The 117,982-nt window shown below is 51.1% G+C and overlaps 8 protein-coding genes, 2 long non-coding RNA genes and 1 pseudogene across 21 annotated transcripts; 7 read left to right on the forward strand and 4 right to left on the reverse strand.

The window, feature by feature from the left end:
* Positions 9,347-13,666, forward strand: LOC102184551 (phospholipase A2 inhibitor and Ly6/PLAUR domain-containing protein). 2 transcript variants are annotated; one of them, XM_018063281.1, is made up of 5 exons: positions 9,347-9,732; positions 11,027-11,143; positions 12,549-12,701; positions 13,082-13,225; positions 13,418-13,655. In XM_018063281.1, exons 1-5 carry the CDS (start codon positions 9,663-9,665, stop codon positions 13,531-13,533), a joined length of 600 nt encoding a protein of 199 aa, XP_017918770.1. In that variant the 5' UTR covers positions 9,347-9,662; the 3' UTR covers positions 13,534-13,655. The 2 variants fall into 2 exon arrangements, with proteins under 2 accessions (XP_017918770.1, XP_017918769.1); XM_018063280.1 differs by having other exon boundaries at positions 9,353-9,732; positions 13,415-13,666.
* Positions 31,497-35,818, forward strand: LOC108633282 (phospholipase A2 inhibitor and Ly6/PLAUR domain-containing protein-like). Its single transcript, XM_018063185.1, has 5 exons — positions 31,497-31,566; positions 33,320-33,436; positions 34,826-34,978; positions 35,365-35,508; positions 35,700-35,818. Exons 1-5 carry the CDS (start codon positions 31,497-31,499, stop codon positions 35,816-35,818), a joined length of 603 nt encoding a protein of 200 aa, XP_017918674.1.
* On the forward strand, positions 37,828-42,125 carry LOC102185494 (phospholipase A2 inhibitor and Ly6/PLAUR domain-containing protein). Of its 2 annotated transcripts, none has more exons than XM_018062529.1 (6): positions 37,828-38,007; positions 38,214-38,376; positions 39,663-39,779; positions 41,021-41,173; positions 41,557-41,700; positions 41,894-42,125. In XM_018062529.1, the coding sequence occupies exons 2-6, from the start codon at positions 38,307-38,309 to the stop codon at positions 42,037-42,039; spliced, it is 630 nt and encodes a 209-aa protein (XP_017918018.1). In that variant the 5' UTR covers positions 37,828-38,007; positions 38,214-38,306; the 3' UTR covers positions 42,040-42,125. The 2 variants fall into 2 exon arrangements, with proteins under 2 accessions (XP_017918018.1, XP_017918017.1); XM_018062528.1 differs by having other exon boundaries at positions 37,829-38,007; positions 41,891-42,125.
* On the reverse strand, positions 44,466-54,051 carry LOC106503134. Its single transcript, XR_001919510.1, has 4 exons — positions 53,206-54,051; positions 51,695-52,380; positions 51,262-51,378; positions 44,466-44,619 (listed from the first exon to the last, which is right to left on the reverse strand). It is a non-coding gene; the product is annotated as an uncharacterized LOC106503134 (long non-coding RNA).
* LOC108638073 lies at positions 57,027-62,202 on the forward strand (annotated as a pseudogene).
* IRGQ (immunity related GTPase Q) lies at positions 62,168-73,453 on the reverse strand. 4 transcript variants are annotated; one of them, XR_001919508.1, is made up of 5 exons: positions 73,324-73,453; positions 72,333-72,864; positions 65,887-70,972; positions 65,525-65,610; positions 62,168-62,255 (listed from the first exon to the last, which is right to left on the reverse strand). XR_001919508.1 is itself a non-coding variant. In XM_018062526.1 (3 exons), exons 1-3 carry the CDS (start codon positions 73,331-73,333, stop codon positions 69,634-69,636), a joined length of 1,881 nt encoding a protein of 626 aa, XP_017918015.1. In that variant the 5' UTR covers positions 73,334-73,453; the 3' UTR covers positions 65,632-69,633. The 4 variants fall into 4 exon arrangements, 2 of the variants coding, with proteins under 2 accessions (XP_017918015.1, XP_017918016.1); XR_001919509.1 differs by lacking the exon at positions 62,168-62,255 and adding an exon at positions 64,398-65,266; XM_018062526.1 differs by lacking the exons at positions 62,168-62,255; positions 65,525-65,610 and having other exon boundaries at positions 65,632-70,972.
* On the forward strand, positions 73,558-76,738 carry ZNF576 (zinc finger protein 576). 2 transcript variants are annotated; one of them, XM_005692610.3, is made up of 3 exons: positions 73,558-73,946; positions 74,316-74,416; positions 76,014-76,738. In XM_005692610.3, exons 1-3 carry the CDS (start codon positions 73,918-73,920, stop codon positions 76,439-76,441), a joined length of 558 nt encoding a protein of 185 aa, XP_005692667.2. In that variant the 5' UTR covers positions 73,558-73,917; the 3' UTR covers positions 76,442-76,738. The 2 variants fall into 2 exon arrangements, with proteins under 2 accessions (XP_005692667.2, XP_005692668.1); XM_005692611.3 differs by having other exon boundaries at positions 73,558-73,701.
* Positions 82,982-92,102, reverse strand: ZNF428 (zinc finger protein 428). Of its 5 annotated transcripts, none has more exons than XM_013971420.2 (3): positions 92,017-92,102; positions 88,641-88,865; positions 82,982-83,525 (listed from the first exon to the last, which is right to left on the reverse strand). In XM_013971420.2, the coding sequence occupies exons 2-3, from the start codon at positions 88,714-88,716 to the stop codon at positions 83,023-83,025; spliced, it is 579 nt and encodes a 192-aa protein (XP_013826874.2). In that variant the 5' UTR covers positions 88,717-88,865; positions 92,017-92,102; the 3' UTR covers positions 82,982-83,022. The 5 variants fall into 5 exon arrangements, with proteins under 5 accessions (XP_013826874.2, XP_017918022.1, XP_017918021.1 ...); XM_018062533.1 differs by lacking the exon at positions 92,017-92,102 and adding an exon at positions 91,654-91,960; XM_018062532.1 differs by lacking the exon at positions 92,017-92,102 and adding an exon at positions 91,574-91,960.
* Positions 84,604-88,681, forward strand: SRRM5 (serine/arginine repetitive matrix 5). The gene has a single exon (XM_018062530.1). It carries the CDS (start codon positions 86,456-86,458, stop codon positions 88,679-88,681), a length of 2,226 nt encoding a protein of 741 aa, XP_017918019.1. The 5' UTR covers positions 84,604-86,455.
* On the forward strand, positions 92,002-97,082 carry LOC108637995. 2 transcript variants are annotated; one of them, XR_001919511.1, is made up of 3 exons: positions 92,002-92,091; positions 94,394-94,553; positions 96,392-97,082. It is a non-coding gene; the product is annotated as an uncharacterized LOC108637995 (long non-coding RNA). The 2 variants fall into 2 exon arrangements; XR_001919512.1 differs by having other exon boundaries at positions 92,081-92,163.
* Positions 95,041-109,903, reverse strand: CADM4 (cell adhesion molecule 4). The gene is made up of 9 exons (XM_018062531.1): positions 109,797-109,903; positions 100,199-100,345; positions 99,747-99,899; positions 99,359-99,493; positions 98,556-98,720; positions 98,337-98,427; positions 97,781-97,953; positions 96,553-96,681; positions 95,041-96,082 (listed from the first exon to the last, which is right to left on the reverse strand). Exons 1-9 carry the CDS (start codon positions 109,858-109,860, stop codon positions 95,973-95,975), a joined length of 1,167 nt encoding a protein of 388 aa, XP_017918020.1. The 5' UTR covers positions 109,861-109,903; the 3' UTR covers positions 95,041-95,972.

Consider the following 117,982-nt stretch of genomic DNA (forward strand, 5'->3'; position numbering starts at 1 on the left):
ATCCGAAGAGTTGACTCACTGGAAAAGACTCTGATGCTGGGAGGGATTGGGGGCAGGAGGAAAAGGGGACGACAGAGGATGAGATGGCTGGATGGCACCAAACTCCATGGATGTGAGTTTGAGTGAACTCCTGGAGTTGGTGATGGACAGGGAGGCCTGGCTTCCTGCAATTCATGGGTCCCAAAGAGTCGGACACGACTGAGTGACTGAACTGAACTGAACTGAATAATAATTTTTAAAAACCTCAAGGGAATGAGGAACTACTGACATAAGCGTTTCCAGCCTCTGCATACATAAAGTCCTGAGCTGACCATTCCACATTTCTAGGTAGATAAGAGGTGAATAATAAAGATCCACATACCAGATTAGATACAGTTTTAGTCAAAAATGCATTGACTTTCTCATAATTAAAAGATGGAATTCTGATCTGAATCTCTTTGCCAAGAAGCTTTTCTTTTTAATTGCCCCAAGATGGTTGATTTTATGTAAAATTTTAATCAAGGAGGCCATTAGACTGGGTGATTCTAAAGCCTTAGGTAGCTTTAGTAAACCAATCAAAATTTAAGCCAGAGTTGATGAACTCCAGTCTAACAAAATGAAATCAACTAATCATGAACAGCCAAGTCCCTCGATTTTCTCAAGTAAGAAAATCCTTTCAGGTCCAGGGAGGTGGGATGGACTGGGAAACTGGGACTGACACCCGTATACTCCTGATACCCTCTCGGGCAGAGACGGCTGATGAGAACCTGCTGTACGGCACGGGGCGCTGCACTCAGGGCTCTGTGCCAACCTAAATGGGGAGGAAATCCGGGAGTGAGGGGATACGTGTGTACCCGCAGCTGATTCACCTTGCTGCCCAGTGAGAACCAACACAACACTGTAAAGGAACTATATCCCAATAAAATTGATTAATTTGAAAAGTTCACGCTCAAGCCCAGTAAATAATTGCTCTGCTTCCATGTTTTCTCTCTGAAATCTTCTGTCCTCCTACCCACAAAGCACCTCTAATCATTTTTCAGTTTTGGCTGTCTGACTTGAATTGTCTGCCTAAATGAACTCTTCAAACTATAATGTGCCGCAGTTTACCTTTTACAACTGATAGGACCTTTATTTAATTAGTACCAATCTTTTTGGTCACACTGCACAGCTTGTGGGATTTTAGTTCCCCAATCAGGGACTGACTGAACCTGGGCCCCTGGCAATGAGAGAGTGGCGTCCTAACCACTGCACCACCAGGGAATTCCCTAAGACCTTTAGAATAAGAATGTGCGTTCAAGGAAAACCTCATTGGTTAGAATGTACTTTGTAAGGTGGAAAAAGTGCTGGTTAAAATTCAACGCACATCAGTTAAAAGACTCGTAGGTCTTCCATGGGGGCCCAGTGGCTAGAGTCTGCACTTCCTTGCAGGGGCCTGGGCCCGATCCCTGGTCAGTGAACTAGACCCTGCTGCCACGTGCAGCTGCACCTAAGGCCTGGCCCAGCGAAATCAACACATGAGGCCTGGCGATGTCAAGGGTCAGTGAGGGCGTGTCGCTCACAGACTGCTGAAGGAAACGTGACGTGGAACAACCACTTTGGAAACCAGTCCATTTCTAATAGGAAAGCAAATCTGCCTGCATGCTAAATCAGTTCAGTTGTCTCCAACTCTCTGTGACCCTATGGACTGTAGCCCACCAGGCTCCTCTGTCCATGGGGCTCTTTAGGGAACAACACTGGAGTGGGTTGCCATGCCCTCCTCCAGGGCATCTTCCCAACCCAGGGATCGAACCCGCCTCTCCTGTGTCTCCTGCCTTGCAGGCAGATTCTTTACCACTGAGCCAACAGGCAAGTAAGTCCTAGACCTAAGGACTGAAGACCCTGCAATTTGACTCTTTTAGATGGTTACCCCAAGGATATCTCTGTACAGAGCCTTTACAAGAAGGCTCACAGCAGCTGTGTTCATAGTAGTCAAAAAGTGGTGGGCAGTTCCCTGGCGGTCTAGTGGTGAGGGCTTTTCACTTGCACTGCTGGGGTCTGAGTTCAGTCCCTGCCTGGAGAACTAAGATCCTGAAAGCTGCGAGGTGCGGACAGATACAGCCACCAAAACGTGGCAACAGTCCAGAGGCCTGACGTCGAGATCTCCGCTTCCAGTGAAGCTTCTCAGCGACAAGGTGGAACAGACCACTAACGCACACACAATATGTGAGACCCCGTGTTCCCAGCTCCACCAGACTCTGCTGGACCGGCTTCCAACCTGGCACCACAAGCTCTCCTTGATGGCGCTATGACAAACTGTATATCCGTCACCCCTGCCTGCAATCACATAGGACTCTGTGGACGTTCCCTAAGGGTCGGGGCCTGGTTTGGTTTTGTTCACTACTGGTTCCTGAGCTTGGGCCGAGCTCTGCTGTACACTAGCTATAGCACCTTGAAGGCTCAGCTTTTGGAGCCTCAGTTTCTTTGTCTGTAAATTGGGGATGATCACCCTATGTAGGATATGGCTTACAGATGGGGAACCGAGATGCAGACAGGAAAATCAACAGCTTGCATGTCACACACAGGTAATGACTGGCAGAGAAATTCAGACCAACTGCCGGACTACACGCCAACCGTGCTCTCCAACTCCACAACTTCAATCCTTGTCGTAAAACCTCCACATCTTGGCACTTCCCTGGTGGCCCAGGGTTAGGACTCCCAGCTTCCACCACAGGGGGCCTGGGTTCAATCCCTGGTCAGGGAACTAAGATCCCACTGCCACATGGCACATCCGAAAAAAAATCAAGACTCAACACCTCTGCCTGGCCCAAATTAAAAGCATGGGACCCTCCATCCAGTAGGACATATAGCTTTGTATTTTAATGACTAATTCAGATTTCACATATGAGTACTTCTACTTTTAACACACACAGATGCTCCCTTGTCTGTCTGTCTTATGACAGACAAAAATTTCGGATTAAAAAATATGGAAACAACCCAAATGTCCATATGAATGGACATATAGTGCATGATTCCCTACAATGGAACAGTGAAAAGGCAAGTGTTAGTCACTGAGTCAGGGCCCACGCTTTGTGACCCCCATGGACTGTAGCCCGCCAGGCTCCTCTGTTCATGGGATCTCCAGGCAAGAATACTGGAATGGGGTGCTATTCCCTTGCCCAGGGGATCTTCCCGACCCAGGGAACGAACCCTGGTCTCCTGCATTGCAGGCAGATTGTTCACCATCTGAGCTAATGGAACGGTATTCTGCTATAAACAGGAATGAAGCTCTGATGCAAGTTACAACATGGAGGAAACCCGAAAACTATGTGAAAGGAGCCAGACACAACAGGGAGCATATTGCAGGGTCTTATTTATAGGAAACGTTCAGGACAGACAAATTCGGAGAGACAGAAAGCACATCAGTGGTACATACACACACTAGTATCAAGTAAATAACCAAAAGGACCTGCTGTGTAGCACAGAGAATGACACGCAATATTCTGTAATAACCTATAAGGGAAGAGAATCGGAAAACAATATATAACACATACATGTATAAATACGAATCACTGCTATACACCTGACAGTACCACCACACTGTAAATCAACTCTACCTCAAGCTTTTTACAAAATCAGAGAGAGAAGTTCAGAAAAATAATCATATAGTTTTTAAAATATAGGATGTAAATATTAGGATTTAAATATTAAAAATGTTAATATCAAGTGTTGAGTTAAATATGCAATAGCAATGTTAAATTCAGATTACTTCAATAAATTCATTTGAGTGAAAAACAAAAAATTAGCAACTGAATTTCATGTTTGTTGCTTTTTTAAAAACGTACATCAGCAGTTGCTAAGGGCAACTGCAGGAAGAGGGTAAGGGAATGACCATTTAATGGTTCTGGGTTTTTTTCTGGCGGGAGGTGATGAAAATGTTCTGGATTAGACGCTGTAATGAATGCTGCATGCTGTGAATATACCAAATCCCCGGAATCACACACTTTCAATGGTTAAAGTAATGAACTTATGTTACATGAATTTTATCTCACGAAGAAAGAAGAGAGTGTTGGGTAACTATCAGCCATTAGGAGAAATGCTTAAGCACACGAGACTCATCTGGGCCCAGGTCTGTGTGCACCTGTCTCAGGAAGACAGGACTCACGACAATGGCATAAATTAGACATGCAAGGTCTGCAGACACTGAGACATCTTGTTAAAACAACTTTTCAAAGATAAATATCATATGATATTGTCTCTATACGAAATCTAAAAAAAAAAATTATACAAAAGAACTTATCTACAAAACAGAAAAAGACACAGAGACTCAAGAGAAGGAATTTATGGTTATCAGGGCGAATGCAGAGGCGGGGGAGGGACAGATAGGGAGCTCAGGATTCACATGTAGACAGAGTTATATTTAAAATAGATAACCAACAAGAACCTACTGTACAACACAGGGAACTCTACTCAGTATTCTGTGAGAACCTGGGTGGGATATAACTTTGACAAAGCATAGATACATGTATATGCATAGCCGAATGACTTTGCGTACACTTGAAATTAACACAACATCGTTAACAACTCTAACTCTACCACAACATAAAATAAACATGAAAGGGCCTTCCCCGGTGATCCAGTGGTTAAGACTCTGAGCGTCCACTGCCGGAGGCACAGGGTCGATCCCTGGTTGGGGAACTAAGATCCTGCATGCCGCCCACTGTGGCCAACTAATTTAAAAATTAAATTAAAATTTTAAAACAAGGTTCCACATCCATGAAAGGCAACGTTATGCACCATTCAGAAGAATAAGGTAGAACTTGACGCCATGACAGTGGACCTCTAAGATATGGTTTCTTGGAAAAAGCAAGGGTGATGACCATTACATATTACGTACTTTAAAAAAGGGGGTTCAGGTGAATCCATATGCTTGTATGTGGACAGAGGGACCTGGGGAACCACATGAGAAGCTGCTCACGATGACTGCCACAGGAAGGAAGACCTGGGCAGCAGGAAAGGGGGGATGGGGCAGGAGGGGATGGAAGCAGGTGGCCTGTGGTGAGGACTTCCTTTTCAGTGTACACCCTCCCTTTTGTGCTTTCTTCAGTTATGGACCACATGAGCCTCCGCTGGTTCCTCTGGCTCTCTCACTCCCCACTTCCTGTCTTTCTTGCCCCCACTCCAACAGCAGTGCAGAATTAAACAGGATGCTCCTCATCATAAAAGAGACCAGCAAGACCATCCAGTAACACACACGTGAGTCCCCCCTTTACACACACACCTGCGTGCTGACACAGCACTTCTGCAAACATGATGTCACTGGATTGTCACGGTGACCCTGGGCGCCCATCACATTATCCCCCAGGGACAGGTGAGAAAACAGCTTCTGAGAAAGGAAACCATTTGCCCGAGGTCACAGGGAGAGTAAGAGGGAGAGATGGGGACTTGAATTCCACCTGAGATTAACTTGTCAGCCACCTGTATCTCTCTCTCAGTTGAGAATACTGCCTCCAGGCAAATGTACACTCTCTCTGGGCCTAGTTTCTGCATCATACAGGGGATAATAATAGATTTGAGGTGATGGGATTTTTATGAGGATTCAATGAACTAACCCATAGGAGGCATTTAGAATGGTAACTGGCAGGGTTTTCTTTTCTGGGGTGGGGGGCATGTTCCCAAGTTGGGCATTGAACCTGGGCCTCACAGAATGGAGTGGAATCCTAACCAGGCCCCATCACGGTTTTCCCAAACAGCTGTAACTGTGAATAAACTGTTAGCTCTCATTATTCTGACTGTACTACCTTAGGGAACTATGAGATATGTAAAGTCCAAAAATCATTCACAAAATCTTGTGGCTTTGTGAATAATTCCCGGGAGGAGAATTCTCAGCTTCTCTTTAATTTGCAAAAAGGTCCACGAACCAAAACATTTTCAGAACCACTGGGTAAGACAGACAATAATAAATTTAACACAATCCGGCAGGCCTTGCCCCAGCATCCCTCCCCAAACACCCTTACATTGGAGGGATGAATGTGGCCAAAATCCGGAAGTGGAGGACTTCCCTGGTGGTCCAGTGGTTAAGAATCCGTGCCTCCAACGGGGCAGGGGGCTGGGGGCAGGTTCAATCCCCAGCTGAGGAACTAACGCCCCAAAGTGTCATGTGGTGTGGCCAAAAATTAAAAATAAAGAAAGACAGACTTCTCAGGAGATCCAGGAGCTACAACTCCATGCTCCCAATGCAGGGTGTCCAGGTTCCTAACCATGGCCAGGTAACTAGATCCCACATGCCGTAAATAAGACCCAAAGCAGCCAAATATGAATAAATATAAAAAACAAAGGAAGTCAACATACAGACACAAAGAAGGAAGAAAAAGGCGGCTAGAGCACCCACACTGGGTTCAGCTCGCAGCACCACCATGCATGAGGGGTGATAACAGCTCCACCACCATTCGACTCCCTGGAGAGCCGGATCATGCAGGGTAACACCCAGGCAGCCCTGGGAACTCACTAGCTCGCTTCTCCCACCAGCTCCTTGTGCCTGATGGGAACAGCCTGTTGGGAAGTCTGTCACCATCCTGGGTCAAACTGCCCTTTTCCCTTTGCTGCCTCCAACTTCACCAAGCATGTACCACAGCACTCTGCATTCCACAATGGTCACTAAGACTGGCCACTTCACTCTGGCCCTTCCTAGGCCTCAGTTTTCCCATCTTTAAAAAAAGGTTGATTGGCTTAGATGATATGAGACACCTTCTAGTCCTAAGACCAGGGCCTTCAGAAGGCAGAATGCGTGGCAATGGTTTACTCTCTTGCAAATGAGGATGATAAGGCTCTGATAAGAGCAGCAACCTACCTGGACCACACATGGATTCATTCCTGGCCTAGTCCCTGCATCACCTCTCTCCTCTGCTAAGGGACAGGGACCACACTGCTCATTGTCCAGGTGAGGTGGTGGGGACCAAAGAGAAAGTGCCTCAGCTCACTGCCAGTTAACTCCAGAGTAGACTGTGGACCCTGGACCTACAGATTTCCATTAAGGAGATGGAGGGTAGACTTCTTTGGGGGCCCAGTGGTTAAGACTCTGAGCTTCCAGGGCAGGGACTCCAGTTCCGTTCACGGTCAGAGAACTAAGATCCTTCAGGCCACCGAGAGAGGGGGAATAAAACAAGATGGCGGGGCTGGAGGTGGCTGGCAGAATCACCTGGAGCACCATAGAGATGGTCTTAGAAGATGCCCACCATTTACGGTGAGTGTCTGCCTTGAGAAGGTTTTCTGCACAGTAGGTCTGGAGAGAAGAATAGAAAAGGCAATGTTAGGATCCAGAGATGAGAGCTATGTCCCCAGCTCTCAGATTAGTCTGAGAGTTCTCTCAAGCCCTCTGACATCACCCAGGTTTAAGTTTCCTTATAATCCCCCCGCATGCCAGGGTGTGGGGAAGAATGGATACCTGTATATGTATGTCTGAGTCCCTTTGCTGTTCACCTGAAACTACCCCAACTTTGTTATCTGGCTATGTTGCTGCTGCTGCTAAGTCCCTTCAGTCGTGTCCGGCTCTGTTCGACCCCATAGACGGCAGCCCACCACTCTCCCCCATTCTTGGGATTCTCCAGGCAAGAACACTGGAGTGGGTTGCCATTGCCTTCTCTTTTCTGGCTATACCCCAATTCAAAAACCTTCTAGTGTTAAAATAATAACCCCACACACACTCTACCTGGAGTCCCCTCTAACATTTTCCCCTGGAAATTCACCTCTGCTCCTTCCCGGGAAGCAAGACACCCCCCTTTTCTCTCAGCAAATTCCTCTATCTCACATCTCTCCAGAATTCCCGATGGCCTCCCAGAAACTCTCCCATGACCCTCCTTGCTGCTGCTGCTAAGTCCCTTCAGTCATGTCCGACTCTGTGCGACCCCATAGATGGCAGCCCACCAGGCTCCCCCGTTCCTGGGATGACTCTCCTAGAATTGCACAAAGTCCCCTTTGTGAAAGGAAAACCAAAATGAAGTGCGTATTGCTAAAAGTGTCCTCTAAGTCGACCGGGGGGCCACGGAGGAATTCTGACCAAGCGGGTCGCAGCTACAGTGGAATCTGACCTTTTGACCACTTATTGTATTCACACAGGAATCCAGAATACATGCCAGAAACTCAAGGTACTTATCAGACTCTTACTCTCCAGTAACTCAGGAAAGCTTCTTCTTTAAAGCCAAATATTTCTTTCCGTGTATCACAGTCAATTAGAATTCTTCTCTCTCCACACGACTTTAGCCCCTGATTCCCGCTGCCAACACTCCGTTAACCGGAATCTGTGTCTCCCAAACTGCAATTCTTAAGAACCCCAATACAGCTCTTTCTTGGCACCCCGCATACGGATTATCCCTCAACACCTCTGAGGCTCCAGAAGTCCCAGAGCCCGAATTCCTTCACTCTCCCACCCTCCCCCACGCCAGTGCCTCACCGAGTCCTGCCTACTGCAGGACACCACATGGCGGAGGCGGATCTCCGGCATGTCAACGTCGTGAGGGGTTCCCCCGACTCAAAAGATGCACGAAGCTCTGAGTTTGCGGGGCTCACAGGCGGTGCGCCCTGGGCGGCCTTCACTGCGCAAGCGCACGAGACTGGGGCCTTTCACACCCCAGTGAGCCGGCGGTTACGTCACCACTGCGCATGCCTAGTGCGTCTCTCCTGAGAGATGCAAGAGGCGCTGTTTGATAGCAACGAGCTTTTCCCGCCTGGCTCTGGCCAAACGGCTCTCTCGTCCCTCCTCCCGGTCACTTTCACACCAGGCTTTCCTAGCAACCGGCTTGGCCTGCAGGATTGGTCCCCAGCAGAAATTCGCCATCCTCAGCACCCAGCTGAAGCCTGGAGAGCAAGAGGCCAGGAAACTTGAGTGCATTTTTTCAGGAAGCCGGGAGCCTACCGCAACAGGATCCCCTCTATGGCTGGCTGGCTGGCTACTCTCCCCACACCAACACACACAGACACACACACGGACACACACACACGAGAAAATCTCTGATCCCTGAAGATCAGGCCCAAGGCAGAAGGAATATGTAAAGGACCTCAATAAACCACAAAGTATGTGCCCAAACCAGACACACACCCAGCCTTCCTTTTCCAGTGGGAACTCTTGGGCATCTGTCCCCTAACATTCGCATGCCCTGAACAAGCAGCCCTCTGTTCAGTCTCCGAGAGACCCAAGTGAATCGTGGGGTGGGGTCGGAGATGGAGACAGACCAAACACAGAAAAGGGAGTATGAGCCAAGCACGCGCCGGCAAAACCAGCCTGGATTTGCTGGGCACTCACAGGTAGGGCCTCACCCACACTGGGCACCTCCTTGGGGAAGGAGAGAAGGGGGAGTGTACTGAGTCCTAGCAGCTGCTCTCCCCTACAGGAAACAAAATGACCAGATTCTGATCGTGGGCTTCACATTAGAAAAAAAGGGGGTAAAGGCCGGGGCGGTGGAACCTGATGGAAGAGAGGGTTGGAAGCACAGACGCCTGGGGCTGCATGGAGGAGGGGGCTGGGCACAAGACGCCACTGCTCCTTTTGGATTCTGGTTCCCTCTCCCCCACTCAGAGCTGGAGAGACCTACCCCAGGGTTTACCTCATCATTTCTTAGCCTAGGGGTAAGGTAGGTCCAGACCCGCCCCTTCCCAGCTTCCTATAAGAACAGCTGGGGACTCAGGCCTGCAGGGTCACTCATCCATCCATCATGAAGCCTTCCATGAAACCCGAGACCTTCCTGCTGGCCTCCTCTCTGCTCTGCACCCTCCTGGGTCTGGGTAAGTGACTAGGGCTCTGGACTCCTGGGACCCTCAAAACAAGGAGTATGAGAGAACATTCTGCCAGGTCCTAGAGGGAGAAGCGAAAGAGGAGGTGTCCTGGGAATTGCAATTCATGGAGAAGGCAGAGGGTAAAGGAGAGAAAGCCTGGGTCCCCAAGGGAGGAAGAGCTAAAAAACCTATGGGTTTAAATCTCTTAGACAGGAGAGGTTTGGATGGGTTCTGCTCCCTATATCCCAGGCAGTGTCTCAGAATAAGACACCTGAATTCTAGAAAATCAGATGAGAGTATGATTAGTATTTTTCATTAGTATGAAAGAAATGAGGCGAAGTCGAGAGATTTCCTTTCTCCCAGGACTCTAAGCAGTTCAGGTCCCTGGTGTCCTCCTCCCTTAGATATAGGAGTTCAGGCAGCTCCACTTTCCCCAGGACCCAGATGCCTTGTGTCTGGTCCCCCAGTTGCCTCCTCTGTCTGGACCAAGGAATCCAGGCCCTTATCCGCTTAGTCCTCGATCTTTCTTGTTGACCTGGAATGCAGATCTCTCAGGTACCCCTGCCTGAGTGCCAACTGCCTACCAGACTTAGACAGCCTGGTACTCACAAGGAAGGTGATCCCACTTCCGAGAACCAGCTGCACCTGAAGGTCCACAGAAGTCCGTGAAGGACTTCCCCGTGGTTCAGTGCACAATCTGCCTGCCAAAGCCGGGGACAGGGGTGCAGTCCCTGGTCCAGGAAGCTTCCACGTGCACGGGGGCAACTAAGACCCTTCACCACAACGACTGAGCTCATGCTCTAGAGCCTGTGCTCTGCAAGCGGAGAAACCAGCACAAATGAGAAACCCCACACCGCAGCTAGGGAGTAGCGTCTACTCACTACAGCTAGAGAAAACCAACAGGAAGCAGGAACCCAGCAGAGCCAACAATAGGAAAAAGAAAATTAAAACTATAAAAAAAACTTTTTAAAATCCATGGAAAGCTTCAGCAGGACCACTCAAGGTCCCCAAGATGGATCAGGGGGTCTAGCATCCAAAGTCCCCAACCTTGTGATTAGATAAACTTGCTCCCTGATTGGATTTGCTTTCTGCCCTGCCCCAGAGAGCAGCTTTGCTCCCAGCCCCAGGTATCGCTGCCGAGCTTCAGACAGATCCCTGTTTAACGGCCAGTGTCCCACCCGTGAATATGCAGGGAGACCCCAGTCCTTCCTTCAGTCCCCTCCACCCCATCCCCATCCGGATTCGGGAGTCTCGGCCCACAGACTACAGCACCTTTCACTAGAGCCCCGCTCTCTAACTGCAGGGTACCCGCTGAGCTGTGAGGTGTGTGTCGGTGACGGTCCCAGTTGCACTGGGAAACTGCAGACTTGCGCCCCAGATGAGGACTCCTGCATCGTTGTTGTGACTGAGACCAACAGAAGTAAGAGGGCACGGGCTGGAATCACATGCTGGGGAGGCGGGGGGTGCCTTCAGGATGGCAGAATCTGCCACGGGCTGGGTGAACCTTTGAGTGATAATTATCAGGAAGGAGGGAAAGGCAACCTCGAGGTGGGTGGTGGAGAGAGAATCCGGTGGAATGACAGAAACCACTGTTGCCAAGGATTTCTGAAGATGAGACTCCAAAGAGAGGATGGGGAAGTGCTGATACAGACTCTCTCACCAAAGAAGGAATTAGCAAGCAACAGACATGGGGGAAGAGTGGAATCCAGAGAGGGGGAAATCTAATATGTACGAGGTGAAGGGGTGGGTGTAAAACAGACTTGGGTGAGTTGAAAGGAATGTGATCAGGTTGATTCTCGGGGGCTGCGAGGGGTCTCCCAGAGATGCGGGCTGCAACAGACTGTTCCTGATAAGAGAAAGCAGGAGATACTGGTGCTGGTTGAGTTGGGTGAGAGCTCAGTTGTGTCTCAGTCTTTGCGACCCCATGGAATGTAACCCGCCAGGCTCCTCTGTCCTGGGATTTTCCAGGCAAGAATACTGGAGAGCCTTGCCATAGCCTCCTCCAGGGGATCGTCCCCACCCAGGGATGGAACCCGCGTCTCTTGCATCTCCTACATTGGCACGGGGGTTCTTTACCACTGCACCACCTGGGAAGTCCCAATACTGTCATAGAGAGAGAGACGTCTAAGGACAGATGATCCCCGGGCACACTCCATGAAGTCGCAAAGAATCAGGCACAACTGACCACCCACACACCCAAGCAGGGCGGGTAAAGAGCAGAAACCCTAGGCCTGGAGGAGCCCACCCCGGCTGTGGTGGGGAAGGGGAAGGCCAGGGAGACTGGAAGACACCACTTCAGGCAAGACCTGAGAGAAGCCAAGGAGGGCAGCAAGAGATCATAGCCAGGAAGTCTGGGGAGTGACCCTGGGAAATCTGGAAGCGTCTACCTTAGGTGGAGAAGGAAATGGGTGTTACAGCAGGTGGAGATGGCAGCGCCATCCCAGCATTTGGTGGGTGGAATTCCAGGGGTCAGGGGAAGGCTGAAGACTGGAAGAGACCATTCACACAAGCATAGGGGTAGTCACAGGTGGTCTGGAAAAGACCACTGCAGGTGGGAGCCCTGCAGGATGGCAGTGGGGTGGCCCTGGGGCTGAAAGGCCTACCCTGGAGAGTCCAGCACAGCCTGGGGGCTGCGGGAGGATGGGTTGCATACGTAATGAACCATTCAGAGGATGCCCCAGGCAGAATAGAGGTCTAAATTGGGGATGTGGAGGAGACCTGTCTAGACAGCAGTGGGCTGAGGCAACTCTAAGGTGGGGGAGACACCCCAGGGCAAGGGTCCAGACCAGGGGCCACTGAGCCCCCTGCCCACGGCCATCCTGCAGAGGCCTCCTTGGCAGTGACCAGCTACAAGGGGTGTGCAAAATCCAGCGAGTGTGATTCTGGACTCTTCGGCATCACCGTGAACCCTGAGAACTACATGGGCTCCAGGAGGCGCTGCTGCCAGAAGGATGGCTGCAACCAGGACCCCCTGCCCGGTAAGCCCCAGCTGAGCCCGATGGCTGGAGTCCCGCCCTGCCCACCCCTCCCCACCAGAGCCAGCTTTGAGCACCTGTCTCTGACCTGTGCTGTCACGGGGCAAGCGTCTTCCTGAGCCTTGGTTTCTTCTCCTATAAACTGCAGTGTCCAGGGATGTCCCTGGTGGTCCACTGACTAAGCCTCCATGCTCCCTCTGCAGGGGTTGGATCCCTGGTCAGGCAACTCGATTCCACAGGGCTCAACTAAGATCCAACACAGCCAAATAGACATTGTTTTCTGAAAATGCAGATCCCTTACGAACTGCTGTCCCCTGACGGATTGGGAGGTTGGGAAAAGGACTCGCGTCTCCCATTACCTTACCCTCCACCCTCCACTTCAGCGTTCGTGAGAAACCAAACAGAGAATGGCCTTCGCTGTCCTTCCTGCATCGCTGCCTTTACAGAAACATGCACTGCCAGTGAGGAAGCGCTCTGCGTTGGCGAGGAAACCCGCTGTGTCGCCGTGTCTGGCCTGGTGCAGCCTGGTAAGGGGAACCTGGATCGGGAGGAGGGACAGGGGTTCCAGACAGGCCCAGAACTGGAGCCTCATGCTTTCAGATTCTAAGGGAGAGAGTGGCTCCAAAGATCTGGGGGAGAAGGTGGCTGGAGCGGATGACCCTGGACTAGGAGGAAGGAGTCTGGCGATCCTGACTGTAGTCTAAAATCCCTTCTAGCAGGTGTCAAATTCGCTGTCCAGGGCTGTGGTATGGAGACCGCCTGCCACACCAAGCCTGGGACCCTGGTGCCCTCAGGCGCTCGTTTGTTCACCATCAAGAAGACCAGCTGTCTTTGAACCCCCAGGCTTCTGGCAAGGCTGAGTGAAGAACTGAGGCCCATGTGGTGTTTGGCCTCCATTCCTTCTCAGCTATGGTTCTAGAAATTGCTACGGTTCCCATGTGTCTATAAATTAAACAAGTTAACAGAACAATCCTGAGTCTGTGATGTGCTGTATTTTGGGGAGAAGGGATGCAAAAAACAGGGATCTGAACCCTTGGGAACCGTCTCTTTGGAAGAAAGAAAGGGAAGATGCTACCTTTTCTTAAGGGATTACTTCCTGTCTGGTCCCCATGCTAAGTGTTTTCCATGCGGTTAATCACAACTCTGTGACGCTGAAAGTATTGTCCCCATTTTACAGAGGAACACACTGAGGCACAGATTGTGGTGTCACTTGCCTTCGGTCAAACGGCTGGGAGGGTGACACTCCAGCGTCCATGATCAGCTCTCCTAGTTAACCTCCTTAGTTAACCAGAGTTCATGTTCATCAATGTGGATATAATAGCTATAACTTCAAAGGGCTGTCTTAAGAGTCAAATGAAAGAAAACGAAAAAAGGACTTAGTGCAGCGCCTTGCACCTTTCAGGAGCTCCCCTGGTGGCTCAGACAGGGAAGTATCTGCCTGCCAATGAGGGAGAAGCGGGTCGATGCCTGGGTGTGTGAGATCCCCTGGAGAAGGGCCTGGCAACCCACTCCATTATTTTTGCCTGGAGCATCCCCCGGACAGGAGTCTAACAGGCTGCAGTCCACGGGGTCACAAAGAGTCAGAGCCCACTCAGTGGCTGAGCACACTGCACTGGTGCCTTTAAGACAGTGGGGGTTCTGGAGACAATGTGTCTGCCCAGTTACCACCCTAAGCCTGCTACTTACTCAGTAGCCATGTGTGGCAGATCCTAGACCTTGGCATCTATCAGGATACTCCGGATTATGCTACAGTAACAAGCAAGTCCCTAAACTCAGTGGTTAAAACAACAAAATTGTATTAGTCTGTTGATGCTGTAGTAATGTTGTGTAACAAACCACACCCACATTGAGACTTGTGAAAAGAAACATTCTTCTTCCTAAGTGTTTGTAGGTATCTGGGGCGGCTCTGTTTCTGGCTGTGCACTGGTGGGTTTGGCTCCAGTTTGGGAGGGGACTCTAGTTCTCCGTCAGGTTCCAGAGCCTTCTGGGATTGTGACTCCCTGGTTAACGTCCTTCTCATGGCAGCTGACAGGGGCACAGAACCCAAGTGCACCAAAGGTCCCTGCGGAGGTTTGGGGGTGACCAGGAGACCATCCTGCACACGACCCCAGCATCCCTCCTCTCCAGGGACCCTGGAGTCCTCACCCTGGATCCCTCCTTCCTCAGACCCAGCAGTCTCGGCTTCCAGGTCACAGAATCCCAAGCATCTTCCACCCTCCTCAAACCCCAAAGACAGACCCACAACACAATTTCTTTTTTTTTCAGTCTTGCAAAAACACCACAGGCAAACCACCCCTTGATTCCCAGGCTTCATGGTTCCCTACCTCAATGGACACACATGTATCGTTATCCAGACAAGGAGGAAATACAGCTAAGCTGATGCGGCTTTTGGACCTCCTCTGCTTCTGCCAGTGGCAACACTGTATTTCTTTCGTTGAATTTCTGCCTTCAAGGGCCTGCCAGCCTGCAGGTGCCACATAGACTCTGAGGTCAGCCAGCGATCCCTCCACTAGGGAGTCTACAGTCTTTTCTGTTTGGATGCTCCCAGAGACAGATGCCTCCCTACCAACTTGCTGCCTCCAGAGCCTAAAACTCAATCCTTTTAAAAGTCATGATTTAAAATGTAACCATTCCAAAATATTGTCGTGACACCCAATGATGCCAATATACAGCTATGTGAACGAGGTCAGGACAATGGACAGTGACACAGGAAAACAAAACTGGGTCTTTCTTTCTCAGATTTGATCCAGGCAGGAGGCCCCTTGGCAGGAGGGTAGTCAGAATTTGGAACTGAAAAGTGCAGGGTGGAGATGTCAGATAGGGCCAAGTCAGAGCTGGAGTCAGAGAGGAGGGCACCCTGAGCCAAGGCAAAGGGTGAGACTAAAGTTTGAGCTCCCCGAGTTCCGGGCTTCCAGGAGGGCTTGCGAGTCTATTACTGTGCACGAGAGAGCATGCAGATACCAGTGAGCCCACATGGAATGCTCACGATAACTCTGCAGGTAGACGCCATTTTAGGCTACTTGTAAAAGGCCACCCCGAATGTCAAAGGGCTGTCTGGCCCTAGGGCAACGCAGATGGAATTCCTATTCCCCAAGGGGGACCTAAGGGTCTCCAGTTCTCTCACACAGACCCCAGTTCCCTCCTCTCCATGGAGACCTTCCACCAGCCAGGAACTAAGAAGCAAGGACCACAGCCCTCTGGGGAGCCAGGAGTTCTGAGACTACAGAGAACCGTCCTTCCCCCAGTGAAGATTCAAAGCCAACTTTGCATGCAGGTCTATCCCCCAACCCCGGAAACCTACATCTTATATCCTTTGTAGCTCAGAAGCCCAACAATTCCAGTTCTTGGAGAACCCAGAGGCCCCTCCTTCAGGTCAGAATCCCCAGTGTGAAGGAGACCGCCTTCATCAGCAATCAGGGCCTCCACCTCTTCCTCCGCAGGGGGACTAGACACCTGTTACATCTAGTTTCTACTCTTGAGAGTCCACGATAGCCCCGTTCCAGGAGCCCAAACCCTCAACTCCCTTGAGCAGTTCCATAATGTGATGGTCCCCAGAGAAATCAGGAATCCCGTCCCTAGAACTCTATTTCCCTTCAGGACCCAGGAATCCTAGAGACCAGACGTCACCCACTCCAGGCCCTAGTCAGAGCCCTCATTCCCTTCAAGCTCTCAGGATTCTGACTGGCGGACCCCTCGCTCTGCGATCTCTCAGGCCCAGACATCTCATGCTAGAGTCTGGACCCCGTGCCCTCTCCCTCTCACCGGGTCTTGAGTCTTTGGCCCCTGGCAGAGCCAGGCAGCTGGGACCGTAGGCACACGCGGCAGCCCCGGCCCTCAGCCCAGCTCTCACTGCACGGGTACCTGCGGCGGCAGCACTGCCTCGGCGTCCGCGCGCATCTCAACAAGCGCCCGCACCACGATGGCGTGCGCCGCGCGCCGTGGATGCTGTGGGATGCCAGCACAACTCTAATCTCCAGCTGCTCCTCGACAGGCTCCGCCAGCAGGGGGAGCGAGCGAGCAAGAGTGTGCTGGTGGCTGCAAGGCTGGTGGAGGGAGGCGGGACCCTGCATGTCACGTGAGCAGCACCTCAGGTGTGCTTTGAGGCCGCTTTGGTGGGTGGGGTCGCGCAGGCGGATCCACTTTGCAGTGTCCCAGGACCTGCAGAACTAGCCTCACCGCATGATCTCAGGCTAAGACCAGAATCAGCTGGGGATCACCCCCTCCTCAGGATCTGAATTTCGGCCCCAAGGGTTCACCTCCAAGCGTCAAAACACCCTCATTTCTGTAACTGCAAACTCTTCCTTTTCCTCCTCCAGCCCTAAGGGTGGCGGCTGCTCCCAGCGGTGGCTTCTGCGTTCTACCTGCGTCTTCTGTCCTCTTTAGTCAATGGTGGTGTTTTAGTCATCAAGTCGCGCCCGATTCTTTGCGACCCCATGGAATGTAGCCCACCAGGCTCCTCGGTCCATGGAATTCTCCACGCAAGAATACTGGACCCCACTCAGTGGCTGCCCTTTCCTCCTCCTGGAGATCCTCCCACACCAGGAATCCAACTGGTGTCCCCTGCATTGAAGGCAGATTCTTTACTGACTGAGCCACCTCCTTACTAGTTCTTTATATTAATTCTCTGGTAAACTAACTGCTGTGGTTTCAGCCTCCTGGTGGGACCCTGACTGATACAATGGATGGCACTGATGTTGGTGTCTGCCTTGTTAACTGAATCCAGGTGGCACAGAGCTTGATTATCAAAGGGCTCTAGGTGGCGGGAATACTTTGGCCATCGGATGTGAAGAGCTGACTCACTGGGAAAGCTCCTGATGCTGGGAAAGCCTCAGGTAGCTTCAGTAAACCAATCAAAATTTAAGTCAGATTTGATGAACTCCAATCTAAGAAAATGAAATCAACTAATTGTGAACAGCCTCAGTCGGTTCAGTTCCGTTACTCAGTCGTGTCCGACTCTTTGAGACCCCATGAATCGCAGCACACCAGGCCTCCCTGTCCATCACCAACTCCCAGAGTTCACCCACACTCATTTCCATCGAGTCAGTGATGCCATCCAGCCATCTCATCCTCGGTCGTCCCCTTCTCCTCCTGCCCCCAATCCCTCCCAGCATCAGTCTTTTCCAGTGAGTCAACTCTTCACATGAGGTGGCCAAAGTACTGGAATTTCAGCTTTAGCATCATTCCTTCCAAAGAAATCCCAGGGCTGATCTCCTTCAGGATAGACTGGTTGGATCTCCTTGCAGTCCAAGGGACTCTCAAGGGCCTTCTCCAACACCACAGTTCAAAAGCATCAATTCTTCGGCGCTCAGCTTTCTTCACAGTCCAACTCTCACATCCATACATGACTGCTGGAAAAACAATAGCCTTGACTAGACAGACCTTAGTCGGTAAAGTAATGTCTCTGCTTTTTAATATGCTATCTAGTTTGGTCATAACTTTCCTTCCAAGGAGTAAGTATCTTTTAATTTCATGGCTGCAGTCACCATCAGCAGTGATTTTGGAGCCCCCCAAAAATAAAGTTTGACACTATTTCCACTGTTTCCCCATCTATTTCCCATGAAGTCATGGGACCAGATGCCATGATCTTCGTTTTTTTAATGTTGAGCTTTAAGCCAACTTTTTCACTCCTCTTTCACTTTCATCAAGAGGCTTTTTAGTTCCTCTTCATTTTCTGCCATAAGGGTGGTGTCATCTGCATATCTGAGGTTATTGATATTTCTCCCAGCAATCTTGATTCCAGCTTGTGCTTCTTCCAGTCCAGCGTTTCTCATGAGGTACTCTGCACGTAAGGTAAATAAGCAGGGTGACAATATACAGCCTTGACGTACTCCTGTTCCTATTTGGAAGAAGTCTGTTTTTCCATGTCCAGTTCTAACTGTTGCTTCCTGACCTGCATGTATGTTTCTCAAGAGGCAGGTCAGATGGTCTGGTATTCCCATCTCTTTCAGAATTTTCCACAGTTTATTGTGATCCACACAGTCAAAGGTTTTGGCATAGTCAATAAAGCAGAAATAGATGTTTTTCTGGAACTCTCTTGCTTTTTCCATGATCCAGTGGATGTTGGCAATTTGATTTCATCTGGTTCCTCTGCCTTTTCTAAAACCAGCTTGAACATCTGGAAGTTCACAGTGCACATATTCCTGAAGCCTGGCTTGGAGAATTTTGAGCATTACTTTACTGGCATGTGAGATGAGTGCAACTGTGTGGTAGTTTGAGCATTCTTTGGCATTGCCTTTCTTTGGGATTGGGATGAAAACTGACCTTTTCCAGTCCTGTGGCCACTGCTGAGTTTTCCAAATTCGCTGGCATATTGAGTGCAGCACTTTCACAGCATCATCTTTCAGGATTTGAAAGAGCTCCACTGGAATTCCATCACCTCCACTAGCTTTGTTCATAGTGATGCTTTCTAAGGCCCACTTGACTTCACATTCCAGGATGTCTGGCTCTAGATGAGTGATCACACCATCATGATTATCTGGGTCGTGAAGATCTTTTTTGTACAGTTCTTCTGTGTATTCTTGCCACCTCTTCTTAATATCTTCCGCTTCTGTTAGGTCCATATCATTTCTGTCCTTTATCGAGCCCATCTTTGCATGAAATGTTCCCTTGGTATCTCTAATTTTCTTGAAGAGATCTCTAGTCTTTCCCATTCTGTGAACAGCCTAGTCCCTCGATTTTCCCAAGTTAGAAAATCCTTTAAGCTCCAGGGAGGTGGGGTAGACTGGGAGATTGGGACTGACACGGGTATACTCCTGATACCCTCTCGGGCAGGGACGGCTGATGAGAACCTGCTGTAGAGCAGGGGGCGCTGCACTCAGGGCTCTGTGCTGACCTCAATGGGGAGGAAATCCGGGATTGAGGGGATATGTGTATATGTACAGCTGATTCACCTTGCTGCACAGTGGAAACTAAGACCATATTGTAAAGGAACTATACCCCAATAAAATTGATTAAGTTAAACGCTCAACGTCAAGCCAATTAAATAATTGCTCCGCTTCCATGTTTTCTCTTTGAAATCTTCTGTCCTGGCCTACCGACAAAGCACATCTAATCACTTTTCCGTTTTGGCTGTCTGATTTGAATTGTCTCCTTAAATGGACTCTTCAAACTATAACGTGCCACAGTTTACCTTTTACAACTGATAGGACCTTTATCGTATTATCATTCTTTTTGGTCACCCTGCACAGTTTGTGGGATTTTAGCTCCCCAACCAGGGACTGATTGAATCCGGGCTCTAACCACTGCACCTCGAGTCCCTAGGACCTTTAGAAGAAGAATGTGCCTTCAAGGGAAACCTCATTGGTTAGAATGGACTTTGTAAGGTGGAAAAAGCACTGTTTAAAATTCAACGCACTGTTTAAAATTGAAAGATTCGTGGGACTTCCCTGGGGGTGCAGTGGCTGGGACTCCGTGCTTCCAACGCAGGGGCCGGGCCCAATCCCTGGTCAGTGAACTAGACCCTGCTGGCATGTGCAGCTGCACCTAAGGCCTGGCCCAGTGAACTCAACACATGAGGCCTGGCGATGCCAAGGGTCAGTGAGGGCGTGATGCTCACAGACTGCTGAAGGAAATGTAAAGTGGAACAACCACTTTGGAAACCAGTCCATTTCTAATAGGTTAAGCAAATCTGCCTGCATGCTAAGTCAGTTCACTCATCTTCGACTCTCTGTGACCCTATGAACCGTAGCCCACCAGGCTCCTCTGTCCATGGGGCTCTCTAGGCAAGAATACTGGAGTGGGTTGCCATGCCCTCCTCCAGGGCATCTTCCCAACCCAGGGATCGAACCTGCCTCTCCTGTGTCTCCTGCCTTGCAGGCAGATTCTTTACCATTAGCTAACAGGCAAGGCCTAGATCTAACTGAAGACCCTGCTATTTGACTCTTTAGATAGTTACCCCAAAGAGAGCTCTGTACAGAGGCTTCTACAAGAAGGTTCACAGCAGCTGTGTTCGTAATAGTCAAAAAGTGGTGGGGAGTTCCCTGGCGGTCTAGTGTTAAGGGCTTTTCACTTACACTGCTGGGGTCTGGGTTCAGTCCCTGTTTGGAGAACTAAGATCCTGAAAGCTGTGAGGTGTGGACAGAAACAGCCACCAAAATGTGGCAACAGTCCAGGGGCCCATCAACAAGAGAAAGGAGGAACACATCGAGATCTCTGCTTCCGGTGAAGCTTCTCAGCAACAAAGTGGAACAGACCGCTAACACACTTGCAATATGTTAGACCTCGTGTTCCCGGCTCCACCAGGCTCTGCTGGACGGGCTTCCAACCTGGCACCACAAGCTCTCCTTGATGGCACTATGACAAATTGCCTATCTGTCTCCCCTGCCTGCAATCACATAGGACTCTGTGGATGCTCCCTGAGGGTGGGCCTGGTTTGGTTTTGTTCACTACTGGTTCCTGAGCTTGAGCCCAGCTCTGCTCCATACTAGCTTTAGCACCTTGTCGGCTCAACTTTTGGAGCCTCAGTTTCCTCATCTGTAAATTGGGGATGTTCACCCTATGTAGGATTTATGCACATAAATACCACGGCCACAGGGCACAGCTCATGGAGGGCACCCAGTCACTGCCGGTCAGGAGGTCGCTGCTCAATTACTGTGTTGAAAGAAGAAAAGAGCTGGACTCTCCTTATCACGAGGTGGATAGAATCTTCCTGCCAGTGCAGGGGTTTGATACCTGGTCTGGGGAGATTCCACATGCTACAGAGCAACTCAGCCCATGAGCCAAAACTACTGTGCTTGTTCTCTGGAGCCCTTGAGCTGCAACGACTTGGTGCACATGCCATAGCTACTGAAGACCATGTCCCATGCTCTGCACCAAGAGAAGCCCACGCCCTGGGACTGGAGCGTAGCCCCCACTCCCTGCAACTAGAGAAAGCCGATGGAAAAGCAGTGAAGACCCAGCACAGGCAAAAGTAAGTAAAGGGATGACTGTAGGAAGGCTTCTGCCAAAGCGTCCACTTGTGTCTGACATAAAGGCACAGAAGGCCACGTTGGGGTGGAAGGCAGTTACAGGGGCCGAAGCACTCTGTGGCTCTTTCTCTAAGTTTATTTATTTGGCTGTCTTGGATCTCAGTTGCAACACTCGGGATCTTTGTTGCAGGATCTTTCATTTGGGTGACTGGGCTTAGTTGATCCCAGGCATGTGGGATATTATTTCCCTGACCAGGGATCAAGTCCATGTCCCCTGCATTGCAAGAAGGATTCTTAACCACTGGACCACCTGGAAAATTCCCTAGGACTCTTTTATTTGGCTCACAGAATAACAAGTGACTGTGACCCCCAAAGGTTCCTAGTCCGCCACCCCACACAGCCAGGAACATCCGATGACCCTATCTGCAATGTCACCTCCCAGCCGGGAGGTGGCCTGGAGACTCTGCTGGCACACTGCTACAGACAAGAAGGTCCCCACAGCCGAGGAAGGAGCCTGGGCTTGTGAGGAGACCAGCCCGAGTCCAAATCTAGCCCTGCCAGTGCCAAGCTGTGCAGCCCTGGGTGACATAAAACCTCTCTGAGCCGCGGTATCCTCATGAGTGAAGGGGGGGCTCCGCGCTCCTGAAAGGAGCTGGCGGGACGCAGAATGCTAACCACTGCAACGCTCCGCCACTGCGGCGGCGCCCAAGTGTAAGCAGTGCGGCAGACCTGTAACTCCTGCAAGACCGCCGACGCCTCTGGGGGCCGGGGACTATCTTTAGCTCCATTTCACGGGCGAGCCACTGAGACAGGAAGCAGCTGTGCAACTTCCCAGAGGTCACGAGGCTGGGCTAAAGCCAGTGACAGCTGGGCTGCGTTCCTTCCAGACGTTCTGGGGGAGAATCGTTCCCTCATCTTGTCTGAGCTTCTAGAGCCCCCTGCCCTCCTGGGCGGCGGCCCCTTCCTCCAGCTCCAGAGCCAGCAGTGGCACCGCTCCAGCCTCTGCTTCCATGCCCACAGCTCCTCTCTGGTTCTCCAGTTGCCCTCCGTCCCTGATAAGGAGCCTTGTGATGACACTGCTGCTGCTACTAAGTCGCTTCAGTCGTGTCCAACTCTGCGACCCCAGAGACGGCAGCCCACCAGGCTCCCCTGTCCCTGGGATTCTCCAGGCAAGAACACTGGAATGCGTGGCCATTTCCTTCTCCAGTGCATGAAACTGAAAAGTGAAAGTGAATTCGCTCAGTGTCGGACTCTTTGTGACCCCATGGACGGCAGCCTACCAAGCTCCTGGGATTTTCCAGGCAAGAGTACTGGAGTGGGGTGCTACCGCCTTCTCCGTGTGATGACACTGCTTCCCCCCACATCACCCAGGCCCATCTCCCCTCCTCGAGATCCTTACAGGGACTTCCCTGGTGGTGCAGTGGCTAAGACTCCGCTATCCCAATGGAAGCAGTCAGAGTTCGATCCCTGGTCGGGGAACTAGATCCCACAATCTGCAGCTAAGAGTCTGCACGCAACAACAAAAGATCCTGCATGCCACAACCAAGCCTCAGTGTGGCAAAATGAATGAATAAAAATTGATACGTATTTCTAAAAAAATCCTCAAAAGTCCTTTTCTCCATGTAAAGGACACATGTTCAGGTTCTGGAGATGCGGACAACTCTTTTGTGTGTATGCGGTGGTGGCTCAGTTGTGTCCAACTGTTTATGACCCCATGGACTGTAGTCCACCAGCCTCCTCTGTCCATGGGATTTCTGAGACAAGAGTACTGGATGGGTTGCCATTTCCTCCTCCAGGGGATCTTCCCGACCCAGAGATCGAATCCACTGTCTCCTGCACTGGTACGTGGATTCCTTACTGTTGAGCCACCAGGGAAGCCTGTGACACCTTCAGGGGTCCATTATTCTGTCTACCATGCTTTGCAAGTTCTTCCTCAGACAGGCATCAGTCAATCATCACGACCACATTGGGAGGAAGGCTCAGCAATTCTCCCGGCTTTACAGATGGGGAAACTAAGTCCGAGACAGGAAAATCAATGGTTCACATGTCACACACAGCTAATGACTGGCAGAGAAGTTCAGACCCAACTGCCTGAGTACAAGCCAAGACTGCTTTCTAAGCCCACAATTTCAATCCTTTGGTAAAATCTCAACATCTTGGAACTTTCCCGGTGGTACAGTGCTTAGGACTCCAAGCTTCTACTGCGGGGGCCCAGGTTGAATCCCTGGATAGATCCTACTGCTACATGGCATGACCTAAAAAGAAAACAAAACTCAACACCTCTGCCTCTCCCACATTATAAAGCATGGGGCCCTTCATCCGGTAGGACATATATATTCATATTTTAATGACTGTTTCTTATTTCACATATGGGCTCCCTTGTCTTCCTTTTTGATAAACAGAAAATTTCTGATTAAAAACATGGAAACAACCCAAATGTCCATATGAATGGATAAATATTTTATGATATTTATACTACAATGGAATGGTGAAAGTGTTAGTTGCTCAGGCCTGTCCAACTCTCAGACCGCATGGACTGTAGCCAACCAGGCTCCTCTGTCCATGGAATTCTTCCAACAACAATGCTGGAGTGGGTTGCCATTCCATTCTCCAGGGGATCTTCCAGACCTAGGGACAGAACCCAGGTCTCTCCCATTGCAGGCACATCCTTTCCCATCTGAGACAATGGAACAGTATTCAGCTGTAAAAAGGGATGAAAGACTGATTCAACTTTCAATGTGGAGGAACCCTGAAAACCCGACGCTAAGTGAAAGGAGCCAGACACCAAAGGCGGCATATTGTATGATCTTGAGTGAAGTCGCTCAGTCGTGTCCGACTCTTTGTGACTCCATGGACTGTAGCCTACCAGGCTTCTCCATCCATGGGATTTTCCAGGCAAGGGTACTGGAGTGGGTTGCCATTTCCTTCTCCAGGGGATCTTCCCGACCCAGGAATCGAACCCGGGTCTCCTGCATTGCAGGCAGACGCTCTACCCTCTGAACCAGCAGGGAAGCTCCTGTATGATCTTATTTACATGAAATGTCCAGGACAGACAAATTCGTAGAGACAAGAAAGTACATCAGTGGTACACACACACACACTAGTATACAAAGTAGACCATCAAAAGGAACTAGTGTATAGCACAGGGAACTTGTTAGGGTCCACAAGGGGCTCAGAACTTAAAAATGCCCCATTGTGGTGACCTGACACACAAGGAATGAAGTCACAGTGGCCACATTGCCCAGGTAGCATCCTGTTTTTTCCTTAAGGCAATACCCTGTTTTTCCCTGCTGGTGCCAGTTTCTCAAGACTACCTGACTACCTGACCATGAGACCCTCCGACTACAGGATCATAAGACTCCAGTTGCAGGTTACAGATAAACTAAGACACTCCCCCTTCAGGGCACAACTTCCCAACAATAGGGTGTAAGAAGTGTTGGCTATAAAGGGACAGCACTGGTTTCTCTCTAAAGCCAGTCATTTTCTCTCTTCCTATAATAAATCTTTCTCTTCCTGAATGCCCAGCTTGCTCTCTTTTTTTCTGTGTTCACCTTACAAAGTATACTCAATATTTTATAATAACCTGTTTGGGCAGAGAATCTGAAAAAGAATACATATAAACACATATAAGGTATACATAAACGAATTACTGCTGTGCACTTGAAATGAACACAACATTGCTGAATCAACTCTACTCCAACATAAAATAAAAATTAAAGGGACTTCCCTGGCAGTCCAGCAGTTAAAACTCTGAGCTTCCACTGGGGTGGGCACAGGTTCGATCCCTGGTCAGCAACTAAGATCCTACATGCCTTGCAGGGCAGCCAAAAAATTTAAATAATACAAAAAGGTTCCACATCCATGAAAGGCAATGATATGGATCATTTGAAAGAATAAGGTAGACCCTGATGCCATAACAATAGACCTCTAAGATAAGGTTACTTGCAAAAAAAGCAAGGGAGAGGAACATGTACATACAACGTACTTTCCAAAGTGGGGTAGGGGTGAATATATATGCTTCCCTGTGGACAGAGTGACTTGAGGAACCCCCTGAGAAGCTGCTCACAGTGATCGCCACTGTGAAGACCTGGGTAGCAGGAAAGGGAGGGGAAAGGCAGGCGGGGACTGAAGAAGGTGCTGGTGATGAGGACATCCTTTTCAGTGTATGCTCTCCCTTTTGTGCCTTTCTGAGTTAAGCACTATATTCACATAGCACTCATTTGAAAAGTAAAGCTAATAAAACCACAGTACTTATCTCCGACAATGGAATCCTATGCAGAAATGAGAATGAACCCTCTAGAGCCACACCCAGCGAGGAAGATGAAACAGAATGAACCTAACACACAACGTTGGCAGAGAACAAACCAGCCCGGGGTGAAAGTACTATATGCCCACTAGATACTGTGTGACTCTGTTTACATGCAGGCAAAGTTAATCAGAGCTGTTAAAAATCAGGGTTAGGGTTCCCCTTGTTGGGGGCAGCAACAGGAAGGAGCCCAAGGAGACGTGGGTGGGGGAGGCGTGTTCCGTTCCTTGATCTGGTGCAGAGGACGTGGGCTGCGCTTGCGTTGATTCACTGGACTGTGTGCCTGCTGTACACACGTGTCATGTCAGAAGCAGGCAAGAAATTTCAAACACCACGATGGGAAAAAGGGTGAGAAAACACTGAAATGCAGAAATGGAACATGTTCACTTGCTACTGAACAATTCCTCTAAGAACGTACCTCGAGCAGGAGACTAGAGCCACCCCTCTGGCCCAGGAGCGGTTAGCCACTGCCAGCCCGGGAGAAGGTGATGGGTTGGCAATAGAGACTCTTTTGGTCACTGTAAACCAAAAACCTGTGGGGCTTTCACGAGCTGAAACCCAGATGGTAATACACAGACGCTGCGAGATATAATCTGAGGCGAAAAATACAGAGTAGAAGGAAAACCTCCAGATCAGTCTGTGTGTCCTGAATTTACCGCTTATCGCTTACTTGAAAAGAACGAAGACTAGATTCAGTGAGTTTGGAGTCACCCTGCACGCCGCTGCTGCTAAGTCGCTTCAGCCCTCTGGCTCCCTCACTCCCCACATTCTGTCTCTTCTTGCTGCCACTGCAGCTACAGTGCACAATTAAACGGGAAGTTCCTGATCATAAAAGAGCCCAGCAGGATCATCCAGCAACGCACATGTGAATCCCCCCCTTTACACAAACACCTGCGTGGTGACAGCGCAAACATTACGTCACCGGATTTTCACGATAACCCTGGGCTCAGATCTCATTATCCCCAGTGGACAGATGAGAAGGCAGGTTCTGCAAGATGAATGCATTTGCCTGAGGTCACAGATTGAGTAAGGGGGAGAGATAGGACTTGAATCCAGGTATGAGAGATTAACTTGTCAGCCACCTGGATCTCTCTCAGTTTAAAATAATGGCTCTAGGCAAATGGTATAGCCTCTCTGGGTCTAGTTTCTTCATCATGTAAGGGGATAATGAATAGAATTGAGGCCATGGGATTTTTATGAGAATTCAGTGAATTGACCCATATGAGGTGTTTAGAATGGGGACTGGCAGGTTTGTCTGTTGGTTGCAGTTTCCCACCTGGGCATCGAACCTGGGCCCTCGGAGAGTAGAGTCCTAACCACTGGACAACTAGGGTATTCCCAGACAGTTGTAATGCTGAGTAAATTATATCTCATTATTCTTACTGTACCATGTTAGGGAACTAGGAGATATTTAAACACCTACGGTCATTCAGTAAATCTTGTGGGCTTGTGTATAATTCCTGGTAGGAGAATTCTCAGCTTCTCTCTAATTCTCAAAATGGTCTATGAACCAAAACATTTTCAGAACCACTGGGTAAGACAGACAATAATATATTTAGCCCAATTCCATAAGCCTTGCATCCAGCATCCCTCCCCAAACACCCAAACATTCAGAAGGGAGGAATGTGACCAAAATTGAGAAAGACAGGACTTCTTTGGTAGTCCAGTGGTTCAGAATCCATGTTGCCAATAGGGGGCTGGATGGTGGGGGGCGGTGGGCACAGGAGGGAAGAGGGGCCCAGGATCACTCCCCGGACAAGGAATGAAGGTCCCAACATGTCATGTGGTGTGACAAAAAATTGTAAATAATTTTTTTTTTTAGACAGAGACTTCCCAGGTTGTCCAATGGTTAAGACTCCATGCTCCCAATGAAAGGGGCCCCAGGATCCAATCCCTGGCTAGAGAACCAGGTCCCACCTGCCACAATTTAAGACCCAACACAGCCAAATATAAATAAATATAAAAAGGAAAGAAAGTCAACATATGGACACAAAGAAGCAAGAAAAAGGTGGCTAGAGCACCCACGCTGGGTTCAGCTCTGAGCACCACCATGCATAAGGGGTGATAACAGCTCCACCACCATCCCACTCCCTGGAGAGCCGGATCACGCAGGGTAACACCCAGGCAGCCCTGGGAACTCACTAGCTCTCTTCTCCCACCAGCTCCTTGTGCCTGATGGGAACAGCCTGTTGGGAAGTCTGTCACCATCCTGGGTCAAACTCCCCTTTTCCCTTTGCTGCCTCCCACTTCACCAACATGTACCACAGCACACTGCATTCCACAATGGTCACTAAGACTGGCCACTTCACTTTGGCCCTTCCTAGGCCTCAGTTTCTCCATCTTTAAAATGAGGTTGATTGGCTTAGATATGAGACACCTTCCAGTCCTAAGCCCAGGGACTTCAGAAAGCAGGATGCGTGCCAATGATTTACTCTGTTCCAACTGAGGATACTAAGGTCATGAAAGGAGCAGCAACCTACACAGGCCACACACCGATTCATCCCTGGCCTAGCCTTGCATCACCTTTCTCCTCTGCTAAGGGTATAGGGACCACACTGCTCACTGAGTATGCTGAGGCCCAAAGGGAAAACTGCCTCTGCTCACTTCCAGTTAACTCCAGAGCAGAGTCTGGACCCTGGACCTTCAGACTTCTATTAAGGAATGGGGGCAGGGAGACTGCTCTGGGCAGGTCCAGTGATTAAGACTCAGAGCTTCCACTGCTTGGGGTACGGGTGCTGTACCTGGTCAGAAAACTAACACCCTGCATGCCACACAGCAGAGAGGCCAAAAAAAAAAAAAAAAAAAAGACAGGGGGGAGCTGCACAGAATCGCCTGGAGCATAGAGATGGTCTTCTCGCCTGCCCTGGCTGCCCACCATTTACGGTCAGTGTCCGCCTTCAGGTTTTCTACACAGAAGTCTGGAGAAAAGAGTGGGAAAGGGAACATTAGGGTTCAGAGATAGAGCTATGTCTCCAGCTCTCAGATTAATCTGAGAGTGCTCTCAAACCCTCTGATATTCCCCAGGTTTAAGTTTCCCTATTAATCCCCACACACTCTGGGGTTTGAGGAAGAATGGGTACTTGTATATATGTATACAATAGTTACATTCCTTCGCTATTCATCAGAAACTATCACAGCATTGTTAATTGGCTGTACCCGAATACAAAATGTTTTTAGAGTTAAAATAATAATTGGAGAAGGAAATGGCAACCCATTCCAGAATTCTTGACTGGAAAATTCCATGAACAGAGGAGCCTGGTGGGCCCCAATCCATGGGGTCACAGAGAGTGGGATGTGAGTGAGTGATTAACACTCACCTCACCCTCACCATTACTATTGTACTTTTGAAAAGTGTAAAGGGATGCATAAATAGTGGGTTTATAGAGCATAAACAATATATTGGGAACACTTTAAAACTCTTTCAATATGTGGAGTTTCTCTGCCTTACTAACAAATTCTTTAAAGCTGCACTATTCAGTATGGTAACCTTTAAGCACATGTGGCTACTGGACACTTGACATGTCACTAATTAACTGGAACTGAACTTTTAACTTTCTTTCATTTTAATTAAATTAAATAAACAATTTTTTTTCATTAAAAAAATAATAAATCCCCCCACACTCTGCCTGGAGTCCCCTACAACATTTTCCTCTGGAAATTCACCTCTGATCCTTCCCAGGAAGCGCCCCCTCCCTCCTTTTCTCTCTGGAAAATCTTCTATTCCACATATCTTCAGAATACTCTTATGGCCTCCCAGAAATTCTCCCATGACCCTCCTTAGAATTCCACAAAGTCTCCTTCGTGAAAGGAAAACCAAAATGAAGTCAGCGTTGCTAAAAGTGTTCTCTAAGATGACCGGCCAGGGTGGGGGGTGGGGCCACTGAGGAATTCTGACTTTGGAGATCTAGACCACAATGGAATCTGATCATTTGACCACTTACTGTATTCACACAGGCATCCAGAATATGTGCCTGAAACTCAAGATACTGATCAGACCTTTACACTACAGAAACTCATGAAAGCTCCTTCTTTAAAGTCAAATATTCCTTTACGTGTATCACAGTCAACTGGAATTCCCTCCACAGGACTTTAACAACGTGCTGACCTATGTCCTCATAAGCCCCTGACTGGCTCTGCCAGCAACTCAAGGGTTTACCGGAATCTGTGTCTCCCAAACTGCAATTCTCAAGAACACCAATCAAGCTCTTTCTTCTTGGCACCCCGGATACGGATTATTTTACTTTTGAGACTCCAGACTTTCTCCTAGAGCCCCCTCACGAGTTCCTTTATGCTTCCACCCTCCCCCACGCCAGTCACTTGAGGAGTCTTGGCCACTGCAGGACACCACATGGCGGAGGTGGATCGCCGGCATGTCAACTTCTTGTGGGCTTCGCCTGACAAAGAAGACGCAGGAATGCTTGGGCTTAGGAGGCTCAGCTGGTGCGCCCTACGCGGGCTTCACTGCGCAAGTGCACGAGGCTCCGGCCCCTCAAACCGCGGCGCACCTGCGGTTATGTCACCACTGCGCATGCCTAGTGCGTCTCTCCCAAGAGCAGCTAGAGGCGCTGAATTCCCTAGCAACGAGCTTTTCCCGCCTGGCTCTGGCCAAACCGCTCTCTAGGCCCTCCTCCCGGTCACTTTCACACCAGGCTTTCCTAGCACCGGGCTTGGCCTGCAGGATTGGTCCCCAGCAGAAATTCACCATCCTCAGCGCCCCAGCTGAAGCCTGGAAAGCAAGAGGCCAGCAAACTTGAGTGGATTTTTTCAGGAAGCCGGGAGCCTATCGCAATAGGATCCCCTCCACCGATGGCTGGCTACTTTCATAACGCCCACCACACAGGCAGACATAAACACACACAAACACACGAAAAAACTCTCTGACCTCTGGAGATCATGCCTGAGGCAGACAGAGTGTGTAAAGGACCTTAATAAAACACAAAAGTATGTGCCTGAACCAGACACACACCCAGCATTGACTGTTTTCAACTATGTCTCACTTCTCCAATGAAATATCTGGGCATCTTTCTCCTACCATGCCCATCCCGGTCTAATGACAAGAATCTCTCTGTTCAGTCTCCGAAAGACCCACGTGCATCCTGGAGTGGAGGCGAAGCTGTAGACAGAAAAGGGAGTATGAGCCAAGCATGCCCCCACAGAACAAGCATGGACTTTCTGGGCGCTCCTATAGGGGTAGGGCCTCAATCACACTGGGCATCTCCTTGGGAAGGGAGAGAAGGGAGGCCATTTCTGAGTCCTAGCAGCTGCTCTGCCTACAGGAAACAAAACGACTTGATTCTGATCTTGGGCTTTAGATCAGAAAAAGAGACACAGTGGGTGAGACCTGACAGAGACAGGGTTCGAAGCGCAGACTCCTGGGGTCCCCATGGAGGAGGGGGCTGGGCACAAGATGCCCATGTTCCCTTTGGATTCTGGTTCTGCCTCTCCCTCTCAGAACCATAGAGACCAGCCCCTAGGTCTTCAAACACAATTTCTTAGCCTAGGGGTAAGGTGGGTCCAGACCCGCCCCTTCTCAATTTCCTATAAGTGCTGGAGACCTGGAACTGCAGGGTCACTCACCAATCCATCATGAAGCCATCTGCAAAACCTGAGACCTTCCTGCTGGCCACGGCGCTGCTCTGCACCCTCCTGGGTCTGGGTAAGTGACGAGGGGTCTGGACTCCTGGGACACTCGATATGAGGACTATTATAGAGCACTGTTTTTTGGCACTGTTAGAGACTACTGGTTTTTCCAGTGGTCATGTATGGATGTGAGAGTTGGACTGTGAAGAAATCTGGGCACTGAAGAATTGATGCTTTTGAACTGTGGTGTTGGAGAAGACTCTGGAGAGTCCCTTGAACTGCAAGGAGATCCAACCAGTCTATTCTAAAGGAGATCAGTCCTGGGTGTTCTTTGGAAGGAATGATGCTAAAGCTGAAACTCCAGTACTTTGGCCACCTGATGCGAAGAGTTGACTCATTGGAAAAGACTCTGATGCTGGGAGGGATTAGGGGCAGGAGGAGAAGGGGACGACCGAGGATGAGATGGCTGGATGGCATCACGGACTCGATGGACATGAGTTTGAGTGAACTCCGGGAGTTGGTGATGGACAGGGAGGCCTGGCATGCTGCAATTCATGGGGTCGCAAAGAATCGGACACGACTGAGCGACTGAACTGAACTGAACTGATAGAGCACTGTGCCAGATCCTCGAGGAAGAAGGGAAAGAGGAGGTGTCCCGGGAATTTAGATTCTTGGAGAAAGGCAGAGGGTAAAGGAGGAGACAAAGCCTGAGTCCGCAAGGGAGGAAGAGCTAAAAAATGTGTGGTTTTGAATCTTTGAAACAGGAGGGGTTTGGATGGGCTCTGCTCCTCTCCTCTCCAGCAGTATCTCAAAATAAGACACCTTTATTCTAGCATATCAGATGAGAGTATGATTAGAAAAAAGAAAAGTGAGGCGAGGGGCAGAAATTTCCTTGCTTCCAGAACTCTAAGCAGTTCAGCTTCCCAGTGTCCTCCTCCCTTAGATGCATTTCAGGCAACTCCATTTTCCGCAGGACCCAGTTGCCTTGTGTCTGTGTCCCCAGTTTCCTCCTCTCTCAGGACTAAGGAGCCAGGCCCTTCTCCTCTTAGTCATTGATCTTTTTTCATCTGGGATGCAGATCTCAGCCTCAGGTACTCCTGCCTGAATTTCCACTGTCTACAAGGCTTAAGCATGGTACCCACAAGGAAGTGGGTTCCGCTTTGAGAACCAGCTGGACCTAAAGGTTGACAAAATTCCATGAAGGACTTCCCCAGTGGTCCAGTGGTTGAGAATCTGCCTGCCAAAATGGGGGACATGAGTTCGATCCCTGGTCCAGGAAGATTCCCCATGCCCTGGGGCAACTAAGACATTTTACCACAACTACGGAGCCCATGCTCTGCAGCAGAAGCCACCACCAATGAGAAGCCAAAGCTCAGCAACTAGACACTAGACCATAATCGCTACAATTAGAGAAAAACCCACAGGAAGCAAGAAGACCCAGCACATCAAAAATAGAAAAAAAAATTAAAAGATGAGAAAAATGTTTTAAGTCCATGGTAATCTTCAGCTGGACCCTGCACTGTCCCCAGGCTTGCTCAGGAGGTCTAGCATCCAAAGTCCCCAGCCTTGTAATTAGGTAAATTTGCTCCCTGGTCGGAACTGCTTCCGCCCCCCAACCCAAAAGCAGCTTTGCTCACAGCACCATGGCATCCCTGCCAAGCTTCAGACAGACCCCTGCTCAGCAACCAATGTCCTGCCCATGAATAGCCAGGGAGACACCTGTCCCTCTTCCTTCACATCCCCCCTCTGCCCCATTCCCCTCTGGACCAGGAAGCTGTGGCCCAAAGACTATACCAGCATTCACTAGACCCCTGCTCTCTATACCACAGGATACTCACTGAGCTGTGAGGTGTGTGTCGGTGACGGTCCCAGTTGCACTGGGAAACTGCAGACTTGTGCCCCGGATGAGGACTCCTGCGTCGCTGTCGTGACTGAGACCAACAGAAGTAAGAGGCCAGGGGCTGGTATCACATGCTGGGGAGGCGGGGGGTGCCTTCACGGTGGCAGATACCACCATGCACTGGGAGGAACCTTTGAGTGATGATGATGTCAGGAGAGAGGGAAAGGTGGTGGACAGAGAATCCCATGGAATGACAGAAACCACTGTTACCAGGGATTTCTGAAGATGAAACGCCAAGAGAGGACAGGGGAGGGGCAGATATAGAGACTTTCTTACTAAAGAAGGAATTAGGAAAGGACACAGGGGAAGAAAGAAATCCAGAGGGGGGTAAATCTAATATCCAAAAGGTGGAGGGGTAGGTGTCAAGAAGAGGCTAGGGTGAGTTGCAAGGAAGGTGATCAATTTGATTCTCTGGGGGCGCAAGTGATCTCCCAGGGATGCAGGCTGCAAGAGACCTTTCCTGACAGGAGAAAGAGGGAGATACAGCGGCTGGTTGAGTTGGGTGAGAGCTCAGTCGTGTCTGACTCTTTGCGACCCCATGGACTGTAGCCCGCCAGGCTCCTCTGTCCATGGGATTTTCCAGGCAAGAATACTGGACTGGCTTACAATTTCCTCCTCCAGGGCATCTTCCCACCCAGGGATGGACCCACGGCTCTTGCATCTCCTGCATTGGCAGGGGGGTTCTTTACCACTGCACCACCTGGGAAGCCCCAGTACTGGCATACGGAGAGAGTATATAAGGACAGATGATCCCTGGACTCAGTCTATGAGGTCCCAGAGAGTCAGACACAACTGAGCACACTTGACCCACACGAGTGTGGGGTGAAGAGTGGAAACCCTAGGGCTGGAAGAGACCACTCTGTGCTGGGGAGGGGGACATCCAGCGAGACCAGGAGAGCACTTCAGGCAAGACCTGAGAGCAGCGAAGGAGGGCAGCAAGAGACCGTTTGCAGGAGGCCTGGGCAGTGACCCTGGGAAACCTCGAAGAGCCCACTTTAGATGCAGAAGGAAATGGGTGTTACAGGGGGCGGGGATGGCAGCCGCATCCCAGCATTTGGTGGCAGGAATTCCAGGGGTCAGGGGAGGGCTGAGAGCTGGAAGAGACCATTTTGCACAGGCACGGGGTTAATCATAGGTGGTCTGGAAAAGACCACTGCAGCTGCAACCTCTGCAGGATGGCAGTGGGGTGACCGTGGGGCTGAAAGGGGCCACTCAGGAGAGACCAGCAGAGTCTGGGGCAGTGTAAAGAGGGGTTCCGTACTTAATAAACCATTCAGACAACACCCCAGGTTAATAAGGGATTCTAACACTGGGGAGCTGGAAGAGACCTCTCTAGAAAGCAGTAGGCTGGGGCAACTCTAAGGTGGGGGAGACACCCCAGGGCAAGGGTCCAGACCAGGGGCCACTGAGCCCCCTGCCCACGGCCATCCTGCAGAGGCCTCCTTGGCGGTGACCAGCTACAAGGGGTGTGCGAAATCCAGCGAGTGTGATTCCGGATTCTTTGGCATCACCATGAACCCTGAGAACTACATGGGCTCCAGGAGGCGCTGCTGCCAGAAGGATGGCTGCAACCAGGACCCCCTGCCCGGTAAGCCCCAGCTGAGCCTGATGGCTGGAGTCCCGCCTTGCCCAACCCTCCCCCCAGAGCCAGCTGTGAGCACCTGTCTCTGACCTGCGCTGTCACGGGGCAAGCGTCTTCCTGGCGCTGAGCCTTGATTTCTTCTTCTGTAAACTGCGGTGTCCAGGGACGTCCCTGGTGGTCCACTGACTAAGCCTCCATGCTCCCTCTGCAGGGGTGGGATCCCTGGTCAGGGAACTCGATTCCACAGGCCGCAACTAAGATCCAACACAGCCAAATGGACATTGTTTTCTGAAAATGCAGTGTCCGTTACCAACAGCTGTCCGCTGAGGGGTTGGGAGGTTGGGAAAGGGACTCGCGTGTCCGATTACCTGACCCTCCACCCTCCCCTTCAGCGTTCGTGAGAAACCACACAGAGAATGGCCTTCGCTGTCCTTCCTGCATCGCTGCCTTTACGGAAACATGCACTGCCAGTGAGGAAGCGCTCTGCGTTGGCGAGGAAACCCGCTGTGTCGCCGTGTCTGGCCTCGTGCAGCCTGGTAAGGGGCACCTGGAATTCGCAAGGAGGGACAGGGGTTCCAGACAGGCCCAGAACTGGAGCCTCATGCTTCCAGATTCTAAGGGAGAGAGTGGCTCCAATGATCTGGGGGAGAAGGTGGCTGGGGCGTATGACCCTGGACTAGGAGGAGGGAGGCTGGCGATCCTGACTGTAATCTAAAATCCCTTGCAGCAGGTGTCAAATTTGCTGCCCGGGGCTGTGGTATGGAGACCGCCTGCCACACCAAGCCTGGGACCCTGGTGCCCTCAGGCGCTCATTTGTTCACCATCAAGAAGACCAGCTGTCTTTGAAGCCCCCAGGCTTCTGGCAAGGCTGAGTGAAGAACTGAGGCCCATGTGGTGTTCCGTGTCCATTCCTTCTCAGCTATGGTTCTAGAAATTGCTACGGTTCCCATGTGTCTATAAATTAAACAAGTTAACAATCCTGAGTCTGTGATGTGCTGTATTTCGGGGAGATGGGATGCAAGAAGCAGGCGTCTGAACCCTTGGGAACCGTCTCTTTGGAAGAAAGAAAGGGAAGATGCTACCTTTTCTTAAGGGATTACTTCCTGCCTGGTCCCCATGCTAAGTGTTTTCCATGCGGTACCTCATTTCATAATCACAAATCAGTGACGCTGAAAGTATTGCCCCCATTTTACAGAGGAACAAACTGAGCCCCAGATTGTGGTGTAACTTGCATTTTGAAGGGGCTTCCCTGGTGGCTCAGATGGGAAAGAATCTGCCTGCCAATGAGGGAGATGGGGGTTCAGTCCCTGGGCTGGGGAAGAGCCCCTGGAGTAGGTCATGACAATGCACTCTATTTTTGCCTGGAGAATCCCATGGACAGAGGAGCCTGGTGGGCTACAGTCCATGGGGTCACAAAGAATCAAACCCAACTGAGTGACTGAGCAAACGCACTATTAAGACAGTGGTGGCTCCAGAGAGAATGTGTTTGGCCAAATATTTACATTTGTAATAGCTGACATTTTCTGAGTAGCCATTTCTGACCAATCAGGTCTCCGCCACAAAGGAATCTGACCTTTTGACTACTTACTGTATTCACACAGGCATCCAGACTATATGCCAGAAACTCAAGATGCCTATCAGACCCTTACCCTCCAGTAACTCATGACAGCTTCTTTAAAGTCAGACATTCTTTGTATCAAATATTACATGTATCACAGTCAATTATAATTCTCTCCACACAATTTTAACAACCTGCTGACCGCAGTACTCATAAGCCCCTGACTCCGTCTGCCAACACTATTAAATTTTACGGGAATCTGTGTCTCCCAAATTCTAATTCCTAAGAACCCCAATAAACTTATTTTCTTGGCAGCCCAGATAAAGGATTATTTTTCAACACCTTTGAGATTCCAAAAGTCTCCCAGAGCCCCTTCACGACTTCCTTCACTTCTTCCAGCCTCCTCCACGCCAGTCTCTCACAAAGTCCTGGCTACTGCCGGACACCACATAGCAGAGGCCGATCTCGGGCATGTTACCCTCGTGTGGCCTTCGCCTGACCAAGCGCAGGCAGGGCTGAGTTTAGGCTGCTCACAGCGGCTGCGCCCTGGGAGGCCTTCACTGCTCAAGCGCACGAGGCTCCGGCCTTTCGAACCGCTGCGCCCAAGGGGCCACGTCCCCACTGCACACGCCTAGTGCGTCTCGCCGGAGAGCTGCGAGAGGCGCTGAGTTCCCTAGCAACGATCTTTTCCCGCCTCCCTCTCTCCAAACAGCTCTCTACCCCTTCCTCCTGATAACTTTCACACCAGGGTATCCTAGCAACCCATGCGGCCTTCAAGATTGGTCCGCGGAAGAAATTCACCAACCTCAGCCCCCCGACTGAAGCCTGGGAAGCAAGAGGACAGAAAACTTGAGTGGATTTTTGCAAGGAGCCGGGGCCTACCGCAACAGGAGCCCCTCCACCTATGGCTGGATACCCTCCCTACAGCCACCCCCACCACCCCCCAACACACACACGTAAAATTACACCCCCCAAAATACACACACAGACACACGAAAATATATACATAAACACGTGAAAAATACACACACAGACACAAAATCTCTGATCTCTCAAGATCATGTGCCTGAGGTAAAGGATCTCAATAAAATACAAAGTATGTTTCCAAACCAGACACACACCCAACCTGGAGTGCTTCCAACCGTGCCTCAGCTTTCCAATGCGGTTTCTGGGCATCTGGTACCGTGCCCATCCTGGCCCAATGACAAGCACCTCTCTGTTCAGTTTCCGAGAGACCCAGAAATGCATCTTGGGGTGGGGTTGGAGTTGGAGACAGACCAAACACAGAAAAGCGGGTATTAAGCCGAGCATGCCCTGCCAGAACAAGCCTGGACTTGCTGGGCGCTCCCTGGTAGGGCCTCAACCACACTGGGCACCTCCTTGGGAAGAGAGACAAGGGAGCGGGAATCTGAGTCCTAGCACTGTTCTATCCTGCAGGAAACAAAATGACCTACCTGATTCTGACCTTGGGCTTCAGGTAAGAAAAAAAAAGGGGGGCGGGGACATGGGGGGGGTGAAGGGGGTGAGACCAGATGGAGAGAGGGTTGGAAGCCCAGACTCCTGGGGTCCCCATGGAGAAGGGGGCTGAGCACAAGATGCCCACGTTCCTTTTGGATTCTTGTTCCACCTCCCCCACTCAGAGCTACAGAGACCTACCCTCAGATCTTACATCATCTTTCATAGCCAAGGGGCAAGGTAGATCCAGACCCGCCCCTTCTCACCTGCCTATAAGATGAGCTCGGGACCTGGGACTGCATCTTCACTCATCCAACCATCATGAAGCCTTCCACAAAACCTGAGCCTTTCCTGCTAGCTTCCATGCTGCTCTGCACCCTCCTGGGTCTGGGTAAGTGACTAGGGGTCTGGACTCCTGGAGTCCTGAAATGAAGACTATGGGAGAACATTTAGCCAGGTCCTTGAGGGTCAGGGGGAAAGAGGAGGTGTCCTGGGAGTTCAGATTCATGGAAAAGGCAGAGGGTAAAAGAGAGAAAGCCTGGGTTCCCAAGGGAAGAAGAGTTCAAAAACATGTGGGTTTAAATCTCTGAAAAAAGGAAGGGTTTGGATGGGTTCTGCTCCCCTTCCCTCCGACAGTGTCTCAGAATAAAACACCTGAATTCTAGGAATTCAGATGAGAGTATGATTAGAAAAAAGAAAAGTGAGGTGAGGGGGAGAGATTTCCTTTCTCCCAGAACTCTAAGGAGTTCAGGTCCCTGGTGTCTTCTTTCCTTAGATGCAATTCAGGCAACTCCACTTTCCCCAGGACCCAGTTCCCCTGTGTCTGGGCCCCACTTGCCTCCTCTCTCAGGACCAAGGAGCCAGGCCCTTATTCTCCTAGTGCTCAATCTTCCTTCTTGACCTGGGTTGCAGATCCCAGCCTCAGGTACCCCTGCCTGAGCAACTGTGCTGTCTACCAGACTTAAATGTACCCGCAAGGCAGAGGGTCCCGCTTCCGAGAATCAGCTGGACCTGAAGGTTCACAGAAGCCCATGAAGGACTTCCCCAGTGGTCTAGCGGTTGAGAATCTGCCTGCCACCGCAGGGGACATGGGTTCGATCCCTGGTCCAGGAATATCCCACATGCCTTGGGCAAACGAAGCCCTTGCGCCACAGCTGCTGAGCCCATGCTCTAGAGCCTGTGCTCTGCAACGGGAGGAGCCACCCCAAACGAGAAGCCCAGGCGCCTCAACGAGAGAGTCGCCCCCACTCACTACAACTGGAGAACACCCACAGGAGGCAGGGACAATCCAGCATGGCCTGAAATAGAAAAAAGAAAACCAAAGGATAAATTAAAAAAAAAAAAAAGGCATGGAAACCTTCAGCAGGACTCCTTACTATCCTCCAGCTTTCTCAGAGGGCCCTAGTGTCCAAATTCCCCAACCCTGTAATTAGGTAAACTTGCTCCTTGATGGAGTTGCTGTCTACCCCTGGAAGCAGCCTTGCTGGCGGCACCCATAGCATATTTGATGGAGCTTCAGACAGTTCCCTGTTCAGTGGGCAATGTCCCTCTTATGAATAACCAGGGAGACACCTTTCCCTCTTCCTTCAGACCCCCGTCCCCATCCCCTCCTGGACTGAGAAGTCGTGGCCCAGAGACCACACCACTTGGACTAAAGCCTCTCTCTCTATACCTCAGGGTACCCACTAAGTTGTGAGATGTGTATCAGGAATGGAGCCATATGCATTGGAGAAATGAAGGATTGCGCCCTGGACGAGGACACCTGCGTCGTCATCATGACTGAGACTAACAATAGTAAGAGGGTAGAGAATAGCGTCAGATCCTGGGGAGGTGGGGGTGCTTTCAGGGTAGCAGATACTACCACGCACTGGGAGGAACCTTTGAGTGAAGAAGGGGCAGGAAAGAGGGAAAGGAGGAAAGACAATCCAGTGGAATGACAGAAATCACTGTTGCCAAGGATTTCTGAAAATGAGACTCCAAAGACGTGATGGGGGAGGGGCAGATATAGAGAATTTCTTAGGCAAGAAGGGATTAGGAAAGGACACAGGGAAAGAGTGAAATCCACGGTGGGGGGCAGGAATCTAATATGCAAAAGGTGTAGGGGTGGACGTAGAGAAGACTGGGGTGAGTTGCAAAGAATGTGATTAGGGTGACTCTGTAATCAGGTATAGCCCACCAGGCTCCTCTGTCCGTGGGATTTTCCAGGCAGGAATACTGGAGTGGCTTGCCATTTCCTCCTCCAGGGGATCTTTCCAACCCAGGGACTGAACCAGTATTTTGTGTCTCTTACATTGGCAGTGGGGGTTTTTACCACTGCACCACCTGGGAAGCCCCAGTATTAGAACAGAGAGAGAGATAAGGACAGATAATCCAAGGACTCAGTCCACGAGTTTGCAAAGAGACAGACAGGACTGAGCACCCACTCACCCAAGCACTTGGGGTACAGAGCAGAAACCCTAGGGCTGGAGGAGACCAACCTTGGTGGGAGGGGGAAGGCCAGGGAGACTGGAAGAGGCCGCTTCAGGCAAGACCTGAGAATAGCCAAGGAGGGCAGCAAGAGACCATAGGTAGGAAGTCTGGGGAGTGACCCGGGAAATCTTAGACGAAGAAGGAGACGGGTGTTACAGGGCGGTGGCTGAGGGCTGCATCCTAGGATTTGGTGCAGGGAATTCCAGGGGGCAGGGCAGGGCTGAAGGCTGGAAGAGACCGTTTCACACAGGTCTGGGGATAGTTGTAGGTGGCCTGGAAAAGACCTCTCCAGGTGTGACCCTTACAGAATGGCGGCGAGGTGGCTGTGGAGCTGAAGGGACCCTCAGGAGAGACCAACACAGCCGGGGGCAGAGGGAGGAAGGGTTGGGTACAATACTCAACCCTCCAGGCCTTGCCCCAGACAGATAAGGGTGTATGACTTTGGGGAGATGGAAGAGGCCTCTCTAGACAGCAGTGGGCTGGGGAAGCTGTAAGGTGATGGAAATACCCCGGGACCAGAGTCCAGACCAGGGCTCCTGAGTCCTCTGTCCACCCTCATGATGCAGAGGGCTCCGTGGACGTGACCAGCTACAAGGGGTGCTCGAAATCCAGCAAGTGTGACCCGGCGTTCCTCTCCATCACCGTGGCTCCAGAGAACTACATGGGGTCCGACACGCGCTGCTGCCAGAGCAATGGCTGCAACAAGGACCCCCTGCCCGGTAAGCCCCAGCTGAGCCCCACGGCTGGAGTCCTGCCCTGCCCACCCCTCCTCCGCCAGAGCCAGCTGTGAGCACCTGTCACTGACCTGCGCTGTCACGGGGCAAGCGTCTTCCTGGCGCTGAGCCTTGGGTTCTTCTCCTGTAAACTGCAGTGTCCAGGGAAGTCCCTGGTGGTCCAGTGACTAAGCCTCCATGCTCCCTATGCAGAGCTGTGATCCCTGGTCAGGGAACTAGATTCCACAGGGCGCAACTAAGATCCAGTCAAATAAATATTATATTCTAAAAATGCAGTGTAGGTTAGCGACCGGTGTCCCTGTGCTGGTTGTAAGGTTGGGAAAGGGACTAATGTCCCTGCGCACCTTACCCTCCACCCTCCTCCCCAGCGTTCAGGAGAAATCTGACGAAGAATGGTGTTCAGTGTCCTTCCTGCTCCACCTTCCTCAAGGAAACATGCACCCCGACTGACGAAACGCTCTGTTTTGGTGAAGAAACCCGCTGTGTCACCGTGACTGGCCTCATGCACCCTGGTGAGGGGCACCTGGATTTCGGGAGGAGGGCACAGGGTTCCTAGAGGGCCCCAGAACTGGAGCCTCATTATTCCAGATTCTTAGGGAGAAAGTGGCTGCAGAGAAATGGAGGAAGGTGGCTGGGGCATGACCCCTGGATTGGGAGCGGGAGGCATTGGAGATCCTGATTCTAGTCTGAAATCCCCTCCAGCAGGTGTCAGATTTGCTTTCCAGGGATGTGCTACAGAGAACGCCTGCCACATCAAGCCTGGGACCCTGGTGCCCTCGGGCTCTCATTTATTGACCATCAAGAAGATCAGCTGTCTTCCAAGCCCCCAGGCTTCTGGCAAAGCTGAGTGAAGAACTGAGGCCCATGTGGTGTTTGGCCTCCATTCCTTCTCAGCTCTAGCTTCCCACGTGTCTATAAATTAAACGAATCAACAGAACAAGCCTGAGTCTTTGTGATGTGATGCATTTCAGGGAGATGGGATGCAAAAAGCAAGGGTCTCAACCCTGTTGAACCCCCTCTTTCGGAATGAGGAGAGGGAAGATGCTACCTTTTGTTATGGGATTACTTCCTGCTGGGTCCCCGTGCTAAGTGTTTTCCACGGGAGGGCTCATTTCGTAATCACAACTCTGTGAAGTTCAAATGGTACCCATTTTACAGAGGAACAAACTGAGGCACAGATTGTGGTGTCACTTGCCTTTAGTCAAACAGTTGGGAGGGTCAGACTGGAGTCCATGCACAGCTCTCCTTATTAACCTCTTTTCGGTTACCAACATCAGTTTCCATGTTTGTAAACTGTGGATATTAACAGCTATAGCCTCAAAGGGCTGTCTTAAGAGTCAAATGAAGGAAAATGAAAAAAAGGACTTAGTTCAGTGCCTAGCACCTTTAAGGGGGCTTCCCCGGTGGCTCAGATGGGAAAGAATCTGCCTGCCAATTCAGAAGATGTGGGTTCAATCCGTGGGTCGGGAAGATCCCCTGGAGGAGGGCATGGCATCCCACTTCAGTATTCTTGCCTCGAGAATTCCATGGACAGAGGAGCCTGGTGGGCTATAGTCCATGAGATCAGAGTCGGACACAACTGAGTGACTGAGTACACACACTATCAACTTTAAAACTTTGTTGGTTCTGGAGACAGTGTGTCTGAGCAAATAGTTACCATCCTAACAGCGGCCACTTACTGAGTAGCCATTAGTTAGAAGGCACTAGACTTTGGCATCTATCAGGATAGATTGGATTATGCTACAGTAACAAGTCTCCAATCTCAATAGCTTAAAACAACAAAGTTGTATTAGTCAGTTGATGCTGTAGTAATGTGTAACAAACCATGCCCAAATCGAGACATGACAAGAAGCATTCTTTTTCCTAATCGGTAGCCATTCCTAAGGGCACCTCTGTTTCTGGCTGTGCGCTGGTGGGTTTGGCTGCAGCTTGGGAGAGGGACTCTAGTTCTCCTCCACTCCACGGGGTTACAGTCTTCTGAGATCTGTGGCTCCCTGGCGAATGTCTGTCTGACGGCAGATGACATGCGCACACAAACCACGTGCACCAAAGGTCCCTGCGTTGGTGCTAACATTCCATGGAGTAAGGAAATCATACAGTTAAAGCCAACCTCACTGGAGCAAGGAACTATAGTACCCCTCAGTGGCCCTAGCAAACCCCAGGGGGAGGGGCACAAGAAGAGCAGTCTGGCCCCCTATGCACCCCCCCAACCCCTGCCAGACAGGCTTCATTACCAACATGACCTCTGAGGGTCATGAAATGAAAATGACAGATTTAATCTTCACCGCTACTCCTTGTGATAGGCACTATTCCATTTTCAGAAGAATCTGAGGTTCAAGAAGGAATATCACATTGGTGATCGTGCAGCTAAAAGGTGGCAGATCTTCAGATTTTAATCATTGAGTCACATTGAGAGGGAGAAAGAGACTGCATTCCTGAGAGAGGGGACACGGCTGTATCAGTATCAATACTTGGCTACATAACAAGCCCCTCCAAACCGCAGTTGCTTAGAATAATTGCCTATATAAACATCCTTATATATATTTATTTGGCTGCATTGGGTGTTAGTTGTGGCACACAATATCTTTAATAAGTCATGCAGGATCCCTTTTGCGGCACATGGACACTCTAGTTGCAGCTCCCAGGCTTAGATGCTCGGCAGCATCTGGGATCTTTGATACCCACCAGGGATTGAACTTCAATCCTCTGCATTGAAGAGGATTGTCCTGGCTGGCTGGGCCACATGTTATCTATCACCGTGCAGGTTAGCCTGGACTTCCCCATGTGGTCATGGTGGCAGGGGTCCCCAGGGCAGCAAGAGAGATCATCCCAGTCCATGAGCACTTGTCAAGCCTCTGCTTGCATCACGTTTGCTGTGAGTCCAGTAGTCAAGCAGATCCAAAGACCAGGTCCTAAGTCAGGATGAGAAGGGTCTACCCAGGGCCATGGCTGCAGACATGCTGAACAGACTGGGGGCATTAATGGGCCACTCTAGTTCTAGAGCTAAGAAGTTTACTATCACAGCCCCCAAGGTTAAACAATTATTAGGCCACCCCACCTCCTCCAGGGTGGCAAAACTCTTAAAGTCACTGGACTGCAGCCCAAGGAATTCTATCCTGCACACACCCCCACCATCCCTCCTCTCCAGGGACCCAGGAGGCCTCACCCTTGCACCCCTCCTCCATCAGACACAGGGGTCTAGGCTTCCAGCTGACAGTCAGAATCCCAAGCATCTTCCCCCTCCTCTTAAATCCGCAATGAACACACACACACAATGGAATTTCTACTTTTTATTCACTCCTCCAAAAGCACACAGGTCAACATGAGTCTCCCGGCTTCATGGTTCCTCATCTCAATGGACACAAGTCTATCATAGTCCAGACAAGTAGGAAATTCATCTAAGTTGATGAGGCTCTGTTCCTCCTCTGCTTCTGGCAAGAACAACATTAGGATTTATCAGACATTTTCTACAATTTCTGCCTTCAAGGGCCTTCCAGCCTGCAGGTGCCACGTAGACTCACCCTGAAGGCAGCCAGTTGTCCCTCCACAAGGGAGTCGTCAGTCTTTTCTGTTTGGATGTTCCCAGAGACCGATGCCTCACTAGCAACTTGCTGCCTCCAGAACTTAAAATTCAACCTATCTAAGAGTCATGATTTAAAAGGCAACCACTCCAAAAGATAGTCGTGACACCCAAGGGTAACTACTTAAACACAATCAGCACACTCCATGAGGGCCAGTGACACAAGGAAACAAAACTGGGTCTTGCTTTCTCAGAGTCGATCTCAGGCAGGAGTCCCCTTGGTGGGAGGACAGAGGGAATTTGGAACAGAGAAGCATAGTGTAGAGATGTCTGACAGGGCCAAGTTAGAGATGGTGTCAGAGAGGAGGGCACCCTGAGCAAAGGCACGGGGGTGAGACTAATGCTTGCATTCCCTGTGTTCCGAGCTTCCAGGAAGGGCTGCAAGTCTATTACTGTGGACCAGAGAGAACAAATGTGCCTACAAGGAATGCTCACAATAACCCTGCAGGTAGATGCCATTTGCTGACTCACTTGCAAAAAGCCACCCCTATGGTCAAAGGGCTGTCTGGCCCTAGGGCAAGGCACACGGGATTCCCCGTGATACTAGGGCTGGGTTATCCAATACTGTCACTATTCAGCACCTGTGGCTGCTGCAACTGGGAAACTGAAGTTTACCTGTGAATTACTTCTGATTGATTTAAAAATTGCTCTTCATCATCCTGACTAGTAAACTATTCAACATCACTGGGACGACCTGGGTATAGGAATCAACTTCTCCAAATGTGAGAGAAGTTTCATGAAATCTAAACAGAGGCCAAGTATTTCAATGAAAATTTATCATCTGAATTGAGATGTGCTAGGATAAACATGCACCAGATTTCAAAGACTTAGCATAAAAAAGAATGTGAGATATCTCATTAGTGCTTTCCTATACTGATTACATGTTAAAATAACAGTATTTTGAATACATTGACATGAGACATATTAGAATTGGTGTCACCTATTTCCTTTTCCTTTTTAAAGTGAGTACTGCTGCTAAGTCACTTCATTCATGTCCGACTCTCTGTGACCCCATAGACGGCAGCCCACCAGCCTCCCCCGTCCCTGGGATTCTCCAGGCAAGAACACTGGAGTGGGTTGCCATTCCCTTCTCCAACGCATGAAAGTGAAAAGTGAAAGGGAAGTTGCTCAGTCATGTCTGACCCTTAGCATGGACTGCAGCCTACCAGGCTCCTCCATCCATGGGATTTTCCAGGCAAAAGTACTGGAGTGGGGTGCCATTAACTATCTGTGTGGCCTATGGGCTCCTCAGAAGGTTCAGTGGTAAAGAACTCACCTGCCAAAGCAGGAGAGGCAGGTTCAATCACTGGGTTGGGAAGATCCCCTGGAGAAGGAGATTGCAACCCACTCCAGTATTCTTGCCTGGAGAATTCCACAGTCAGAGAAGCCTGGCAGGCTACAGTCTATGGGGTTGCAAAGAGTCAGATACAACTGAGCTACTAACACATACATACATATTTATATGAAATGTCCAGGATAGACAAATTCATAGAAACGAAAGTACATCAGTGGTACATATACATACTAGTATAAACTAGACAATCAAAAGGACCTACTGTATAGCACAGAGAACTACAGTTAATATTTTATAATAACCTATTAAGGAAGAGAATCTGAAAATATATATACATGTACATGTACATATAACTAAATCACTATATTGTACACCTGAAACTAATAAGACATTGTAAATCAACTTTACTTCAATATTTCAAAAAATTGGAAAAGATGAGTTTAAACTAAAATAATAATACAGTTTTTATCTTGAGGATTTAAAAATTAAAAAAGTTAGTATCATGTTGATTTACAGATGACATGATCCTCTACATAGAAAACCCTAAAGATTCCACCAGAAAATTACTAGAGCTAATTAGGAATATAGTAAAGTTGCAGGATATAAAATTAACACACAGAAATCCCTTGCATTCCTATACACTAACAATGAGAAAACAGAAAGAGAAATTAAGGAAACAATTCCATTCACTGTTGCAATGAAAAGAATAAAATATTTAGGAATAAATCTACCTAAAGAAACAAAAGACCTATATATATAAAACTATAAAACAATGATGAAAGAAATCAAAGATGACACAAATAGATGGAAAAATATACCATGTCCATAGATTGGAAGAATCAATATAGTGAAAATGAGTATACTACCCAACGCAATCTATAGGTTCAATTCAACCCCTATCAAGCTACCAATGGTAATTTTCAGAGAACTAGAACAAATAATTTCACAATTTGTGTGGAAATACAAAAAACCTTGAATAGCTAAAGCAATCTTGAGAAAGAAGAATGGAACTGCAGGAATCAACCAGCCTGACTTCAGACTATACTACAAAGCTACAGTCATCAAGACAGTATGGTACTGGCACAAAGACACAAATATAGATCAATGGAACAAAATAGAAAGCCCAGAGATAAATCCACGCACCTATGGACACCTTATCTTTGACAAAGGAGGCAAGAATATACAATGGAGAAAAGACAATCTCTTTAACAAGTGGTCCTGAGAAAACTGGTCAACCACTTGTAAAAGAATGAAACTAGAACACTTCCAACACCATACACAAAAATAAACTCAAAATGGATTAAAGATCTAAATGTAAGACCAGAAACTATAAAGCTTCTAAAGGAAAATATAGGCAAAACACTCTCTGACATAAATCACAGCAGGATCTTCTATGACCCACCTCCCAGAGTAATGAAAATAAAAGCAAAAATAAACAAATGGGACCTAATTAAACTTAAAAGCTTTTGCACAATGAAGGAAACTATAAGTAAGGTGAAAAGACAGCCCTCAGAATGGAAGAAAATAATAGCAAACAAAGCAACTGACAAAGAATTAATCTCAAAAATACAGAAGCAGCTCCTGCAGCTCAATTCCAGAAAAATAAATGACCCAATCAAAAAATGGGCCAAAGAACTAAACAGACATTTCTCCAAAGAAGACATACAGATGGCTAACAAGCACATGAAAAGATGCTCAACATCACTCATTATCAGAGAAATGAAAATCCAAACCACAATGAGGTACCATCTCATGCCGGTCAGAATAGCTGCTATCCAAAAATCTACAAACAATAAGTGCTGGAGAGGGTGTGGAGAAAAGGGAATCCTCTTACACTGTTGTTGGAATGCAAACTAGTACAGTACAGCCACTATGGAGAACAGTGTGGAGAGTCCTTAAAAAACGAAATAGAACTGCCATATGACCCAGCAATCCCACTGCTGGGCAAACAGACCAAGGAAACCAGAACTGAAAGAGACACATGTACCCCAAATGTTCATCGCAGCACTGTTTATAATAGCCAGCACATGGAAGCAACCTAGACGTCCATCAACAGATGAATGGATAAGGAAGCTGTGGTACATATACACAATGGAATATTACTCAGCTATTAAAAAGAATGTATTTGAATCAGTTCTAATGTGGTGGATGAAACTAAACTGGAGCCTATTATACAGAGTGAAGTAAGTCAGAAAGAAAAACACCAATACAGTATATTAACACATATATATGGAATTTAGAAAGATGGTAACAATGACCCTATATGCAAGACAGCAAAAGAGACACAGATGTAAAGAACAGACTTTTGGACTCTGGGAGGAGGCGAGGGTGGGATGATTTGAGAGAATAGCACTGAAACATGTATATTAACTTATGTGAAATAGATTGAAAGTCCAGGTTCAATGCATGAGACAGGGTGCTCAGGGCTGGTGCACTGGGATGATCCTGAGGGATGGGATGGGGAGGGAGGTGGGAGGGGGCTTTAGGATGGGGAACACATGTACACACATGACTGATTCATGTCAGTGTATGGCAAAAACAACTATAATATTGTAAAGTAATTAGCCTCCAATTAAATTAATTAATTTTTAAAAATCGTGTTGATTTAAAAGTACATCAGCAGCATTTAATGCAGATTAAGTTCATTTGAGTAATAAATAAACAAATAAACAATTGAATTCCCTATTTAAAAAAAAAAAAAAACCAACAGTTGCCAGGGGACAATGTGGGGATAGTGGAATAGGGAGTGAACGCTTAATGGTTCTGGGGTTTTTGGGGGTGATGAAAGTGTTCTGGATTAGACACTGCAATGAATGCTGAAGACTGTGAGTATACTAAACCCCCTGAATTATATACTTTCAATGGTAAAAATTATTCACTGTATATTACGTGAATTTTATCTCATGAAGAAAGAAGAGAGTGTTCGGTGTTGGGTAAGTATCAGCGGTTAGGAAAAAGGCTTAAGCACAAACTGACTCATCTGGGGCCCAGGTCTGTGTGCACCTGTCTCAGGAAGACAGGATTCATGACAGTGGAATAAATGGGACATGAAAGATTTGCAAAGTCCCTGAGACATCTTGTTAAAACAACTGTTTCAAGATAAATATCACTTGATATTGTTTCTATGCGGAATCTAAAAAAAACAAAAAAGGTTACAATGAACTTATCTAGAAGACAGAAACAGACACACAGACTTAGAGAACAAATTTATGGTTACCAGGGCGAATGTAGTGGAGGCGGAGTGGCAGATTAGGAGTTTAGGAACAGACAACCAACAGGAACCTACTCTACAACACAGGGAACTCTACTCAGTACTCTGTAAGAACCTGAGTGGGAAAAGAATCTGAAAAAGGACACACATATATGTATAACGGAATCACTTTGCTGTACACTTGAAATTAACACAACACTGTTAATCAACTCTATCTCAATATAAAATAAAAATAAAAGGGACTCCCCTAGTGGTCCAGTGGTTAAGACTCAGAGCTTCCACTGCGGAGGAACAGGTTCAGTTCTTGGTTGGGGAACTAAGATCCCCATGCCACCCAGTGCAGCCAACATTTTTCAAAGTTAAATTAAAAATTTTAAAGAAAGGTTCCGCATCCATGAAAAGCTATGTCATTCCTCATCTGAAAGAGTAAGGTAGAATTTGACACCATGATAAGAGACCTCTAAGATACAGCTTCTTGGAAAAAAGCAAGAGAGAGGAATATGTACATACTATGTACTTTAAAAAGGGGGGGGGGTGAATACATATGCTTGTATATGAACAGAGTGGCCTGGGGAACCACATGAGAAGCTGCTCACAATGACTGTCACAGGAAGGAAGACCTAAGTAGCAGGGATGGGGAGGTGGGGCTGGAGGGGACTGAAGCAGGTGGCCTGTGATGAGGACTTCCTTTTCAGTGTACACTCTCCCTTTGGGGCCTTTTGAGTCAGGCACCATATGCAAATAACACCCATTTGAAAAGCAAAGTTAATAAAAGCACAGCGGTTACCTCCAACAGTGGAATACCATGCAGAAATGAGAATGAACCCTCCCATCGCTTCTCGGCCTTTTGGCTAAGATCAAGTGAGAGTGAACCCTCTGGAGGCACACCAGCAAGAAGGATGAAACTGACAGAATGAAACTAACACACAAAGCTGGCAAAGATCAGACCTGCTGGAGGCAGAAGTACTATGTACTGAAATGATCATATACCATGTGACTTCATTTATATACAGTTCAAAGCCAGGCAATCAAAGCTGTTAAAAATCGGCATCATGGTTACCCTTGTGGGGGGCAGTGGCAGGAAGGAGCCCAAGGAGACGTGGGTGGGGGAGGCATGTTCTGTTCCTTGATCTGGTGCAGAGGACATGGGCTGTGTGTGTGTTGGTTCACTGGCCTGTGCCTGCTGTACACACGTGTCACGTGAGAAGTAGATAACAAATATAAAACACCACAGTGGCAAAATGGGTGATGAGAAAACACTGAAATACAGAAATGAAATATCTTCACTTTGCTACTGAACATTTCTTCTAAGAATGTACCTCCAGCAGGAGACTGGAGTCACGCCTCTGGCACAGGGGTGGTTAGCCACGAGGCCGGAACTGCCAGCCTGGGAGCAGGTGATGGGTGGGCCACAGAGCCTCTCTTGGCCACTGCACATAAAAAAGGCAGGTGGGGGCTGTTACGAGCTGAACCCCAGATGGTAATAGACAGATGTTGCCAGATATCATTTGAGGGGGGCAAAAAAAAGAGTAGTAGGAAAACCTCTACATATCCATCTACATGTCCAGGTGTCCCAAAGCTTCTGTTCATCACTTGCTTGAAAAGAGCCAAAATTAGCACTCGATGAGTTTGGAGTCACCCTGCGTACTGGCAGCTGCCAAATGCCATCGGCTTGTCGGAAGGGTCTCAAACCCGAAATAAACTGACAACCGAGGCTGCAGTGCTGCCTCTCCACGCACGTCCCCGCTGTGGTTTATTCTCAGCCGGGAACCCTACAGAGGATTACGCCAGAACCTAACTCCGAGCCTGTGCTCCTCTGCTCCGAAGCCTGCCACGGCTCCCACCTCATGCAGAGTAAAAGCTTAAATCCTTACAGTGGCTTTCAGGACCCTCTACCCCAATGCTGTCAGCTCCTGCCCCTCCCGTCAACCCCGCTCACCCACACTGGCCTCCATGCCATCCCTCCAGCCCAGCAGGCACCCACCCACCAGGCAAGACGCCAGCCCGCCAGGCACCAGCCTGCCTTGGAGTCTGTTTCCGTCCCAGACATTGGCAAAGCTCGCTCTCCTTGAATGTCAGCTTCTCAGAAGGCATCCTATGACTCCCTATTTAGGTTAAAAAAAAACAAAAACAAAAACCTCTTGGGATTTTCCTGATGGTCCAGGGGCTGAGACTCCACACTCCCAACACAGGGGACCCAAGTTCCATCCCTGGTCAGGGAACTAGATCCCACATCCCACAACTAAAGGATACTGCACGCCACTGCTAAGACCCAACTCAGCCAAATAAATCAATAATTTTTTTTTTTTAAGTCAAGAAACCCCTCTCCACTGTCTCCTCTCCCATTGGAGGCATTCCTCATTCTTCCTAGCTATGTACTTTCCTTCCCAGCACTCGTCATCTGACATACATTTGACTTACTGATTTGTCGGTCTTTCCTTGCCAATATCAAATCCCCACAGGTTTGACATATGTTTGTCTTGTGATGTCTGCTGCACCTACATTATAAAAGGGGATAATAGTAGATAAAGGGCATGGGGTTTTTTCTGAGGATTCAATGAATTAACCCATATGAGGTGCTTAGAATGGCGAAAGGCAGGGTTTTTTGTTTCGGTGGCAAGCTCCCCAACGGGTATAGAAGCCGGGCCCTCGGACTGTGCAAACCTAACCACTGCACCACCAGGGAATTCCCAGGCATTTGTAGTGCTGAATAAACTGTTAGCTCTCATTATTCTTACTGTACTATGCTAGGGAACTATGAGATATTTAAATGCCTAAAATCTTTCAGAAAATCTTGTGGGTTTGTGTATTTTCCCTGGGAGGAGAATTCTCAGCTTCCTTCTAATTCTCAAAAGGTTCTATGAACCAAAAGTTTTTCAGAACCACTGGGTAAGACAAACAATAATATATTTAACACAATTCCGTAAGCCTTGCCCCCAGCATCCCTCCCCTAAATTGCCTACATTCAGAAGGGAGGAATGTGGCCAAAATCAAGAGATTCAGGACTTCCCTGGAGGTCCAGTGGTTAAGATCCATGCTTCCAAAACAGAGGTCAAGGTTCAATCCCTGGTCGAGGAATTAAGGTCCCAACATGTCATGTGGCAGAGCTGAAAAAAATTTTTTTTAATTTATTTTAAAGAGACAGACTTCCCTGGTGGTCCAGTTGCTAAGACTCCATGCTCCCAATACAGGGGGCCTGAATTTCCATCCCTGGCGAGGGAACTAGATCCCAATGCCACTACCAAGATCCAATGCAGCCAGATATAAATAAATATAAATAAGAAAGAAAGCCAACACATGAAGTCAAAGAAGCAAGAAAAAGGTGGCTAGAGTACCCATACTGGGTTCAGGTCTCAGCACTGCCATGTATGAGGGGTGATAACAGCCCCAACACCATCCGACTCCCTGGAGAGCCGGATCACACAGGGTAACACCCAGGCACCCCTGGGAACACACTAGCTCTCTTCTCCCACCAGTTCCTTATGCCTGATGGGAACAGCCTGTTGAGAATTCTGTAACCATCCTGGATCAAACTCCCCTTTCCCCTTTGCTTCCTCCAACTTCACCAAGCATGTACCACAGCACTCAGCATTCCAGACCATGGTACCTTAGACTGGCCACTTCACTTCGGCCTTTCCTAGGCCTCAGTTTCGCCATCTTTAAAATGAGGTTGATTGGCTTAGATGATATGAGACACCTTCCAGTCCTAAGCCCAGGGCCTTTAGAAGGCAGAATGCAAGGCAATGATGTTCTCTGTTCCAAATGAGGATACTAAGGCCCTGAAAGGAGCAGCAACCTAACTGGGCCACACACGGATTCATTCCTGGCCTAGTCCCTGGATCACCTTTCTCCTCTGCTAAGGGTACAGGGACCACACTGCTGACTGTTCAGGTGAGGAAGCTGAGACCCAAAGGCAATGTGCCTCAACTCACTGCCAGTTGAATGCAGAAGAGAGTCTGGACTCTGGACCTTCAGACTCCTATTATGGAGACAATGGGAGGGAGACTTCACTGGGGATCCACTGATTAAGACTTCAATCATCCACTGCAGGGTGTACGGATTCCATCCCTGGTCAGAGAACTAAGATCCTGTATGCCACACAGCAGCAAGGCCAAAAAAAGAAAAAGAAAAAGAAAAAACAGATAGGGGGCTGGAAGAATCACATGGAGTCCTACAGAGATGGTCTTCTCACCCACCCTGGCTGCCTGCCATTTACAGTGTCTGCCTTGAGAAGGTTTTGTTTTTTGCACAGTATATCTGGAGAAAAGAGTGGAAAAGGGAAAGTGAGGGTTCAGAGCTGAGAGCTAGGTCCCCAGCTCTCTGATTATTCCGAGAGTTCTCTCAAGCCTTCTATCCCTCAGATTTAAGTTTCCCTATTAATCTCCCCACACTCTGGGGTTTGGGGACAGAATGGATACATTTATATGTATGGTTGAGTCCCTTCGCTATTCACCTGAAACGATCACATTGTTAATTGGCAATAGCCCAATACAAAATGTTTTTGGTGTGAAAAATAATAATAATAATAAATCCCCCCAGACTCTGCCTGGAGTCCCTTACAAAATCTTCCCCTGGAAATTGACCTCTGATCCTTCCCAGGAAGTGATCCATCCCTCCTTTTCTCTCGGAAAATTCCTCTATTACACATCTCTCCAGAATTTCCTTATGGCCTCCCAGAAATTCTAACGACCCTCCTTAGAATTCCAAAAAGTCTCCTTTGTGAAAGTAAAATCAAAATGAAGTCAATATTGCTAAAAATGTTCTCTAAGATGGAGCCACTGAGGAATTCCAACCATCAGCCAGAATGGAATCTAACATTTTGACGACTTATCGCATTCACACAAGTATCCAGAATATGCTAGAAACTCAAGATACTTACTGAACACTTACCCTACAGTAACTCACGATGGCTTCTTCTTTAAAGCCAAATATTTCTTTACATGTATCAGAGTCAATTATAATTCTTTCCAGGTCCATGAATCAAGGTAAATTGGAAGTGGTCAAACAGGAGATGGCAAGAGTGAACGTCAACATTTTAAAAATCAATGAAGCAGGGCAAAGGCTAACAGAGTTTTCCAAGAGAACGCTTTGGTCATAGCAAACACCCTCTTCTAAAAACACAAGAGAAGACTCTACACATGGACATCACCAAATGGTCAATACTGAAAACAGACTGATTATATTCTTTGCAGCCAAAGATGGAGAAGCTGAATACCGTCAGCAAAAACAAGACCTGGAGATGACTGTGGCTCAGATCACCAGCTCCTTATTGTAAAATTTAGGGTCAAATTGAAGAAAGGCCATTCAGGTCTGACCTAAATCAAATCCCTTACTTTTATACAGTGGAAGTGATAAACAGATTCAAGGGAGTAGATCTGATAGACAGAGTGCCTGAAGAACTATGGATGGAGGTTCATGACATTGTACAGGAGGCAATGATCAAAATCATCCTCAAGAAAAAGAATGCAAAACAGCAAAATGGTTATCTGAGGAGGCCTTACAAATAGCTGAGAAAAAAAGTGAAAGGCAAAGGAGAAAAGGAAAGATATATCGATCTGAACACAGAGTTCCAAAGAATAGCAAGGAGAGATAAGAAAGCCTTCCTCAGTGATCAATGCAAAGAAATAAAGAAAAACAACCGAATGGGAAAGACTAGAGATCTCGTCAAGAAAATTAGAGATACCAAGGGAACATTTCATGCACAGATGGGCACAACAAAGGACAGAAATGGTATGGACCTAACAGAAGCAGAAGATATTAAGAAGAAGTGGCAACAATACACAGAACTATACAAAAAAGCTCTTGAGACTTCCCTGGTAGTCCAGTGGCTAAGACTCTGCGGTACCAATGCAGGGAGCCTGGGTTCGATCCCTGGTCAGGGAACTAGATACCACATGCTGCAACTAAGAGTTTGCATACCTCAACTAAAGATCCCATGTGCCAAAAGTAAGATACAGTGCAGTCAAATAAATAAATGCTAAGAAAATAAAAATATTTATATTTAAAAAAAAGCTCTTAATGACCCAGATAACCACGATGGTGGTCACTCACTTAGAGCCAGACACCCTAGAGTGTGAAGTCAAGTGGGCCTTAGTGGCCTTACTCGGCCTAAGTACGAACGAAGTTAGTGGAGGTGATGGAATTCCAACTGAGCTGTTTCAAATCCTAAAAGATGATGCTGTGAAAGGGCTGCACTCAATATGCCAGCAAATTTGGAAAACTTAGCAGTGGCCACAGGGCTGCAAAAGGTCAGTTTTCATTCTATCTCAAAGAAAGGCAATGCCAAACACTGTTCAAGCTACCACACAATTGAACTCATTTCACCCCGTAACAAAGTAATGCTCCAAATTCTCCAAGGAAGGCTTCAACAGTACATGAACCATGAACTTTCAGATGTTCAAGATGGATTTAGAAAAGGCAGAGGAACCAGAGATCAATTTGCCAACATCTGCTGGATCATAGAAAAAGTGAGAGAATGCCAGAAAAACATCTACTTCTGCTTTACTGACTACACTAAAGCTTTTGACTGTGTGGATCACAACAAACTGTGAAATTCTTAAAGAGATGGGAATATCAGACCACCTGACCTGCCTCTTGAAAAATCTGTATGCAGGTCCAGAAGCAACAGTTAGAACTGGACATGGAACAACAGACTGGTTTCAAATTGGGAAAGGAGTACGTCAAGGCTGTATATTGTCATCCTGCTTATTTAACTTACATGCAGAGTACATCATACAAAATGCTGGGCTAGATCAAGATTGTGGAGAGAAATATCAATAACCTCAGATATGCTGATGACATCATCCTTATGGCAGAAAGTGAAGAGGAACTAAAGAGCCTCTCAATGAAAATTAGAAAGGAGAGTGAAAAAGCTGGCTTAAACTTAACATTCAAAAAATGAAGATCATGGCATTTGGTCCCATCACTTCATGGGAAATAGATGGGGAAACAATGGAAACAGTGACAGACTTTATTTTCCTGTGGTGACTGTGGTCATAAAATTAAAACACACTTGCTCCTTGGAAGAAAAGCTATGAGAAACCTACACAGTGTATTAAAAAGTAGAGACATTACTTTCCTAATGAAGGTCTGTACAGACAAAGCTATGGTTTTCCCAGTGGTTAGGTATGGATGTGAGAGTTGGACCATAAAGAAAACTGAACACCGAAGAACTGATGGTTTTGAACTGTGGTGTTAGACTCTTCAGAGTCCCTTGGACTGCAAGGAGATCAAACCAATCAATCCTCAAGGAAATCAAATCTGAATATTCATTGGAAGGACTGATGCTGACGCTCCAATACTTTGCCCACCTGATGCAAAGACCCAACTCATTAGAAAAGACACCAATGCTCAGAAAGATTGAAGGCAGGAGAAGGGGAAGACAAAGGACAAGATGGTTAATGACACCACTGACTCAATGGACATGAGCTTGAGCAAGCTCTGGGAGATGGTGAAAGATGGGGAAGCCTAGTGTGCTGCAGTCCATGGGGTCTCAAAGAGTCGGACACGACTGAGCGACTGAAAAACCACCACCACACAACTTCAAGAACCTGCTGACCTCTGTCCTCAAAAGCCCTGACTCATTCTGCCAGCTCTCTTTCAGTTTTACGGGAATATGTGTCTCTCAAATTGCAGTTCTTAAAACCCCCCAGTGAAACTCTTTTTTTTTTTTTTGGCAGCCCGGATACGGATTATGCTCCCACCCTCCCCAACGCCAGTCTCTCACTGCCTTCTGGCGACTGCAGGACACCACATGGCGGAGGATGATCTCCGGCTCGTCAACGTCGTGTGGCTTCGCCTGACCAAGAAGATGCAATAAGGTCCCGGTTAAGGGAACAGACGGCGGGTATGCCCCCGCAGGTTTCACTGCGCAAGCGCACAAGGCTTGACCCTTTCAAACCCAGGCGCGCCTGCGGTTCCGGTTCCGTCACCACTGAGAGAGGCGCGAGGCCCTGACTTCCCTAGCAAGGAGCTTTTCCCTCTGGCGAAGCCGCTCGCTAGCCCATCCTCCCGGTAACCTTCACACCAGGCTATCCTAGCAACCCGCGCGGCCTGCAGGATTGGTCCCCAGAAGAAATTCGCTGTCCTCACCGGCCCAAATGAAGCCTGGAAAACAAGAGGCCAGCAAACTTGAGTGGATTTTTGCAAGAAGCCGGGAGCCTACCGCAACAGAATCCCCTCCATGGCTGGCTACCCTCCCCACGCCCACCACACATACACACACACCACACATACACACACACCACACACACACACACACACACACACACACACACACACGGGGGTGGGGGTTGGGGGGAAATCACTGATCTCTGAAGATCACGCCTAAGGCAGAGAGAAAACATAAAGGACCTCAGTAAAACACAAAATATGTGCCCAAAATAGACACACACCCAGCCTTGAGTGCTTCCAACCTTGCCTCAGTTTTCCAATGGGACCTGTGGGCATCTCTCTCCTATCATCCCCATTCCTGTCTGATGACAAGCCCCCTCTGTTCAGTCCCCCAGTAACCCAGAAGTGCATCTTGGGGTGGTGTCAGAGCTGGAGATAGCCCAAACACAGAAAAGGGAGTAAGAACCAAGTATGCCCCCGCATAACAAGCCTGGACTTGCTGGGCGCTCCCAGGTAGGGTCTCACCCACACTAGGCACCTCCTTGGGAAGAGAGAGAGGGGAGAGGGTACCTGAGTCCTAGCAGCTGCTCTCCCCTACAGGAAAAAAAATGACCTGATTCTGATCGTGGGCTTCATGTCAGAAAAAAAGGGGGTGAGGGCGGGGGCGGTGGGACCTGATGGAAGAGAGGATTGGAAGCAGAGACTCCTGGGGGAGGGGTTGTTTAGAAGATGCCCATGTTCTTTTTGGATTCGGATTCTGCCTCCCCAACTCAGAGCTGCAGAGACCTACCCCCAGGTCTTACATCATTTCTTAGCCTGGGGGTAAGGTTAAGGTAGGTCCAGACTTGCCCCTTCTCAGCTTCCTATAAGAAGAGCTGGGGACTTGGAACTTCAGGGTCACTCATCCATCCATCATGAAGCCTTCCATGAAACCTGAGACCTTCCTGCTGGCTTCCATGCTGCTCTGCACCCTCCTGGGTCTGGGTAAGTGACTAGGGCTCTGGACTTCTGGGACCCTCAAAACAAGGACTATGAGCGAGTATTCAGCCAAGTCCTCGAGGGAGAAGGGAAAGAGGAGGTGTCCTGGGAATTGAAATTAATGGAGAAGGCAGAGGGTAAAGGAGAGAAAGCCTGGGTCCCCAAGGGAGGAAGAGCTAAAAAACGTGTGGGTTTAAATCTCTGAGAAAGGAGGGGTTTGGATGGGCTCTGTTCCCTGTATCCCAGGCAGGGTCTCAAAATAAGACACCTGAATTCTAGAAAATCAGATGAGACTATGATTAGTATGATTAGTATTTTTCATTAGTATGAAAAAATACGAGGCAAAGGCGAGAGATTTCCTTTCTCCCAGGACTCTAAGCAGTTCAGGTCCCCAGTGTCCTCCTCCCTTAGATTCAGGAGTTCAGGCACCTGCACCTTCCTCAGGACCCACTTTCCTTGTGTCTGGGCCCCAGCTGCCTCCTCTCTCAGGACCAAGGAGTCCATGCACTTACCCTCTTGGTCCTTGATCTTCCTTCTTGACCTGGGATGCAGATCCCAGCCTCAGGTACCCCTGCCTGAGTGCCCACTATCTATCAGATTTAAGTGTGGTACCCACAAGGGAGAGGGTCCCGCTCCAAGGACCCGCTGGACCTGAAGGTTCACGAAAGTCCATGAAGGACTTCCTCAGTGGTCCAGTGGCTGCGAATCTTCCTGCCAAAGCGGTGGACATAGGTGCCATCCCTGGTCCAGGGTTCGATCCTTGGTCCAGGACAATTCCACATTCCTTGGGCAAATTAAGCCCTTGCGCCACAGCTACTGAGCCCGTGCTCTACAGCCTGTCCTCTGCAACAGGAGGAGCCACCCCAAACGAGAAGCCCAGGCACCGCAACGAGAGAGTAGACCATACTCACTACAACTAGAGAAAAGCCCCGGGAAGCAAAGAAGATTCAGCATAGCCAAAAAATAGAAAAAAAAAAAGAAAATAAAGATTAAAAAAAAAAAAACTCCATGGGAACCTTCAGCAGGACCCTTCACTGTCCTCAAGCTTTCACAGAAGACCCCAGTGTCCAAAGTCTCCAGCCTTGTAAGTAGGTAAACTTGCTCGCTGGTGGGGTTGCTGTTTACCCCTGGAAGCAGCTTTGCTGGCAGCATTCTGGTGTCCCTGGAGGAGCTTTGGAAAATTTTCTGTTCAGCAGCCCACCCTTAATAACTAGGGAGACATGCGTCCCTCTTCCTTCAGACCCCCCCACCCCATGCCCCTCTGGACTTGGAAGTTGTGACCCACAGACCACATGAGCTTTGACTAGATCCCCGCTCTCTTCTGCAGGGCACCCACTAGACTGCTGGGTGTGTATAAGCCCCGGTATTGCCATGGAACAATGCAACCTTGCGCCCCTGAAGAGGACACCTGTATGGCCGCCGTGTATGAGACCCACAGAGGTAAGAGGGCAGGGGATAGCGTCAGATCCTGGGGAGGTGGGGAGTGCCTTCAGGATAGCAGATACCACCAGGCGCTGCTGGGAGGAACATTTGAGTGATGAGGGGGCAGGAAAGAGGTAAGGACAATCTTAAGGTGAGTGGAGGAAAGAGAATCTGGTGGAATGATAGAAACCACTGTTGCCAAATATTTCTGAAAATGAGACGTTAAAGAGAGGATGGGGGAGGGGCAGATATAGGGACTTTCTTAGGCGAGAGGGGATTAGGAAAGGAAAGGACGTGCTGGGGGTGGGGGAAGCTGGAAATCCAGAGAGGGGGCATCTAATATGCAAGGTGTAGGGCTGGGTGTAGAGAAGACTGGGGTGAGTTGCAAGGAAAGTGATCAGGTTGACTCTCTGGGGGCACCAGGAATCCTCTAGTGATACGGGCTGGACCAAAGGTTTCCAGACAGGAGAAAGAGGAAGATATTGGGGTTGATTGAGTTGGGTGTGAGCTCAATCGTGTCTGACTCTTTGTGACCCCACGTACTGCAGACCGCCAGGCGCCTCTGTTCATAGGATTTTCCAGGCAGGAATATTGCAGTCACTTACCATTTCCTCCTCAAGGGATCCTTCCCACCCAGGGATCGATCCAGCATTTCTTGTGTCACCTGAATTGGCAGTCTGTCTCTTTACCACTGCACTACCTGGGAAGCCTCAATATTGGGATAGAGAGAGATATATGTAGGGACAGATAATCCCTGGACTCAGTCCATGAGGTTGCAGAATCAGACACCCCTGAGGACCCACAGACCCACGCAGGTTGGGTGAAGAGCAGAAACCCTAGTGCTGGGAGAGACCACCCTGTGGTGGGGAGGGGGAGGCCAGGGAGGCTGGAGGAGGCCACTGCAGGCAAGACCTGAGAGTAGCCAGGGAGGGCAGCAAGGACCATCCGTAGGAGGTCTAGGCAGTGACCCTGGAAGAAGGCGACGGGTGTTACAGGGCGGTAGCTGGGGGCTGCATCCTAGGGTTTGGTGCAGGGAATTCCAGGGGTCAGGGGAGGGCCGAAGGCTGGAAGAGACCATTTCACACAGGCCTGGGGGTAGTCATAGGTGGCCTGGAAAAGACCTCTCCGGGTGTGACCCTTAGAGGATGGCAGTGGGTGACGTGGGGCTGAAGGGACCACTCAGGAGAGACCAACACAGCCGGGGGCGGAGGGAGGAAGGGTTGCTACCTAATAAACCGTGCAGATGACGCCCCAGGCAGATAAGGGGGTCTGACCTTTGGGAGCTGGAAGAGACCTCTCTAGATCACAGTGGACTGGGGAAGCTGTAACGTAGGGAGACACCCCGAGGCCAGGGTCCAGACCAGGGCCCCTGAGCCCTTCCCCTGCCTCCATCCTGCAGTTGGCGACGTTTTAGTGAGCTCCAAGAAGGGGTGCACGACATCCAGCGATTGTGACTCAGGATTCCTCTCCTTCAATGATGGCCCCGAAAGCAACATAGGGTCCACCATGAGCTGCTGCCAGAGCAATGGCTGCAACAAGGACCCCCTGCCCGGTAAGCCCCAGCTGAGCCCCACGGCTGGAGTCCCGCCCTGCCCACCCCTCCCCCCCAGAGCACCTGTCTCTGACCTGTGCTGTCACGGGGCAAGCGTCTTTCTGGCGCTGAGCCTTGGTGTCTTCTCCGGTAAACTGCGGTGTCCAGGGACGTCCCTGGTGGTCCAGTGACTAAGCCTCCATGCTCCCTATGCAGGGGTTGGATCCCTGGTCAGGGAACTCGATTCCACAGGCTGCAATTAAGATTCAACACAACCAAATAAAAATTTTTTTTTTTAATGCAGTGCTGGTTAGCGACCGGTGTCCCCGTGCTGGTTGTGAAGTTGGAAAGGACTTAATGTCCCCATGCACCTTACCCTCCACCCTCCTCCCCAGCGTTCAGGAGAAATCTGACAAAGAATGGCCTTCAGTGTCCTTCCTGCTCCACCTTCCTCAAGGAAACATGCACCCCGACTGACGAAGTGCTCTGTTTTGGTGAAGAAACCCGCTGTGTCACCGTGACTGGCCTCATGCACCCTGGTGAGGGGCACCTGGATTTCGGGAGGAGGGCACAGGGTTCCCAGAGGGCCCCAGAACTGGAGCCTCATTATTCCAGATGCTTAGGGAGAAAGTGGCTGCAGAGAAATGGAGGAAGGGGGCTGGGGCATGACCCCTGGATTGGGAGCGGGAGGCATTGCAGATCCTGATTCTAGTCTGAAATCCCCTCCAGCAGGTATCAGATTTGCTTTCCGGGGATGTGCTACGGAGAACGCCTGCCACATCAAGCCTGGGACCCTGGTGCCCTCAGGCTCTCATTTGTTGACCGTCAAGAAGATCAGCTGTCTTCCAAGCCCCCAGGCTTCTGGCAAAGCTGTGTGAAGAACTGAGGCCCATGTGGTGTTTGGTCTCCATTCCTTCTCAGCTCTAGCTTCCCCGGTGTCTATAAATTAAACGAATCAACAGAACAAGCCTGAGTCTTTGTGATGTGATGCATTTCAGGGAGATGGGATGCAAAAAGCAAGGGTCTCAACCCTGTTGAACCCCCTCTTTGGAATGAGGAGAGGGAAGATGCTACCTTTTGTTAAGGGATTACTTCCTGCTGGGTCCCTGTGCTAAGTGTTTTCCATGAGAGAGCTCATTTCATAATCACAACTCTGTGAGGTTGAAAGTACTGTCCCCATTTTACAGAGGAACAAACTTGAGGCACGGATTGTGGTGTCACTTGCCTTTGGTCAAACAGTTGGGAGGGTCAGACTCCAGAGTGCATGATCACTTCACCTCTCCTGGTTAATCTCTTTTTGCCTCCGTTTCATGTTTGTAAGCGGTGGATATTAATATTTATAACCTCACAGAGCTATTTGAAGGGTCAAATGAAAGAAAACTAAAAAAGGACTTAGTGCAGTGCCTAGCACCTTAAAGGGGGCTCCCCTGGTTGCTCAGATGGGAAAGAATCTGCCTAATAATGCAGGAGAGGCAGGTTCGATCCCTGCGTTGGGATGATCCCCTGGAGGAGGGCATGGCAAACCCAGCATTCTTGCCTGGAGAATCCCATGGACAGAGGAGCCTGGCAGGCTACAGTTCATGCAGTCAGAAACAGTTGAACACAACTGAGTGACTGAGCAGAGGCACTAGCACTTTTAAGACAGTGTTGGTTCTAGAGACAGTGTGTCTGGCCAAATAGCTACTGTCCTAATAGCTGCCACTTACTTAATAGCTGAGTAGGCATTAGTTGGCATGTGCTAGACCCTGGCATCTATCAGGATAGACTGAATTATGCTAAGGTAACAAAGAAGTCCCTAAACTCAGTGGTTTAAAACAACAATGTTGTATTACTGACAAAGGTCTATATAGTCAAAGCTATGGTTTTTCCAGTAGCCATGTACGGATGTGAGAGTTGGACCACAAAGAGGGCTGAGTGCCAAAGAACTGATCCTTTTGGAGTGTGGTATTGGAAAAATCTCTTCAGAGTCTCTTGACTGCAAGGAGATCAGACCGGTCAATCCTAAAGGTAATCAACCCTGAATATTCAATGGAAGGACTGATGCTGAAGTTCTAATACACTGGTCACCTGATGTGAAGAACTGACTCACTAGAGAAGACCCTGATGCTGGGAAAGATTGAAGGCATGATGAGAAAGGGACAACAGCGGATGAGATGGTTTGATGGCATCAATGACTCAATGGACATGAGTTGAGCAAGCTCCTGGAGATGGTGAAGGGCAGGGATGTCTGGAGTGCTGCAGTCCACGATGATGCAAAGAGTTGGACACAACTGAGCGACTGAACAAGAACATCAGTCAGTTAATGCTATGATAATGTTGTATAACAAACCATCCCCAAACTGAGACTTGTAACAAAATGCATTCTGCTTCCTATGGTTTATAGGTATGTGGGGCGGCTCTGTTGCAGGTTATGCACTGGTGGGTTTCGCTCCAGTTTGGGAGATGGACTAGTTCTTCTCCGTGGGGTTTCAGTCTTGCGGGATCTGTGGCTCCCTGGCTCATGTCTTTCTCATGGCAGATGACAGGAGCTGAAAACCCAAGTGCACTAAAGGTCCCTGAGGAGGTTGGGGATGCTAACATCGATGGAGTAAAGTAAATCATAGGGTTCAGAGCCAACCTCAGTAGAGTAGGGAAGGATGCTCCCCATTCCATGGCCCTAGTGAACCCCAGGGGGAGAGGCGGAAGAAGAGCAGTCTGGCCCCCTTTGGCCCCACCCCCACCCCTGCCAGACAAGTTTCGTAACCAACATGACCTCTTAGGGTCACGAACTGAAAATGATCCACTTTATCTTCACAACCACTCCTTGTGATGGGCACTATTATTCTCAACCCTGTTTTCAGAAGCACCTGAGCTTCAGAGAAGGAACATCACATTGGACATCACCATGCAGCTGAAAAGTGACAGAGGTTAAGATTTTCATCACTAGGTCCTGTTGAGAGGGAGAAAGAGACCACATTCCGGAGAGAGGGGATACGCCTCTATCAGTTATCCGTCCTTTGCTACGTAACAAGCCCCTCCAAACCTCAGTTACTTAGAGTAATTGCCTATATAAACATATTTATATAGTTTTATTTACTTGGTTGTATTGGGTCTTAGTTGCAGCTCACAAGGCCTCCATCGACTCTTGCAGGATCTTCATTGCAGAGCACGGACTCTGTAGCTGCAGCTCACAGGCTCAGTTGCTCTGCGCCATGTGGGATCTTAGTTCCCCCACTAGGGATTGAACTTGAATTCCCTGCATTGCAAGGCAGATTCTTTTTCTTTTTTTTTTAAGAAAAGTTATTTGGTTATTTACGTAAATTTACTTTCTACAGAAAATTTGTTTGGGTGTACCAGGTCTTAGTTCTGGCATGTGGAGTCTTTAGTGATGGTATTTGAGGCCTTTAGCTGTAGCATGTGAACTCTTAGTTGTGGTATGTAGGATCTCGTTCCTTGACCAGGGATCAAATCTGGGCCCCCTGCATTGGCAGCACAGTCATGCAGGATCCCTTTTGCGGCACACGGACACTCTAGTTGTAGCTCCCAGGCTCAGACAATTGGTGGCATCTGGGAACTTGGTTACCCCCCAGGCGTTGAATTTCAATCCTCTGCATTGCAAGGCAGACTCTTAAGCACTGGACCACCAGAGAAGCCTCTAGAATAACTGTCCTGTATTTACCGCATTCCATCGGTTGGCAGTTTGGCCTAGGATCAGCTGGAGGATGGTTCAGCTGCTCGTCAGCCAGGCAGCTCTCTTTTAGAGGGCTGACACTAATTGGGGTGTCCTGGCTAGCTGGGCCACACGTTATCTATCACCCTGCAGGTTAGCCCGGACTTCCCCATGTGGTCATGGTGGCAGGGGTCCCCAGGGCAGCAAGAGAGATCATCCCAGTCCATGAGCACTTGTCAAGCCTCTGCTTGCATCACGTTTGCTGTGAGTCCAGTAGTCAAGCAGATCCAAAGACCAGGTCCTAAGTCAGGATGAGAAGGGTCTACCCAAGGCCATGGCTGCAGACATGCTGAACAGACTGGGGGCATTAATGGGCCACTCTAGTTCTAGAGCTAAGAAGTTTACTATCACAGCCCCCAAGGTTAAACAATTATTAGGCCACCCCACCTCCTCCAGGGTGGCAAAACTCTTTATTAAAGTCACTGGACTGCAGCCCAGGGAATTCTATCCTGCACACACCCCCACCATCCCTCCTCTCCAGGGACCCAGGAGGCCTCACCCTTGGACCCCTCCTCCATCAGACACAGGCGTCTAGGCTTCCAGTTGACAGTCAGAATCCCAAGCATCTTCTCCCTCCTCTTAAACCTGCAATGAACACACACACAATGGAATTTCTACTTTTTTATTCACTCCTCCAAAAAGCACCACAGGTCAACCCACCCTTGAGTCTCCAGGCTTCATGGTTCCTCATCTCAATGGACACAAGTCTATCATAGTCCAGACAAGTAGGAAATTCATCTAAGTTGATGAGGCTCTGTTCCTCCTCTGCTTCTGGCGATGGCAACACCAAGATTCATCATAGGTTTTCTAGAATTTCTGCCCTCAAGGACCTGCCAGCCTGCAGGTGCCATGTAGACTCACCCCAAAGGCTGCCAGTTGTCGCTCCACAAGTGAGTCTTCAGTCTTTTCTGTTTGGATGTGCCCAGAGACCGACGCCTCGCTGGCAGCTTCCACAGAGACCGATGCCTCGCTGGCAGCTTCCCGCTTCCAGAGCCTAAATTTCAATCCCTTTAAAAGTCATGACTTAAAACGCAACCACTCCCAAAAGACAGTCGTTGACCCCCAAGGGTGCCAAAACACAACTACTTAAACACAATCAGCACACTCCACAAGGAAACAAAACTGGGTGTTGCTTTCTGAGTTGATCTCAGGCAGGAGTCCCTTTGGCAGGAGGGCAGAGCAGCATAGCGTAGAGATGTCAGACAGGGCCAGGGTAGAGATGGTGTCAGAGAGGTGGGCACCCCGAGCAAAGGCACGGGGGTTAGACAAATGCTTGAGGGCTTCCAGGAGTCTATCACAGTACACAAGAGAGAACGGGGTACAAACGTGTCCACGCGGAATTCTCAGGACAACCCTGCAGTAGATTCCACTTGGTGACTCACTTGCAAAAGGCCACCCTTATGCAAAGGGCTGTCTGGCCCCAGGGCAATGCAGACAGAATTCCTGGTGATACTAAGGTTGTTGTTTTTCTTCTCCAGTGCTGTGTCTACTCACCATGTTTGTGGTGCAACGGGGGAAGTTTACCTGCAACTTACTTCTCATTAATTTAGAAAATGCTTCTCATCTTCATTACTGGAAAACTATTCAACATCACTGGGACAGCGTGGGTATAGGAATCGACTTCTTCAAATGTTGAGTTTCATGAAATCTAAATAGAGGTCGAGTATTTCTGATGAAAATTCATCATCTGAATTGAGATGTGCTACAGAAATACACACCAGATTTCAAAGACGGAGCGTAAATAAGTTCTTTCCTATATTGATTATATGTTGAAATAATATTTTGGATATATTGAAATAATATTTTGGATATATTGACGTGAGACATTAGAATTGGTGTCATCTGGATCTGTTCCCTCTTCCTTTTTCAACGTGGCTACTAGAATGTATGAAGCTACCTGCGTGGCTCATGAGCTTCCCAGGTGGCTTAGGGGCCAAGAACCTACCTGCCAACGCATGAGACGCAGGTTCAATCCCTGGGTCAGGAAGATCCCCTGGAGAAGGAAATGGCGACCCACTCCAGTATTCTTGTCTGGAAAATTCCACGGACAGAGGGGCCTGGTTGCCCGCAGTCCCTGGGGTTGCAGAGTCAGACACAACTGAGTGACGAAACATGTGGCTGATGATGTTTCTACTGGACTAGCTGCTCCGTGTGTTCCTGTTTCTGCCCGTGGCAGGCAGGCTTGATGCAGAGGCTTAAACCTCTGCATCAGTTGAGGTGGGGAGACAGTGTTGTGCTGGGTATCATGGAGATGGATGAGGAACATTTTCCTAAGGCCAAAAGAGCTTTGAGGACAATGCCTGGAGCCATCCAGTATAGTGTGAAGTGCTTTCCCCTATCTGGGCTATCTCAACTTCGATGGGACAAACTGTGCCAGTGGTGGGAATTCTAGTTAGACCTGGGGGTACCACCCCTTAGCTACCTGCCCCTCAGACCGGTTACCCTTGTCTTCAGCTGTCAAAGGAAATAGGGTCTCGAAAGTGTTTATGCTTGTTCTCCGGCCCTTTCATTTCACGGTGAGAACACAAGGCACTGGCTCAAGTCACCCAGAGTGACGTGGCAAAGCCGTGCTGGCCTCCTGACCCCCGACAGGTGTCTCCTCTCCTAGGAGATGCTTGTTTCTCCTCCATCTCCCACCTTTTCCCTGTCTCGGGGCAAGAGGCTGACGACCTAAATTCCAGCCCTAGTTCTGCCACTGATTAATGAATTAAATATCTACTAAGCACCTTCTGTATGTCAGGCACTATTTGAGGAGCTGAGGGTACCGCACGGGGATAACAGCCAATACACAGGTAAGTAAGTAATTTCCTAAAATCATAATTGCTGCAAGGAAAAGAAAAACAACAACTCAGTGGAGATGAATAATATCAGTGAGGTATGAGCTACTTCAGTTACAATGGTCAGGAAAGGTCCCTCTTGAGGGGACATTTGTGCTGAGATCTGATTGGCAAGTAGATCTGGGAGCAGAGCATTTTGGGCAAAAATAACAGAAACTATAAAGGTCCTGAGGCATGACCCCAGGTGGCCCACTCAAGCATCAGAAGGAAGACGAGGATGAGAGGGGGCAGGAAATGAAGAGAGGCACGGAGGAAACTTGCTGTGTGCTGTTGGGCCTAGAGCCTGCCCTCTCTGTGTTTTGCTTTCCCCATCTAACATAACAGAGATTCTGCTGGATGGCCTCTCAGCTGCAGATCGCCCCCCTCACCGCCCCATTCTCTCTCTTTTTGGCATTAAAGAGTTCTGTGACCTGTTGCTTCTCCTCTACTGGTAGCTGGCAGCCTAGAACGTCCCAGGCACTGTGGTTTCTGCCTTTGCCTCCCTGCGACACATTCCCGTGGGCTGGAACACTTGCCCGGCTGTTCTGTGGGCGCCTGGCTCACTGTGGCCTTCTCTGTGTCTCTCTTGGGGACACCTGAGGTAGCCACACGAAGTGTTTGGATTAGTCCAGCAGTACAGCTGCATTTCCCAAAAGGCGGGTATACAAAATAGGAAGGCCAGAAACGGTTCAGGTTTCATGACAGAAGACACCAAGACCCAAGAACGACAGAAATCCCTAAGGGAGAGAGGGACAGAGTACCCAGAGAGCCCCGTAACTGCCCAGCACCTAGAAAATGGGGTCAGTCACATCCCCTTCCAGTCAAACTCAGAGGAGGGCAGCCACCAGGATCCAAATCTATTAGGGATTCTGGGGAGTTTCCTCTGAGGGATGGGTTCCTGCCCTTCCACAGTCAGAAAGCCTCATTCCTGGTCTCTGGCTACTCCCCAGCCCAACCATGCCCAGAACACTCTTGCTTCCTCTTGTGTTTTGTGGTACCATCCTCCCCACAACAGCGGGGAAAGAAATCTGTGCCCCCAGGCTTCTGGAGGGGCAAATATCACACCCCTCCGTTTCCGAAGAGGGACAACAGGGTCTCCAGCTCTCTCACACAGCACCCGGTTCCCTCCTCTACATGGATACCTTCCACCACCCATGAATTAGAAAGCAAAGACCTCAGCCCTCTGGGGAGTCAGGCGTTCTGAGAGTCCAGAGAACCGTCCTTCCCTCACCCCCGGAAACCTAGATCTTATATCCCTTTGTGGCTCAGAAGCCCAAGGAGTTCAGCTCCCTGGGGAACCCAGACCACCCCTCCTCCATGTCAGAATCCCCAGTGTGAAGGAGACCGCCTTCATCAGCAATCAGGGCCTCCAACTCCTCCTCCGCAGGGGGACTAGTCACCTATTGGATCTAGTTTCTACTCTTGAGAGACCAAGATAGCCGCCTTCGAGGAGTCCAAACCCTCAACTCCCTTGAGGAGTTCCATAGTCTGATGGTACCCAGAAAAATCAGGAGTCCCGTCCCCAGAACTCTATTTCCCTTCAGGACCCAGGAATCCTAGTGACCAGACGTCACCCACTCCAGGCCCTAGTCAGAGCCCTCACTCCCTTCAAGCACCCAGGATTCTGACTGGCAGACCCCTTGCTCTGTGATCTTTCAGGCCCAGACATCCCATGCTAGAGTCTGGATCCCTTGGCCTCTCCCTCTCACCGGGTCTTGAGTCCTCCGGCCCTGGCAGAGCCAGGCAGCTGGGACCCTGGGCACACCCGGAAGCCCCGGCCCTCAGCCCGCTCTCACTGCGCGGGCACCTGCGGCGCCAGCACTGCCTCGGCGTCCGCGCGCATCTCGTCCAGCGCCTGCAGCAGGACGCCGTGCGCCGCTCGGTAGCCCAGGCCCCCAGTGGCCGCAGCGCCGCCCGCCGGCCACAGGAAGGAGAGCGCGCCCAGCGCCGCGCCCCCGGCGGTGCCCTCGCCCGCCCACGAGCCCAGCCTCGCTTCCACTTCGGCTCGCGTCACCGGGCCTGGGAAGCGCGTCCGCTTGGCCAGCTCCCCGGGCGCCAGGCCCAGCGCGCGCTCGCGTCGGGCCAGTGCCGCGGGTTCGAGCCCCAGCGCCCGTCGCCACTCCGCTAGCTGACCCCGCAGGAGCGCCACGTCGCACGCCCAGCCCAGGCCTGGGACTGGGGCCGCCGCTGCCGCCAGGCTAGCCAGCAGGGCCGGCCGCCACGCCCCGGCCCGCAGCGCAGCAGCCTTGGTCCGGGCCGCGCGGGGAGACGCGGGCGGCAGCGCGAGCAGCAGCGCCCCCGCCTGGGCCGCGGGGAGCGCGCGCCGCAGCCACTCGCATAGCCCCGGGAGCCCGCCCGGCCGCAGCGGGAACACGGGCGGCGGCGCCTCCTCTAGCACCTCCCACGTTTCGTCCTCGGGGCTCAGGGCAGCCGCGCGCTCTGAGTCCCCGCTGCCGGATTTCTTCGCGCTGACGCCCACTGGCTGCAAACTCTCCGTGCCTGCTTCCTCTGAACCTTCCCCACTGCCTCCCTTTTGCAATCTGGGGCCGCGGTTCTCCTTTCCATCACTGTGGGCAGTCTCAAACCCCTCTCCGTCTGGGTTCTCTAAGCTCTCGCTGCCAGACTTCTCTGCCTTTTCCTCTTCTTCCAGAGACTCTGGGTCCTCGCCCTCGCCGTCTGTTCGCACGCAGACCAGTGGTGTATCCGGGAGCACCAAGGGCCGGACCTGGGCCCAGTCCTTCTCAGTGGGGGCCCCAGGGGTGACGAGGATGAGAGCGTCGTAGTGGGTTGTCGGGTATGGGGCGACGGTGGTGTCCGCGGAGCCCAGAGGCACGCTCCAGAGCACCACGTTGGGGCGCTCTGGGGCCGGGTAGGGCGTGGGCCCTGCAGGCGCTGCAGCAGGCACTGCACCCGGATCTTCAGGATCTAACCCGAGGAGCACGTCCAACACAAGGCCCACGTCAGCCCTACCGGCCACGGCCAGGTCCAGGCGTGCGCTGCCCAGTCGCTCCAGGCCAGCCCGAACCCACGACAGGGCCGCCTCCAGGCCCCCAGTCTCAAAGGCCTCCCGCACAGCCTCCAACTCCGCAGCGCCCAACACCTCGAAGCCATCCTGAGCTGGTGGAAGGAGCCTGTGGGGATAGGGAGGGATAGGGTCAAGGGCAGAAGAGGGGCTGGAGGCTGGAGAGCTAGCCTAGGGGGTCGGACCAGGCTAAAATGACAAGGTGGAGTTTGAAGCAAGAAAGGGAGGGGCCAGATTAACGGCACCGAGGCTAAGAAGGAAAGTAAAGTGGCTCAGTCGTGTCTGACTCTTTGTGACCCCATGGACTGTAGCCTACCAGGCTCCTTCGTCCATGAAATTTTCCAGGCAAGAATACTGGAGTGGGTTGCCATTTCCTTCTCCAGGGGATTTTCCGACTCCAGGACCGAACCCAGGTCTCCATCATTGTCTAAAACAAGGGAGGGACTGCTGGATTGAAATCTGGCTTCCAACACAGCTGAAAATGGGGAACTGGCTTAGTCTCCCGGGGGGTTACACTCTTTGGGAGCTGGGCTTTCCAAAGGACCTGCAGGATTAAGAAAAGGCCATGCTGGGTGGGGCAAAACTCACAGTGAGCCTTAGGGCAAAAGAATCCCGAATGAATTGAGGGACTAAATGAAAACCGTGCACTAAATGCTCTAGGTGGGCAAGGTCAACACAGGCGCTCTTTCTTGAGCAGAGGCGTTAGTAGGAGTGTAAAGTCCAAAGAGGGGAGAAGCCTCATTTAATAGTTCTTAGCAAGGGCGTGGGGCTAAGGAAAAAAGAATGGTGGTGGGCTTGGGGCTGCTGCCCCTCCCTGAGGCTCTTTCAACCTCTACCAAAGGAGGCAAGGCTGCTTGGGGGTGGGTGGGGGCAGATAGGAGATAGCCAGCAGGTGGGTACAGAAAGAAGAGGGAGGGGATTAGAGAAACGAAATGGGGGAGGGCCCCCAAACGACAAAGCTCACTGAGGGTGGGCTCTCTGGAGACTGCGATCACTTGAGAACCAAGCAGATGGTGAGGAGGAAAGACTGGAGAGTGGAGTCTTCGGGTACAGATTTCATGGGGATCACCAGTTTGGATGCAGAGAGCAAGCCCTCCTTCACACCTTGGCTTGAGGGCAGTGTTTGGGCTTTAGGTCCGGGCCCCTCCTAGAATTCTGGCAGGGTAGTGGGACTTTTGACCTCAGAGTGCTAGCAGGAGCAGGCTGGATGACAGGCTGGGACTTCCAGCTGACCGACCCTTGGATGGGGCCTAGATGACAAAAGCACAGAGTGCTAGCTTGAGGTGGGGCCTCGTGGACCTCACGACCTGCACTCAAGGGCAGGATCTGGAGCAGGGCTTTCAGCAGATATCTCTTTAAGGTTGGTCACAAACTTGCTGCGGGCTGCCTTCAAAGAGCACCTTAGGGTGGAGGTATAGAGTAAATAAAGCTCCAGGCCTCTTCCACCCACCCAGAAGCTCCGCGCTTACCTCTGCAGTGCCTCGGCCTGGCTCCGCAGCGCCGCTCGCAGGCGCTCCAGCTCCTCGCAGCCGTCGGTGCTGAGGCAGTCGGTCCGTGGCACGAAGAGAGCCGCGGCGCCCAACCCGGCGCTGTCCAGCAGGGCCGCGGTCTGATCCCGGGCCTGGGCTTCATTCTGTGACTCCTCGGGTCGGAGATTCCGCACAGCCAGCAGCGGGGTCCCTCGGGCCAGGGCGGCCCGTGCTGCCTCCCCCAGGGCCGGGGCCAAGGGCTCCTCATTGCTCTCGGGGCCTGGCAGCACCAGTACCAGCACGTTGGCCTCCGCCGCCCAGGGTCCCGGCTCTGCGGGTGGGCAGCTCAGCTCGCCCAGGAAAAGGCCTGGGCCTGCAGCTCGCAGGCTGGGGAGCCCGGAATCCGGCCGTCCGTCGGGGATCTCGACCGTCTCCACATCTCTGTCGCACAGCGCTGCAATCAGCGCAGATTTTCCGGAGCCCGGAGGCCCCAGGAATAAGACGGTCACGTCACCTCGCGGCGGAGGCATAGCTGGGAAGCAAGGAGAGAGGAAGACCTGGGTCACGGAGCACCCAACCTTATTCTTTTCTAGCTTCCCTACTCCGGTCTCACATTTCAACCAATTATTCTGTCCCTTTCTTTCGTTCTCGGGTACCACTCCCAGGCAGCCAGAAATCTGGCGCCCAGCCTCTATTCCCCAGGGACCCGGGAGTCCCGTCCGCCCTCCTTCTGGATGGCTTTCCTTTTCCGCTTCAAAAACTCAGAAATTGGCCTCCAGCTCCCAACACCCTCTGGGATACAGATGTTTTTAACCCCTCACTCCTCCCTTCCAAATCACCAACCGAGCAAACAGCCAGCACAAGGGACGGCGCAGTTGGTAGCAGGTGGTCTGCCCCTGAGAAGCCCCCGCTCTGGGATCCGGGGACGGAGGCCTAAGAGGTTAGAGCGCCGGGATTCGGGGACGTCCAGACGCTTTCCAGGGGTTCTAACCTGACGTCATTCCCTTTAGGAGGAGGTGTGTCTTGAAAGCGTAACCTGGTGAAGACAACCCTGTGCGGCGCTTGCGCAGAACGACGGATGGGCGCTCGCCGGCTCTCAGCGGTCGCAGGTCCTAGAACAATGAGGGAGCCAAAGCGCGTGCGCGCCAGAAGCGCCTAACACGCTTGCGCAGTAAGCACCGGTCGGTCAGGCGAGCGTTGCGTGCAACGTCATCATTACGCACCCCAGTGCAGGGAAGGACCCCTCGAGTTATATTGAGGACCGAATTGGTGGGACTGCATCATTGCAGTCGGATGGCAATCCAAGATCCGGGCTTCGAAAGGCTCATCAGGCGAAAGCCCGTGGAAAGCCTCGGGACTTTGAGACTCGGTGGGCCCTACCCCGTTTCCCTTCGGGTGACGGCGCTGTGACGAGCAACTGACAGGCGCAACGAAAGGCAGCCCCTCCGCTGTCTTGGAGAAAAGCAGAAACCTAGGCTACTGGTCTCGGGAGGGAGCCGAGGGCAGTGCTTGGGGGCAGCGGGTCACAACGGCTGAAAGCGCGCGTGGGAAGCGGGGTCTCAGAGTTTCGGGATGTCAGAGAAAGATGTCTCTCTGGAGGAGGCGGGCTAAAGCGTGGGTACCACTACCTGCCTCAAGACAGGTGGAAGAGAAGGGGATGAGGCTGGTGTCCAAAGATCAGGGGTCCCTAGCTCTGTGTTCAGGGAATTGGTTTGATGTAGCAGGCATAGGTCAGAGGTCTCACGCAAGTGAGAAGGCGCTAAGAGAAGTCACAGAGCTGAGGAGTTGAATCTTTTGGAAGGTTGAATTCTCTAGTGAGAGCTGTTAGGTTAGAATTCAAAGAGATGTTATCTCATGGAAGTCAAAGACGGGCAAAGTAAGCTTGTCAAAGATCACAGGATTAGCGGGCCCTCTAAATTTGGCTATAGATAAGCGACTTCACTTGATTTACTATTCTGCCATGCGTGCTCCTCTCTTGACCAGAGGGGTCCCAGTCACCATGGAGGACCGGCACTCCAAACAGACCATGGAGCAGCAGGATTCGTCCGAGGAGAGAAGTTCCCGAAGTCCGAGAGGTGACCTCTGTGAGTACTGCTGACCAGAGGAGGGTGGGTTGCAGGAGCTGTGATGCTAAAAGGACTTCTATAGCATCTCAGTGTTCAAAGCATTGTGGGGACTTACTCGTTAGGAAGGAGCTGTTAATGGTCCGTGAGCTGCCCTCTCAGGACCCCGACCCTTGTTACCCTCAGAGGTAACAAGGAGCAGAGCTCCCTGCTCTGTCCACATAAATATGAAAGGGATGCACTTCAGAGGCGAAGAGTGGCATCCAGAGAGGCTTGGGGTGGGAGAAATGACTGGGAAGAGCAGTGAGCCCCAGTCCCAACCCTGCCCTGGACTTACAGTGCGTCTTGGACCTCAGTTTCCCTGTCAAAAGGGGTGGCCACTCCTCACCTCACAGGGCTGGCTGGTATGAGGATTAGCTGCAGAAAAGGAGAAAGCTTAATATTAATGAAGATAGCCAATTTGACATAGAACAGCAACAGCTTCTACTGAATGCTAATTACGTGTTAGATGCATTCTAAGATTTTAACACTTGTTGTCTCAGTCTGTCCTCCTAACAGACTCTGAAATTGATAATTATCACTGTCATAATGAAGTGAGGGAACTGAGGCAAAGAGAGGTTAAGTGTTTATAACAGTGAAAGCTAGTGTTAGTGCTTTCTAGCCGGAGACCACCAGGAACACACGTGGAGTTGAGCAAATCAGGCTTATTGCTCATTGTGCTGAGGAAGTACACACACTGTGGGGCATCTCATAAGAAAGGACTTCCCTACCACTGGGGAAGGGTTCAAGAAAGGGGTTTTGCTCTGGATAGAGGCTGCCAGGAAGCAAGGGCTCTTAGATGGCTGCTCACTTAATAAATCTGACCTAGGAGGAGGGAGGAACAAGCGAACGCTCCAGCTCTGACTGGCCAAGCAGCAGCAGGCACTCACGTAAGCCAGGACAGGGGGCTGTCTGGCCATTTCTCGTGGCCCAGACAATGTTCACGTTTTGTCTGTGTTCAGAACAGCACCATGGCGTGGTCTTGATTCGCCCCAGTCACAGCACGGCCTTATTTGACAGTGTTCTGTGGAATTGTTTATGCTCACCAGGAGAATGCCAAGGCCTAGCTGTGCCAGGCCAGCCCCTGGCTGTGGGGTTTCTTTCTCAACAATAATTATTGCAAACCATTGTGTAGCACCGTTCTAAACACTATTTATAAGTTCATTCATTTATTCCTTCCAACAACCATATGAGGTGGATACTAATATAATGATTACCCCATTTTCCAGATGAAAACACTGTTTTCCCTTGCCAGGGGAAATCAGTTCCAGGCAGTCTGGCTCCAGAGGCTGTGCCCTAATCATACAGCTCTGTCAGAAGTGCAGACTGCCTGGGTTCCAGTTCTGACTCCACCATTTCACTTCCCAGCCTCATGACAGTCAGCAAGTTGCCTCAGCTTTTGCAGCCCCAGTCTGCTCATTCACAAAATAGGTCCAGTAAGTCTCCCATCCAGGCCTGGCATAGCACCTGGCACAGAGCAAGTCAAGTCCTGCATGCTGGTTGTCGGCATGATTCTGGGGCTGGGAGAGGCCCTCGCCACACCTGCTGGCCTCTCCCAACCTCTCCCCCATGTCCTCAGGCCACCTGGGGGCCCTGGAGTGCACCCGCTGCCTCATCACTTTCGCCGATTCCAAGTTCCAGGAGCGCCACATGAAGCGGGAGCACCCAGCGGACTTCGTGGCCCAGAAGCTGCAGGGGGTCCTCTTCATCTGCTTCACCTGCGCCCGATCCTTCCCCTCCTCCAAGGCCCTGATCACCCACCAGCGCGGCCACGGTCCAGTGGCCAGGCCCTCCCAGCCGGCTGCACCCATCACCACACCACCCACCTTCCCCTGTCCCGACTGTGGCAAGACCTTCGGGCAGGCTGCTTCTCTGAGGCGGCATCGCCAGGCACACGAGGCCCACCCTCTTCCTGGCCCCTTTGCCTGCACCGAGTGTGGTCAGGACTTTGCCCAGGAAGCAGGGCTGCACCAACACTACATCCGGCATGCGCGGGGGGAGCTCTGAGAGTAGCTTACGCCCGCCCCAGGGCCATAGGAGCTCTGTGGCTGGTGGGATGCACGTCTGATATGGGATGGGAGCCCTGGACTTTCCTCCCTGGAAAGGCAAAGGACTCCTGAGAAACAGGACCCAGAAGATACTCATTTGGAGCTTCAGTCTTTGGAGGACACAAAAGCCTTCAGGGAAACAGTCAAATCAGACAATAATGAGATCTATTGTTTTTAAAAAAAATTAACAGGAAAGAGGGAAAACTGTGATTTGTATCTCCCTCATCCCCAATTAAATAGTTTGAAACTGCAACTAGCTGCAGATTGTGTAACCACCTTTAATTCATCCCAGATGTATGCTGTGGGGCTGTAGGAGCCGAGTGACTGGATTTGGGCCTGACTGGGGGCAGGGAAAGTGAGGCGTTGCCCACCTGCAAGGCCACCACAGCACAGTCCCACACAGGGAGCGACTTGGGCCTTTGGGGATGGGACAGCAAAGTCAGAGTCTGTACTGAGTCGTGTGGGGGTTGCAATCTGAGCTAGTGTCTCTTCCCACCCCCCGCCAGTCTTTCCCACTCAAGGAGGGGCCAGGGCATTAGACAGCTCTGCCCCTCTTCTCCCTAGATGCTGCTGCTGCTAAGTCACTTCAGTCGTGTCCGACTCTGTGCGACCTCGTAGATGGCAGCTCACCAGGCGCCCCAGTTCTTGGGATTCTCTAGGCAAGAACACTGGAGTGGGTCGCCATTTCCTTCTCCAGTGCATGAAAGTGAAACGTGAAAATGAAGTCGCTCAGTCATGTCTAATTCTTAGTGACCCCATGGACAGCAGCCTACCAAGCTCCTCTATCCATGGGATTTTCCAGGGGAGAATACTGAAGTGGGGTGCCATTGCCTTCTCCGGATGACTTACTGTTTATTTAAATAATTTTATGTACCATTCTGGTCATGGATTATTTTCTATTATGTGTAGGTGACATGGCATGAATAAACTAACAGAAATAGTATCTGAAAACAAAAGATCCGTGGGACTTCCCTGGCAGCCCAGTGGTTAAGACTGCACTTTCAATGCAGGGGACATGGGTTTTCAATCCCTGGTTGGGGAACCAAGATCCCACATGCCTCACAATGCAGCTGAAAGATTAAAAAACAAAAGGTCCACATTAAACTGTCTAAACAGAACTCTGCTTTTGAGCAGGAATTCCCAGAGAACAGAAGGGCACCGGGGCGGGGAGATGGATGGTGGGTGGTTCGGTGGGGTGCTCAGGGCAGAGCTGGCCCTGCAGGGGAACTGGTTTGGAGTCAAACAGAGATACCTTCTGTTTCCTGTTGTATTTAGCCAGCACTGGGAGATATTCCATTAAGATCCTATTTTCAGCTCTGAAAAGGTCCCATTCTGGGCTGAGTTCCACTGGGCCAGTGTTACTCCCTCACATTACCTGCTCTGCCCCGGAGACAATGGTCAATGCTTTGCACAAAATAATCACAGACTCTTTGAACTGAGGGATATTTTGAAAGCCCACAGAGACTGAGCCATCTCCCAGTTTTTAGCTAGGCACATGCTGGCTACAAAGACAGCATCTCCCACATTTCCTTGCAGCTAGATGTGGCCATATGATACACTTCTGACTAAACTCCTGGGTAGAGTCTTCAAGCTTCAGAAAGGAACCTACTTTTCCTCCACCTTCCCACCTGGAATGTGGACATGGTCTCCAGCCATTTTGGACCAGGAGAGGGGACCCCATGGTGGCAGGGCAAGAAGACAGTAGGAGGCAGGTTCTCCTGTATTACTGCTCCCCACCCCCGCAACCTCCCAGTCTCTTTACAACAAACTACCCCTTGTGTATATGGAAATCAGCTTACATCACTCATTCAAAACCCTCCAAAGGGGGACTTCCCTGGTGGTCCAGTGGCTAAGACTATGCTCCCAATGCAGGGAGCCTGGGTTTGATCCCTGATTGTGGAACTAGATCCCACATGCTGCAGCTAAGACCCAGCAGAGCCAAATAAATAAATATTAAAAAAAAAAGACTTTCTGAGATGCAGACGGGGCAAAATGCCTGCAAGCTCAGGTCTACGAGTAGTAGTTTAGGGGAAAAAAACACAAAGACTCACCCTCCAATGGCATCCTGTAAGTAACACTGAAAGACCTTAACCAGGACCACAAAACCCAACAGTGCCAAGGCCCCAGCCCCCAAAGCAGTCTCAGCTCCAGGGATGGAGCGGTCTTCTTCCCCACACTCTAGCCACACTGGCCAGGCTGACATCTGCCTTGGAGCCTCTGCACTCTCTGGTTCGTCTTACCCAGAACTTTGCCAAGCTGCCTCCTCGTTACTCAGGTCTCAATGCCTGCCACCTCAGAGAGGTCCTCCTTGGCTACAACAGCACCTCCAACCCTTACCCTGATTCAGTGTCTTCCCAGCGCACTTCACCACTTGGAACTGTCACCCCTGTGTTTATATCATCACCTGTGTCCTTCCTCTGGAGTCCGAGCTCCTGAGGGTGAGTGCTGCGTCTTCCTCACGGCCTAATCCTCAGCACCTAGGATAGCGCTTGCCGCGGTGGCTCAAAAAAGAACTCTTTGACTGTCTACTGGCTTACTTCGCTGTCAGCCTCAGCCCACCCTTCCACACTGTTCTGTCAGCCTGGGCTTTTGGCAGCTGTACTTCCCAGACTCCCTGGAGAGCTGGCTTCCTTCACTTCATCCCATAAGACCTAAGGGCAGAAAGAAGGTCAAAGAGGGAAGCAGGGGTCCTGCTGGAGCCCCTCCAGCAGCAGTTCAAGCTCCAGTATCTCCTCACTCAGCCAGAGCATTGTGCCCCACTTAGGGTTTAAGCAGGAGCTATGGGGGCATTGATCCCTGTACCAGCCACACACGTGGCTCCCCCTGGGTTCTGGCCATTGTACTTCTCTTTCTGCATCACAGTCCTAGAGGTGGGAGCTTCCTGCAGACACTAATTTCTCAGTTACCACATTTTGAGCATAGGTTTGTGCTCTTAGCTTTCTAGTACCTGTGTGACCAACTCCCAGTACAGAATCCTCCGGAATTGGCCTCTATTTCCTCTAGGCTCTGAAGAACTGAAGGACTCCACTGGCAGTAGACCTGGTCTCCTGATTCCCAGTCTCTCACGATCCTTAGGAACTTTTGCTGACGAAGGGGTAATTCTCTACTTCTGTGTTTAGAAAGCCCCGTCTTAAGGCAGAATAGGGCTTAAGCAAGCTGCCCCAGGAAATAAAATCCATCTGTTGTTTTAATGAGCTGCGAGTTTCTACTGAGTTGGCCAAAAAGGTCATTAGGATTTTCCCATAACATCTTGGCTCAGCTACTGAGATTCTGAGGTGGTTCTGTGGTGGTGGTGTAGTCGCCAAGTTGTGTTCAACTCTTTGCGGACCCCACAGACAGTAGCCCGTCAGGCTCCTCTGTCCGTGAGATTCTCTAGGCAAGAATACTGGAGTGGGTTGCCATTTCCTTCTCCAGAGGATCTTCCTGACCCAGCAATCGAACTCGTCTCCTGCACAGCAAGCAGATTCTTTATCACTGAGCCACCAGGGAAGCCCTCGTAACATCTTATGGAAAAACCTGAATGAACTCTTTGGCCAACCCAATGCTTTGATGATTCTGAGACTCATTGACGTTAAGCTAGAGTGGTTATGAAAGTCTCAAAGAGTGGATAAATGTCAGATTCGGAGCTTCCAGGATAACAGTATGGGATTTTGAAAGGTGCTTTGGTCATAATCCTGTAACAGACATCAATTCTCTTTTGGCGCCAAGCAGGTACCACAAATTGGTGACACAAGCAGGGTATGAGGGGTCCAGACGCCAGATGGTGGGGTCTGGGCATGCAGGATGGAATGCCCCGTTAATAGGAGGTGACCCCCACTCAGCTCTAGCAAACTGTCACCCCGTGGGATTGTGAGTGCAGCCATCAATCTCACAGGGATGCTGGAAACTTCCATTTCTGTTCCAGATCTGCCCAGTTTTTCAATGTTGTTGACCAACATGATTTTAAAAACTTCACTAACTCTGGAGACCAAATGCACTCCTGCAAGTCAGATGATGGCTGTGGACAGCCATTTCTGGTGTGTGGCTTAGTGGCTAAGAATGTGTGCCCTGCACCCAGCTGTCTGGATTCAAACCTAGCTTCTGCTTCTTTCTAGCTGTGTGACCTCTAGCAGATTACTCAACCTCTCTGTGCCCCAGCTGCAAAATGTCATGATCACGGCCCCTGTAGCTCTAAGGATTATGAAGACAGACTTGGAGAGAAAGTCAAAGCCGGTATTATGCCCTGTGTGACATGGCCCTCTGCCCCTGCGCTCCCCCGTCTCCCCGCTGCTTCCTCAGCAGCAGCCTCTCGCCCCAGGTGCGCTGCCGTAAGCATCCCAAGCAGGGCCTTTGCACCTGCTGTCCCCACAGCCACACGGCCCGCTCCTCCCCCTCTAGTCTCCTCTGACGTCACCTTCTCAGCGAAGCCTTCCCTGGCTACCTCATTTGAAACTGCTTCACACGCACAAAAGCCTCCCACTCCTCTTCTCTTTTCCTCCACAGCACTTACAACCAGCTAACATCCTATACCTTTTTTCGTTGTTTGTTTTGGCCATACTCTGTCTTAGTTGTGGCTTTCGGGTTCTTTCACTTGCAGCATATGGGATCTAGTCCCCCGACCAGGGATTCAGCCTGGGCCCCCTGCGTTGGGAGTGCAGTCTTAGCCACTCGACCATCAGGGAAATGCCCATTCTATACATTTTGCTTAAATATTCAAGTATCTGTTTCCACTGTTATAACCACCACAAAGGCAGAAACTTTTATTCATTGTGTTTACCACTCTGTTCCCCGCTCCCCAAATAGTACCTGTATCACCTATGTGCTCAATAAATCAGTGTTGAATGAATGGGAATAAATAACGGTCCCTACCTCATTAAGGATCCGATGTGACCATCCCTATAGAGTGCTTAGCCCAGGGTCTGGTCAGCCGTGAGCCATTATGGTAATTCAGTTTCTATTCTTGAGGGTTCTTAGTTGCCAAGCTTCTGTGAGTTAACACATGTAAAGCGCCTTAGAACAGAGCTTGGCACACAGTAAATGGTAGCTATTATTATAATTAAGCTTCTATTTTCAAAGAAGCTTTGATGCCAAGCTTCTGGGAATTAGTATTTCCCATCTTAGAGTGAGAGCTGGTGTTTCCACACGGCTGTCACGAGCTGGCCCTCTACTCCCAACTCTGACCTCATCCCTCCAGCCACTCTGGCCTCCTTGATGCCCCACGCCCTCACCTAGATGGCTCCCTCCCCCCCTTCTCTGGTCTCTCTTCACCTCAGGGAGGTGACATCACTATTTAAAACTGTACCCTCTTTCAGAACTGCTCTCTTCTCTGCTCTAGTCTCCTCCACAGTGCTTAGCACCATCAAGCATGTTATGCCCTTCTCGTCTATTTCTGGTTTACTATCTGTCCCCACCAGGGGCCCCTTCTCACTTCCAGGTAAGCTCCATGAACACAAGGATTGTATCTTATTCACTGGTGTGTTCTCAATGCTTAGCACACAGCCAAGGGCTGAAAAGGTATTTGTTAAATCAATTAATGGCTCACAGTCCCTACCTTGCAGAATTATTCTAAGGGCCTGATGATCTCATGCAAATAAAATGCAGCACTCTGTTAAGTGTTGGGAAAATGGCAGCTGTAATTATAATTAAGGTTCTATTTTTGTGTGTTCCTAGATGCACAACTTTTCTGAGTCAATACACTGAATACATAAAGCTCTTGCACTGGCGTTTGGCACTCAGGAAGCGCTCAGGAAGCAGAGCTATGATTATAATTAAAGTCCTCTTTGTGAAGGTTCTTGGATGAAGTGGCAGAGCGTGCTCGCTGTCTTCCACAAACGTTTTCTGCTTTCTGGGCACTTGGCGAGACCGCCTTTCCCACACTCCCTTGCAGCGAGCTGCGGTCATGTGACTCATCTCTCAGCCATAGAACGTTAAGTGGCAGCAGTACGTGCCGCTTCCAGGCTGGGGAGGCTGGGGCTTCTCCGCAAGCACGTGTGCCTCTCCTCTTCCGCCCACAGAGCCCCAGCCAGGGACACCCAGCCACGACCATGTGAATGATGAAAGGATGCCTGGGCCTCCCCAAATCACCGTATGCAGATTACTTGCCAACCCTGGACTACCACGTGAGTGAGGAACAGAATCCTCTCGTGTCTGACGCTGCACATCATAGGGTCTATGATTAAATGCACGGAGACCACATTGAAAGATGCATTTAGTAAGCATTAATTATCGTGGTAACGATGATCCTAAGGTTTCCCCAAGAAGGAGCTCGGGGATGGTGAGGTAAATGCCCAGATGCATGCCTCACACACTTGAGCTTACACACACACACACACACACACACAAGCGCATGCCTTACACACTTAAGCTTACACACACACACCCCCCAAAGGCACACTGGACCAGCACACAGAATTTGGCTTTTATTCTGGCCTTCACATGTCTACTGCTAAGACGACACAGATTGGAGGGACCCCACCCCCTTGACCACCCCAGTGTCCTCATCGACCCCCCACCCGCCCCGCCCCGCCCCACCCTCCACCAGGCGCCCGAGTGGGGCTCTGCCTACACTTCCCCGCGGGCGTGCAGCATGAAGTGCCCGTGCAGCTCGCCGAGGCTGTCGAAGGAATCCTCGCACTCGGTGCAGTGGTAGGTGCCCTCCTCTTCCTCCTCCTCCTCCTCCTCGTCCCTCCCGGTGGGTCGGCCCTCCCCAGCCCGAGGTGCGGCCCCCTCTTCCTCCCCGAGGGCCCGGGTTTCAGGGGCTGGCGCTTCTTGGGGGGCTACCGCAGGGCAGCAGAGCCGGCAAGGTGGGGTGCCCGGAGGGGCCTCCCCAAGGGGTGAGCGGCCACAGAGCTGGCAGGGCTGGGCTGGGGGGCCAGGAGGCTGGGCCGCACGGGGCGCCCGGCGGGACGGGCCCCCACGGCCCCCGCCCAGGCGCTGCTTCACCTTGTAGCCGGGGTCATATTCAGGATCGTCAGTGGTCTCCTCCTCCTCCTCTTCTTCCTCATCTTCCTCTTCGGAGTCTGGCTCTGAGAGAGTGTATTCGGAGTCAGAGGAATGCTCGGGGCCTGCAGGGGGTGGTGGGTAAGGAGACAGTGCGTCACAGGACAGAGGGCTATGCCTGGCTGTCCCCTCCAGAAGACCCGTGCAGACTCACCGCAGTATTGGGCCCAACCCTGCTCTCCGCACTGATGAACCCCCATCGCACAGAACAGCCCGGAACGCAGGAGGTGCTAGGAATCTGTGCGTTAAGCAAACGCACATCTTTTAAGAACTGCATCTTAGGGGGTTAAAAAGAACAAAGTAGGAGAAATAGGAATAATAAAAACAACAGTGATAGTGTCCACTGCTACTTTAAGAACTTTGGGGATTTTTTTGGCTGGATCTTAGTTCCTCAGGCAGGGATCAAACCTGCAATGGAAGCACTGAGTCTTAACCACTGTACTACCCGGGTATTCCCAAGAACCTTATTTTTCATAAATACTAACTCAACTAATCTTTACAACAACCCTGAGAGAGTTACTATCATTATCCCTAAGTGACAAATGGGGAACCGAGGCACGGAGATGCGGTGCTCCACGCCACATCACTGGCCTCCAGTCACACAGCGAAAAGGGAAAGCTAAATGCGGGCGATGGCCTAGCACGGCTCATTTTAGGGAGGCGAACACTTGAGCAGATATTTCATCAAATTAAGACACGTATATACATACTTTGAAATACATGGTTTTATATTAATATATATGCGTGAGTGCATGCTCAGGCGCTTAAGTTGTGTCTGTCTCTTTGTGACCCCGTGGACTGTAGCCCGCCAGGCTCCTCTGTCCATGGGGCTCTCTAGGCAAGAATACTGGAGAAGGTTGCCATGCCCTCTCCAGGGGATCTTCCTGACCCAGGGATCGAATCACATCTCCTGCACTGTAGGCAGATTCCTTACTGCTGAGCTACTGGGAAGCCCGAGAATACTGGAGTAGGCAGCCTATCCCTTTTCCAGGGGATCTTCCCTACCCAGGGATTGAACCCACGTCTCCTGCACTGCAGGCAGACTCTTTACCGCTGAGCCACTGGGAAGCCCTTATAAATATATATAAAAGCCCTTTATATACACATACATATATATATGTATGTATGTATACAAAAAACATCATGTAAAGTGAGTTAAAATATTTGTAAGAATAGAGGTATTCCTGTGATTTCATGGGTATGAAGGACAGGCCTAGGACACATTTACGTTTAAATAAAGTAAAAAGTGTAAAGTGGATATACAGGGAAGGGCGACGCCAACAGCTGTTATGGGGGGTGTGGGCCCAGCCCCAGTCGGAGGGAGCCCCTTACTGTGGCAGCAGTGGCAGTGTGGGAAATACCGGCTGCTTTAGGAGTGGTGTCCTGAGCCTGCCAAGAACATCTCCTAAGGCTGCGGCAGCTCAGCCCTTCATCCATGGCCCTCCACCTTAGTTTCCCCCAGCAGCGTACGGGGACCCCGTTACAACTGGGCCAGCCACATTCCTCACATCCCTCAACACCCAGGCCAGACCCCACCTCAGGGCCTTCGCCTCCCTTTCTGCAGATGGACTAGGGCTTGATCCCTCCCTTCCGTCACAGCTCTGCTCAGGTGTCACCTTGGTGAACACCTGGTCAGTGAGTCTGACTGGCAGTCCCTCCCGAGCACCCCCGACGCCCTCCACGCGGCTTTATCCGCCTCCTCAATTTACTGTATGCAACTCCTGCTGTGTGGTTTCTGCCTGTCCCTGAGAGCAGGGGCTTTGTCTCATTCACGGCTGTGCCCTAGCATCTAGAACACTTTCCTTGTGCCTGGCATTCAATTTGACAGCCTTTTCTGTGGCTTTCCCATGTGCTGGGAATGTCTCCTGTTAGCCTTTAGGACCTTCCTCTCTGCTGAGGGCACCCCAGATCTCCTGACCCCAGGCAGCCAGTCACTTCTGCTCTCTGGCTATCCTAGTCCTGAACCCTCAGGGAGGTGCCCATCTGAAGTTCTTCCCCACTGACCAGCGGACAGGCCTGGGCCGACTTACTGCTGGGTCCCCAGCATCACCCGGCTTGTAAGCCCAGGTTATAAACGTCTGGGCCTCTCTGCGGCTCCCTCTGTCTCTTACTTGTTCCTGCCCCTGTCCTGCTGTCTCTCTGTCACTTAAAGAGCCTTGGCGTGGGCTGGTCCCTCGGCCTGGAAAGCTGTTCCCCACTCTGTCTGCCTGGCGACCTCCTACTCATCCTTCAGGACCCAGCACAGGCTCCATCCTCTATGAAGTTACCACCCTGATGACTTCAGGTGGGGGTCTCTGCCCTCTTCCCTCCACCCTGGCTTCACTTCCCCATTAATGTCCTAAGGGCTGCAGCCATCTGGGCCCCAGAATGTCTCCCCCATCAGGCTAGGAAACCCTCGGGACAGGGCTGACTCATCTGGGGCCCTCACAGGCCACGTGGTTGGGATGAGCAGGGCCGCCCCGCTCTCTCCCCTCCAGGCCTTTGCCTCTGCTCCCCTCCTGTCTGGGACGACCCTTTCCTTCTTGACTAGCAAACTCCTGCTCCTCTTTAAGGCCCCAGCTCCATGTCACCTCCTCTGTGAGGTCTTCCTGGACTGCCCAGGTGGTCAGTGCCTCTCTCGTCTGGGTTCCCCCTACCCACAACATACCCTGACCGCCTGGCCTGGGCAGTGACTGTCTGGGTGTGGAGACTGGAAACTCCTGGAAGGCAGGACCTGGGTCTTACCCCTCTCTGCATCCTCTCCTTATCCTGAGCACAAGGCAGCCTGAGGAGGCATATGCTGAAGAGCTGTGACGTACACCTCCAGCTTTGGGCTAGGGCCCCACCCCTCTTTCTCCTCCCACCTCTGACTTCACACCACCCCTCCAGGGTCTTCACTGCCCACTGTGACTTCACGAAGTTGGCTTGAGCAAGGCAATCAGGTAGTGGCTACCTGCGGCTACCAGGTCTCTTGTGTCCACCGTGACTCCCAGCCCACAAGCCCTTCCACGGCCACCATGCCTTCTCCACCTACGAGAGCCCCAAAGCCCAGCACATCTCCGGCACCCACTGGACCCCCGATGCCTGCAGCGTCTCCCAAGCCTCCCGCCTCCTTGAAGACCCCCAAATCGGCAGCGCCCAACAGCCCCTCGGCATCCACCAAACCGTCCACAGCCCCCAACTCGGTCACAAGCCCAAGCAGTTCCAAATCTCCCAAATGGGCGAAGACCAAGACAGCCCCTTCTAACCAGCCCAGCCACAAGTCGCGAGTCCACAGCCAGGCACGCACACCCAGCAAAGCCAGCACCAACACCCGGGCCAGCACTGACACCAGGGTCAGCAAGACCAGCAAGGCCAGCGGGGTAAGACGCCCCCAGCACCGAGGCACCCGCAGCCGGGGCAGAACTCCTGGCAGAAAGGGAAGCCGCAGCTCCAAGCGGTCAGCCAACAGGGCCAGCACGCCAAGCAGGATAAGAACTCACGGTGCCAGACCAAGCATGCCCAGCAAGGTGAGAACGCCTACTTCCCAGCAAAAACAGGGTAGGGGGAAGAGTTACAGCCGGCCTAGAACCAGCAACCAGGAAAGGAGTGAGAGCCACCCTGGAAGTGTGAGCCGAAAGAAGAGCTACAGCCCCCCAGGAGCCTCTGATATGGGTAAGAGTTCCAGCCCGGCTGCAACCTCCAGCAGGGCAAAGAGTTACAGCCCCACTCGAACTCCCTTAGAGGAGACAGGTTACAGCCAGTCTCCATCATCGTCGCGGAGGGTGAAGAGTTACAGTCAGATGATTACCCCCAGCAGGGAATGGAGTTTCAGCCCGACTGAAGCGTTCAGCAGGGTCGAGAGTTACAACCAGGGTAGTATGCCCAGCCGGCCCCAAAGTCACAGCGGGTCTAGCAGCCCCAGCCGGCCCCAAAGTCACAGCCGGTCTAGAACGCCCAGAAGGGCAAGAAGTCACAGTCGGGAGAGGGCCCACAGCAGGGTGAGAAGTCACAGTTGGAAGAGAAATCACAGCAGGGCAAGAAGTCGTACCCGGAAGGGAACTCCCAGTCAGATGGGAAGACAAAGTCAGTCAAGAATCCACAGCAAGGGGAAAAATTATAACCAATCTAGAACCCCCAGAAAGGAAAGAAGTCACAGCCAGTCTAGAAGCCACAGCAAGGAGAGCGGTTACAGGCGAGCTAGAACCCACAGCAAGGAGAGAGGTCGCATATGGTCTAGAACCCCCAGCAAAGAAAGAGACCACAGCCGATCTAGGACCCCCAGTAAAGATAGAGACCACAGTCGATCCAGAACCCCCAGCAAGGAGAGATATTACAGCCGATCTAGAACCCCCAGAAGAGAGAGAGATCACAGACGATCTCGAACCTCCAGCAGGGGGAGAGATCACAGCCAACCTAGACCCTCCAGCAAGGAGAGAGATCACAGACGATCTCGAACCTCCAGCAGGGGGAGAGATCACAGCCAACCTAGACCCTCCAGCAAGGAGAGAGATCATAGCCAAACTAGAACCTCCAGCAAGGAGAGAGATCACAGACGATCTCGAACCTCCAGCAAGGGGAGAGATCACAGCCAACCTAGACCCTCCAGCAAGGAGAGAGATCACAGCCAAACTAGAACCTCCAGCAAGGAGAGAGATCACAGACGATCTCGAACCTCCAGCAAGGGGAGAGATCACAGCCAACCTAGACCCTCCAGCAGGGGGAGAGATCACAGCCAACCTAGACCCTCCAGCAAGGAGAGAGATCACAGCCAAACTAGACCCTCCAGAAAAGAGAGAGATCACAGACGATCTCGAACCTCCAGCAAGGGGAGAGATCACAGCCAACCTAGAACCCCCAGCAAGGAGAGAGATCACAGCCAAACTAGAACCTCCAGAAAAGAGAGAGATCACAGACGATCTCGAACCCCCAGCAAGGGGAGAGATCACGGCCGATCTAGAACTCCCGGAAAGAAGAGAGACCACAGCCGAACCAGAACGTCCAACCAAGAAAGTGACCCCAACAAGGAGAGCAATTCCAGCCAATCTACAACCCCCACCAGTCTCAGCAGGAAGGGATCCCCTAGCAGAGCACAGAGTCCTAATGGGAAGAGAACACCTAGCGAGACAAGGAACCACTCACAGTCAAGATTTCTTAGCAGAGCCCCAGTCCCAAACCAGAATGATACACAAGCCGACACTACCGCCTCTAAGGCCGTCTCACCTGGAGAAAGGTCCTCATCATCTTCTTCCAAGCTGGCGTAGCCCCCAGTCTCAGCTGGCTCACGGGTCTCTGTCATGGCGGGGGGAGGGGACAGGAGACAGGAGCAGAGCAGAAGCTGGGCAGTGTCCCTCCCTGGCCAGCTTTGCACAGCCACACCTTGGCCACAGGTCCTCTAATGCAGACGTCGGCTCGTAGAGAGGGATGCTGGACAGGGGAAGGAAAGACCTGTGGAGACAATAAATTTTTACATAGCATCTGCCTCCCCAGGGCTCAGTGTGCTCAGTGTGGGTAAGGCAGAGATGATCCCAGCTCTGTCCTAGACCGTCTAAAGGGCCTTGACTGCAGGCTCTGTCCCTCTTGTAGGCTTTAATTTCCCCATCTGGTTCTCATTCAATGGGGTGTGAAAGGATAATATTCGAAATTATTTAACAAGGAGTACTAACATGAGCACCAATCAGGACTGAGAGTGGAACACGGGCCTCTTGCCAGGCATTAATCCTTTACTTGCTGGGCTCTGGGTAAGCCCGGAGTTGGGAGAAGACTCCAAATTGGCAAGCAGGGGTAGGGATTACTTGGTATACTGGTGATACACCAACCAGTCTAGAAGTCATTCCGTATTTGAACAACTAGTACGGCTGCACTTAATTTGTGACTGTCAGCCCTAATTCTTTATCAGTTTACACCCTGGCAAGAGGATATCTAGGTCTGAATCCTAAATCTGCCACATTCTAATTGTATAGCTTCTAGCAAAGGGCCTACTTTCTCTAAGTCTATTTCCTCCTAGGTATAAAAAAGTCTTCCAGAGCTTAATTTATGTATTTGTATCCATACTGAGACAGATAATTATCTCTTTTGTACAGATGAGGAAACTGAAGCACAAAGAGGATTAACAAGTAGCCCAAGGTCATACCAAATCGTGGGTGGGTGAACTAGGATTTAAAGCCATGTCATCCTACCTCTCAAAAAATGATCCTTCAGCTGAAAAGATTTTTTGAAAATTTACTAGATTCATTCGTATCAAATGCTGGTATGTGGCAGGTACTCCATTAATGGTGGCTATTACTATCCCCACCCCCAACCCTCTATGAACCCCAGTCATTTCAGACTATCACCTCTCCCTGTGAACACCAAGATTTTTTACAACTGTGTGCTTAGTCACTCAGTTATGTCCAACTCTTTATGACCCATGGACTGTAGCATGCCAGGCTCCTCTGTCCATGGGGATTCTCCAGGCAAGAATACTGGAGTGGGTTGCCATGTCCTCCTTCAGGGGATCTTCCCAACCCAGGGATCGAACCCAGGTCTCCCGCATTGCGGGCAGATTCTTTACCAGCTGAGTTACCAGGGAAGCCCCTTCTTCACAACTGTGGGGCTTAGTAATCCTGCAATTGCTGTCTAGTATGGGCTCCTTCCCGACTCTCTGCCTGGAGAACTCTTAATCTCTCTCTGAACCCACCTCAAATACAAGAACCTCTGTACTTCTCCCCAGCCAAACACCACCTCTGCCTCTTTGAAAACGCCTTCTGACTCCTCTACTTTCTCTCCCTCTTCTTCAATACTACACACATACACATGGCACTTCTTTTGTCTCTCACTGTGCTTCTTGACAGCAGAGTGCCAGGCTGAGCAAATTATGAAGGGGCTGGCAGCCTCAGCTGCACCTCTTACATGCCAAGACCCGTGCTGGGTATTGGGTAATATGGCGGAAAATACATGATCCCTTCAAAGCCTAAGGGGACATGTTTAATGCTGGGGACTAAAGAGAAAAAGATTAAGATTGAAGCCTGGAGGAGGCTGAGGCATGGTAAAGCTGGCATCAGTGGCAGGTGAGCTTTCTAAAGACACCTGGATTGGGCTTTAAGGACAGAAAAGTGAAAGTGAAGTCACTCAGTCATGTCCAACTCTTTGCGACCCCATGGATGGTAGCCTACTAGGCTCCGCGGTCCATGGGATTTTCCAGGCAAGAATACTGGAGTGGGCTATTTCCTTCTCCAGGGGATCTTCCCAAACCCAGGGATTGAACCCGAGTCTCCTGCATTGCAGACAGAAAAAATTCATAAATGGCAGAGAAGAGTTCTTATAATACTCCACTGCCTATAGTGTTAGCCACTCAGTCGTGTCCTCTTTGCTACCCCGTGGACTGTAGCCCACTATACTCCTCTGTCCATGGATTGCCATTTCCTTCTCCAGGGGATCTTCCCAACCCAGGAATTGAACCTGGATGTCCTGCATTGCAGGCAGATTTTTTTTTACCATCTGAGCCACCAGGGAAGCCCATTGCCCATAGGGCCCCATTTAATTTGGGAATTCTACTTCATGCCAGGATAGGTTGCCAGATTTAGTAAATAAAAATATACAACACCCAGTTAAATTTCAATTTCAGATAAACCGATGGTCTTTTAGAAATGTACATCTCAAATATTGCATGGAACACAGGTATATTAATCAATTCTTTCTTATCTGAAATTCAAATCTAACCAGGTGGTCTATATTTTAACTGGCAACCATACACCAGGGACAATCAGAACTTCCTATGGGATTACCAGGAGACATTGCTCAGCAGTCCTGCCTACCCATCCCCAAGCCCACAGCACACTAAGCCCCTTCCAGAGTATTCCAGATGTCAGATGGAAACATTCCTTGGTGTCCAAGTCCCATTCCTACAATGAGTATGGGGGCCAGACTGGCTTCCACGATCTTCAGTTCAGTTCAGTTCAGTCGCTCAGTCGTGTCCGACTCTTTGCGACCCCATGAATCGCAGCACGCCAGGCCTCCCTGTCCATCACCACGATCTTAGAGGGGAATAAATGAGACTCCCTCACTACCATAACACAGTACCGGAGACCCCACAATGTCCAACTTCCAAGACGCCAAGCGTGAACATAATGGGCACCCGTTCCCACAATGCTAGGGAGAGGAAGCAAGAGCAAAACCTTAGTACTGTAAGGACCAGTGCCCACAGTGCCCTGCTACTGCAATTTCTCCCAGGATGCCTTCGGCCTGTAACGACCACCTTCCAAGGCGCTCTTCGTCAAAGCACTCCAAGCTTCCAGGACGCTCAGCGGAAGGCGTGTGACAAAAGAGACGGTTCCCCGCAAGAAGCTAGCATAATCCCAGAATGCTCCAGACCATTAATGACTAGTAGCCAGACTCCCACAATGCTTTAGGGCAGGGCGTCCGGTTTTCCCAGGATGCCCCCAGAGCAGCACAGAGCCGCGTGGGGGGAGAAAAGGGAGCCTGGGTCTCGCTTTCGAGTCACCACAGCCCAAGACCGCTGCCGACTCCTCGGTGACGGGAGCCGTCACTCCCATCATGCAGCGCTGCCGTAGTGCCCGCTTCCCAGCATGCCCCGCGCACCTCCATCCCGGACACTCACCGGCGCTGGCAGCCACAGTTCTGGCTCGGCGGCAGCGGCTGCACGCCCAGGCTCTGCGCCTGCGCTGCAAGTGGGGTAGGAGGGAGTGCGAGGGGCGTGAAGAGCCTAGGGCGCTTGCGCGATGAGATAGACCATTCCTGTCGCAGAGTGAGAAAGGGGGCTCTCTGGGTCGGGCCATCGATGAGGCTCGCGCAGGGGGTTCCCGGCTTTGCCCCTAGCTGTCCGGGTTTACTTGGTACAGTCCGCAACCGGACCGAACAAGAAACGGCAAGGCTCGCGCGTGCATGAGCGCTCGCATGAACGTGCCTACGGATAATAGGATGCTCCGAGAGTGGGGTGGGGGTGCCAGCTCGGCCCGGATCCTGGACCTGAGGCCTGCTCATTTGCATAATCTTAGCGCGGGACAATGGGAGGCCTAGGGCGCTGGAGGGGTTGATTTGCATATTCCCCGAGGGGCCATACTCCGGAGCGCAGAGATTAGCATATGCGGGGCGTACTGGGGTGGGCATGGGGGGGCGGGGTGGCTACTGACTAGCGCGTGCGCAGAGGGACTGCGGACTAGCGCGAAGCGGGCATCCTCGGTGTAATTGGGATGTGTTTGTATTCGGTGTCTGGGCACAAGGGACGAGACCCTTACCAATCCTCACAACCCTCTCTTCCCACAAGCAGGATAAACATTTATTGTTCTCTTGTGCTAGAGGGCACTATGGTTTCCGCAGCGAGCATAGCCAGCATCTATGCTGCTGGCCTCCCAATCAGAGGAAGGAGATTCACATATAATCAGGACCACAACTGAGTGCTTAGACTTGGGATGAGTAAAGCAGAGGAAGCTGTGGGAGTCACAGGAGGCGCATGCCCCAGGGAGTCTTTGGCACAGGGAAGAGCAAGGACAAAGGCCTAGAGGCAAATTTTTAAAAAAAGTTGAATGGTTTGAGGAAGTGAAAGCAGTTTAGTATGCCTAGAACACAAGGAGGGGAAGTTCCTCCAGGTGAAGTTAAGAGCTCAGACTTAACTTAGATGAGAGTATAGGAAGCTATTGCAGCATTCTTAGTCTTCCTGGAAATGACTCACTTTCCAATTGAAAACTCTCCAATGAGATCCCATTACACCTGGAAAGAAAATCAAAGGCTTTATCAGGTCCCTGGGGCTTCCCTAGTGGCTCAGACGGTAAAGAATCTGCATGCAATGCAGGAGACCAAGGTCAGGAAGATCCCCTGGAGAAGGGAATGAAAACCCACTCCAGTATTGGTGCCTAGAGAATTCCATGGACAGAGGAGCCTGGTGGGCTTCAGTCCATAGCATCGCAAACAGTCAGATGGACTGAGCCACTAACACTCACTTCTCTGGTAGCTCAGCTGGTAAAGAATCCACCTACAATGCAGGAGACCCCGGTTCGATTCCTGGGTCGGGAAGATTCCCTGGAGAAGGAATAGGCAACCCACTCCAGTATTCTTGGGCTTCCCTGGTGGCTCAGCTGGTAAAGAATCTGCCTGCAATGTGGGAGACCTGGGTTCGATCCCTGGATTGGGAAGAATCCCTGGAGTAGAAATGGCTGGAGAATTCCATGGAGTGGGGTCTCAAAGAGTCTGACAGGACTGAGAACTTTCACTTTTCCGGGGCTATACACCTGGTCTAACCCCTCTCACCTCTGACTTCACCCCAATCCCCTCCTCTATCCACTGGAGTGCTGTCTACCTGAGCCTTACCATCTTAGGCACTTAATGTTGCTGTTCCCTTTGCCTGAAAATGCTTTCTCTTCTGACCTTCGAATAACTGTTTGCTCATCATTCATATCCTGGCAGAGGTGTCAATCTGAGAGGTTTTCTTTGATGTTTCTGAGATAGCACCTCCAGATTGACTCTAGAGGAGGGGGTTATGAATAAATCAGGATTGGCTCTCAGAGCCAGTGAGATGATTGTTGAAGCTGGGATTGACAGATGCACGGGGCTTTATTGTCCTGTTCCACTTTTGTATGTTTGATGTTTTCTATAGTAAGAAGTTAAAATAGTACCCCATATCCCCTTACTCTTCCTTTTATCTTAATAGCACTTGTGTGTGTGTGTGTGTGTGTGTGTGTGTGTGTGTGTGCGCGCGCGCGCGCGCGCGCTCAGTCGTGTTCAACTCTTTGCCACCCCCTTTGACTGTAACCCCACCAGGCTTCTCTGTCCATGGAAGTTTCCAGGCAAGACTACTAGAGTGGGTTGCCATTACCTACTCCAGGGGATCTTCCCGACCCAGAGATCTAACCCTCACCTCTGGGCGTCTCCTGCAGGCAGATTCTTTACCATTGCGCCACCTAGGAAACCCAGCAGTACTTATGGCACTCTGAAATTGAGTTTTGTTTTGCTTCCTTGCTGTAATGTTTTCCTCATAAAAGGAAAGAAGGCAAGAATGGAGTCACTCTTTTCCACTTTGGATGCTCAGTGCCTAGAACAGGATCAAGTCTGCGGTCAGCACTAAGCTGTCTGGAACACCTAGCTTTTGCCTGTTTTATTCACCGTGGCATCTCCAGCCCTTTGAGCAGCAACTTGTACAAAGTAAGGTTAATATATTTTTTACTTGAAAATAAAAATCACTTGTTTAAAATTTAGATGAATGAATGAGGGGCCAGGAATGCCAGGCTCAGGAGCTTTGACTTGGTCTAGAGGTGAACGGACAGCTAGGGAAAGATTTTTGAGCTAGCAGGGACAGGTTTTGACAGGGCAAAATGTGAGTAACTGAAAGGTCCTCTGGAGACTGATGTCAGGGGTGGGGATAAGGCAGGGGGTGTCCAGGCTATTGGGTGGGGACAGGGTAGCTCAGTGCGTACTGAAAGGACAAGACAGTACTTTTTGGCTGAAAGACTGACCAGAAAAAACCCAGGTTTCTTGGGAGGGTGGAGGTGTCCTTGGAGATGTAAGGACCCTTTCCTGACCTATACAGTCCACCAGCAATCATCACCCTCCCACCCCCTCCCTTAGTTCAGCACCCCTCCCAACACGGTGCAGGTCTGGGCAGAGGGACAGACACACAGCCACCCCAAACACTTGTTCTCTCCTCAGTTTAATGGTGGTTAGTGGGATTGCCAAACCCCCTCCCCGTTCCCCTCCCCGCCCCGTACAAAATGTGTTTTGTTTTTTTTTAAAACAAGAAAAAGGGGGCAAAAGCCAGGAATGGGGGGGAGGGGGTGCAATCTGATATTTTCATACAGATTTTTTATTTTTTTAATATATTATATATAAAACCATAGAGAGCAATGCACCCTCCCCCCAGACTCCTTTCCCCCTCCCTGGGGGGCCTGGAGGAGAGATGGGGAAGGCCCCCCCAGGAGTGGGTGGACAGAGAGACAAAGATGGATGGGACAGATGTGGGGGGAGGGGGGAAGGGGAGGAGAGCCCAAGAGCTGGGGAAAGGGGACTGGAGCAAAGTTGGGGCTGTCTCCCTCACCGCCCCCATCAAAGTTATGACACAAAGACACAGAATCCCTGTTTCCACGCCCTCCCCCCACCCTTACCCCCACCGTGCAAACATGGCTTTGCAAAGAGGTGCCCAGAGCTCTGTGGAACTCCTACAATGGCTGGCATGGGGTCTGGGACCCCCAAAGAAATCTCTGTTCCCCTTCCCTGCCCACCCCACCCTTCCCAGAATCTGACCCCTCCCCACAAGACCTGGGACTGCAGCCTAGGGGCCTTGGCCTTCCCCCAGTTATCTTACCCCAACCCAATTCCTACCGCCCTCCCTGGACTTAGGGGTCTGGACCTTTGGCCCTTTCCCCCCCCATCGGGGGACCCAGATCTCTGGGCCCTTGCTTCTGGCCCTTGTAGAGACCCAGGCAGCCAACACCCCCATCCCTGTCCAAGCGTCTGAGGTGTTAGTGGTGGGGGGAGAAGCCCACCATCCCAGACTCTGGTAAATGTCTTTGCAGCTGGCAGTGGGGTGGACCCCAGCCCAGGCCCAGGCCTGGGATGGAGGTGGGGTCAGATGAAGAATTCTTCTTTTCTCTTGTGTCCATCGCTGCCATTGAGAAAGGCTTCTCTCGCTTCTCCCTGCTCATCCAAGCCACTGGCCTCATGGGTCAGATAGGAGCCTGAGGGGTGACAGACCCCCCCGGCAGAGGCCACAGATACGTGTGGACCCAGGAGTTGGACGGGGAGGCAGACAAAACATCAGATGAAGAGGGAGGATGGAACATACAGGGAGAGTCAAGTCCAGGGAAGAGCAAAACAGGGGCAGAGAAAGAGAAAAGCAGAATTAGGAGGAGTTCACAAGTCCACTGAAAGATCAACCCTCATCCGTTCTCTAGGTAGTATCTCCTTGCGCCGCTCCCACGAATTCGCCAATTAGGAATTCAAACGTAAACGTCCTTTATTCAGCTCCAACCCTTCACCCCTTTTAGGATACTGGACCGAAAGACCCTCCCCTTTCGGGATCTGGGCCTCAAGTTTCCAATCCTGGATCTACGCCCTCCCTCCGTCGAATCGGGTTCTAGGCCCCACCCTCTTCTGGACGCCACAACCAACCACACCCGTCGCTGAATTTGACCCCGCCCCCACTCACCCTTCTGCCGTACCGAGCACCAGACCATGCCCACCAGCACACAGATGATCAGAAACACCAGTAGCGCCAGGATGCCGCCCACAATGGCATAGGGCACCGACGTCTGAGCCTCTACCACCGCACCAGGGTCTGCCAGAGGGACAGGGCGCAGGCCCAGGTCATCAGAGGACGGTCCCAGCCCGGGCCCATACCTGGCAATGTCTTAAACCATTCTGCAGCCACGTCCAACCGCGCCCCCTTACATGCCACGCCTCCCAAATTACCGCCACCTGGTGGGCCCTTCCCCTGGCGCTTCCCCCCCCCCCGCCCCCCCAATTAGCAATAATTGCGCCTCGGAAAAACCTCATTGGCTATGACACTGCCACTGAGCAAAGCTCCTGGAGCCATTCTTGATGTTCCACTTCTTCAAGGAATGCGTGTTGGTTTGTACACTGCTTGACTTGGCCCCCAGTCCTTTCGCTAATACCTACCTGCCTCCTCCCCCAACTTCATTCCCCAGAGAACAGAAATAGCACATCGTTTTTCTTTGACTTCCGACCTAAATCCCTTCCCATCTTGTTTAAGACGCTCCAGGTATTTAAACCGCTGATCTAGGGCCCAGCCACTCCAAAATTCCTGCCGCACCGTCATAGGAGCTAAACACATAACACGTTATTTCTTTGTGCTAGCGACCTCCAACTGCTTTCTATATTTAGCTCATAATTTTTACAACAACCCTATGAGGTAGGTGCTGTTGTTTATTTCCACTTTACCGATGAGGGAGGAAGTGAAGTGAAGTCGCTCAGTCGTGTCCAACTCTTTGCGACCCCATGGACTGTAGCCCACCAGGCTACTCCGTCCATGGGATTCTCCAGGCAAGAATACTGGAGTGGGTTTCCATTTCCTTCTCCAGGGTATCTTCCCGACCCAGGGATAGAACCCAGGTCTCCCGCATTGCGGGCAGACGCTTTAACCTCTGAGCCATTTGGTAACAGAGGCACAAAGTTACCTACAACAGGACGCTGCAGAACTGAATCTGAACCTAGACAATCGGTCTGGTCCCAGAACTATAAGAACTCTGTGGGCTTTTGACCCCCCGGAATCATTCTTTGCATAGGTCGACGCCTCAAACACCTTCCAATCCATCCTGCCTGTTCCCAAGGCCCAGTCCCACCCAGGACGGGGAGGAGACCCCCGCCGCCCCCCCCAGGCCTCGTCCTTACGCTGAGCCCTGACCCCAGGTCCTCACCGTAGACCACGAGCACATAGAGCGCCCTCGCGTGGCCGTGCTTGTTCGACGCCTCGCAGGTGTAGGTGCCATTATCCGCGGATACCAGGCCGGGCAGCGTAAGCGTCTCCCCGACTGCCTCCGCCCGCTCTGGCAAAGACTCATTACCGCGGTTCCAGCGGATCTGGTTTGGCCTGGGCGGGGATATAATGACAGTTAGGGACGCAGGTGTCAGCACCCAATTCTGACGTCTCAGAAATATAGATATGCGACATCTCCAAATAAGAGAATCCTTACTAGACCTTTCCTTCCTTGAAAACCAAGAGTCCCGGGGCCAACTTCCACCCATCAGCAGGATCTCAGGAATCCTAGCCCCTCACCCCCACCCCCAGCCCCTTCCACCCTGAGAATCCAGGAGACTGGGGACCCACAGCCTCCTTCCTCATCATCTGGCCCCAGATCCCTTCTTTCTCAGGATTCAGAAGGCTGGGTCTCAGCCCCCTCTGTTCTTCCAGCTTCAGGTGTCCGGGTCACCTATTCTCCACAGGACCCAGGAATCTCGGACCCCAAAGCTCACCTGGGGTTCCCCGTCACAGCACACGTCAGCACCAGCGTGTCTCCCTCCCTCACCACAGCTTGGGAGGCATGGATCCGGGCCGTGGGGGAGTCTGTGGGCAGGAGTGAGATGGGAGAGTGGTTATCTGGGTTATGCAGCACTAGGAATTCTCCCGGGGGCAGGTGGCAGGCGCATCGGAACCCTCCTTCCCCGCCGGGCGCTGGCCTGCCAGGCACTTACACTGCACGTCCAGCACGTACTGCGTCTGCTTGCTGTGTCCGGAGGGTAGCGCCTGGTTCTGCGCCTCGCAGGTGACGATACCGCCATCGTCCTTGCGGTCTACACGAAACCGCACTGTGCTTGCCACGCTCCAGACCTTGCCATTTTCCTGGCCGCTGGTCACTCCTGCCAAGCCCCGCCCAGAAACTGTCAAGGCAGGGCTATGGCTCCGCCCACTGAAGGCACACCCTCCCACCTGGCCAATCCCAAAGCAGGCTATTTACCAAGCTCCACCCCTTATCCACAGCCTCGCCTCTAGTCCTCTAAACCACGCCCCTATCCAAACCAGGCCCACAGCCCCATGTCTCTTCCCCACGTCTTGATCTTTCACCCCACGCCCTCTCAACTAACAATTCATTTAATAAGTATACACTGAGTGGTGGTTTACTCGCTAAGTCATGTCCGACTCTTGCGACCCCATGGACTGTTAGCCCGCCAGACTCTGTCCATGGGATTTTCCAGGCAAGAATAATGGAGTAGGTTGCCATTTCCTTCTCCAGATCTTCCCAACCCAGGGATTGAACCCGGGTCTCCTGAGCTGTAGGCTGTCTCCTGCGTTGCAGGCAAATTCTTTACCGACTGAGCCACCAGGGAAGCCCAATATATTGAGTAGTAGTGTCCGCCAAACCCATGCACTCTTCCTCAAGCTCCATCCATATATAAACCAGCCTTTCCCAAGCCACACCTCCTGGAACCCCTCCCTAAAGTCCCGCCCTTCGCAGGCGCCTCTCCAGCCCACTCCCATCCCCGCTCCCAGGTTATACCTTTCAGTTCCTTTCGGTCCCGGTACCAGCGCAGGATGGCAGCAGGGCGGGACCGTGGAACAAGACAGCTGAGCTCCACCTCACCGCCCTCCACCGCCTGTTCCCGGACCTCCACTATAGGATTCTCCGGGGCCACTGCCACAGGGAGAAGGGGACAAGAGGGAGGTCAAGAGAGGGACCAAGGTGGGCTCAGAGTAACCAAACTGCAGGATTCCAGGGAACCAGAGGAACAAAGGGTCAAACACAGAGGCAAGACGTCAGGGAAACCGGCCATATTTACTGGGAGCAGATGTCCGGGAGGTTAAAAACAGCCAGGGTCAAGTCCCAGGATAAGGGATGAGCAAAGGAGAAAGGAGACAGGATGGATCTGAGGAGGGGAGGCCGTTACCCAGTACAGTGAGCGTGGCAATCTGGTGGTGGGTGTCCTCTGTGTAGAGCTGGCAGAAGTAGCCCCCCTCGTCCTCCAGGCGAGCATCTGAGAGCCGGATCCGTACCCGGCGCGGGGAGAACTCCTCAAGCTGGAAACGCTCATCCTTCAGGGCTAGAGAGTGAAGAGGCGGGAGTGAACTTGGGGAATCCGTAGCTCAGAAGTCCCACCTTTCTTCCAGGAGCTTAGAGTTTGGCCCTCTCTTTTCTCCAACCACACCCAGGTGTCTAAGGTGCCCACCTAGTCACTTTCTTGGGTACCCAGAATGTTTCAGGCCCTCTCCCCCGACCAGGAGTCCAGGCCCCAGCCCCCTCCTCCCTCAGATCCAGGAGACCAGAGTCTCAGCTCTGTCTTCAGTCAGTCCCCAGCCCTCTCGTCTTCCAAGACTCAAGCTCTGGACCCCCAGCACGCACCACGGGTACCATTGAAGAAGAGGGTCTGCCGGGCAGGGTTCTGAATGACAACTATGGATCCATCATACTGGTGCAGTCGGCAGGTTATCTCGGCCACCCCACCCTCAGCCACTGTCACATTCTCCGTCTGTACTTCCTGTCCTGCCCCTGGACCAGTAGACAGAGAAACAGGATAAGAGACTCATTGAGGGGTACAATCCAGTCTTTGCTCTCTCCCTCCGGTCCTCACCCATCCAAACTTCCAATACCTCTCCTTCCCCTCTCATGCAGTTCAGTACACCCAACATTTCCTGTGGGCTGGAATCCAGGAGAAGGATAAAACCTGCCCCCTGTTCTAGAAGAGCTGCAATCAAGAGCCAGCGGATCTAAGGAGTAGGTGGGTGGGGCAGCACAGGTCACACTGGGAGCTCAGAGGAAGTGGAGACTAAGACCACCCAGGGAGATGAGTGGTCAGAGAAGATTCTAGAAGAAAGCTCCATCGGATACACATTTTCAAGAGTGAGCAATCCACGGGGTATGGGAAACAGTTGTGTGTTCACCAAACCCCATCTTTCACACCTGAGCACATGTTTTAACTTGTCTGCAGAGATGGGTGAGATATTCTTCTCATCCCTATAGATGTTAAGCTTGCTGCTCTTCCTGTTTTGGGTGTTGTTGGTTTTTAAGGCTGTGTAGCACAGCTTGTGGGGTCTTAGTTCCCCAAACAGGGACTGAACCCCTACCCCCTGCAGCGGAAGTGCAGAGCCTTAACCACAGCCGTTGAACCACCAGGGAAATTCCTGCTGCTCTTCCCGTTAATGGAGCATTCTGACCCTGTGAATCTGGGAAGGGCTTGGAACTTGCTTTGATCAACAGAATTTGCTAGAAGTGATATTGAATGAGTTCTGGAGCCTAGATCTCAAGAGATCTCACAGTTTCCACTCATGCCCTTTTGGTGCTCTGACACTGTTAGGTGAAGATGCCCGGGCCAGCCTCCTTGAGGATGAGAGACCACACGGAGAGAGAGAAGCCCAGCCACAAGCCAGCACCAAATGCCAGCCACGGGAATCAGGCCATTCTGGACTATCCAGCCCCTGTGGCACCTGCAGGTGACTGCAGCCACATGAGTGACCCCAGTTGAGACCAAGAGAAGAAGTACCCAACTGACTCCCAGAGTCACGAGCAAAGAACATAACTGCTGTTCAAAGCCACAGTGTTTTGGAGGGTGTCTTAACACGGCTACAGTTAACTGGTACAACACACTGAAGTGCAAGTCACTCAGTCAGTCATGTCCGACTCTTTGCGACCCCATGGCCTGTAGAGAATTGAATTCTCCAGGCCAGAATACTGGAGTGGGTAGCGGTACCCACTCACTCCAGGGGATCCTCCCAACCCAGGGATCAAACCCAGGTCTCCCACATTGCAGGCAGATTCTTTACCAGCTGAGCCTCCAGGGAAGCCCTCAAGGGACAACACACTATTAGCTACATTTCCGAGGATCCCTTGTGCTTACATGGGGCCCCATGACTGACTTCTGGCCACAGGCTGCAGGCAGAAGAGAGAAACACCTCCTCCAGCCTGGTTCATCTCACCCATAATCCTTCATGCTGGCGGAATGGAGAGGACTCCTAGGAGCCCAGAGGAGAAAGGATTATGAGCTGGAAGGAGTCTGGGGCCCTGACTTTCTGCCCCGGGTTACCTGCTTGCACAGGATTGTAGCAGGAGCGAGAAATACATTTTTTTGGTTAAGCCATTGAGATTTCAGGGCTGTTGTTACAGCAGTTAACTTACCTCGATTAATCCATCAGAGGAATGAAGTAAGGGATTAGTAAGGGGGTGTTTCCAGCCAAGTAAACAGTGCAGAGTAAAGCTCAAAGCTGAGATTAATCATCAGCAGCATCATCAATGTCACTGTCATCTTCAAAATAACAATAACCATCATAGCTACTGTTGATTAGGCAATTTCTGTTCCAGGCTTTGTGCTAAGGGCATTACCTATATAATTTCCATTTAATCATCACAATACCTGAATAAGGGAGGCACTATTATCAATCCCCAGGTTTTTTTTTTTTTTCCCAGTTCTCATTTTTCAGATGAGAAAATTTGTTCCAGAGCAAGAAAATGACTTGGCCAAGGTCACAGCCTGAGAGTGGCAGAGGCAGGATCTGCCTCGAGGTCTCCCAGTTCTGTATCCTGCACCCACATCCACTCCCGGTTGTCTGGGTGAAAGGTGTCCAGCATTGGTGAGGACTGTGGCATGTGCTTGTGAAGGGTCTCAGCCAAGCTACAAGATAAGCTTTTATCCTGAAGGCCAGGAACTGAAGCAGGAAAGAGCCATGATCAGATTTTATTATTCACTTTTCTTTTTTTTTTGGCCATGCCATGTAGCACATGGGATCTTAGTTCCTTGATCAGGGATCAAACTCATACCCCCTGCCCTGGAAGCCGGGAGTCTTAATCTCCAGACCACCAGGGAAGTCCCTGGTTATTCACCTTTAAATTCTGGGTAACTATTTTTTCGTATCTCTTACATTCCGTCTCATTCATTCATTTGTGCTTCAGGGAGGTTTTCAGGGGCTGGGTGCCCAGCGATGAGTCAGATGAGGTCCCTGTCCTGGAAGGCCTTCAAGATTTATGGGGGGGTAGACATAAATCACTGTAAAATCCCATGAGAAGTGTTTCAGTCCCTGTAAGAGGGACAGGTAACCTGATTTGGGGGCTGAAGGGTGGAAAAGATTAATTCCGGAGGGCGGGGGGGAAAAGCAGAGACAGCTAGCTTCCTAGTCAGTATACACTCTTCTCTTTCTCTTTAATAAAAGAATCCTGATTGTATTTTATGGTTGCCCTGTGCTGTGCTCATCAGCTAAGTCATGTTCGACTCCTTGCGACCCCACACCATGGACTGTCCAGCCCACCAGGCTCCTCAGTCCATGGAATTTTCCAGACTAGAAATACTGGGGTGGGTTGCCATTTCCTCCTCCAGGTGATATTCCTGACCCAGGGATCGAACCCACATCTCCTGTGTCTCCTGCATTGGCTGGTGGATTCTTTACCACTGAGCCACCCGGGTAGCCCTTACGGTTACCCTACATCCAGCAGAAAGAGAAATTTCCCAGACTCCCTTGCAGCTAAGTGAGGCCATGTGATAAAGTTTTGTCCGACTAGATATCAGGAAAAGTGTCATGTGATCGTTTGAGGGGACTTCTGTTGTTAAATTTTGCTATGCCAAGTCTTAGTTGTAGCATGTCAACTCTTAGTTGTGGCACGTGGGATCTAGCTCCCTGACCAGGGATCAAACCCAGGTTCCCTGCATCAGGAGCACGGAGTCTCAGCCACTGGATCACCATGGAAGTTGAAGGGGACTTCTTAAAGAAAGGGACAAGTCCTTTTTCCACCTGGTCACCTTTGTGCTGCCTGAAACTAGGATGTGATGGAGTTTGGGAACTGAGACCTGGAAGATGCCTGGGTCTCTGGTGATGATGTGGAATTGTCATAAAAGCCTTGGATACCAACTTCCAGCCTCTTTTATCTTTGAATACAATATTTTGTCAATTTAAGCCCCTCTTAGAGTTATCTCGAGAAGGGGATGACAGAGGATGAGATGGCTGGATGGCATCACCAACTCGATGGACATGAGTTTGAGTGAACTCCGGGAGTTGGTGATGGACAGGGAGGCCTGGCATGCTGCGATTCATGGGGTCGCAAAGAGTTGGACACGACTGAGCGACTGAACTGAACTGAACTGCAGGTTTATCTAGCACTTTCCTGAATAGCAGTCTTTATATGTCCCATCCTGACACCAAACATTCTCCTTCCCATGTTTTCTCAGTCTCAGTAAATATCACAACCTGGTTGCTCAGGCCAAAACACCTAAATATCATCCACGTTTTCACCCTTTCCCTCACCTCTAACACCCACTCCATCAGCAAGATCTACCCATGCTTCTTGTCAAATACATCCCAAACCTGTTTTCCTTTGCCACATCATCCAGTGACACTATCTCTGACCTGGTCCTTCAAGAGCTACTCGTGAGTCTCCCTACTTCCACACCTGCCTCCCCGCAAGGCCAGTCTTAACACATCAGGTGGATAGTTGCAGTGCGTGGGCTTTCCCTGTGGTGGAGCACAGGCTCGGTAGTCACAGCTCATGGGCTTAGTTGCCCCGAGGCATGTGGGACCTTCACTTGGACCAGGGATCAGACCCAGACCTGCACTGGGAGCATGGACCACCATTAGCCACTGGACCACCAGGGAAGTCCCCAGAACTCTTTCTATTTCATCCCCACTGTTGGTCGTCCGTCCCCCACTACTCGAATATACACCCCATGAAGGCAGGATTGTAATCTCTCGGGTTTGTTGCTGCACCCTGGTGCGTGGATGTGTGCTTGGCCCTTGATAAACATCCAGGGAGACAGATGCCTGAATCGCACGTGCTAGGCATTTCAGCCTCAGGACAACTTTGCGACACGGCATTATTCTCATGTTAAACACTTGGGTTGATCCCAGCTGGACCACTTGCCATCTGTGTGACCTGGGACAAATGGCTTAGCCTTCCTGAGCCTCAGATGCCCCGTCTGTAAAGTGGGGATGATGCCAGGGCCTGATTCACAAGAATCAGCCCAGAACCTGAGGCTCAGGGAGCCCTCTGCACTGCTGTTATTACAACCTCCAGAAACATGCTTATTCCTGTGAAAACTGAACTGGCCTGTTTGCACATCCAGGCACTTTTTAAAAAAAACATCTTGAAGGCTATCCATGGATCCTGGTCCTCAGGACTAGCCCAAGGGCTAGCCCCCCATTTTACAGATGCGGAGAATGAGGCTCAGGGGCCCCAGGCCTGTCAGTGGCAAAAACTCAACATCTCTTGGGTGCCCTCAGGACCTCTGGGTCTGCACCGCCCCCAAACATATCCCCTGCTCTCTGCTTGAGGGAGCACATGGGGTAAGGGTGGGGGGCTTTTGTTTTATTCCCTCCCCCTCCTGAGGAGTCAGTAACCAACAGTGTCTGTGCCTGGAATATTAATGTCCCAGGAGCTTTTGTTTCGGGGTTGGGGGGTGGTGAGGCAGGACTTTCTGGTCAGCGAGGGGTTGAGCTTTGGTGACTAGGGCACTGGCCCTTTAAACTGCCTGGAAAAAAGGGACTAGGGAGGGTTTGGGAAAGACTGGCGGAGCAGGTGATTTGTAGAGACCCAGAATCCAACACTCTCCTCCTTTAGACCCAGGAATCCAGCCCCTCAACTGCCTCCTCTCCCTGGATCCAGGAGTCCCGGTTCCTAGCTTACTTCTCCATCAGGATCAGGAATCTGGGTTCTCAGCATCTCCCAAATCCAGAAGTCGCAAGCCCCCAGCCTTCTCCCTCCTCAAATCCAGGAGGATTTGAGGATTCTGGGCCCTCACCCTCCTCTTCCTTCAGGAACCAGGGGTCCAGACTACACAGCTGGTGGATGTTTCCACGGAGACTAAAGGGAGTGGGGGGAGCACTTCCTGGGTCCTGAGTCAGCGAATACCCAAGGGAGTCTCAAGGTCACAGTTCCGGGAAGGTCACAGCCTCCCCCTCCATATCCTCTCCCCAGGGGGCTCATGCATCCTGTCTCCTCTCCCCCCATCCTCCCCTAGGGAGGTGGTACATCCCTGCGTCCTGACTGAACCCCCCCCAGCCCCCCATCAATGGCGGAGTCCGAACATCCTCACACAAAGCATCAATTCTTCCCCAGCTCAGCCTTGTGAAGGCGCCTGTATTCGCAGGACCTAGGCATCAGGGTCCCAGCCCCTCCTCCCTCAGAAACCTGGAGTGGGACCCCCGCCCAGGACTTCCTCTCTCAGGACTCAGGAGTCTGCACCTGCACCCCACCCTCCGTCAAGACCCAGGACTCTGGGATCCCGGTGCTCTTCTCCCTCTGGACCCAGGAGTTCAAGTCCCCCAGCCCCCTCCTCCCTCAGACCCAGAGTCCAAGACCCCAGCCCCTCCTCGCCCTAACACGGAGCCCCCTAGACTTCTGTTCCCTCAGACCCAGGACTCTAGGCCCCCGGCTCCAGGATCTCCTGGGAACTTTTGGCTCCAGGGCCACAGCCGTCAGCCCCCCAGAACCACAGCCCTGTCTCCCCAGCCCTCTTGTCCCCCTCCCGTCTGTGAGGCAAGCATCAGGTGGGGGCGTTGGGGTGAGTCAGCAGCCTCTTATACAAAGTTCCCCCTGTGGCCCCCACGTTCCTGGGATATTCAAAACTCCCTGGATTCCGGGCCTTGAGCCCAGTCAGGGGGTGGGGGAGTCCTCCGGAGGTTCCCCCTGGGTGTGGGGTCAGGGGAAGAATTCCTGCTCCGGGAAGGGTGCACTGAGCCCTCGCTGTCTTCTCTTCCACCCCCAGCGCCCTCTATATTCACCCCCTTCCAGAAGAACCCGGGCTCTGCAGCCGCCCTCTTGCCCCACTGGGTGTCTGCTGAGGCGCCTCCGTGCCTGGTTCCTAGAGGACCTAGGGGCCTGGGGTCCGCACAGGCGGGAACCAGTGGGTGCTCGGGTCGTGGTGCCACAGGCCACTGGGCGCTGGCGAGTCTGGGCCCCCCACCCCCACCCCACCCAGAGAGAGAAAGCTGCCTTTGTGTTCCCCAGGATGGGGACAGGCCAGGCTCGCACGACATTAACCCACCCCAGGCCCCAGCCCTGCTGCGTCTAAGGTCTTGGAATCCCTTGCGGAACCTGACCCCCTGCTCTGGGGATGCAGGCATCTGGCTCATGAGTGGGTGGGGGCCAGAGGCAGAACCCTGCTTCTCAGAGTGGCCTGCCCAAACTTTAGGAGGCAGGGAAGAGTCAGTCCCTGGGGAGGGAAACATTCGGGATTAACAAACTCTCCCTCCATCAGGCACCCCCCACCCCCCGCCCCACTCTTAATAGCCTCTTCATCTTTTCTTTGGATCTGGAGGTCTGTTTCCCGTGCTCCCTTCTGGGCCATCCAGTGCCTGGCCTGTGGGTCTGTTTCTGCCTTCCTGCATCTCTGGGCAGGCAACCCATCCCTCTCTCAATCCCTCTCGCCCGCCCACCCTGGACCCTTCTTTCTGTTGGCATACATCTCATCATCCTTTTCTGATATTCCCGGTAGATGAGGGAGCCAGGGAGAAGAGAATACATTTTTGAAAGGGTGTAAATGAACCCCAGCTGCTGTCCCCACTTCTGCTGGCTGAGCAAGGTGAGAGGGGAAGGGGAGTGACCAAGAGGGGAAGGTGGGGACCATGGACACCTCCAAGAATCCGGTGGCCAAAGCCATTCAGAAATAGCCAATGAAAAGGAAAGCAGGGAGGGCCCCCTGGGATCAGATATTTCAGCTGCCTAGCCCACACTTTACAGAAGGGGAAGTGAGGCTCAGAGGAGGATGGGGAAGGGGCGGACCCAGAACTACACCTGTGAGCCCGGGTTCCAGAGTGCTTCCCATGACACTTAGCTCTCTCCCAACTGGTAAAGTCCCCCGTCATTTCATCTAGAGAAAGTTTACAGAAGGGATTAAGGCACCGGGAAGCAGAGACTTTAAAACCACAGGAGGGACAAGCCTGGAGAGCTCCTTCCCAGAAGTGCTGGCGAAGATTCTCAAACTGGGGAGTTGGTCCTCTTAGGCAGTATTCTGATTCTGAGAACCCAAACTCCCACGATTCTAGACCTCAGAGGTATCAAGATTCGGGATCTCAGAGAGGTAAAGGTTTCAGAACTTTGAAGGTGTCAGGAGGCTAGAATGCAAACGCCAGCGAGTTTCTAGAATTTTAAAGGTGTCAAGAGTCTAAAGACTTTGAGCTTCTGGAAGCCAGTGGTTCTAAAACACCCTCAGGTTTTCTGTTCACTGGATTTATTGGTTCTAGGAGTCTACGAGCTGGCCTAACAAAGAAAGAAAGAGAAGCAAAAGTGGATGGAGACGTAGCTTAAGTACTAAAGTGCTCATCAGGGAAATTGCGGCTTGTCTGCCACAACGAAAGGACGTGATGGTGAAAGTTCTGAAGCGACGACAGAAGCCTGCAGAAGACAGCGAGCTGGAGGGTGACAGGCCCACTCTCAGCCCGTCACTCTGCCCTGAGGAGAGGGCAAGCACACTTTGGCTCAGCTCTGGAGTGGGGAAGGTGTCACTGCACCCAGCTTGCCAGAAACCCCTTCGGGTGTCCAAGCTGAAGTTCCTTTCCTTTCAGGTCACCGAGTTCAACGCCCTCACTTTACAGAAAGGGAAACTGAGGCCCCGAGAGAGAAGGGTGCTTGCCATTGGCTATGCTGGCAAATGGCACGAGCCAGCATTCAAACCCAGGCAGGCTCCCAACCCTGTGCCATCTGGTCACAGCTCCCAAATTTCTACAGGACATCCAGCCCTCCCACTCCGGCTCAGCTACCTCCCTGTTATCCGTTCCCCCCCCGCCCCGACCCCGTGTGGCTTTTCCCACCGGGGAGGGGGTGACCGATGGCAGGTACCAGGCACACACAATGTGAAAGTCTGAGTGTGGGGGTGACATTTCCTGACCTTGTCCTGGGTCTCAGGGTCACCCTGTCTTGGAGGACTCCAGCTTTTCGCAGTGTGTGATAAGGGTACGTGGAGGGCTCCCTGGATGTCCTGGAGGGGGCTTCTCTGTAGATAGTGGTCTGGGTGTGTGAATGGGTGGGGAGGGGCAGCGTTTGGAAGGCATCTGTTGGATCCACGTGTGTGCCCACATGCCAAGGTTCCCCACACACTTCTTCATACACACACACACACACACACACACACACACACACACATTTCCCTCCAGGGCCCTTCAGGATGCCCTGCCTGACTCAGTTCCTCTCCAGGGGCACAGAGGGACAGAGAGATGCAGAAATGAAGGATGGTGATGGGGAAGCCCAGGATGGAGGATGTGACAGTAGATAGGGGAGGCGAAGGGACAGGGGCCAGGGACACAGGGGGACAGACAGACAGGAGAGAGTGGGGAATGGGGGGAGACAGATGACAGGGAGGGCTAGAGAACCGGGAATGGCAGAAGAGAAAGGACAAGGGAACGGGGCAGATGGGGGACAGAGAAGCAGAGGTGACAGAGACGAGGCAGAAATACAGGCGCACAGAGGAGGGAATGGAAAGGCTGCTGGGGGGCGGGCAGAGTGGCCCAGTGAAAAGGGACAGAGACCAAGGGACAGAGGTGGGGGACAAAGACCGGCTAGAGAGCCGGGGGACAGGGAGGCAAGGAGAAAGGGGGACAGGCAGAGGGACGGGCAGTCTTGGAGACAGAGGGACAGAGGACGAGGGTAGGGGCACAAGGAGAGAGACTGAGGGACTCAGAGGCGGGCGGACAGAGGGGCGCAGGGACCGGACAGGACAGGGGGGCCGCCTCGAGAAGGCCGGCTCGTGGCTGGAGGGGGGTCTCGGGCCCTTTGTCCCTGCCGCGATCAGGGCCTGTGCGGGGTTGGGGGGGCTGCGGCACGGTGGCCGGGCCTGCGCCCCCTCCCCCGCTCGCGGCTCCCGGCTCGCGGCTCCCGGCCCGCGCTGCGCTTTGTCCCGGGGAGGGGGGCCCGGCCCGGCCCCGCGCGCATTGTTCGGCCTCTGCGGCCCCGCGACCGCCCGGCTGTCACCGCGGCGCGCCCCCCGCCCCGCCCGGGCCAGCCGGCCGACCCCGGCCCCCGACCCTACCTGGCCCCGCCGCGGCCGCCCACAGCAGCAGCAGCGGCCACTGGAAGCGCCGGGCCCGGCCCATGGTGCCGCCGCCGCCGCCGCCGCCGCTCGCTCCCGGCCCGGCACCTGCACCGCCCGCGCCGCCCGCCCCGCCCCCCGCGCCCCGCCCCCTGCCCGCCCGGGGGGCGGGGCTCCGAGGCCGGGGCGGGGCCGGCGCGGGGGCGGGGGCGGGGAGACGCGGGGAGGCCCCGGGCAACGGGGGAGAGGGCACCTCTAGAGGATGCGGGGAGTCGGAGGAGGGGATGCGCCCGAGAGCTCGGGGGCCCGGGGGCGGGGGCGAGCAGGGGGCGTGTGCGCGGGGGGACCCGCGGCCAGAGAGTGCGGGCGCTGGGTGAGGGCAGAAGTGGTGGGCGATGATGCGCAGGGGAGCGCGGCAGGTGCTGTGAGGGGCAGCGTGTCGTAGGAAAGGCGAGCGTGCTGTTGCAAGGATGCGCCAAGGTGCGGGTGGGTGCGGAGGGGAGGGAGTGGAGTCAGGATGTGTGTGAGGCTGTGAGCGTCCAGGGAGAGGGAGTTTGGTGGGGAAAGTGAGTGGGAGAAGTGCTCCCCGGACAGGTGGAGGTATTCCGTGGGTGAAGGTGAAGCGGGGTGCACATACTCCAGAGGGGAGGTGAACGTATTCCAGAGGGGGAGTGAAGGTGAAGGTGTGAGCATGGAGTGGGTTATCGGAAAGGTGACAGTGAGAGGTAGTCTGTGGACAGGTGAGTGTGAGGTTGAGAGTGTCATGTGACAGGCTGTGACCTGAGCCACTTTGAGAGGGAAGGCAACAGCCTGGTATCTGGGCAGGTCCAGGACCTCCCAGGGCAGGGCTAGGCTGGGCTGGGGTCAGGTCTCACCCTTCCCCCGGTCCTCACCCGGAAACTCCGTGTTTCTGCATCATTCCTGGGGTGGGAGAGGCTCTGGTGGACGCCCAAGCGTCTAGCCTCCCCGCCCTGCGTCCCTACTCTTCCGGCCCCAGCCTCTCTTTTCGTCCCTGACTGTCTATGCGCTCTCCCCACTTCTCTCCCATCGTTGGTGCTGACTCACTCCTCCAGACTTGGGTCCCTTTTCCCTCCTGGGAGGTGAGTCTCCCCGAGCCCCCTTCTGTGGGACTTCGTAGACCTGGTGCAGGGTTATCACCCTTATGAGCCAGGAAGAGCAAGAAACCATGAAAGGTAGGAGACTTCAACCTCTTATACCATCATTTGACAATCAGGGAAACTGGGATATGCCAACTATGAAAATCCTTTATCTTCATCACTACCCAAAACTCCTCCATTCAGGTCCTCCATCGGACTTCAGCTCCTGGTACCCTTTCTGTTCTCAGTTCCCAGCATCCTCTCTGTCCTTGGGACCCAAGCTCTCATCAGTCTCTATGTGCCCAGGACCACAGCTCCAAGTGACTTCTTTCCTTTTCAATTCTCAGTTTACCTTTCTGTAAACCAGAGAAAGGTGTGGGGTTGGATAATCACCAGTCCTCCCAGAGCTCACAGTCTATGTGTTGAGAGAGATGGGAGAGAGGTGTCCAACCTGGATTTGGGATACTGGGTTAGGGAGTAGCTAAGGGTTGTCTTTCCTTTCAAGAATCTATAGGTCCCCCACTCATGGCTTTAACCAATGTCCCCTACTCCAGCTCCAGGGCACCCTGGAGGATGTTGGTTTGGCTCTCATCTATCTTTTTTGGGCCCCACCTTTTCTTCCACATGAGGTTGTCCTGTTCCAGTCCTACTCCAAGTTATTGTATCCATTGGGATTTTCATGTAAGTGACGGAAAATCCAACCCAACTGGCTTAAGAAAAAGAGGATTGTTTCACATATAAAGAAGTCTTGGGTATGACTGACTCCAGCATTATCTGTCCTAAGGATAAATGGTCCCCTTATGTAGTAGGGTGACTGGTCAATACCCCTGGGACCACATATTTGGGGCTTCATATTTGCAGAGGGGTAGAGAGAGAAAAGGGCTTCCCAGGTGGCACTAGTGCCTGCCAGCGCAAGAGATGCATGTTCGATCCCTGGGCCAAGAAGATCCCCTGGAGGAGGGCATGGCAACCCACTGCAGTATTTATGCCTGGAGAATCTCATGGACCTCTGAGTCTGGCAGGCTACAGTCCATGGGGTCGTATAGAGTCAGGCACAAATGAAACCACTTAGCACACACTCACATAGGTATATACCTGAGCTTCCCGGGTGGCGCTGGTGGTAAATAATCTGCCTGCCAATGCAGGAGAAGCAAGCGATGTGGGTTCAATCCCTGGGTTGTGAAGATCCCCTGGAGTAGGAAATGGCAGTATTCTTCAGTATTCTTGCCTGGAGAATCCCGTGGACAGAGGAGCCTGGCAGGCTATGGGTCATAGGGTCGCAAAGAGTTGGACACGACTGAAGCGACTTAGCATAGCACACAGCACAGAGAGAGAAAAAGACAGACAGGCTGGGAAAGCCAGGCTATGGGAGCCTGAGCAGAGATAAGAGACTTGAAGAGGCTCCTTCAGCAGAATGAGGTAATATTTTTTTTTTCCTTAGAACCCTCCTTGAAACCTTCCATTGGGTCTCCTTGGTCCAGATAATGCCACCTGCCTATCATTGAACCAACATCAATGGCCAGGAGATGAGATGAAACTGATTAAATTAGATATGAGCCACAGGCTTCCTCTACCCCCAGGTCAGAGGTGAAATTAGATTTCACAAACAGAAGTAGATATTAGGGAGACAGTTGCTGTCCCCGCTATTTTGAGTGGCAGGATGGGCTATGCACTGTGGGCTTGACCATTCCTGGGTTTTTGAAGTCTTGGGATAGTTCAGAGTTTGTTATTTGTTTTCTCAGCATCGTTCTGCAAGATAATAGAAAATATATTGGTCTCTGCCCCTGGTTCCTGACACAGAGCTCCTGAAACCCTTGTAATTACCTAAGTGATAAGAACACCAGGAACAGCTTTGTTCCAATATTTAGTCTTTGACCCTAGCTCCTAACTCAGGTCTCCAGAAATCCTTGTCACTTCTTGGGTGATAAGAGTGTCTTTTGTTCTAATAGGTGACTTATGGTGGGCTCCTGGATGAGGTCTGGTCCCCCAAAAGACCCATCTATGATAACACACTTGAGATTTTCAGCTCCACTCCCCATTCTCTTGAGAAGGGAGAAGGGCTGAAATTGGAGTGAAGGATCCTTTGTGATGCCTTTGTGATGAAGCCTCTGTAAAAATCCCAATAGTATGGGGTTCAGGGAGCTTGTGGGTTGATGAACACATGCAGGGGCTGGGAGAGTGACATGCCTGAAAAGAGAATGGAAGTTGTGTGCCCCTGGGCACAGACCTTGCCCTGTGTGTCTCTTCCATCTGACTGTTCATCTGTATTCTCTATCATATTCTTTTAAAGTAAAAGGAAGTCACTGTTTCCGTGAATTCTGTGAGCCACTCTAGTGGGTTAATCAGACCTGAAGAGGGGATCATGGGAACCTCTGGTTTGTAGCTGATTGGTCAGAAGCACAATCTGGACTTCTGATTGCCATTGGATGTGGAAAGTAGGGGACTGAGTGCTTACTCTGTGGGATCTGAGGCTATTTCCGGGTAGATAGTGTCAGAATTAGGTCACAGAACAGCCAGCCAGGGTCACAGAAAATTGCCTGGTGTGGGGAAGCACTCCCCACATTTGATGACCTGAAGTGTTGTGAGTGTGATCCTAGTGTGAGAGTAGAGGAGACTCACAGGAGAAAGACACAGTAGGGAAAAACTGAGTTGTTCCCTCTACAGAAAGAAGACTGGGTGGGCATTTTCCCCCAATACACATTCCCTCCTCCTTTGTTCTTTCGTAAGAGAATCCTGATTTTGTTCAGGCATCAACTTTTCTTTAATAGTCAGCTGATGTGTGGGAAGTCCTAGGAGCAGGGTCTGAATATACTTTGTTAAATATTGTGGTTCCATGCCTCCTTCTAGTGCAAGGGACGAGGCATGAAACAAATCAGGCAAATAAAACGCGGGAAAGGCAAGTCACCCTGGAAGTTTTGGGATAAGCTTTCTTTGTTTTAAAAAAGAAGAGAAGAGATGGCCCTTTGTTATTGCGTCTGAATGTGGGTGTGATGCCTGGAACTGCAGTGGCCTTCTTGAGGCCATGAGGCAGATATACTTGAATGGATCCTTTGGGACATAATGGAAATATTGAATAAATCAACCCAGGAACTGCCCTAACTCATGATCTCTTCTGTGAGATCATCAATTTCCTCTTTGTTTCAACCATTTTGAGTTGGGTATCCTTTTAAATACAGCCCTGACCACCATATTGCCTGCAATTCAGATAGAATACAGGGAGGCATCCCTGCTTACAGGTTAAAAGATTGTAAGTGGTAGTTTTCTTTGTCAGTTGCTCCCCCATCCTTGTGATAAGCTCTCTCTCATAGAGGTGGTTTTCTCAGCTTCGCCTGAGTGGGTTGCCTACCAGGAGAACTGCCTGAGTGGCAGAAGCTTGTTTACAGTGTACACAACTGTACCATGGCTCTGATATAAACTTCCCTGGCCATAGCAGAGGAGGTTGTTGGCAGAGTCCTGACCCAAACTGGACTCCACCAGAGAAGAGTGAGAAGAGCCTGTTCATTAAAATATTAGAACCAGACACAAGGAGTTCTTGGTACTTGACATTTCAAGGGCATGTTCGGCTACTGTGTTTGAGGCCGGAGGTAGTCTGAGGAGACAAAAATAAGGTGAAAGCCCAGTCCATGAAGGAAGCCACACACTCAGAGTAAGAGAGAGTGACACAGAGAGGCAGATTTTGCAAAAGGGAGACAACACTGATTTTGCCAGCTTTTCAATTCTGTTTCTTGTCCCTGGTGCAGCCCAGAGACCTAGCTCTTGCCTGGATTCTAAACTTCCAATAATGCTGTCATTTTTTGCTTGAGTCAGCTCAAACAGATTTTCTTTCTTGCAACTGAGATCCCTGAACAAAAACTTGGGAGCCGTTAATGATGAGGTCCTGATCACAGGGTCTGGTGTAGAACATTGTGAGAAATTTATCTCTAGCCTCATAGCTGCACCACGGGACATGTATTTCCATCCTTTGATCCCCACTGTAGGGCATCAAGGGAGACGCAATCCTACCCTCCAGTCTCTGCCACAGGGTCTCATGGGAAATGCAGTCCTAGCCTCAATTTCAGCTGTAAATCATCGTGGGAAATGTATTCCTAGCCTCCAGTCTCTGCTATGGGGGTATCATGATGAATGCAATCCTAGTCTCCAGTTATCACCCAGGGGAGCAACCTGAGGGTCCCTAACCCACACCTCAACTGTCTCAATAAAACAAGTACACTTCCCTTAGACAAAAAGGTAAGGAAGCCATCCTCCCCCTCATTTCTAAGAAAAACCTCACTCTGGGCAAACTTGCAAAAAAAAAAAAAATACTATTGACTATACCTTCTAGCTGCTTTTTCTTTTCTTTTTTACAAGACAGAAACAAGAGAGCCTTAACCACGTGACACTGATATAAGCTGACAGGACTTCAAAATTGGGACAAGGGTTGCTCTGCAGCTCATTACCATCTCATTGTAATATTAAGATCTCCGCCCCCGGTGTCATATTGGTGCGATCCAATTCCTGTCCAGCCACCAAAGGGTCATTCAAGGGCAGAAAAGAGTTCATTACAGGAAATCAGTACCTATTTCCACAAATCAGGGTGACATGAGACCCCCGCTCCCAATAACTCTTCTTCACCCTTTTCTATAAAAAGCTTGTCCCCCACTTGTAATCTTTAGAGCATGGGAGATCCAACCCGTCAATCCTAAAGGAAGTCAGTCCTGAATATTCATTGGTAGGACTGATGTTGAAGCTGAAACTCCAACACTTTGGCCACCTGATGTGAAGAACTGACTTATTAGAAAAGACCCTGATACTGGGAAAGATTGAAGGCAGGAGGAGAAGGGGACGACAGAGAATGAGATGGTTGGATGGCATCACTGGATGGACATGAGTTTAAGCAAGCTCTGGGAATTGGTGATGGACAGGGAAGCCTGGCGGGCTGCAGTCCTTTGGGTCCCCAAGAGTCGGACATGACTGAGTGACAGAAGTGAACTGATCCCTTCTCCATCCCTGGACCACTGAATAAAAATCTGCCTTGCAACAAACTTCTGGACCCACTGGCGCGGAAGGGTGGGGCAGAGAGGGAAGTGAGGGCTGCTTTTCAGTAAGTTTCTGCTGCTGTAGAGAGTCACAGCAGAATGGTGAAAGTAGCCTCAATTTTAATTATGAAGCATCTCAGAAAATGTCATCTTAGCCTCATCTCTGCTTAAGGGTATCATGGGAAATAAAGCCTTAGGCCAGGTTTTGTTGTAAGGTACCACCCAAGATGTCCTCTTTCCTTCCCTCCCTTCTTCCTTTGTTCATGTCCTGGGCTCTAATCTAGAAACTGGGAATAAAGTAGTGAGCAAATGAAAGGATTTACTCTTTATGGAGAGGCTTGTGGGGAGAGTTAGCAAAAACCAGACAAACAAGTGATTATTCTAGCCAACCATTGCAGCATAACAAAATACCCCAAAACTCAGCCATGTAAAACCACAGCCTCTTTATGATTCTGTGGGTCAAGAATTTCAGCAAGGCACACTGAGGTCAGTGTGGATTGACTCGTCAATGGACTGGAGCCAACAGCTGGAGATGGATGAGTTGCTTCATCTGGGGCCATATATCGGAAACTTTGGTTCTGTGTGGGTTGAATTGTGTCCCCCCCAAATATGTTGAAATCCTAACTCCCAGGTTCTATGAATGTGACCTTATATGGAAATAGGGGGGCTTCCAGGCAGAGGGTGCATGTTCGATCCCTGGTTGGGTATCTAATATCCCACAGGCTGAGGGGTACAGCCAAAAAGTAAAAAAAAAAAAGAAAGAAAGGTACATTGGTATATTAAGATGAGGTCAAACTGGATTAGGGTGAGCCCCTAAACCCAATGACGGGTGTCCTCATACAAAGAGAGAGATTTGTAGACTCACCGCCATATTGACAGGAAAGAAAGTCATGTGATAACAGGCGGAGACTGGAGTGATGGGTGCAGCCACAACCCAAGGACTGCTGAGGATTGCTGTCAAAGAAGGCTGAGTGCCGAAGAATTGATGCTTTCGAACTATGGTGCTGGAGAAGACTCTTGAGAGTCCTTTGGACAGCAAGGAGATCAAACCTGTCAATCCTAAAGGAATCAACCCTGACTATTCATTGGAAAGTGAAAGTGAAGTTGCTCAGCTGTGTCCGACTCTTTGCAACCCCAAGGACTGTAGCCTACCAGGCTCCTCAGTCCATGGGATTTTCCAGGCAAGAATACTGGAGTGGGTTGCCATTTCCTTCTCCAGGGGATCTTCCCAACCCAGGGATCGAACCCAGGTCTCCTGCATTGTAGGCAGAAGATTTATGGTCTGAGCTACCAGGGAAGCCCCAAAGACTGATGCTAAAGCTGAAGCTCCAACATTTTGGCTGCCTAATACAGCCAAAATTGGAAAAGACCCTGATGCTGGGAAAGATTGAGGGCAGGAGGAGAAGGGAGGGACAGAGGATAAGATGGTTGGATGGCATCATTGACTCAATGGACACGAGTTTGAGCAAACTCCAGAGATAGTGAAGGACAGGGAAGCCTGGTGTGCTGCAGTCCATGGGGTTTCAAAGAGTCAGACACGACTGAGCGACTGAACAATAATAACCCAGAAGCAAGGAAGAGGCCACGAAGGATTCTTCCCCAGAGCTTTAGAAGGAGCACGATTCTGCTAGCACCTTAATTTTTTTTTGTTTCTAACATCCAGAATGTCTGTTGTTTGAAGCCACCTCGTTGGTAAGTTTTGTCGCTTATCGTGGCAGTCCTGGAAATGAAATCAGCTGGGCCTCTCAGGTCTCCTGCACTTCGCATCTGCTGGGTTGCCACGTCCAGGGTAGCTCCTTGGTTCTCTTGGCTGGTGCCTGGCTGAGATGGCTGGAACCTCTGGGGCTCTCTCTACATGTGGCATCCACGCACAAGTAGCTTGGGTGTCCTCAGAGCATGGCAGTCTTGGTGCAGGAGGACTTTGACCTGGCAATCGGCTTCCCATGGTGCCACTTCCACCATATTCTAGGTTTGTAAAATTTATTATTATTTGACCGTGCTGGGTCTTAGTCGTGACATTCGAACTCAGTTGCAGCATGTGAGATCTAGTTACCCGAGCTGGGATCGAACCCGG

Source organism: Capra hircus, chromosome 18, assembly GCF_001704415.2.
Source record: "Capra hircus breed San Clemente chromosome 18, ASM170441v1, whole genome shotgun sequence".
NCBI lineage: Eukaryota > Metazoa > Chordata > Mammalia > Artiodactyla > Bovidae > Capra > Capra hircus.

Excerpts from the sequence above, each read along its gene's own strand:
- LOC108633282 (XM_018063185.1), top strand. The coding sequence starts at position 31,497 with ATGAAGCCATCTGCAAAACCTGAGACCTTCCTGCTGGCCACGGCGCTG. Across the intron at positions 33,437-34,825 it reads CGTGACTGAGACCAACAGAA|AGGCCTCCTTGGCGGTGACC; the intron begins GTAAGAGGCCAG and ends GCCATCCTGCAG. Across the intron at positions 35,509-35,699 it reads GTCTGGCCTCGTGCAGCCTG|CAGGTGTCAAATTTGCTGCC; the intron begins GTAAGGGGCACC and ends AATCCCTTGCAG.
- LOC102185494 (XM_018062528.1), top strand. The coding sequence starts at position 38,307 with ATGAAGCCTTCCACAAAACCTGAGCCTTTCCTGCTAGCTTCCATGCTG. Across the intron at positions 38,377-39,662 it reads CTGCACCCTCCTGGGTCTGG|GGTACCCACTAAGTTGTGAG; the intron begins GTAAGTGACTAG and ends TCTATACCTCAG. Across the intron at positions 41,701-41,890 it reads GACTGGCCTCATGCACCCTG|CAGGTGTCAGATTTGCTTTC; the intron begins GTGAGGGGCACC and ends AATCCCCTCCAG.
- IRGQ (XM_018062526.1), bottom strand. Across the intron at positions 70,973-72,332 it reads CAGGCCGAGGCACTGCAGAG|GCTCCTTCCACCAGCTCAGG; the intron begins GTAAGCGCGGAG and ends CTATCCCCACAG.
- LOC102184551 (XM_018063280.1), top strand. The coding sequence starts at position 9,663 with ATGAAGCCTTCCATGAAACCCGAGACCTTCCTGCTGGCCTCCTCTCTG. Across the intron at positions 9,733-11,026 it reads CTGCACCCTCCTGGGTCTGG|GGTACCCGCTGAGCTGTGAG; the intron begins GTAAGTGACTAG and ends CTCTAACTGCAG. Across the intron at positions 11,144-12,548 it reads TGTGACTGAGACCAACAGAA|AGGCCTCCTTGGCAGTGACC; the intron begins GTAAGAGGGCAC and ends GCCATCCTGCAG.
- CADM4 (XM_018062531.1), bottom strand. The coding sequence starts at position 109,860 with ATGGGCCGGGCCCGGCGCTTCCAGTGGCCGCTGCTGCTGCTGTGGGCG. Across the intron at positions 98,428-98,555 it reads GTACGTGCTGGACGTGCAGT|ACTCCCCCACGGCCCGGATC; the intron begins GTAAGTGCCTGG and ends TCCTGCCCACAG. Across the intron at positions 97,954-98,336 it reads GCTGTGACGGGGAACCCCAG|GCCAAACCAGATCCGCTGGA; the intron begins GTGAGCTTTGGG and ends ATCCCCGCCCAG.
- SRRM5 (XM_018062530.1), top strand. The coding sequence starts at position 86,456 with ATGCCTTCTCCACCTACGAGAGCCCCAAAGCCCAGCACATCTCCGGCA.
- ZNF576 (XM_005692610.3), top strand. The coding sequence starts at position 73,918 with ATGTCTCTCTGGAGGAGGCGGGCTAAAGC. Across the intron at positions 73,947-74,315 it reads TGGAGGAGGCGGGCTAAAGC|AGGGGTCCCAGTCACCATGG; the intron begins GTGGGTACCACT and ends TCTCTTGACCAG. Across the intron at positions 74,417-76,013 it reads AAGTCCGAGAGGTGACCTCT|GCCACCTGGGGGCCCTGGAG; the intron begins GTGAGTACTGCT and ends CCATGTCCTCAG.
- ZNF428 (XM_013971420.2), bottom strand. The coding sequence starts at position 88,716 with ATGACAGAGACCCGTGAGCCAGCTGAGACTGGGGGCTACGCCAGCTTG. Across the intron at positions 83,526-88,640 it reads TGATGAGGACCTTTCTCCAG|GCCCCGAGCATTCCTCTGAC; the intron begins GTGAGACGGCCT and ends CACCCCCTGCAG.